The sequence below is a fragment of the Ptychodera flava genome, chromosome 17 (assembly GCF_041260155.1).
Source record: "Ptychodera flava strain L36383 chromosome 17, AS_Pfla_20210202, whole genome shotgun sequence".
Classification (NCBI taxonomy): Eukaryota; Metazoa; Hemichordata; class Enteropneusta; family Ptychoderidae; genus Ptychodera; species Ptychodera flava.
Genome location: NC_091944.1, coordinates 38,801,564 through 38,914,957, shown reverse-complemented (window position 1 = coordinate 38,914,957; position 113,394 = coordinate 38,801,564). Strand labels below are relative to the sequence as shown.

General features: G+C 37.3%; 3 protein-coding genes across 4 annotated transcripts; all 3 read right to left on the bottom strand.

Annotated features, from left to right (window-relative positions):
• Positions 1 to 21,925: 21,925 nt before the first annotated feature.
• LOC139116295 (uncharacterized) lies at positions 21,926 to 34,453 on the bottom strand. Of its 2 annotated transcripts, XM_070678919.1 has the most exons (3): positions 31,034 to 34,453; positions 27,267 to 30,631; positions 21,926 to 23,508 (listed from the first exon to the last, which is right to left on the bottom strand). In XM_070678919.1, the coding sequence occupies exons 2-3, from the start codon at positions 27,955 to 27,957 to the stop codon at positions 23,102 to 23,104; spliced, it is 1,098 nt and encodes a 365-aa protein (XP_070535020.1). In that variant the 5' UTR covers positions 27,958 to 30,631; positions 31,034 to 34,453; the 3' UTR covers positions 21,926 to 23,101. The 2 variants fall into 2 exon arrangements, with proteins under 2 accessions (XP_070535020.1, XP_070535019.1); XM_070678918.1 differs by having other exon boundaries at positions 27,267 to 34,453.
• Positions 34,454 to 36,820: 2,367 nt separating this feature from the next.
• LOC139116294 (F-box/WD repeat-containing protein 2-like) lies at positions 36,821 to 100,954 on the bottom strand. Its single transcript, XM_070678917.1, is given in 8 exon segments — positions 36,821 to 37,681; positions 38,622 to 38,794; positions 39,447 to 39,533; positions 58,373 to 58,506; positions 92,569 to 92,763; positions 97,355 to 97,746; positions 97,748 to 97,878; positions 100,752 to 100,954. Coding segments are annotated over 7 exon segments (1,386 nt in total). The 5' UTR covers positions 97,855 to 97,878; positions 100,752 to 100,954; the 3' UTR covers positions 36,821 to 37,383.
• LOC139116296 (uncharacterized) lies at positions 40,498 to 58,082 on the bottom strand. The gene is made up of 7 exons (XM_070678920.1): positions 53,792 to 58,082; positions 53,582 to 53,685; positions 53,276 to 53,343; positions 52,947 to 53,059; positions 44,426 to 44,535; positions 44,043 to 44,194; positions 40,498 to 43,314 (listed from the first exon to the last, which is right to left on the bottom strand). Exons 2-5 carry the CDS (start codon positions 53,682 to 53,684, stop codon positions 44,439 to 44,441), a joined length of 381 nt encoding a protein of 126 aa, XP_070535021.1. The 5' UTR covers position 53,685; positions 53,792 to 58,082; the 3' UTR covers positions 40,498 to 43,314; positions 44,043 to 44,194; positions 44,426 to 44,438.
• Positions 100,955 to 113,394: the final 12,440 nt, after the last annotated feature.

Genomic DNA, 113,394 nt, shown 5'->3' with positions numbered 1-113,394 from the left:
AATAGAGCTGCAGATTCGAGAAGCTCGTTCAAAATAGCTAGATACACCCCATAAAGGGGTGGTTTCGAGTTTTGAGGGCAAATTTCGCCTCCTTCATATAGAAATCGTACGTTTGTTTTTCCAGGAGAGCACACCATTTGACACAAAATTTGCATGTAAAGGGGTCGCCAGTAAGCACGTGGTCAAATCTGGCATAAGAAACAATATGAAATGTTGGGTAAAGCCAGTCCAAAATAAACTGATTTGAACTTTTGTGTTTTGTAATTTATACCACTGCAGCAACATTACCTTTTTTTGACAACATCACACAATGTAATACGTTTTGAAACTGAATACTCCGACGTATTCTGTGTCTCCTTTGCTAAAAAATACGGTATGCCGATTACCATGTAAGGAGATGATGACGTCAAGACCGTGACAGTTTGTAGTGCGTTTGGTCCTGGATCGATGGTGCACGAAGTTTTGTCAAGATAGCTTGTGTATTTATTTCCTAAATGGGAGAGATTAGGGTCGATCTAAACGAAGGCCGAAGAATGTTATGATACTCTAAGCGAGCTGAACTCTACCGCGAATGGTTGGATAATTTGGAGGATGTCTAGAATGATCTCGTCTCATTAAGATTATTTGGCGGTCAGTATTGAATTTCAACTGCGTCACAAGTTTGCGAAATGAGTATTCCGTCGAACGGTCAACGAACGATATTTTAGAAATCTGGAGACATGGCACATCGCATTTTTATTTTAGTATTTTATATTTTTGATTGAAAATTCTGAAAAAAATATAGGAAATTTTGATCGCGAACACATTTTCACTTGGGGTCAACTAGCCCTGCGTACGATGCTATGTGTTCCGCTACAGCTAATCGCCCCGCTCACCACAGCCCTGCAAAGACCCGTACGTAGGGTCGGTGACTTCAAATCCATTTTGGGACTTGACGTAAAAAGCCAAATTACTGCCGAAATTCAGCGTTCTTGGGCCCAAGTCGTATCCAAGCCTACCTCAGCTACTCGATCGCTTCCAAAAATGACAGTCTTTTATTCACTTCTGGTAAATAACCGTCGATGTCGGCAACTCTCCCGCTAGCCCTGCGTACGATGCTGTGTGTTAGCTGTAGCACATAGCATCGTACGCAGGTAGGGGTCAACATGGGGTCGCAGCCATGTTGCCTCAAAACTTATTTCTGTCTGCACTCAAAACTCAAAATGTCGGATATGAACCTCAAAAATCGATGCAATTTTGTCAAACTTCGGCGAAATTTCAGCCTATAGACAAAATTTCATCCAGGTAAGGTAAATTTACTGAAATTTGATCGACAAAATAGAGCTAGAGGTCTGATTTTTGGTATATAGGAATAACTTAGCAATACAATTATTATGACAAAATGTGACGTGACCTCAATGACCTTTGACCTCAAATATATATATTTGTCCCCAACTCAGTAACCACAAGTGCTACATTCTTCATATTTGGTATGATAAGACACCTTATGACACCACATATTGTACCTCATTAATTATGCGCATATCTAATTTTGAGCGAGCCAATAGAGCTAGAGGTCTGATTTTTGGTATATAGGAATAACTTAGCAATACAATTATTTTGACAAAATGTCACGTGACCTCAATGACCTTTGACCTCAAATATATATATTTGTCCACAACTCAGTAACCACAAGTGCTACACCCTTCATATTTGGTATGATGGGACACCTTATGACACCACATATTGTACCTCATCAATTATGCGCATATCTAATTCTGAGCAAGCCAATAGAGCTGGATGTCCGATTTTTGGTATATAGGGATAACTATAGGGTAAAAATCTAAATATGCCCATCTAAATATTAGACATCTACCATCGAGAACAAAAGAAATTTGCTGTAATTTGAATATTTAAGGAGTTTAAGCAATTTCCACTCTAAATAAAGAACCCCTGCCTCAAACTCCACAAAAGTTGCTAGACATATTTTGCCGTTGTCATGCCATTGCTTCGTTTAATAACCAGTTAATCAAATGCCTAATTGACAGGAGGAAATTCAAGACCATATTTGAATAGTTGTATATATTGTCCTCAAAATTACTCTATCACGGCCCAAGTACTCATTGCCTTAAGCAATACTGCCTTGTTATTATTATCATTATCCTTTATATCCTTTCTTTGCTGTTTTTAGATGGGATCCTTTATTCTAGTTTTTAAGCTTGCTTGTTTTTATCGATTAGTTTTTAACTACACTTTTTCCCCTGAGTTATTTTGTATTTTCGTCGAATTTTTTAGTTCTTCCAGCAATTTTTCTGTAATGTACAGACCACTGAGACAAGGTGTGTAGTGGTCTTCAAACAATAAACTATTATTATTATTATTTCAGGTCGATGTACAATAAAAATATATACTCAAAAAACTACATTAAAATATTAAGGTTCAAAGACAAGAAATTGACCTTTTTAAGCTAACAATTCTCTAGTGTTTTTTTAAGCTCAGAACCCGTGTAAATTATATATATTATCGGAAAGCCTAGATATAGGGAAACATTTTGGTTACCATAATGTCACCATTGTTTACATAACTATCATGTGACAGGTAATTTGCATAATCTTTCAAAACTCGGTTTTCCCTATGTTTTGTTTCAATGCTTTGAGATATGTGGCTGAAATATGTGTGAGTGCAAGCTGTCCAAAGGATCTTCCAAAGTGTGTCTCAGAATTTTTATAAATCTTCTTAAACAATTTTCATGTCAGAAAAACTTCCAGAGCGGTGAATTTAACCTTAGTTGATTTCTTTAAAATTGTGCTCCAAAAAAACTAAGCAAGATATAAAAAATCAGAGACACATTTTGGAAGAGCATTGTGACAGCTTGCACTCCAGCAAATTTGAGTAAGATATTTTTAAGTATTGAGACAAAACATATGGAAAACTGATTTTTGAAAGGTTATGCAAATTATCTTTCACGTGATAGTTATGTAAACAATGGTGACACTGTGATTACCAAAACGTTCCCCTATATCTAGGCTTTCAGAAAGTGTATCATTTACGGGGGTTCTGAGCTTATTAATCACCAGAGAATTGTTAGATTAAAAAAGTCAATTTCTTCTCTTTGGACCTTAAAAAAGATCTAAAAATGGTGAATAAAAATCCCTAATAGAGAATACTCCGACTGCGTTTCCAAAAGGTGGAATGAAAATAAGAGTCGGAGTGTACACAGCTGTAAATAACATTATTATACACCTACGTCTGTAACCTATGGAGTTTCGTCGTACAATAAGTTTCGGTATCAGAGGACGCGGAGTCCAATAACTTTGACGCGGAGTACAATAACTTTAGGTGTTATTGGACGCTATTTGACCTTTGACCTCAAAACACCTTTACGTCAACGCGAGGAAAAAGAAGAGAATATTTTACATTTTTACAACAATATATACTTCTTAACATTCAGTACTTCACAAAATAAATCATGGTCAGTCCAAAACCGGTGAATTTTAGTGAAATTATGCTGCTGACGTAAAATTTCTGCCACGCGCACTGTGCAGCGCGGGTTGAAATTTCGTTCTGTGCGCTTAGCGGACGCGCTCAACGCGTTCCAAGTCTGCTCGCGATCGCTCAGTGCAGAAGCATCCAAAAACGTCTAAATTTCGACTTTTTTCAAGTAAAGTTGGACTAAAAAGGTGTATAATAATAAGGTTATTCACAAAATACCGGGATTTATGTCCTCGTACATCGTACGCTACGGTATTGTCCTCGACGCTACGCGTCTCGGACAATACCTCCGCTGCACGATGTACTCGGACATAAATCCCGGTATTTTGTGAATAACCTTATAGTATTTCTGCTGGCCAACAGACGTTGACAAAATGCAAATAACATCCTACGATGCAATGATGTAAAATTCAAAATATTTCTAATTGCAAAATTATGACTCATACTAACATCACGTTTAAGATCAAAAACTAACCGCATCGTATCATTATAAGCCACCTTCAATTTTGACATTTGTTTAACACTATATTTACACCAAACATTTAAACAGTAAACACTGTATAAACAACTTTTAAGAAGAGTGCACTTCACTTTCTGAGAACATCTGCCAAAATTGCGAACAATGAAGTTGGCTCTGACGTCCAAAAATCGGAGCTGCCTTTGCATATCCACATCATCGTCACAATGCCATACCCATCGGAAGATGGCCCCTTCTATATCACGTGATGCAAGCTCAAAGCCTGGAGCTTTTTTCCCATGATTCAAATTACACGGAGTTGATGAAACCCTTAAATGCAACTTCCTGTACCGGTACTATTTTGATCGGATTTTGTGAAAAATCTCACGAGTTATAAATGGCAAAAATAGCTTTTTCGGGGTAAGTGACCACAAAGCTAGCACGCCGCATAACTGAAAGATTTAAACTTTTGCTAAAATTTTCCTCAAGGAGTCTTTCAACTATCCTCTTTCAAAATTACAAATAAAAATTGGGGGTCACCGTGCAAATTTTAATACTAAAGAAACAAATTAACCAATATTTACCAATATTTGAAATCTAAAACGGCCGCCAATCCCGTGTTAACTCTACGCAGAGAAAATAAAAATTTTCGATTTTGGAAAAAACTAAGAAGGTAAAAAGTTTTTTACAGCAAGGGCTTTAAAATGAAACCTCACAAGTGGTAGATCAGAAAAAAAATTGTAACAGTTTGAGAGTCCGAATATCTGTTACCGAGGCGCATTCTACCTTAAAGGGACATGTACGATGCCACAAAGTCAGTAAAATCTAGACTTTGACAAACAAGTCATCGTTGATGACACAGTCCCCACTTGTTAACGGGTACTTTGATTACAAGTCCTCATAGAGGATAGAGTCCTCTTCATTAATTAGGTCTGTGAGAAAAATACTTTGATACAGATGGGGCTCAATGGCAAAGAATGAGTTCCATGGTGGTGAAAACATAAAACCAATGTAGGCCGCCGTCCTAATTACAAAACGTCATTAAATGAGTCAACTAGGAATTAATCGACAGGATGTTGCCAAACATTTTTGCATACTATCCTAACGCTAACAGATTATCACCGGTACCATATTTCATAAAGTTTGATGCAGTATTTACAACACTATGAAATCAACATCTGTATCAAGTTTCATCAAATTTGACGCACTATTTGTGGATATATCACTCTAGTTAGGAAAGTTCATTACATATGCAAAGACAAATTAATTAAAATGACACTGATAAACGTCTTTTTCACTATTAAAGCAATGTGAGCTTAACATCTGTACCGAGTTTCATGAAATTTGACGCAGTTTTTCTAGACATATCAGCCTAATTACGAAACTTCAGTAATTGACATGATACTTAGAGGTTATTACCCAATATCGCCTGTTCCTGTGTCGTATCAGCATGAGTGTCATTTGTGCTGCGTCTTCGTCTCGTGTCTGACGCAGCACAAATGACATGAATGCTGATACAACACAAGGAACAGGCGATGTTGGGTAATAACCGATTTATCATATACCCTTGCCCATAATTTTAGGGGATTTTTACTAATAGAACGAAAAACCTTTAATTTTGAGGCTTTACTTTATTACGCCTTGCGCATAAATATCAGAATGTTTATGTGAACAGGCTTCATTCATAAAGTATACGACGAAGATGTCAACCTCACGCGCGACATCGGCCATATCTCAATGAAGCCCAAGAAGAAAGACACCGGGATACAAAAATCGTCATACAGAAGGAACATTTTAAGATGCAATATGCTATTACAACTGTAACCGATCAAAAACTGCTCAGCTTTAAATCTATCCTGATTTTGATCGTCGTACGGCACGGAGCTCGCGCAGAGGGGGGACGCCATTTTGTTAGTTTACCTTTAGAGTTGCCATGTCAACAGTCGTCGCGCGCGCGACATCGCTGTCACGCCACGCGCTCACTACCTGTTCGGTGGAGACCATGCACAGTGCCGGAGCCGTGCGAACGGCAGAATGTTTGCTAGAACTTAACCAAAAAAATACCATGGGAAAACATTTCAAGACTCAACGTGATATTTCCGTATTTTGCAACCAGAAATACCCATGTTCCTCCAAGCCCTTCAAGTTTTAACGTCGGCGACATCGCTTCGCAGGACGGGGAGCGTCAGTCATTTTGTTGTTTACGTTGTTTACCAACAAACTGCTAATGTAGTTCGGGAAAACTCTAAAACTGATGACGTTCATCGTGCATATCTCGACGTTTAACGTGAAATATCACGGCTGATATTTTACGTTGAACGTCACTAGGATGTGGCAATATGGGCATGGGTATATGATAATGCTACATACCTTGAAAAAATCGATGTGCATATGTATGACATAGGTCAATGTCCTCGTACCAACTTTGAATTATACTGGTGGAAATATGTCTGAGTTATGGCTCTGTACATGAAAAAATTGTAACAAAATCGCCTCCACGCAGCCGTATTTGATCTTACTGTCAAAAAATCGACATGCATATGTATGACAAAAGTCAATGTCCATGTACCAACTTTGAATAAAATCAGTTGAGACTTGCCAGAGTTATGGCTCTTGACATGAAAAAATTGTAACAAAATCGCCTCCACGCAGCCGTATTTGATCTTACTCTCAAAAAAATCGACATGCATATGTATGACAAAAGTCAATGTCCATGTACCAACTTTGAATAAAATCAGTTGAGACTTGCCAGAGTTATGGGTCTTGACATGAAAAAACCATAACAAAATGGCCACCATGTGGCCATATTGGATCATATCGTGAAACGAATCGACGTCCATATGTATAACATAAGCCAATGTCCTTGTACCAACTTTGAATAAATTCGCTTGATACATGTCTGAGTTATGGTTCCGGACATGAAAATACGGCTAGTTTTCAATCGTAACAAAATGGTCACCATGCAGCCATATTCAATCTTATCGTAAAACAAATCAATGTGCATATGCATGACATAGGTCAATGTCCTTGTACCAACTTTGAATAAATTGGTTTAGACGTGCCTGAGTTATGGCTAGGACATGAAAAAGTTGTAACAAGATGGCCGCCAAGCGGCGATATTGGATCATATCGTGAAAAACATTGACGTGCATATGTATGACATGGGTCAATATCCTTGTACCAACTTTGAATAAAATCTGTGTAAACCTGTCTGAGTTATGACTCCATACACGAACAAATCGTAACAAAATGGCCACACGGCAGCCATATTGGATCGTATCACAAAACAAATCCATGTGCATATGTATGACATAGGTCAATGTCCTTGTACCAAGTTTGCATAAAATCGGTCGAGACGTGCCTGAGTTATGGTTCCGTACATGAAAAAATCGTAACAAAATGGCCGCACGGCAGCCATATTGGATCGTATCACAAACAAATTGACGTGCATATATATGACATAGGTCAATGTCCTTTTACCAATTTTGAATAAAATCAGTTGAAACATGTCTGAGTTATGGCTCTGTACATGATAAAATGGTAATAAAATGGCCGCATGGCGGCCATATTGTGTTGTATCACAAAACAAATCGGTGTGCATATGTATGACATATGGAGTAATCCTTGTACCAAGTTTGATGTAGGTCATTTCCCCACACTCATCATGACCTGAGTTCAATTAGTCTAGAACATTCTCAAGGTCACTGCCCTTGATGACCTCACAACCTTGAATTCAATTAGTCATGTTTGGAATGTTCTGGAAAGTTGATTAGTTGTGTAAGGGAGATAATTTTAGAACAGTAATTAGCATGTCAATAAAAGGTTCTAGATTGTTCTTACATGCCTTTATAAAAGGGACGTGCACAGCTTCCAGTCAGACTTTTGGGATTGTGTCTCTTGTGTGTTACTAAACTCCAGCAGTAGTCATTCTCAAGACTTTTCAAGACCTTCACTGTCAACGCTGGATTTATACTGTGGACTTTGTGCAGCTTCAAGCCTGCAAGCCAAAGGACTGTTCATTCATCCAACTGACTGTTACAACTCTGAGACTGGAGCTTTGCCGTCCCAGCTGAGATAAGTAGTCTGTACACTTTTAAAGCTTGTACTCTGTCCCTAACTTAGCAATTAGTTTTGTTTTCGTAATAAATTTGTTTAAACGGAAACTGCTGAGTTCACCCTTTTGTTCGTTTTCTCTGCACGTAACAAATTGGGGGCTCGTCCGGGATACGAATATTTTGAGCCGTTTGACAACATTTTGACAGCTTTTCAAAACTACTATATACTGTGAACTCAGCGAAATTTAATCATGGCGGAATTTAAACCAGAGGAAATGGATGACCTTGATCAGGACACATTTGATTCCCTCAGAAAAGACGACCTCATTGCACTGGCCAATTTCCTTAAAGTAGAAGTCAAAGATCTATGCGCAAGAGGGAAATACAGTACCGTATTGCCAAACATCTAGTTGATTTAGGCCAATTTGAGGAATCCACCCTGAAAGATTATGAGCCCGAGTCTACCTCTGAACTCAGAAAATTAGAATTAGAAATGCAGACAAATTTGGAGATCAAGAAACTAGAATTACAAATGGAAAAAGAGAGACAGGCATTAGAAAAAGAAAAAATACAAATGCAATTAGAAATGGAAGAAAGACAGAGAGAGAAAGATAGGCAGGAAAGATTAGAAATGAAACGTTTGGAGCTTGGACAGTCAGGAAAATTCTTCCCTTCAGACAAGTTTGACATCACTAAGCATTTCAGGTTAGTTCCCCCTTTCCAAGAAAAGGATGTTGATAAATATTTCCTTCATTTTGAGAAAATTGCTCAGAGTCTGAGTTGGCCTAAGGAGTCCTGGTCTATGCTTTTGCAGAGTGCTTTGGTGGGTAAAGCCAGAGAAATTTACATTCAGTTGTCAGTAGAGCAGGCTTCAGATTATGATTCTGTGAAGGAATTAATTCTCAAGGGCTATGAATTGGTGCCTGAAGCTTACCGTCAGAAATTTAGGGATTGTGAGAAGGTAAAAGATCAAACTTATGTTGAATTTGCTCGAACAAAAGAACAACTGTTTGATCGTTGGTGTTCTTCTGAAAAGGTTAGTCAGAATTATGACAAATTACGACAACTTGTTTTGATTGAGGAATTTAAAAGGTGCATCCGGAGTGACATCAAGACGTTTATCAATGAACAAAAGGCAGATACATTAGAGGTCGCTGCACGTTTGGCCGATGATTATTCATGACCCACAAATCTTCATTTCTCAGCAAACCATCCCAGTCCTTTTCCTACAGAAACAATGCAGGTAAATTTAACTCGTCCTTTTCATCCAAGAATTTTTCAAAGGACAGTAGAAAATCAAATGACAACAGTTCACAGAGTTCAAGTAACACTTCCACATCATCAAATCCCAAGTCTCAATCTCCTTCTGACAAACAGTTCGGTACACTTTCTTGTAATTATTGTAAGAAAGACGGCCATTTAATGTCAGAGTGTTTCAAATTGAAAAGAAAACGTGAAGGTCAAAGTGGTCAAAGTGGATCTAAGCCAACCGGCTTTATTTCTTCATCAACTCAATTAGAGTCTAATAATGTGTGTAACACATTTTCTGAGGTTAAAGCCCTTTTATCCCCAATTAATGAGGTCAAGGTCAATTCTTCTCAAGATAGCATTATGGGTATTTTCGAGCCATTTATTCATAATGGTTTTATATCACTTTCTAGTGATTTCTCTTCTGCTACCCCTGTCAAAATTTTAAGAGATACCGGGGCTTCCCAGTCTCTTTTGTTGGCAGATACCCTGCCGTTTTCTGAAAAGTCATTTTCAGGTTCTAAAGTTCTTATTAAGGGGGTAGATTGTAATGACTACATTCCTGTTCCTCTCCATAATGTCTATTTGTCTTCGGACTTTGTTCTGGACCTGTGACTTTAGGTATTAGGCCTTTTTTGCCTTTTGAAGGGATTCACCTTCTTCTTGGAAACGACCTTGCTGGGGACAAGGTCATTACTAATCCACTTGTGACTGATAATCCTACTTTAGATCAGGATCCAGAGCCAATTGAACAAGAGATACCCGATTTATTTCCTTCATGTGCCATTACTCGAGCCATGTCAAAGAAAACTTCCGAGAATCAAAATACTCTCAAAAATAATGTCACAGATGTTGACTTCAATGACACCTTTCTCAGTCAGGTGTTTGACACGGATCATTCCGTTATCCCTCGTGGATTTGAAACTTCCAGTAAAACTTCTGCTGACCAAAGTCAGACATTTTCTAGATCAAATCTCATTGCAGAACAACACAAAGACCCAGATATTTTGTCTTTGTTTGACAGGGTAGATGATGAAGATAAAACTTCAGATAGCTCTGTTTCCTATTATACAAAATCTGGTATTCTCATGCGTAAATGGAGACCTCCAGATGTTTTGGTTGATGACGATTGGGCTATAAAACATCAAATTGTGGTTCCAAAGCCCTACCGTGCTGAAATATTGCGCCTGGCCCATGAAACGCCCTGGGCTGGTCATTGGGAGTAAGGAAAACTTATCATAAAATTCTCAGTCACTTTTATTGGCCTAATCTCAGGCAGGATGTAGCACATTTCTGTAAAACTTGTCACACATGTCAAATGGTAGGAAAGCCAAATCAGACCATTCCAAAGGCCCCTTTACAGCCAATTCCTGCATTTCAAGAACCATTTAGTAGGATTCTAATAGACTGTGTTGGGCCCCTACCAAAAACAAGATCAGGAAATGAGTACATGCTGACAATAATGTGTACATCAACTCGGTTCCCAGAAGCCATACCACTGAGAAATATAAAGACAAAGACTATAGTGAGAGCTTTAGTCAAATTTTTCACTTTATTGGCCTCCCTAAATGTGTCCAGTCCGATCAAGGCTCCAACTTTATGTCTGGTATTTTTCAACAAGTAATGGATCAGCTAGGCATTAAACAGTACAGGTCATCCGCCTATCATCCAGAAAGTCAGGGTGCTCTTGAGCGATTTCATCAAACTTTGAAAACATGATTAGGACCTACTGTTTTGACACAGAGAAGCAGTGGGATGAAGGAATTCATTTTTTGCTCTTTGCTGTTAGAGAGTCAATTCAAGAGTCTCTTGGTTTTAGCCCATTTGAGCTTGTATTTGGACATACAGTCCGTGGCCCACTCAAGCTCGTTAAAGAGAAATTCCTATCAGACGATGATGAGTGTCTGAATATTTTGCAATATGTGTCAGATTTTCGTACGAAACTCTCTAAAGCATGTGAATTAGCCAGAGAAAATCTTGAGTCATCTCAGCAGTCAATGAAAACCAAATATGATAAAAGCACCTCAAAACGGAAGTTTGAACCAGGTCAAAAAGTTTCTTGTTCTACTTCCAATTCCTGGCAAACCACTCCATGCTCGTTACTTTGGGCCATACCTAATCGATAAAAAATTGAGCGATTTAAATTACATCATAATAACACCTGACAGGCGAAAACAAAAACAGCTATGTCACATAAATATGCTTAAGCCATATTTTGATAGGGATAATCCTACTATAACTCAGCCTGTCAGTGCAGTCAGTTCAAACCATTATGAAGATAGTGATACTGAAACTGACTTGAGTGAAAATACTCTAAACTCAAAGCTGGGCTCGGTCAAGCTTCAGAACTCAGAAATCCTGGAGAAGCTGGAGTCTACAAAGTTGGCACACCTCCAGCCAGAACAACAACAACAGGTGAAAGAACTGCTCCATGAATATAAACACCTGTTTCAAGATGTTCCAACGAGGACAAACGTCATCTATCACGACGTTGATGTTGGGGACAGTAAGCCTGTAAAACAGCATCCATACAGACTGAATCCAACAAAAGCGAAATATCTCCAGGAAGAAGTCAAATACCTGCTGGACAATGACTTTATTGAACCCAGTAAAAGTAACTGGAGTTCGCCGTGCATACTTGTTCCCAAATCAGACCACAGTTATCGTATGTGCACGGACTTTAGGAAGGTCAACACCTTAACAAAGACAGACACTTTCCCAATCCGAGGATTGATGACTGCATCGACCGAGTGGGAAAAGCCAAGTATGTGACGAAATTTGACCTACTGAAGGGATTTTGGCAAGTCCCTCTGACGGATCGTGCTCGTGAAATATCCGCCTTTGTTACACCAGACGGATTGTTCCAGTACAAGGTGATGCCATTCGGAATGAAGAACTCTCCGGCAACGTTCCAACGGATGATCAACGACGTCATATCCGGGCTAGACGGGTGTGCAGCTTACGTGACGACGTAGTCTTGTATAGTGACACCTGGGAGGAACACATCAAGCTCATGCGAAAGTTCTTGAGAGACTGAGCAAAGCAATGTTGACTGTCAACCTTGCCAAATCTGAGTTTGGTTGGGCAAGGGTAACTTACCTCGGACATACTGTAGGACAGGGTGAGGTAAAACCTGTTGATGCCAAAATCAGTGCCATTTCAAGTTTTCCCATACCAAACTGCAAACGACAACTGATGCGCTTTCTCGGTATGGCTGGTTACTACAGAAAATTCTGTCCAAATTTCTCCACAATTACTGAGCCTTTGACTAACTTACTTAAAAAGAAAGTAAAGTTTGTTTGGTCAGAGCAATGCCAACAGGCATTTGATACACTTAAAGCCATACTGCAAAGTGCCCCAGTGTTGTCTGCACCAGATTTCACTTTGCCATTCAAATTAGCTGTAGATGCTAGTGATACGGCTGCTGGTGCTGTTTTATTGCAAGAGGATAGTCATGGTGTAGATCATCCTGTTTGCTATTTTTCACGCAAATTTAACAAATCCCAGAGAAACTACTCTACAATTGAAAAAGAGTGTTTATCTTTGATATTAGCTTTACAGCATTTTGAAGTTTATGTTACTTCTTCAAATCAGCCAATAGTGGTTTATATTGATCACAACCCTCTTGTTTTTCTGCAGAAATTTAAAGGCAAAAATCAGAGATTGCTAAGATGGAGTTTAATGTTACAGGAGTTTAATCTTGATATTAGACATATCAAAGGCAGAGACAATTAATTGCAGACTGTCTCTCTCGTATTTAGAGTTTATTGTTGTTCACTTTCAAGAAATTTTACTTTAGAGTAAAACAAAATTTGAGTACTTAAATCCTTTTCAAGATTACATTTGTAAAAGAAAGATTTTTCTTTGAAAAATTTTCTTTTTTGAAGAGGGGGTGTGTTATGTAGGTCATTTCCCCCACACTCATCATGACCTGAGTTCAATTAGTCTAGAACATTCTCAAGGTCACTGCCCTTGATGACCTAACAACCTTGAATTCAATTAGTCATGTTTGGAATGTTCTGGAAAGTTGATTAGTTGTGTAAGGGAGATAATTTTAGAACAGTAATTAGCATGTCAATAAAAGGTTCTAGATTGTTCTTACATGCCTTTATAAAAGGGACGTGCACAGCTTCCAGTCAGACTTTTGGGATTGTGTCTCTTGTGTGTTACTAAACTCCAGCAGTAGTCATTCTCAAGACTTTTCAAGACCTTCACTGTCAACGCTGGATTTATACTGTGGTCTTTGTGCAGCTTCAAGCCTGCAAGCCAAAGGACTGTTCATTCATCCAACTGACTGTTACAACTCTGAGACTGGAGCTTTGCCGTCCCAGCTGAGATAAGTAGTCTGTACACTTTTAAAGCTTGTACTCTGTCCCTAACTTAGCAATTAGTTTTGTTTTCGTAATAAATTTTGTTTTAAACGGAAACTGCTGAGTTCACCCTTTTGTTCGTTTTCTCTGCACGTAACCAAGTTTGAATGAAATCGCTCCAGGCATCTCTGAGATATCTGCGTGAACGGACGGACGGACGGATGCACGGACATGACCAGACAGTGTCCGTGGGGACTAATTAGCAGCTGAGGGAATAAAATATGTTTGTAATTTTTCTCATATGGGATGTTTTTGATCCCAGCGAATCTGAACTGATTTCCTTTACAAAGACCGATGAAAGAGTTGAGAAACTTACAAATTAGAGGAATCTCTCCTTTCATACATTGACAATCTTAACTGAATGTTATCTACATAATGTTTAAAGGCTTATATGGTATATTTTAGTAGTGTACCCGGTAACCACTAGACACATGAAGGTTTATTTACCCGACAAAGTTCTTGCCATTTCACGATTTCACTAAGAGATACAACAGTACTGTAACATAATTATGTTGTTGATTAAAAACTAGCAAGTGGCCTTTTGAGGTTTTTCCATATTCAATAATTGACTCTGGTTTCACAGCAATGGTAGCGACTATTTATTGTAGTTACTATATGCAATATTTGAACTAGTTTGGGATAATTGCAGAAGGTGTGAAGTATTAGTTTTCTACGTAGTCGTACATCCCAATTTATAGTAACCATTTTCATCCCGATATTATTTCGCTTTTCATCCTACGCAATTATCCCAAGTTGGTTACAAAATGTCAGTGTGTGTGAATTGATCTTCAAAATGTTCGCCATCTCCGTACCAGCTCTATGGGAAATATTAAAATTGCATTTTCACAGAAACAAGATGTTGAAAACTTAATTTTGTCAAATTATACAGGTTGAATATGACTTCACCAAAGAAGAATCATAGAGTTTTAAAGGTCATAAAATATGTGGGTGGAATACATTCTACCTAAAGTTACAATCACATTAACGAAGCCAGCTTTGACGTGGCATATCTAAGCAATAATACATCAGCCACTCTATTTTCATTCTGAAGTTGCTTGACGATTTCTTTCCGATCATCAGAATAATTTATCGTCACTTAACCGTATTTCAGTGGATCACTTGAGTATCATTTGACAAGGTTCACTCAATTCAATGCTACGCATGCGTATCTTTACATACAGGACCTGGGACCGGTAGTGGTCTCATGCTAACGGTCATAAACCTCATTTGAGCATTCACAAAAGTACGAGACATGCACCCCGCCACACCTCGTACGGGCATTCATAAATGTACGAGAATTCACATCGAACTTGGCGGCGTGTGTTTAACCAATTCGTGACCGTAAGCATGAGACCACTACCCTTGGAGGGATCACAGACAGCTAGGTAGTGTGTAATGTTCGCATGTATTAGGGGAGAACCATTTGATTTCTGGGGGGGGTATGGAGGAAATGGGTATGGGAGCAAATTTTTTTCCTGTCAGAGTGACTGCAATTTTTTTTTCTACTGTCTGACCTGCATCAATTTTTTTTTTTCAAATGGAGTAGCAGTGCAAATTTTTTTTTTATTGGTCATCAAGTTTGTAATGCGTTGTATATAAGGGAGCTGTCATTATTTATGGCCTGAAACTCCAAAATTTCAAGTGACCCCCCCTCCTCGCCAACCCTGATGAATTTGAGTAACCTCCCTCTCTAACTCTGAAATTTTGACTGACCCCCCCCACCTCCCCACTTAGAAAAGTTAAATACCAATACATGTAATTGTAAAATTTACAAAATACAGCAACAGTAAAGACCTTTCAAATCCTAATGTACCCTGCTACACTATCATCAGTTATCTCATGATGGTTCAAAAAGGTGAACACATCAAAACGAAATTCAAAGTCAAAATAAAATAAAGATATAAAAGCTCACGCAGTATCTAACAATATAGTATATTGTTTGGTTTGGATGGGTATTATGACAGGGTTTTCACTAGGATATCTGACCGGGCAGAATTTGAAAGTACAGGGGGAGAACATGCGAGAGGCTTAGGGGAGAGTGTCACAGGGGTTTCCCCTATCTTGCATGGAAATTTTTAAGATATTGATGTGTGCAATGGTGCAGTCTGGTGCAATCGGAGAGGTGTTTTTAATTTTGTTACTAAGTGAAACTGTTAGAATACCCCAAGGGGGAGAGCACGAGAGGGGGGTTCCCCCTCTCGTATTGGAAATTTTGAGAAATTTATGTGTTTAATGGTGCAATCTGAGAGGAGTTTCAGTTTATTTTGCACTTGGTAAAACTCTTTGAAAATGACATTGAACACTGATATTTTTTACATTGTCATCGTCATTCTTGTGCCAGATTAGTTATTGAGAAAGTTCGCCACTATTGACGGACTCTATAGTGAGCGATCCGGCGTCTGGTGTCATATTATGATTAACATGACCAAGCATAGATGTAAGTTCTCAGGGAAGATGTTATCTTTTGTGGTCAGAGAAACAAGGCTCACACATTGTATTGCATTATATTTGTTGTTTCTCAATTTTTCATTGTCAAGGTACATCTTTCTAACATATTTATATTGAGAGAATAATATATGGTTTTAACACTAGTTTATTGACTCCTGTCTTGTGTTTTGAATTTTCACAATTTACAGAAGTCAAATGGTCCCCTTTAGATAGTGCCTATGCCATTGAGATATTGCAACAGAAGTCCTGAAATATGACTTCTTGGGTCAGAGAAGGGAAGGAAAACATTGAGTGTACTGAGGTGTAAAGTAGACCTATGTAGTGTATGCTTATATCGTAAGTGCTAGAAAAAAACAACATAAGAATTGCTTGTGGTAAAAACATATGCGCCGCCTATTGCGGCGCGCCGGCAAAGAATACATGAGAAGATGGTTTCCAAATTTTGCTAATTTCTGGTGCATTGTGACAATTTTTTTTTCACTTCTGTATGTTATGATAATTTATTTTTCTCAGGCCATGACAGGATCAAATTTTTTTTTCTTCTATCACACCTTGCAACAAATTTTTTTTCTCAAATCCTCCATATCCCCCCCCCAGAAATCAAATGGTTCTCCCCTTAGGATCTGTGCTTTATCGAGAACTTATTATAGCCTGTTAGATTTGAATTGAGCAGAGTATGTGAAGGAAAATTGCTCTCTCTTAATAAGAAAAAAAATTAAATATATTGCATTTGATTTTTAGTAATTGTGACAACGACGGTGGTTGTCAGGTTGCTTGCAAAGATTGGTCTCCGGAAATGCCATCGATCATGCCAAATTATAGACTAAAAGATCCGTCGCTCGAGGACGCTCTCTACGGATCTCGACGGATCTTTCAGTCAAGCAAAGTCAGATTCTTATTCCTGATCACCCTCCCCCCCCCCTCCCCAAACACGCGCACGCGCACTCCCCCCTCTCTCTCTCTCTCGATTCACATGATTCAGATTTTATTCCAGATAAATCAATCACACACACACACACACACTCTCTCTCTCTCTCTCTCTCTCTCTCTCTCTCTCTCTCGGACGTCCTGAACAACATCCTAAAGGCACTGCTGATTTGAGTACAAGGTGGAACATTAATCTAAAGTACATCGCACGGTTTCATCGACAGAGTAAACTCTTACTTTCGTACCCCGTTTTCTAGCAACGTCATTAGGTATTGTGCCCAAAGCATGATCTCTTCTGAGATACAGGTATATATAAATAGAAATATTTTATGATATGGATACAGAAATTTAATGTGTGTTCTTGTTTCAAATTATCAAAATGTTCGATGACATTTTTAATCGCGAAGTTCCAGTATACTGTAACCTTCAACCTACATCAGCAGAATACAAGCCAGCAGAGATATCTAGCTCTCCTGGAGCAACAAGCAGTCCACACAGCATTGAATAATTTGGATAATAATAGAAGAATAATTTTGTACATTAGTTCATTTCTGCTCTTAGAACCTCAAGTAATATCATTCATTCCTTTGTTTGGTAGATTTATATTGTCAATGGAGTAATTTGTTCGAAGTATTAATATTTCATAGACTGCTGATGAGATAGCGTGGCGTTCGGAGGTTGACTTGAACAAGCTGTGACCATAGTGGGAACTCAATATGTGAGAACTTCAGTTAATTACGTTGATGCACATAGTGTTCGTATAAAATAACAAATGCCATGCTGATGTTCATTAAAGTGAACTCCCAAGCGAAATTCAAACAAGAAAAATACTTGAAATGGCAACACAATCTATCAGTTCAGTACATTGTGTCATTTGTTGACATTGCAGTAAAGAAATACGAGTCTAATTATATCTGTCATCCAACTACAAGGTTTATGTTGGCAAATATCATCAAATTAAGGCTGTACATCGACTTCGCTTAAGATGATATGGCTAAAATTGTAGTCATTTCGGCAAGTATTGACGCATTACTTTCATTTCCTTTATAATACAAATATAATTCTACGACGTCTTCACTCTTGTTTGAGGTAAACCCTGAGTAGTAGCATTGCGCATGCATAGAGTGAACTTGATCGCGGCAATAAGTTTCTCATGGAATCAACGACTTATTGGGAAGGAGGCATGCACCACCATGCATCTCCGGCATACACTGGCGACTAGACTTACAGTGTACTGAGTGATGTAAAAACAAATACAGAATGATTGATAGGCCTCTACTCTAGTCGACGAGAATTGAGCAATCTCATTTAGCTTTGCGTATATTACTTCAACTTTCCTGCTGCTGTTTTTGCTGTGCTGACAGCTGACCAGACGGGTGAACGCGAAGTCACGTTAACTTAAACTCCTCTCACGTCAAAATTGCAACAAATGGGATAACAGACTATCCTCCATGTCCTCTTGATTCAGTTGGTAGGTCAATATTGAGAGTGCACGATAAGACAAGCGATCGAGAATTATTTGCGATGAAATACGGTATTCGTTTTCGCATTGACCGGTAGAGGTGAATTGTTGACGTACGAAGTCGCACAGCGCGGAGATTTTTCACAGCGCGGAGACAAATTTAACACAGCGCGGAGAATTGTCCTTTTCGTCCACGGTAAATTTCAGTTTGGACACATCAGTAATCAATCAAAAATTATCATCATCATTCTTTCCTCACTTACTGCTCTCATGAAGGAAGGAGTAAGCGTAAAAGTTACACGATCGAGGCCTAAAAGCTGTGTACATATATCATTAGCGATCAACAAGTTGACATTGACAGTGTAGCGGATTGTCAGTCCAATCAGGGAGCATTCGTTTTTTACGGGGTGGGGTCGGTGGAACTTAAGCGACAAATTAAATGCAAAAAAGCGACCCCCCCTCCAAATTAAATTTCTAAAATTTTCCCCCCCCCCCCTCAAATTCATCCATAGTAAAATGTGACCGACCCCCTCCCCCCAAAAAAAAATCATCAGATTTGATTCATGAACCTTTTGCACTCTATGGCCCTTGGGTGAAAATTGGGCCTTCAAAAGTGTTTGCAAGAAAAAGAGTAACCCTCCCAAATTTTCATGCACAAAAAATGACCCTCCCCCAGATGTCACAGTTCATATCAATAATATCTTAATTGACATATAATTTCTCATTTGACCTTTGAACATTCAAAGAATCCTTTTTGAACTTTACAAATAATCACTTTACAAATAATCACTTGGGTGAAAATCCAACATCATATTTGTTTTTCACATCTGTTCTTTCAAACATAATATTCTCATCATGTACATTTATATCGATTGTCAAAAATTTGTGAAAGCACAGATTTAGCAAGTTTTTTATTGTAAAAAATCTCCATACCGGTAGTTTCCTCATAGACTACAAATTACAGTGAATAAATATTTTTGTTACATTCAAAAATAAAATTTATTGCACACACATGCATCCTAATGTCAATAATCAGGAGTCTATAAATACACAGATTTAGCTGGTTTTGTATTCAAAAACAATTATTCATAGTTTCCTCACAGACTACAATTATGTATAGTAAATCAACATTTCGGTGAAATTCCAAAATCAATTTTTTTTTCTGCCATAACTCCATACAAACCTTCGTAAATTTTACCCCCCTAATCATTTATTGTAAAATTGTACCCCCTAAAATGGTTTCGTAAAAGTCCCCTGATTTCCACCGACCCCCCCCCTCCTGTCAAAAAAATGAATGCTCCCTTAAATATGTTCTGCGGTCCTGAAGTGAAGTATTCCTCGGTCATCGTCGATCACCTATATCCTCAACGTTAAGATCATGACAATGCAAATTAGACGATGTTTTTGCCACAAATATAGTTGAAATTTTCTTTTTAAGGTAGAATGCGCCTCGAGGACAGAAAGTCGGACTGTCAAATTTCTACAATTCTTTTCTGATCTACCACTTGTTGGGGTTCATTTTAAGGCTCTTAGAGAAAGAAAACAAAATACCGTCTTAGTTTTTCGAAAATCCAAAATTTAATTTTTTATCCATGAGAGTTAACACAGGAATGGCGGCAATTGTGAATTTCAAATATCGCAAATAGTTCGATACTTTGTTTTGCTAGTTCCAATCCGATTTTTATTGATTAGGTAAGAGAATGGTTGAATGTTTCATTCAGGAAAGTTTGAGCAAAAGTTTAAGTCTTTCACTTTCGAGGCGCATACTACCTTAACTGATTCTTTTACTGTCGTGAAATTGGGTCTCGTGGCATCGTCCATTGTCAAACAGAAGACGTTTTGTTCGCAATCACAAGGAACATTTAGAGTGATAATAGAATTGGTCTTTAATATTGAGAAACTCAAACACGCAACTGTTACATACATTAAAGCTGCTTCTCAGCTTGCAAAGTCAACCATAGACAGTGGAGTCGAAAACCCACCACGCATAATCTATCATACACCGAAATCTATCTTTGCGCTGACTCAAGAGGGCAGTTTCAGAAGATCTGATCGGACGACAATGTGCACCGCCGCCTACCATATCAATACCTGAACATCAACTATCCGGAATTCGCGTAAGGACATTCATCCCCGGTTGGGTATGCAGGTATGGAGAGTTCGAACTACAAGCAAAGACTACAATTTTCTTTTGCATTGGGGATATTCGAAAGTCTATAGTTTGGATCTAATACTTTGGTCAAAACTTTTACATTTTGTACAAAAGTGATCGGTCAAAAGTGCTATAACATTTGCTTTTGTCGAAACAGAGGTCAGAAGTCTACACTTTATTCACTTTTCTATGACAAAAGCCTTAATGGGGCGAAAAGAGAGTTAAAAACAAAGGGCATATATGTATACTATTTCTATGGTAGTACCAGGGTTAATGATGGCGTCAGAAACCTTCATCATTATAATATTTGTTGCGTTTTATCTTTATGATATCTCCCAAATAAATAACACAAAACTCTTTAGGCCTATCGATGACTAATTTCTGTTACTGCGTAGGGACTGGACAATAACTATAGGGTTGGGTCGCAATTATTTATTCGTGCAAGGATTTTTGACGTGTCATAAAATTTAGCGCATGGATTTAGGGTGAAAAATTAAAAAAACCTTTACAGAACAGTAATTTAGCAGATAGCTGAATTACCGTACAATAACTTTGTCACACTAGTTCAATCTTGACGGGTGTAGCATGCTAGCAGGGTACGCTTACCCATTCCGGACACCTGGTACCACCACTTATATAGTGGTTCAAGATTGTACTACCGATTTTGTCAGTGATCTTATGTTTCTTTGTGTGTTTGTTTTTACTGTTTATTGGACCTGGTAATTTATTTGCCTTGAATGATAATGATTGCTGGAATCGATTTGATGTCATATTACCTAATATATATATATATATATATATATATATATATATATATATATATATATATATATATATATATATATATATATATATATATATATATATATATATATATATATATATATTAAGTTTCATGCTTAAGTTTCATGCGTGCTGCAATCCTCAGATAGCAGTCTTCTATTTGAGGATTGCAGAATTCATAAAACTTAAGTCATAGAGATTTCATTACTTTGTACTTGAAGTGTGTGTGTGTGTATATATGTGTGTGTGTGTTTGTGTGTGTACAAACTGGAACGTATTTTTAGATTCTTCAACATCCATTGACAACTTAGTAGAGACAGTTGGCGATTACATTAATGTCTGCGTAGACTCTGTCGTACCCAACAAAACAATATAAGATATTTCAAAACACTAAACCGTGGATCTCTAAAGCCGTAAAGACTTTGATCAACAAAAAGCGACTACTCCATGCCAGGAAAACTAAAGATGTGTTGCCATCGACAATTATCTTCCTCGGGGAATTGCCATGCGAGAGGATATCGGGATACAAAAACAGCGTAGAGACTCCAAGTCTTCAAAGATAACACCGTTTATTTCTTATAAATGGATGCTACATATTGCCAGATAGTTCCTTCTCTCAAGATGTTGTCCCTTCGTCTGAGCTGGTGTTCGTAAAGACACCGTGTATATACAATTCAATGCATACAATCCTTATTAACATACAAATAAAATGCAACGTCTTTCCCTGACGTATTTGGTGCCAAGGTATCTACGTGTATCAATGGCCAAGATAATAAACACGAGAACAGTATGTACTTGCTAGATTTCACACAAAACTCCAAAACAGTATGTACTTGCTAGATTTCTCACATAAGGTATAATCATCACACATAATTAACAAAGTCTGAACCTGTCTGAACCTGATAATTAACCTTTATGCAGAATTGACGTCAAAGTCAATGAACTCTGTAACATTCCCCTTCTTTCTATGAATGCGTCCCGCATGAATTTGCAATTAGAAAAAAACGGTAAAATGAAAAGCATACAACCACTAATAAAATAAAGAAAAGAAGAAAAATTACATAAGAAAGTGTGTTAAATAGTTCTACACAACAGTTAATATATTTCGTCATAAATATACATAAATAATGAGTAATAAGGGCCCTTTCTAACTACAATTTACACTGAATATTTTCTTAATTTCTTACAAACCCAAAGTGGAAAGATTATATCCCTTCATTCTGAAAAGTAAATCTTTCCTTTGTTTCATCTTTTTTCTCTGTATCACTACTTATTACAGAACCATCATTAATATCTCTCTTTTTCGAAACTTGCATTTCTATTTCATATCTTGTACAACTTCAGTCACAAAAAATTCATCATTATAGGAGGCAGAGTGGGTTTTATCGCCGATTTCTCAATTCAAATTTCAGAGAATGACGGCTTAAACTATTCCCGTCTTTTTCACATCATGTAGCTCCCATTAAGGGCGTGTTAAATTTAAATAGTCTCAGTTACGTCTTTCTTTTGGTTTCTTTAAGTGGAAGGACTAATCTCAATAATTTCAGAAGATAAATACATCACTATAAATTCATATTTTCGTGAATTTGATCACATTCAGGGGCAAACGAATCGAGTTACGCCACTCACAAAGTTCTAACATACTTAGGCCGGCCTTGCATACACACCAATCATACATCCCAGACTAACCGGTGACCACACATTCGTTTCACCTTTATATGTGACCAATTAGCAAATTCGTAAAAAAGACAACAATGCCTTGCCTGTAACTTTCACAGGGTGCTCTCGTAAATACTCTCGTGCGGCATCATTCAAATTATTTTCATCTTCCCACGTATTATGTTTGTGTGAATAGTCCTTCCACTTGACTAAATATTGTAATTTGCCGTTTCTATATCGACCCCTTACAACTTTCTCAACTTCATAATAAGGTGCCTGTTCACTTTCTGAGCCCACTGATCGTGGAGCGTTATTGTCATGATCACCACCAATTGTTAAATATTCGTGAACTGAATGTTCATTGTCATCATCATTGTAAGAATGCACACTCTGACTGGAAGCTGAACTAACATCGTCATCAGGAGAATTCCTGATCTCATCAGCTACTGACGATTGAAACGGAACTTGTAATTCATCTTCAGACTCATCAGAAGTCGACGAATTAAACTCTGATGGACGCAAATAAGCTTTCTTCAACCTATTTACGTGGATCACCTTACGATAATTCTTATTGCTATTCAAAAGTCGTAACTTATACTTAACAGGACTCACTTTTTCTGAAATAATGTAGGGGCCCGTCCACTTGTGAACAAATTTCTTATTTACTCCTGGCTTAATTGACAGCTTGTACAAATACACCGCATCTCCTATCTTAAACTCTTGAGATTTCTTAATAAGGCGATCATAACGCTCTTTCATTTCACACTGATATTTCTCAATATTCTTTCTTGCTAACTGATTGGCTATGTTTCTTTTACTTGCCAAGAATTTCAAATTAGTGTCTATATTTCGTGTTCTACCCTCAACTGGTTGAAATTCTACATCCATATGGAGGGTTGCCTCCCTTCCGTATAACATGAAAAAGGGAGATAGCCCTGTTGCTTCTTGTGGACTAACTCGATAAGCAAATAGCACAGAAGTTATATATCGGCCCAATCTTTCTGTTTGCTATCTACAAACATTGATAACATGTCAACTAACACACAGTTAAAACGTTCCGTTAATCTGCTTGTCTGGGGCCTGTAAGGAGTGGACATTTTGCTCTCTATACTAAAATATTTACATATTTCTTTTACTACCTGAGATAAGAAATTTGATCCTTGATCACTCAACAAAACTCTAGGACTTCCATATGTAGCAATTACTTCATCAAACAATATTCTGGCCACAGTTTCTGCCCTGGCATTTCTCAGAGGGAAGGCTAAGTGAAATTTTGAAAAATAATCAGTAAGCACTAAAATGTATTTATGACCATCATAAGTTCGGGGTAATGGTCCAACGATATCCATTCCTAGTCGATCCCATGGTCCAGAAACTGGAATCGGCAGTAATTTAGCACGGGACGGGGGCACAGCACGTTTCCTAGTATGACAGTGGGCGCACGTTTTAACATACATATTAACATCTCGAGGCATTCGCTCCAAAAAGTACCTTTGTCTCAAAACTTCCAGTGTTTTAGTGCAACCAAGATGTCCACCCAGGACACAATCGTTGGCCCTCTTCAACACATAATTCCTCATAGATTTGGGGATAACTACCTGCCTAATACAATCAGTTTTCGTCGTAGCTTTCCCTGTGGGTTTCCAATAGTGATATATAGAACTCCGTCAACAATATCATAATTAGGAGCCATGTTTACTAATTTCTTAGCTAACTGTTCATTCTCAGGTAGTTCGTTACTCTCCATATAATTTAAAAGGTTAATCAAATACGAATCATTTCTCTGTTCCTTTCATAAGTTTTTTATAACTTCTTTGTCAATTTCATTGTCTGCCTTATCGGTATGGGTTTCCTGATCTAAGAAAGTGTCTTGGCCTGTGGCGTAACCTTTGGTTAAGCTTTCCTTGCTCTCAACAGTCAAACTAGAAATGGTAGGAGGCTGAACTAAGTCTGTATTGACCGCTTTATCAACCAGCTTTGGACTGTGATCAGGTCGATAGTTTATTTCAGGACTGATCTCAAGATCTGTGACGTCGGAAGGAAAACCTTCGCTTTGACGATATGGTCGCCTTGACAACCCGTCAGCGTTCATGTGTTTCTTTCCAGGCCTGTAAACAATCTCATAATCATATTGTTGCAATGTCATTATCCAACGACCAATTCGACCTTTTGGTATCTTTTGTTTAAACATGAAAGTTAGATTTGAATGATCAGTTAGAATAACAATGTGATTGCTCCTTACATACAGATCGCAATATCTTATAGCATGTATAACGGCAAGGGCCTCTAGCTCCGTAATAGAATAATTCCGTTCATGACAGTTTAAACTCCGTCCTCCATACAAAATAACACGCTCGATGCCATCTTGCTGCTGTGCCAAAACAAATCCAAGGGCATAAGTAGAACAATCAGTATACAAAATAAATTCTTTACTCATATCAGGGTACCCCAAAATTGGTGCTTCGCATAGTATCTGTTTCAATTTCTTAAATGCCTCCTCGCATTTATCAGTCCACTCAAATTTGACATCCTTTCCCAATAATTTGTGTAAAGGCCTTGCTATTATTGAAAAATTCTTAATAAACTTCCGATAGTAATTTGCCATTCCTAAAAATGACTTCAATTGCGTGACTGTGTGAGGGCGGGGATAATTCTTTACAGCTTCTACTTTACTGTGATCAACCGAAAAGCCATCTTTACTTATATGTCCAAAAAATTTAACACTGTGCTTCATAAATTGACATTTGCTAGGCTTCAATTTTAATCCTGCTTCACGTAATCTTGTCAAAACAGTGTCAATGTGTTGTAGGTGGTCTTCGAAGGTGTTACTAAAAATAATGATGTCGTCAATATAACACAAAACATACTGCCAATTGATGTTACGTAGGACATATTGCATGGTGCGTTGGAAACAACTGGGGCAATTTCTCAACCCTTGAGCCAGCCTCCGATATTGATATAACCCTTGATGTGTGACAAAAGCTGTCTTTGGCCTACTTTCTTCATCCAATTCTAACTGAAAAAAGCCAGATTGCAAATCTAAAGTCGAGAAATACTTGGGATTGTTTACCAAGCATTTCTAAAGATTCATCTGTTCTTGGCAAGGGAAAGGAATCAGGTATAGTTAATCCGTTCAAAAGCCGGAAGTCTGTGCAAAATCTAAAAGAATGGGATTTTGCAACTAAAACCACCGGACTTACAAAAGGAGAAGTAGATGGTTCGATAATACCTTTTTCTAATAACTTGTCAATTTGTCGTTCTATTTCCTGCCTTTTATCAGGGGTCACTCTGTAAGGGGCGCAACGAAACGGAACAGAACCCTCTTGCAATTGAATCTTATGCTTAATCAAATCACATGTGTGGCCCAGTTTACCACTAGAATCAACAAAAGCATCGGCATTACGCAGTAAAATATCTTTAAGTTGATTACGTTGATTATCAGTTATGTCTAACTCATCAAGTTTCAATTGACCAAGCAAGTAATCTCTCTCATATTGTGATTGACTGTGACTGCTAGCAACGTTATTGATCATGGGTTCAACCAGTGGAATAATTTCACTTGAGAAATGAAGTGGCGAAAATGCTCCGACAATACTATTTTTCTTGATCTTAACATCTGTATCTAATGTATTCAAAATTCTCATTGGCATTGATTTCTTATTCGAATACACCAAACCATTAGCTACTAAAACACCAGGCGTTAATCGGGTCTGTTTATCACAGAAACACCCTAACACTCCATTTGCATACTTATACGGCACCTTAACGGGAATTATCATTTCACGCCCTTGGGGAATTATCATATCGACCGTAGTTCTCAATGGTACATCAGATTGTAACTTAACACTATTTGCAGTAAAATCAATGACAGCTCTATAACGCTTCAAAAAATCAAGTCCCAAAATTAAATCATGAGTGAGAATATCAACTAAGTTAACATTCAACATTACACGCTTATTTCCAACATAAGCAGGTATCTTCATAAACCCAACAACATTCAATTTTCCCTTCCCCGCTGTTTGTACACAACTATAATTTGATGTCAAAATCGGATATTTCCGTAACTCAGGAATTAAATCTAATAATCGCATGGGAGCCACTGTAATACTAGCCCCTGTATCAATCAAAGAATTCACCTTTCTGTTATAACAGATAGACACAGGAATGAAATTTTCTTCAAAAGTATTCCCTTTCCCGGAGGAACAATCTGTATGGGAAATTTTTCGAGTTTCACCTTCAGTAAATGACATCCCACAAACAGCTGGCTTAGTAAATTTGCTCTGGTGAAACCCTACAAACTTCTTAACACATTGACGGGCAATATGCCCTGGTTTCCCACAATTATAACATATTCTACTATCGGAATAGTCTCTTGAATTTCTAAAACATTTCGAAATATTATGTAAAATACCTTGACGGCGATTAGACCGTATTGCTTTGCTGTCAGCCTTTCTTTTTCCGTATTTCTGTACTTTCCGTCGTCTCTTGCCTGTCTGCTGTGAGTCATTTTGACACGATTGTTCGTGCAAGTTCGATCCAATGTCCAACATTTCTTTCACAAGTTCTTTCAATTGTCCGATTCTTTCTTTGATCTCCTCCGTTAACTCTGCTGGCTCCTCCTCTGGCTCCTGTTGCAGTTTGTTGACAACTTCGGCCGTCTTCGCGTGTTCATAGGCGCTTGTAAAATCGGTGGGATTCATTCCTGCGATGAATGCTTGTGGTGGAGGTTTCAGTCCATTCATAAAGTACAACAAAATTTCTTTGTCGGTTTTCCTGGCTTTCTCTGCCTTCAGCTGTAACAGTGATGCATATCGGTCGACTGTCTGGTAAGACTGCTGTTTCAATTTGAAAAGCATTTTATCGTACAACCATGTAGGATCACACTTATCAAATCGCTCAAGGAAAGTCTTTCCTAAGATTTCCATGTCAGCCCGTCAATTGCCAGGTAAATTCCGAAACCACCTCTTGGCTTCATCTGATAAGTAAAGGCCAAAGCCTTTGAGTCTTTTTTCATCTGACCAGCATCGAAAGTCCGCAAAGTTAGTGTATCGCTGCCACCATCGAAGCACGTTCTCATTTTCGTGACCATGGAAAATGCCCGGTCCTAAACAATTGCCGTTTCCAGAGACGATGTCCTGTAACTCTGCCAACCTGGCCGTGACATCGCGCTGCCATTCAGCCACATTTATACCTTCGTTCTCGGCTGCATCCATCGTACTGTACGTATTTTTCGTTCGGTGTTAACTTTTCCAACTAGAGCTTGCTCTGTATGCCCGGATTCTGCCACCATGTGTTGCCATCGACAATTATCTTCCTCGGGGAATCGCCATGCGAGAGGATATTGGGATACAAAAACAGCGTAGAGACTCCAAGTCTTCAAAGATAACACCGTTTATTTCTTATTAATGGATGCTACATATTGCCAGATAGTTCCTTCTCTCAAGATGTTGTCCCTTCGTCTGAGCTGGTGTTCGTAAAGACACCGTGTATATACAATTCAATGCATACAATCCTTATTTACACACAAATAAAATGCAACGTCTTTCCCTGACGTATTTGGTGCCAAGGTACCTACGTGTATCAATGGCCAAGATCATAAACACAAGAACAGTATGTACTTGCTAGATTTCTCACATAAGGTATAATCATCACACATAATTAACAAAGTCTGAACCTGTCTGAACCTGATAATTAACCTTTATGCAGAATTGACGTCAAAGTCACAGATGAACTTAAAGTAGTTCAGAAGGAACTGAAAAATACCATCAGAAAGGAAAAAAGAGTTTACAAGGAAAAAATTGAGGAAAACTTTATTTGCAATAATATGAAACGTGCTTGGCATGGTCTTAACCCTTTCACCACCAGGGTTTGTCCCAAATCCATCGTTTTCTATGGTAGAGTTGGACCTGTGGACAGGGAACAGGGGGTGAAAGGGTTAAACTTACGAGTGGACATAACAATGCATACAACATTATCAATCTGTGTCCACAGAATAACAATACTTATGCAAGCAAACTCAATTTATTGTATAATAGGTTCGACTGTCATGATTTTTTCCAGTGAACACATACAAATACGAACTCCTGGGCGCCATGATGATCAGTTCTTTTCGACAAAAGAGGAGGAGGTGAACAAATTATTCAATGTGAACCCCATAAAAGCATCCGGTCCCGATAGAATATCGCTTACTTAAAATATGTGCAAATCAACTTGCCAACATATTTTCCATCATTTTCAAAATTAATTCTCTTCCTGAAATATGGAAACGGTCCTGTATAATATGTCAGCACTTATGAAAGTTTGCGAGCGCATTGTTCTTACCAAACTTATTACTTTTGTTAAAGATTTTATTGATCCATATCAATTTGCATACAGACAGAACAGGAGTACTGATGATCCAATTTTATTGGTTCTTAACAATATTATTTCACATCTTGATCATGCTGGTAAATCTGTTCGTGTTATGTTCTCAGATTTCTCAAGTGCATTCAATACCATTCAGCCACATCTTTCAGTACAGAAATTACTGAAAATGAAGGTCCCCACAAACATGATCGCCTGGATCATTAATTATCTAACAAACAGGTCAAAATATGTTCGATTAGTTGACATCAAATCAAACATTATTAGTTCTAACACAGGTGAACCCCAAGGTACTGTTCTAGCCCCATTTCTTGTTACTTTATATACGGCAGACTGTCGTAGTTGCTCTTGTCAAGTTTGCAGATGACACAAGTTTGGTACACAAAATTAACCAGGACAGTCATTCTCAGTGTATTGATAGTCGCTTTGTACAGTATTGTAAAGAAAATTACCAGCATCTTAATGTAAAGAAGACCAAGGAAATGCACATTGACTTTAGAAGAAATGCGAACTGTTTTCGTAAATTAAGATCATTTAATGTTAATCGAAAACGCCTTTCCATGTTTTACAATGCTTCAATTTTGAGTATCCTGTCTTTGGTATTGTATGTGATGTGATTTCTCGTCATGACAAGGGCACTTTGGAGAAAATCATTAAGAAAGCCAGTAGAATTATAAAACCAGGCACCCATTCAAGATCTTTATAACAGATGCCTTACTCATAAAGTGACACAGATATTACCTGACACGACTGATCCCTTGTACAGTGACTTTGACAATGAACCTATCGACAAGAGTGGACGACTGAGAATACCACGAACAAACACAATTAAAGCATTACAAAATGTCTTTTATACCATGGCGTAGTGTAGACATCGTTGTCGCTCAGCTCTGTCGAGTTTAAGTTAATTTCAACCCTTCCTTGCTGTGGTAGCCAGTCCGGAGTTCAGCGATCACAAGATCCTTATGTTATTTAGCTTAGGACGTTGGTTGTATAGTCGCTATTTCTACCCAGGGCGTTTTTCTGGGTCTTTACCCAGTGGCGTAGCCGGAGAGGACATTTAAAACGTGTGTGTGGAACAGTTGGGGAGCGGGATTTCTCTTAGTTGGATCGAAGCCACGTTACCAGATATTCATCTGATCCTGAGCGGAGTCCCGTCCACCACATTGGTAGACAAAGTAGACAACATGGGGTGTAAAACTTCTGGGAGGTGAGTTGATAGATCGGATGTCATGCCTATGTTTACAAAAAAACAGGTATGAACTGAAAATGCTGACGTGTTTCATTATATATTGCATTTATGTGAAAATTTGAACCTTTGCCAAATGTTTGCAACTTAATTGGAAGTGTTCTGATCAACATAATGAACAATATTCACCACAGATCAATTCTGAAGGTCATAAAGTATTCAAATATGAAATTAGCTGAAATAAAAATAATTAATTTCTATGAGTACTGTCATTGTATCACCACTTAATGTAGCACGTGTAATTGCCTTTGGTCAAGTCCTTCAAGCTATATATGCCAAACCTATTTAAAGCTTATTAGATATGCAAATTACAAATTAGCTGACATGAAAATGCCAAATGACTTTCAATATTGTTATAATTGGTTAATAAATGAAAGAATTTGCACAACCTAAAAATTGTGTTGTGGTCCTCTTTGATGTCGTCTGCAATATATACATGGCCGAGTACAATGGCACCAGCTGGATTAGATAAACATAACAATGGAACATTCATCAATGTACATAGCATGTTTTGCCAACTTTGATCAAGTAAATCCCAGTATATATCCCTAATTTGGAAAACTTATTAAATACGCAAATTAGGAATTGACTGAAATGTTCTCATTAAATATGCAAATTAGGAATTGGCTGAAATAAAAATGTCAAAATGACTTTCAATAATGTTGTATCATAGTATCCTTAACGTACATAACAAGTTTTGTTAACTTGTGGTCTGGTCAATATGGATAAATATCCCTAATTAAGAAAGTTCACCAAATATGCAAATTAGAAATTGGCTGAAGTAAAAATGCTTAACTACTTTCAATAATGCTGTATTATAGTATCTTAAATATATGTAGCAAGATTCATCAACTTTGGTCAAGTCAATTCAGATATATATCCCTAATCAGAAATTTTCATTACATACGCAAATAAGGAATTGGCTGAAGTAAAACAAATTAATGACTTTCAATAATGTTATATTCATTACAGGAAGGCTCCATTAACTTAGGAATACCCTACTTCACTATGAGGATCAATTTCTCAGACCTGCCTTTCCTACAATGGCACGTACTACAATGGCACCAGCTGGATTAGATAAACATAACAATGGAACATTCACACCTTCAGGGATTAAAAGTCTACTGTTTGTCACCCGAGTTGGCCAGGCAAGGACTCGGGTTTCAGGTACCATGCAAGTTGATGCAGTCTTCCCCTAATGATAGTTTCTTCAATGTACATAGCAAGTTTCATCAACTTTGGTCAAGTCAATTCAGGTGTATATAACAAATTGGGAAAAGTCATTTAATATGCAACAAGTCATTGACAATGACATAGTCCCCACTTGTAATAGGAGTATTAGTCTTGATGGAGCAGGGAAATGTGGTCATTAAGAAGTATCACTGGAGTGTATATGTTGAGATCTATGGGCACATAGGTCTATGTTGTTGTTCCAATTTGAAACATGAGGCATGTCTAAGTTATGGTTCTAAATCAGAAAAAAAAGATCAGACCTCTAGCTGTATTGGACAGGCCAAGAAATACATATGCACATAATAAATGAGGTACAAAATGTGACATCTTAAGGTCTAATATCCTATCAAAATTGAAGCGTATATAACTTTTGGCTACTGAGTTATGCATATATATGTATAATTAAGGTCAAAGGTCAACAAGGTCACGTGACATTTTGAAAAAAAAATTGTATTGCCAATTAATCCCTCTATGCCAAAAATCTAGCTCTATTCTAGCTCTATTCGCTTGCCCAGAATTAGATATGTGCATAATTAATGAGGTAAAGCGTGTGTTGTCATAAGGTCTCCCATCCTACTAAATATAAAGGACATACCACTTGTGGTTACTTATTTATTGACATAAACATATATTTTAGGTAAAAGGTCATCGAGGTCACATGACATTTGGTCAAAAAATTGTATTGCTAGGTTATCCCTATATACCAAAAATCAGACCTCTAGCTCTATTGGCTCGCTCAAAATTAGATATGCACATAATTAATGAGGTAAAATATGTGGCGTCATAAGGTGTCCAATCATACCAAATATGAAGGGTGTAGCACTTGTGGTAACTGACTTGTGGACAAATATGTATAGTTGAGGTCAAAGGTCATTGAGGTCACGTGACATTTTGTCAAATAAAAATTGTATTGCTAAGTTATCCCTATCTACCAAAAATCAGACCTTTAACTCTATTGGCTCGCTCAAAATTAGCACATAATTAATGAGGTACAATATGTGGCGTCATAAGGTGTCCCATTATACCATATATGAAAGGTTTAGCACTTGTGGTTACTGAGTTATGGACAAATATGTATATTTGAGGTCAAAGGTCTCCAAGGTCATGTGACATTTTGTCAAAATGTCTGAGATATCTGCTTGAACGAATCGACTCACAGACGGACATGACCAAATCTATAAGCCCCTGGACTTTATCCGTGGGGACTAAAAACTGTGTCACTGCATCCTTTTTGCAATATGAATACTATGAGAAACTAAATTTTTATTTTTATTGGCCTTATACATGGGAGTCTATGGAGAACTGCCTTATACATGGGAGTCTATGGAGGTGTAAACTAAAAAGTCCTCTAACATGGCCAAACTTGATCGCATTGTGAAACAAATCAACGTGCATCTGTATGGGGTAGGGTACTATTCTTGTGCAAAGTTTGAAAGAAATTGACCACGGCATGTCTGAGATATCTGTGTGAACGGACAGACGCATGGACACACACACGCACGGACATGACCAAACCTATAAGTCCCCCCGGACAGTGTCTGTGGGCACTAAAAAAGGAATTGGCTGCAATATAATGCTTAATGACTTTCAATAATGTTATATCACAGTATCTTTAATGTACATAGCATTAGTTTCATTTATTTTGGTCGAGTCAATTCAAATATAAATCCCGTCATGATGGTGTGTTGATTTTCGTTGAAATGAATCGCGATGGGAATGTTAGTTTTGAGCGGTTTGAGTGCTTGAGTTGCTCAATCCACGAGATCTTTGCTACACGATCGGTTAGTTATCTATCCTTGCCTGAAAAGTATTTTTCAGGCGATTTTAAGTGAAATTAGTGATATTTTTGAGCGTAAGACACACAAATGTTTTCATTGCTATGCAATTTGACCAGAACTTTAATTTTGACACCTACCGTAACACAAGTCTTAGATTTGTTTAAAAATAGATGAATATATGCCTGGGATTATAAACAATATTTCTAACAAGTTTGAAGACTGCTGACTCTGGAATATTTGGTGATTTTTCAAAAATTACCTAATTCTCGAACCCAGCGTACAAAATTCAGCATACACAGTGTGTGACGTCACGTTTAATATTAAAATAAGAATAGGCAGAGGTTATGATATGCCTGCCACAGTCGCTAGACTCATTTGACCAGCATGGCGACCAGCGTGGTCTCTCAGTTTTTAAGGAAATCGGATCGTTAATTTTGACATCTACCGTAAAGCAAGCATTTAAAAATTCAGAAAGCACCAATTCGATAGAGCTTATATGGAACTACCTTTCTGCCAATCCTTAGTTCTGCTATCTTTCTGGTTTTGCAGTAAATTGCTCAGAACCTGGCCAATGGATTTGTGTCACAGCGAGTGCATAGTTTGACATGATTTTTAGCTACTATAGACTATAGTCTATAGAAGCTATTGGGATGGGTATTCGTCCGGCGTCCGTCGTCAGTCTGTATGTATGTATGTATGTATGTATGTATGTCCGTTTGTGAGGCGTCCGTCCACTCAAATATCTTGAGAACCGCAGTACTTACTGATTTGATATTTGTTGTGTAGATGAAAAATATGATTTTGAGATACTACTTTAATTTTTTGATATTGTTGAAAATAGGCAAATTAATGCCAAAAAAGGCGTTTTTGGTAAAAAATCTTCTTCTTCATAACCGCTGGTCAGACAGCTTTGTTATTTGGTATACAGGTCCCTAAGGATAACCCAACTTAGATTTGTTCAAATTGTAATGAAATATGCAAATGTGTATTTTTAAGGAATTTTTTTGTCATTTTTGGTCAAAATTTGACTTACATTGTATGTAATTCTTGTACTGTGTAAACCCTATCAATTCACCCAGAAAAAAATAATTAATATGATTTTAAATAATTGAATTAATTAAGAAATCATCAAAGCCAAAATAATTTTAGTGTGGAATTATCAGAAAGTTCAACTTTTTTTGACAGTTCATAGTGAAATGCTTACCATCTTGGAGGATTAAAACATGTAAAGGCAACTTTCCTGAATCCCAACTTTGATATATTCTGAACCACCGTTTATGTTATCTAAAAGAAATTGCTCATAATAGTTTGTCATGATAGGGTGGTCAAATAAATAGAGATAGAGAAAGTTCTAATTTCCATTTATGGTTGACTTGGTAAGGATAAAATAAGGTTACTTTTTGAGGAAAAAAATAGAGTGGTCAATTAAAAGAGTGGTCAAAGTGATAGGGTTTTATGGTAAAGCTGAGCTGTAAGATTCCTCGTGCTATTTATAGCAATTATGCAATCTGTGTAAACAGTGCAATGAAAGTGTAACATGATTCCTTACAATGCTTTTGATGACCTTGAACTTCTTAAGTTACAAACATTTGTCTCTTCAGTATGCTTTCTCTGAGTACGTACAGTCTCAACTTATTCAACAGAACTTACTTACAATGTTAATTTGAAAGTTAAAATGTGCTTGGTTAATAGGATGAAAATACTGATATTAAAAGATAACCAGCTGAAAATTCTTTATAACCTGACAGATATGCTGTTTTATTATGACGTAAATCTTGCTTTAAGCAAGTCTTGTTTACTTTAATTAGAATGTAATTAACTCTCGTTTATTTGCTATTATAGACTAATATAGTCTCATGAAATATGCAAATCTGTATTTTTAGGGAATTTTTTTCCATTTTTGGTCAGGCCATCCTGAAATGAGCTATCAAAGATATCCACCTTCTTCATCAATACATGTGTCACAAAAGGTTATTCTCTACATAACACAGCAGAGCTCTGTCAACTGTTGAGTCGCTTGTTTTTTCAAAACCGCTGGTCAGACAGCGTTAATATTTGGTTTACATGTCCCTAGGATGACCTTAGTGAGATCATTTCATACAGTCAGGAAATACTTAATTTTGTATCCATGTCTATAGTAGCTTCAGGGACTTTGGCCCTATGTTTTTGAAATAAATAAAGGAGATTATGGAATAAAATCACTGAGCAGCATAGTTCAACATGTAACTTACGTATGTGGTAGTTGTCATTTATTTTTTAGCACATCTTGTATGTTATTTTTTCGACGGAAAAAGTACTCTGAATCACCTGGTTTTCAGTGTAATCATAAAATTAACAGACGCGACTCGGTTAATAGTGTCTATGCAAATGAGCACTTAGCTGTGTGACTGTGTATGCCAAAGTGTATTATCCTTGTACTAAGTTTGAAAAGAATTGGATCAGGCATATCTGAAATATCTGCATTCATGAGCCCCTATTCATGGACATAGCATTATTCTTTATTATCTCTTAATTGGCCATCCTTGAGCACCTGTGGATGAATCCTGTAGACCCTATGGATGGATTTCAAATACAGGAAACAAAACAGCTGTCACACGGCCATTTTTGATCAGATCATTACAAAAATCTGCTTGCTTATGTATGACATAGAGAGTAATATATGTACAAACTTTCAATGAAATCGCTCCCAGCATCACTGAGAAATTTACATGAACGGACACACAATCGTCAAAGAAAGGAAACATAATGGCTGCCATGCAGCCATTTTGGACTGGATCAAAACAAAATTCACTGTGCATATGTAGAATATATGGAGTAATCTATGTACAAAATTTGAATGGAATCGCTCCCAGCATCACTGAGAAATTTATGTGAACGGATGCACGGACATCAAATGCAGGAAACAAAATGGCCATCAAGTGGCCATATTGGATTTGATCACAAAACAAATTAACGTGTATATGTATGTCATAGGTAATAATCATTGTACCAAGCCTGAATGAAATTGCTCATTAGGCATCACTGAGATATCTGAATGAATGAACGAATGCATGGACGCACGTATGGACATGACGAAACCATAAGTCCCCAAGGACACTGTCCGGGGGGCTAAAAACAGAGAATCGAAAGGTTCATCATAAACACAATACAGAGAGATTCCTTGACTATTTTAATGAGTATCTGTATTTCTCAAATCAAATCACTGAAATACAATATACACCATCAGAAGCTACCTAAAGAGTTTAAAATCTAGCCCCGTAGTCCACTGAAAGACAGTATAAAGACATGCCATATTGTAGAAAAGCATTCAATATAAACCTCCTCTATATTTATCCACCTTCTATCAGATTCCTGACATTGCTCCCTTTCTAACTTACTAGGTTTTCATAGCCATCAATAAAAATCTGATCCATCTATAGGCATCTTGCAGGTCTTACTAGTAATCATGGATAACACAATATTCTCTCACAGATATCCTGCATGGCATTTTAAATATGCAAGAAAACATAATGCAATCTTCTTAAATTAGAATTTCCTCACAGAACTTTTATCATCATTCAGTGTTCACTGTCCTCTGCAAACATATTAAATCAATGAGTGAATGTCATATTGATATGAAAGGATATACCCGGTATACAATAGCAGCAGTCTATGCCACATGAATGTTATCTGCCTGATCACGACACACGAGATATTTTACATTTTGTACATGAAGTGCACAGCAATTACTAGCTGTCTCCAACACTCTTCTTCCATTTCACTAAATAGATACTGTGGTTTTGCATACTAGTGGCAAACACAAGGCCCTGTTCAGCCTTGAAACTGAAGCCATGCAACCATGCTGTGTCACCAGCCAGAAAGCTGGATCCTCTCTTGGACCTTCTGTATGCAGGAAGATGGAATTTGGAGACAAGTTTGCCTGTCTTCACTTGAAGAATACACAGATTGTATTGGTCAAGCAGTAATGCAAAGACAGATCCAATACCAAGCAATGCACAGCTGGTAATTTCTGTGCAAGGAATAGTTCTGTAAGATAAAAAAAATCAATGCAAGAGTGTTACCTTCAACTTCTCTCTGGTAGCAATCTACCTGAGAAACAATATTTTTTCACTTATTTTGAAATTTTATGGACCTTGAACCTGATGAAATGATCAGACGTATTTTGCCAAGAGATTCTAGCCACTGAAGGTGAAATAGGAAAGCATGTTCAACATATAAGAATACTTGGAATCTGTTATGAAGGAACAAAATCAAATTTGGTATTTCAATATAGTTTGTAACCTTTAGAGATAAATTTGGTAAATGTATCACAGTATTAGAAGTGATATGCCATGTAACATTATGGTAAGCAGAATGTGTCAATACACTGTATGATTATTTCATGGTGGGATCATTGAGCAACTGCAGTATTTCCTAGAGTTTGCAATATTACAATACTTCTGAACATTTGTGGTTGTAACAAAAATAGGATAAACATAACAGTGATATCCTAAGTGATTTGACAATTGTCATTTACACTGCCAATAGCCGATGCCAATTTCTACTTTGAAGTTTTCCATTTTCACTGTTCAAGATTAATGGATATTACCTGATTCACAAACTCTGTCATTCACAGCAATCAAGTATTCATGCCAGAAAATATCCAAAGAATGTACCTGATCATAGAGCTAGCCTACTTTTCCTCCTGCTGTATAGATTAGTCTAATTCTGTATAATATTGTTGAAATTTTCGACATAAGTTGAAGTATTCAAGAATTCTGGTGTGAAACATAATGAATATTATGAAATAGGTTCACTGTTCCTAAGATGGAGTCGCCAAAAGGAGATCCATGAAAATAATATATGGCTTTGCAAAACAGTAACTGTTGACATCTTTTTCAACAATAATGCATATCGAGTAAGAAATTATTGCAAATTACAGATTACAAGAAATATCTACCGGTATAGCCATGAATGCATTACTTACCTCATTAACGTAAGTGTTTGAAACTTCCATATATGGATACCCGCATCTGAAGCACAGCTGATAAAGTGACCGTCAAACTGAAGATGTGGCTGAAAGTATTGACTGCCATCATTATGTGATAAACTTAGTGTTTTCAAACATTCTGTATTAACTTCAGATCCTATAGGCCAAATCTGTCATCCCATGGAAAATAATAGATTACAGAAGGAGACATATGGTACAATACTGGCATAGAAACACAGTATCCACAGAGTAATGGCAGATATAATTCATGTACTGTATCAATATGACAACTGATGATAATTGATGATGGCTAATTTGAGTTTTGTTTGAAAGATTAACGAGACTGAAGAAAGTCATCAGATCAAAACAATAGAACTAGATATTAGAAACTATGCCTTGCAATTCATACCTTGATAACATCAATATACTGTAAATGAATGTAAACATTTGTAAGCTTTCTCAGTTCAGATAGTAGGCTATGTCAAGGATATATTAAACTTCCCAGTGCCTTATGATCATAGTAACAAGGTTGTGCGAAACGTCCAGTGTCTTATGATCATAGTGATAAGGTTGCTAGTTGTAATATATACTGAGTTTATAAAAACCTCAAGTACATACCAAGTAACATACAAAAAATCTAACAAATGAGTAAATGTGGTACAAACGCATCTACATTTGTGATGTTTACCCAAATAAACAGACACGTTTTTACTGATTATTTGCATAAATCTTGGATTAAATTGAACATATTTATCTGATGACAATTTGAATACAAAAATCTGAGGCAATGTGAAATCTCTGTTGTTTGTCTCTATAATTTACCTTTATTTCATTTCTGTCCATACTGAGTAAAACATAATCATCTTCATTATGAAATATGGAACCTATTGCACACTTCCGCAGCAACACCTGAAAGAGATAAATGTAAGTATGAATGCTGATGCATTAGGGATGGTTGAGAACATCTTCATCCAGCATGATTACCTACCAGTATATATGCTATTTCATATTGTTGGTCTGACATTGGTACAGGATTATGATCAGGAGAGACATCCTTTCACTTGTACATGTTTAAAGGTATGGCAATCGATCCCAGGGCCTAGGAGTGGCACATGTAAAACACTGTGTACATGGGCGTAATAAGCTCTGAGTGTATCTATTTATACAGGAAATCCTGACAGCTATGTGTGTCCGCTGATAGAGCCAGTTAAAATAACTGACACACAAAACAAAAACACAAGCTGAAAACAGTTGGTGGTTTGAACATGATGAACTTCACCGATGTCTGTAACAATCGTAGCTACAGACGTACTTTGAACATCGCTCGTACCAACGAATAGTTGAATACCTGTAGAATGTGTAGAACTATACCGGCCACTCATGTAGTTTGTGCCCAGTAAAGATGTTTCGGATCATTGACAAAATCTTTGACAGAAAATGAACAGACCCTTCCTGGCGTAGTTGTTATCTTCCTCTATTGACGGACTATTGATGCGGGGTTACAGTGGTTATTTGGTAGCAAAGCATGGTCTATTGTATTGACGACTGCCGCGTGCCATTTACAGTCACGTGTGCTTGTCAGCTTGGCAGTCTGCAGCCCTGCGTACAGGTCTATGTGTTCCCGGCATTATAAGGCCACCAGCACCGCTAAATCGCTTCGATTTTCGGCTCGATCTATCGATCCCATACTCGATCTGCCCACCACTACAACCTAAATACTCGCAACATGTGCAACAGAATTACTCAAAAAACACACAATCCTGGTTTTCTGGTTTTTGTCTGGCCATGCACTCACACAAAACATTCAGAACTACACTCAAATATACCTAGTTGGACATTCACAGTTACGTGTGTTTCAATACACAGCAGCCGCCGCCAGCCAATTGCATTGTATATTCTATGCATTCCTCGCAGCGGCCACTATCTATCTAAACATTCGTAACTGTGTAGTTGGATCACAAATTTAACCACCTCCTCGAAAATCATGCCGATGAACATGTTACTCGCATCTTGTTGAAGAAATCGACCATGTTTTGAACCCAAGCGCAGTGAAACGCAGCCAGCAGAAAGATTCTATGATGTAATTTATTCTACTACTGATTGGCTATTATCAATGACCAAAATGAAGGTCTTTGCAAGACGTTACTGGTGAAGTATAAATTACCCAATAAACAGTGGACTAATATGGCGTATATTCTTACTGGAATGCTGTGAGTAAACCAGGTTTGGTTATATAAAGCATGCACACATGATCCTTCACATGTCAGGACCTTGCCTGTTTCTGGAAGAAATGGCCGCAAACCAACCCGATCTCAGTCAAGTGAGCCAATAAGAATACTCACGTGGTCTACACTATCGGCGTCATGTCATGATCAACCTTTCACTCTGGGCAAATTTACCCCATGACAGATCAAACTTTTCAAACAGTTGTGATTCATGATGACTGGTGCTGTAAGCTGTTTCGCCTTTTAAAGCTGAACTTCATTGAAATATGCATACAACTAAGATTACCTAAGAAAAATATATTAAGCTCATCATGCTATGTGATTACACTGTCCGCGCTGGGTCCGGGTCTGAAGAAGTACAGAACCACTCACTTTACATGAATATCCATGCACAAGTTACAACAAAAGAAGGTGATCAGCAGTTATGTTCAGTTATACGGTATTTGTTTGATCTCTCGCAATGAGCACAAAGCGTATTCATTCTATCATTGATGAACTACATGAGTTTTCAGAGTGTTTTCATTTTCACGATTATTTAAGCCTGCTCACCGGTCATGCTATGAAAGTTGAGTTTTATATGAAGGGTCGAATTTACAGTACATCCCGCCATTTGTTTTCCCTTCATAATTTGATATGCGTATGATGTCCCACATTTTCACCACAAGTGGTTATAATCATGATCTCTTAAGGAAACATTTTGAATAAAATTGATCACGGTGCTTTGTAATATACTTCAGGTCCATTTGATGCGAGGTCGGGTTGACCCTGGCAGGGTCTGTTTTACTAGAGACACAAGAACTGTAATTCTTGAAGTACTTCAACTACACAACAAATTATCGGCCTGATATCCTTCTTTTTAATGCTCTGTTTCAAGATTGCCCATCTATTAATTTGAACCTGGTTTCCGTGTTCAAATTCATTGTTCATTCAAGACTACCTATCGCAGCCTCCAAACATATTGGCGCTGCGTTCACGAGTCTGTATTTGTGCCATGGTAATTTTTTATCGGATTTCAGCCAAGGTAGTCACACTACTGAGAAGAAAAAACAGTGCAAGTTCACTGTGCCCTGAAAATGGAAACTGCTGGCTGGTCTTTTTACGTACGAGTAATTCGTTAACAGACATCAGTTAGTATGTGATCGTTGATGCGTTGAAACCATGCACTCACAATATGAATAGCGAGCAGGACGTGAAGTTACGTTGGGAATGAAATAAAATATCATAGTCGATATTTTATCGTTTAATTATTTCTTCCTTGTTAATGCTGATTCAGCATGTACGTAGCACACAGAACGGTAACGTGGACAACAGATCGGCCTATTTAAAGATTTGAACTCTTTTTGAGTCGTAAAGCAAGCACTTTCCCGAAGTGTCGTATGGCACCTTGTGTTCCCAGCTATTAAAATATTACATTCACTTCGATGCAATTCAATGGTTATTCATCCCAAACATGGGCAAAAAGTGTGGCTCAAACACAATTATATTAATACTATTAAAAATATACAAAAAGTACATGGACACAGAACAATACCAAAAACAATCACACAACACAGTGTACAATTCATTTAGAAGCTGCACAGTGGTAGGAATGATACCTTGGACCGGTTTGACCTGCTAGCTGGGTATCTAGACCAGAAAGAAGTACCGGGTATGCTGAACTCTGTCGATAAAACATGATTAAGCTTACTAGATAAAACAATTGAGCGGGCAAAATATGACAGACTTCTCTGGGGTATTCCAATGAATTTTCAGCTAAGTGACACAATTTAATCAAGTGAACACTTGTTTTTTACTGTCAGATTTTTGGAGCCAACAGATTAATGAGAATGAATGAACCATTTCTAGAAACACCATAGACATATCGGAAAGAGCGAGTGTCCACACCGTCGAGTAAAACTGCTTCAATCGATAGGTTTGAGCATTTTCAGTTTGGGCATTTTGATTTGATTGCAATAAATGCTTTGTTCTCCCTTTTGGAACTCACGTTTTTGCAGTGCTTTTTTAACATGAAATCGTCTGAAATATTTTGTTTGGATGAAGGGAACACCATTGATACAACTTGATAATGACGCTTATAGTGATATATTACCACAGTTTGGTGGATTATTTTCAACAAAAATCCGTCCATATTCCTATTTCATAGGCAGTTTGCTTTTTCTAGTTGATTATAGTTATCAAAGTGGTTAACATAAAACACAAACATTTTTGATTTTCAATTCAAACAATTTATTTACTTATGTTTCACATATAATTAACAAGTTTTCTCTTTTTTACAATATCCTTGTCTAAGAGAAGTAATAAATTAATCAATTTTGAAAAATCGATGCCATCATTTCCCTCCATATTCTGTTTTTCTAATCGGATGTTTTCCTCACTGGATTTCTGTAGCTGGACTGCATCCTAGGTCTTCTGTGATGCAGTCTTGGTGCAACAATGGACGTGGCCAGTCTGTCAACATTTTCATTCTGCAAACAGTTGGTACAGAATATTAGCTTGTTGTTACACCGAACGAGTACGATTGCAAATGATTGATTTGTGACTACATTATAGCACCGTTGAAATTCCTTCTGACCATATTTTATAACTGTAACAAAGCTGAATGCTCTGTAATGGTTTCGTTGAAACGTCAATGGTATATATTTCTTTGACAAATCTAGTACATGAATCCGCTATATGCTTTAATTTTAGCCTATACTTGTAGGATGTATGTGTAGATTTGTTGCTGTACATACCCAATCTAGGCAAGCCATGTCGCTCCACAATTTGTAGGTGTATATATATATATATATATATATATATATATATATATATATAAAAAATATATATATATATATATATATATATATATATATATATATATATATATATAAGAAACTTGGGTTGACACACACTACCACACCCAGTTTTTAGGTTCCAAACGTATTTATTGTACCTCAAACACAACGTTTTGCTCTAAATCTAGAGCGAAACGTTGTGTTTGAGGTATAATAAATATGTTTGGAACCTAACAACCAGGTGTGGTAGTGTGTTAACCCAAGTTTCTTCTATCTTCCCCCCACTCCACGCTCCACTGGGGATCGCCTGAATTCATATATATATATATATATATGTATATATATATATATATATATATATATATATATATATATATATATATATATATATATATATATATATATATATGTAAACTTACGTTGATGAAATGTTCTGGTTGCTTGTACACCACACTACTCCTATGAAGTTGGTAAGCAGTCTAACAGCTACTGGACTTTGGATTAATCGCCAGGTTGGCTCGTATGACCCGCTGCAGCATCCAGATGTTGGATGGCACTCTCCATGGTTACCCTACAGAACAAATTACAATCCATTGAGAAATGTAGTAGACTTGTGTTTTTCAATTGTATTTGAGTTTATCTGGAGTTCGAAGGTATGATGGTGTGTTCTGCTTTTGAATCCCTCGTTTTGGTTTGGATATGGTCGAGTATTGTATGCTGGCATACTTGCTACGGGATTATATTTAGCGTGGTAAAATGAAAATGGAAATATTTAAAGTTAAACAACAGCTTGTTAACTTACCATTTTCATCTGCCTATTCGTAGAACCGCCGCTCGCCGGTCATTTCGTGATGTTGGGAGCAAGTATCATCTTCCCTTGTGACACATGTCTTGTAGACACACTTGTGAGTTCTGATATTAGAATGAGAAAGTACAATTGTGCCTTTAACGAAATGACGAATACTCCATGTGAAGTAATCACAACAAGTCATTGTTGATGACACAGTCCCCACTTGTTAATGGGTACTTTATTACAGGTCCTCAGAGAGGATCCTCTTTATTAGGTCTGTGATAAAAATACTTTGATACAGATGGCATTCAATGGCCACGAATGAGTTCCATGGTGAAGAAAACATAACACCAATTTAGGCCACTATCCTAAAGGTCATTAAATGAGTCAACTGGGAATTACTTGACAGGATGTTTTTCATACTATCCAAACACTAATAAATTATCAGGTACCATATTTCATAAGGTTTAATGCAGTGTTTACAACACTATGAGATCAACATCTGTATCAAGTTTCATCATTTTTGACCTTGTATTTGTGGATATATCACTCTAATTAGGAAAGTTCATTACATATGCAATTAAAAATTTATTAAAATGACACTGATAAATGTCTTTTTCACTGTTAAAGCAATGTGAGCTTAACATCTGTACAAAGTTTCATGAAATTTGATGCAGTATTTCTTAACATATCAGCCTAATTATGAAACTTGAATCAACAATTGACATGATACTGCTACATGACGTGAAACAAATTGATGAGCATGTATGAAATAGGTCAATGTCCTTGCACCAACTTTGAATGATACTGGTGGAAATATGTCTGAGTTATGGCTCAGTACATGAGAAAATCGTAACAAAATCGCCGCCACGCAGCGATATTTGATCTTACTGTTTAAAAAGTCAAGACATATATGTATGACATAAGTCAATGTCCAGGTACAAACTTTGAATAAAATCAGTTGAGACTTGCCAGAGTAATGGCTCTCGACATGAAAAAACCATAACAAAATTGCCACCATGTGTCCATATCAGACCATATCGAGAAACAAATCGACAAACATATGTATACTATTAGTCAATGTCCTTTTACCAACTTTGAATAAATTTGCTTGTGGATGTCTGAGTTATGGTTCAGGACATGGAAAATCATCAAAAAATGGCCACACGGCGGCCATATTCAATTCAATTCAATTCAATTCAATAGAACTTTATTTATCCCAAACACGGGCAATTAAAAAGCGTGGCTCAAATACAACATCAAAAATATATAATACAAATTTACAAAATGGTAGGAGACGCAGGACTATACAAAAAACAGTTTAGGAATCATTTAAAAGCCGCACAGCGGTTGGAATGAATGACAACTTGCGCGGTTTGACCTGCAAGCCGGGTATCTAAAACGCCGACCAGAGGGAAGTGTGTCGAACTCTGGCTGATAAAATGTGATCACTAGACAAAAGAATTGAGCGGGCTTTCCTGAGTACTTGCTGATTATAAAACGTAGAAAGACTTCTCTGGGGTATACCAATTAGTTTTGAGCTAAGTGAAACAATTCTATCAAGTGAAGTTTTGTTTTTAACAGACATATTTTGATACCAAACAAATGAATGAAAATGAGATAACGCTTTCAATGTAAGATTTATAAAAAAGAGACAAAATTTGTCTATCAACCATGAATGAACGCAGTTTCCTTAAAAAGTACAATCTTTGCTGCCCCTTCTTCAGTATAGCATCGGTGTTATGATCCCATTTCAATTTGCTGTCAAATATTGAACCAAGGTATGTATACTTCGAAACAATCTCGACTTCTTGATCGTGAACAATGGACGTAGGAGGGTTGCGTTCTTGCCTCCTAAAATCAATTATCATTTCCTTGGATCATATCACAAAACAAATCTATGTTAGACATAGGTCAATGTCCTTGTACCAACTTTGAATAAAATCGGTGTAGATATGCCTGAGTTATGACTCTGTATATGAAAAAATCGTAACAAAATGACCGCACAGCAGCCATATTGGATCATATCACAAAACAAATTGATGTGCATGTCTGTGACATTGGTCAATGTCCTGGTACCAACGTTGAATAAAATCAGTTGAGATATGCCTGAGTTATTGCACTGTACATGAAAAAAATCGTAATAAAATGGCCGCCTGGCTACCATATCGGATCATATCACAAAACAAATCAACACGCATATATATGACATAGGTCGATGTCCTTGTACCAACTTTGAATAAAATCCGTGTAGATATGCCTGAGTTATGGCTCTGTACATGAAAAAAATCGTAACAAAATGGCATCCTGGCGGCCATATTGGATCGTATCACAAAACATATTGATGTGCATATCTATGACATTGTTCAATGTCCTTGTACCAACTCTGAATAAAATAGGTTGAAACATGCTTGAGCTATGGCTCTGTACATGAAAAAATCGTAACAAAATGGCCACCTGGCGGCCATATTGAATTGTATCACAAAACAAATTGACGTGCATATGTATGACATAGGTCAATGTCCTTGTACCAAGTTTGAATAAAATCGGTGTAGATATGCTTGAGTTATGGCTCTGTACATGAAAAAATCGTTACAAAATGGTCGTCTGGCGGCCATGTTGGATCGTATCGCAAAACAAATTGACGTGCATATCTATGACATAGGTCAATGTCGTTGTACCAACTTAGAATAAAATTGGTTGAAACATGTCTGAGTTTGGCTCTGTTCATGAAAAAATTGTAATAAAATGGCCGCCTGGCAGCCAAATTGGATTGTATCAGAAAACAAATCAACGTGCATCTGTATGACATATGAAGTAATCCTTGCACGAAGTTTGAATGAAATCGCTCCAGGCATCTCTGAGATATCTGCATGAATGGACAGACGCACACATGCACGCTCGCACACACGCACGGACATGACCAAACCTATAAGTCTCACCGGACGGTGTCCATGGGGACTAAAAAACATAGGGCCAAAGTCCCTGAAGCTACTATAGACATGGATACAAAATTAAGTATTTCCTGACTGTATAAAATTATCTCACTAAGGTCATCCTAGGGACCTGTAAACCAAATATTAAAGCTGTCTGACCAGCGGTTTTGAAAAAACAAGCGACTCAACAGTTGACAGAGCTCTGCTGTGTTATGTAGAGAATAACTTTTTGTGACACATGTATTGATGAGGAAGGTGGATATCTTTGATAGCTCATTTCAGGATGGTCTGACCAAAAATAGAAAAAAAATTCCGTAAAAATACAGATTTGCATATTTCATCACAATTTTAACAAATCTAAGTTGTGTTATCCCTAGGGACCTGTATACCAAATAACAAAGCTGTCTGACCAGTGGTTATGAAGAAGATTTTTTACCAAAAACGCCTTTTTTGGTGCTAATTTACATATTTTCAACAATATCAAAAATTAATAAAAACAGTTTCTCAAAATCATATATTTTATCCACACAACAAATATCAAATCAGTAAGTACTGCAGTTCTCAAGATATTTGAGTGGACGGACGCCTCACAAATGGACATACATACATACATACATACATACATACATACATACATACATACATACATACATACTGACAGTGCACGCCGGACAGATACCCATCCCAATAGCTTCTATAGACTATATTAGTCTATAGTAGCTAATAAACGAGAGTTAATTACATTCTAATTAAAGTAAACAAGACTTGAATCAAGATTTTTTTCATAAAAAAACAGCATATCTGTCAGGTTATAAAGAATCTTAAGCTGGTTATCTTTTTATCAGTATTTTCATCCTATTAACCAAGCACATTTTAACTTTCAAATTAACATTGTAAGTAAGTTCTGTTGAATAAGTTGAGACTGTACGTACTCAGAGAAAGCACACTGAAGAGACAAATGTTTGAAACTTAAGAAGTTCAAGGTCATCAAAAGCATCATGTAACACTTTCATTGCACTGTTTACACAGATTGCAAAATTGCTATAAATAGCACATGAGGATTCTCACAGCCCAGCTTTACCATAAAAACCCTATCACTTGACCACTCTTTTAGTTGACCACTCTATTTTTTTCCCCAAAAAAGTAATTTTATTTTATCCTTACCAAGTCAACCATAAATGGAAATTAGAACTTTCTCTATCTCTATTTATTTGATCACCCTATCATGACAAACTATTTTGTCAGCAATTTCTTTTAGATAACATACAGGGCACAATAAATGACGGTTCAGAATATGTCCAAGTTGGGCACACAGTCCATGTAGCCGACAATGACATGCAAATGATATGCAGTTAAGGTCTCCTCAACTAACTTTCAGCTGGTTGCTCACTTTCTACTATTTTTATAGTATTTTAAACAAAAGCACAGACTTCTTCTACCTGCAACTTAAAACTGATAGTGATTTTGTAGCTCATTCTTTACTATTTTTCATAGTTTTCTGTAGCCGGTAACAGACACTTCGTGTTCGTGTCGGCTACATGGACGATCTGCCCAAAGTTGGGATTCAGGAAAGTTGCCTTAACATGTTTTAATCCTCCAAGATGGTAAGCATTTCACTATAAACTGTAAAGTTGAATTCTCTGATCATTCTACACTAAAATTAGTTTGGCTTTGATGATTTCCTAATTAATTCAATTATTTAAAATCATATTAATTTTTTTTTTCTGGGTGAATTGATAGGGTTTATACAGTACAAGAATTACACACAATGTAAGTCAAATTTTGATCAAAAATGACAAAAAAATTCCTTAAAAATACAGATTTGCATATTTCATCACAATTTGAACAAATCTAAGTTTGGTGATCCCTAGGGACCTGTATACCAAATAATAAAGCTGTCTGCCCAGCGGTTATGAAGAAGAAGATTTTTTACCAAAAACTCCTTTTTTGGCATTAATTTGCCTATTTTCAGCAATATCAAAAAATTAAAAAAAACAGTTTCTCAAAATCATATTTTTCATCTACACAACAAATATCAAATCAGTAAGTACTGCGGTTCTTAAGATATTTGAGTGGACGGACGCCTCACAAACGGACATACATACATACATACATACATACAGACTGACGACAGACGCCGGACGGATACCCATCCCAATAGCTTCTATAGACTATAGTCTATAGTAGCTAAAAAACGATATAATTTTAAGTATTTTTTCTCACAATTGTCAGCCTGATCAATGAGCGGGCTTTAATAAAGTTTTGAACAAATAAATCTCAGCTAGAATACGCTCAATAGCGTCACTGAGACGCATTGTATTCAGTGTGCGAAATTAAGAGAAAATAGCTTCATGTCATAAGGGCCTGCACCAAGCCAAAGCTTTAGGTCCTCACAGAAAACTACCGGTCCTCAATAAATGCAGTTGTCAACGACCATTAAAGTCAACTTCTCCACTAATACTATGCTTTTGAATGCTGTAATATTTAATTTTTCATGTCCTTTTATCAATAGAGTCAGTAAGTATTCACTCCAAAGGACTGTTTTTCACATAGATTGCAGAATAGTGTAGGTGAATGATCATGAATCATTAATCTACATGCGCATGTCATGCGCACACATTTATCGATGTTTTCCACCACAGGGGGGGAGGGAGGGGGGACGATGGGACTAACAGGAGAATTTGACATTTTTTCTAGCCATGTCAAATCCCCATACTCGAACTATAAAATGATGTCAAACACCAAGGGACCGGGGAATACAGGCTCATACACTGGCTACATGTGGCTGATGAAAGCGAGAAGATTTGTCTCTCATGACTTCCTATGGGAAATGGTGTTCTCTACATTGCTGTGTACAAATGTACACTACACCAGGGCATGTGATATTGTGATTTGAAAATGGTTGGTGAGCTGAAAATCACTGAAATTAGCCAACGCGAGTGGTAGAAGAGTGAGTGAATAACTGAGTACCTTGAAAACAGTCATAAGTGTATGAATAATTTTTTTATGCAACCATTGATTACTACGTCTTTTTTAAACAGAAGGGAGAAAATACTTGGTACGGATTACTTTCAACATTTTCAAAAAATAAATATGGTTAAATGTGGCCTCTGTTGCATTCATGAAGAAACAGATGAAGTTATATTTTTAATTAAAAGGAAAAGTATCGTAACTTTTTCTCGATTATAGAAATTGTAAACAACATGAATGGTAAACGCCACTCGCGGAAATGAATGCATATTTTCTGATCAAAAAGTTTTGCCTGAACGATTGCTGGGTCTCATCGCCCTTTGAAAGCTTAAAGTTATTAAAGTGACTCTGAAAAGTTTGACGGACACTCAATACTGCTGAAAACCATCGGCACGATCAGATAATGATACCGTAAAATCTTAAAAGACCTATTTTTTGCGACATTTAGACCTACAGTCCAGGATGACGGAGAGTTTTGCATGCCTGTCGTAAAACAGTACCGGTATACATCGAAACAATTTGAAGCCCTAATCTCGGCCTCAGAGAGTATACATGACGGATCGTGCAACTCGACAAAACTGTTATAAGGCCGCTCTGTTTTATAAAATGTACACTTATCATCACTTATATATCGTGTTAACAGTCGGCCTTGTGAACTTTGGTTAAAGACCAACGAGCGAGCAAGATGTTCTGGCGGTCCACAAACAAACGCAGCGAAACGTGAACTTGATTGTCGACTGCAAGTAGCACAATTGGGCTGTCGTGTAACATCTGATCTAGTCCTTGTATCGGGCGTAGTTCAAAACCATAGAGGTAAAAAAATACCTCGATGTTCAAAAACAAATATGACTAGTCAACAGAACTGTTCTCTTAGTAGGTTTTTGTCTTAAACTCTTCTATGAACTGTTTATGTTTTGAACGCTTCAATGGAAAATCAAAGCAAATAAAACGGAGTCAATTTGATAAAAGGAAGGGCTGTACATTTGTGTACATGTAAATTCCGAACACTTAAAGTATGGAACTAGTGAAGTGATACTGGGTGTTGTTGTCATATGACTCAGATATGCTATCATTACCAGGGTTACAATTACTAGACGAGTATTATTATAATATTGTATTATTACAATATTACATTATTGCACCAAAATCAATTCATTCCATTGCTAGAATCTGCATGCACGGACGTATTTCATAATGATCTGAATGTAATCAACTGCACCATGCTCTGCGCGTCGATCGGAGGGATTAGACTCTTCGTAAATCAATCAATCAATCAATCTTTTATTACTCAACACACACTGACAGAGAGTGTGGTATGGTTCATTTCAGATGAAAGAACAACATGTCCAAAACTGAACACCATCAAATGGATATTAAAATCCAAGTAAATTGAATTGAAGTACACATATAACTCTAACTGTAACCAGCTAACTGTAGGTAGCTACTGGAGGGGTCAGCAAACACCAGAATTCCCTATAAATATAGCAAGGTTCAGAGAATTCTGATCCATAATCTTTTTCATGTTTTCTACTTTTTCATCAACACTCATAGTGATAGAAAAATCTCTTCCGCTTTTCTGGCACAAAATTGATCTCTCAGAAATATGACACTTGCATGTGAATAAAAAGTGAAACTCATCATCTATAACATTACTATCACATCTCAAGCAAATTCTTTCATTTAAAGGTAAATGAGGTTTACATTTCCTACAGAGGTCAACACGTAAATTATGATCACTCAGTCAAAGTTTGGTACACTTCTACGTAACCCGAAATCTGAAATATCTCTTAAATATTTTTCGAAACCAAACTTGGTCTCGAAGATTCTATAAGTGCGCAATTTGTTACCACTTCCATTCTTCCTTGAATCCTTTGAAAGGGTTCTCTTCCCAGTTTCTAAGTATTGATTTTCATACTCGTGTTTTAACTTCTTACATAACTGAGAATAAGAATTTACTCTAGATGCACTGAAAACACGACTGTGATTGTAACTTCCCAAAATGTGATGAACAAATTTTGCGTATGGAGAATTGATATATATTTTCTCTAAGTGCATTTTTCAAAATACTACCTAGCTCAGATCTAATACCCTCAAAAGGGATGCGTTTACTTACTCCTAAAATAAACCTGAGATATGATATACAAAGACTTTCAAGGCAATTATCAACACTTGTAAATGCAAAAAATCGCCATACAAAAATTACTATGTTGCGACATTGTCAACCCCACCCCGCTCCCCATCTGGCGTACTATTGAGATCGAATTCCCCACTACCAGGACACGAAGTGCGATCAATATCCCCTGTTGCCCCGCACTCCCACGGTGGAAAACATTGATAGGTGCATGACATTCAAGTCTGAATCACATGATTCAGAGTCAGTCATCATCTGCATCTGTTACAGGTCTTGACGGAGAAATTTTCATCATTTATTCCAAATTTCAGTCGGTCATCAGGACCGACATGTTACTAAAAACTTTCGGCCCGACGAATAATTTGTCGGTCTCGGACTGTCGGACCTACGTTAATTTCGCACACTGATTGTATTTTGGAAAAGATCTTGATTTCTAAATTGTCATATTGAAAAGACGTGGATGTAATTAAGAAATAAACAATTTGGTTTTTATTACCTGTCTCCTAGGAATACGATGTCACTTTGCTTGGCATTTTTGCAAATTGCATGGTGTGCGTCAGACATGACTTCAATTCCACCTCTTTTTTCTGGTTCATAGAATGCAATCTCCTATGATGTGAAACAGGGGTGAAAGGTTTTTGAGAACATCACACAATACTATTCTGATAAGCTAAAGCCATTTTATTATTGGGTGTTTGTGTAGGATAATTGTGGGGTAATTACTATTACAATGATAGAGTAACGTAACGGTAACTTGTCTACGTATGTGCTCAATTCTTGAAAGAGAATCTGCTTTGATGTAATCATATTTTAACATGTGCGTACCTCAAGTAGAGCATCACTTCGGGACTCTTCAGCAGATCGTTTCACTATTGGGCCATACTGACTAATGACTGCAAATAAAGTTGTAAGATATTCAAGTGAACTTGTGATGAACATGTTATTTTTAACGTTATCGATGTTCAGAGAATCATGCCAGAAAAATTGTTGAAAATGACAAGAAATATACATGGTTTTAATGCCACGTGTAAAACAGTATGATCAGGATTATGAGGACAAAAGTACTTTTATGATGCACTATGATTGTACCAATTTTCAAACGGTATTGGTTGATAGGGTGTGTATACTCACAGGTCTTCCTGTATTGCTTGCCCAGCACACCAATGTTACCAGCCTTGCACAGAGCGGCGTATTGTGCATAAAGCATACCACTTGTTTCCACTGCGTGAAGCATCCTTTTGAAGAACACAAAACAAGAAAATTTAGTAAGCAAGTCTGTTGATGGTGGTATACACGGTCAATTTTGTGGAGTGACCATAACGGTGAATGAAATTTACCAACCTGTAATTGACAAGCAGTTTGCCATTCTGTAGTGTTGATGACGAATACCATGTCCACTGATGCTTTGCGTTGTTGCTGTTACATAGAAAGTGAAGTCGCCCGGCATGGCCGATCAAGTTTGTTCGTTCACATTTCAGGTTGTCCCAACAACATTATCTGTGCTCTTCGATTCATGCGACAAGGTTGTTCACTGAACATGAAGTACACAAAAACATACGATCTTCTGCCTTGTTTTTGTCGGTTGTTTCAAAACAATGGCCATCGTCTTCTGGGTTTCTCACGGGATCACTTCCACTTGCAGGACCGTTCCTCATCAGAAAGAAGTTGGTTACCTTTGACCAAAACATCATAATTTGAAAATTTGTGCTGCCTTCCGACCAGAAGTTCTCGTATGCTGACAAATGCCGTCTGGAGATTGGCCTTTGCCACCGCCATTGGTGCTGCGTAATTAATGGAACCACGTTTGCTGTTGTCTCGTGTTCGGCGGTGATTCTGTTAGCGGATTGCCTCGTGTGTCTCGGAAGGTCTAATGGAATTTTCTCTTTGTGTCGAGCGTATAGCTAAATCACTGACAACAAAATGCTCACAAAATTGAAAAAGGACTAAATAAAGTACAGGCAACAAAATTGGGGGAAATTCTCAAGAGAAAAAAAAGAATCAAAATATTGTAAAAAAACTCAATAAAAATTAGCTAAAACGTAAAGCTGAATTACTAAATATTTAAAATTACACCTAAACTACTTGAAATCGAATGAAGCTAACCTAGTAAACAATGTCAATTATATACTCATAAACTGATGAAACTATCTGTGAATTTTTAAAAACTGGAAATGTACTAAATTTACCTACCAAAAAATTCACTCATAAATGATAAAAAAATGTGATTTTTTAAACTTGGAATATACTAAATTGACCTAGAAAAATTTCAATGTGCGTATTGTATGGGAAAGATCTTACCCAAACCACGGGGCAAATCAACAAACCAACAACCGCTGACAGAAACTGAGCTGAATGATCTTCAGTTTGCAAGATCGCTTTATTATATATATATAGGTCAGGGTGAGCAGTTTCTGGCGCTGAAATGTCTGGACAGCACAAAAGATGGGAATAAACAAGACTACGACGAGCGAGTAACCTGACAAGCCACAGCTGATTTACTAAGCCACCGGAACATAACTTACTGTTGATAGCAAGGTAATTCTATGTCCAGTGATGAACACGATGTTCAAAATATACCATGGTTGCTGATTTGAGCTGCTACCTCGACCGATCAAAAACTTTTCAAAGCGAAGACATAATACTAATATCAATAATTATGTAAGATTATAGTGCCCGTTGTATTCTTGCCAAATAGGTGCGATCATGTTGCGATCAAGATTATTATGATATAAACCACCAAATGCCTGCTTGCTCTTCTTATGCACAGCGTGTAAAAATGAGTTATTCCCGCCGAGAAATACGACAGCAATAGCCCTGATCTTGATTTTAGTTTTGTTTCTATACATAGCTGCACGCGCTCGACATCGGACACTAAATTTGGACATATGTTGTTGTTGCATGAATGTATGACTGTTGTTGCAGCTTGTAGTCTGAGCCATAAATTAGTGCGACTTTTAGTATCCACTGTAACACTAGCGGGTAAATTTTTTGCCCAGTTTTTGCGAAAAATGCGGACAAAATTTATTTTGCATATTAATGAAAGAAAACTAGCGTCTATTATGAATTTCTTACTGATTTTGCATCTGGGCCTAGTTTATCACTGTCACTTGATCATTTATGTCAATTTTTTCAAACAAAAATCAGTTCACACTTCATCGTGGGAACATATTGGAAAGGCATTCATAAAATGTTCATCACAGGAAAGATTATATAGCAGTTATCCCCATTTCACAGGTGTATAGAATGCTTATCAGGGTGTTTATCTTGACGACTCATGAGCTGCAGGCTCTAAATAAATACTAACAACTTCCCCATAACTTTGCAACCACACTCCCATCACCAAGTGACAGATACAACTGTACGTGTGCTGCAACTGAGACAGGCAAAAGACTTGAAATCAAAACGGAAAAAGTGTACAAAAATATCTACATCTGAGCAAGTTGAAAATGGAGAGTAATTGTAATGGGTTCAATTTATTTGATATTATGAAAATCTTCTGGCCACTGAACAAGCATCTGATTATGATCTCCCTAGTTTGAACATTCGTGTGGTGGGTAAAAAATGAGACCTCCGATCATCCAATCATGGATGTACCACGTCCATGGTCACGGTCCAATATACTGCTTCTGCTAGCCAAAGACTATAAATTGACAGAGATTATTATTACTGGTCTCTGTAATTTTTGCCGACCATTTGTTAGTAGTTGTTAGTAGTTGTCATTTCTTGATTTTGTCTGTAAACTACTTAGTGAAGTAAGTAAGTTCCAAGACACCTTACCGCCAACGCAATATCGATATCAGGATAGCCAAATCAAGTCTAGACAATCCAAGGAAGAACTAAAGTTTCTATTTTCTCACGGTCACTGGAAAATTTCTGTAGATTATTTTTCAAACAATCAGTTTTACACTTCATCATGCATGGGAACATTTTGGAAAAAATGTTCACACAATGTTCATCACAGGAAAGATAACAATACAGTAATCTAGCTGTTTCACAGGTGTATAGAATGTTTATCTGGGTGTTTATCTTGACAACTCACGAGCTGCAGGCCCTTAATAAATACAAGAAACTTCCCCACAACTTTGCAACCACACTCCCGTCACCACGTGACAAGTTTACCCGTACATGCAGAAATACCGGTAAATAGTCAAAAGACTTCAAATCAAACATCAAAAAGTGTAGAAAAAAATCACATCTGAGAAAATTACAGGTAATTTTTAAGAGGTTCAGTTTATTGGATATTATAAGAAATCTGCGGCAGGTCACTGAACATCGTTCAATTATGATCTCCCTTGTTCAAATACTACACTGGCAGGGTAAAAAATGAGACCTTCGATCGTCCAATATAACTACTTCCGCTAAGCCAACAAGCATTAGCCAAAGGCGATAAAATGACCGAAATTATTATTGCTGGTTTCTGTAAATTTTGCCGACTATTTATTGGTAGCTGTGAAATTTCTTGAGTTTGTATGACTACTACTTCAGTGAACGAAGTAATTTTGAAGTCACCTTAGCGTGAATGCAATATCGATATCGGCATAGCAAAGTCACTTGGAGCCGATAGATAATCCAGGAAGAACTGGAGAGTCCTTAGAGCATGGAAGTAACAACTTCAATTGCGTCCATATATCTTGAAAAACGACATACTTTACTGCGTTCTTCAGATCATAGACAGTAGAGAAACTTTTCTATACTAAGTTCACTGTCCAGACTTATTATCATGTTTATGCCTGTATGGTCAGCACTGTATTTTTCTATGGCAAGTGTCTTTTTCGAACAACTCCAACATACATGAACTAATTGCGATCAAGTTTCATCGCCTCGAGCGGAAATGAGGCAGCTTGTGGTGTGATTGTGCGTACCTGCATTATCGTCGCCAACCCCCCCCCAATCACAGCGCTCCACCCCGGCATACGATTTGTCAGTCCGTCAGCAGACGCGGCCATCACCAATCCTAAATTTACATAAACTCACGTACAGCAAGTGCACATCATTATCATGCATTGTTTGTTTTAGAGTTGGTTATTTTGGGAGTGACTTGCCTGACGACAACATGAGTTGAAAACTTGTATCGTCTGTATCGCCAATGACGTCACGCACACTCCTCCCATGAGCCATTTCGCACCCATGGAATTCCGGGCTCATTTTCATAAATGTCGTCTACTTCAACTTCTCTTTAAGTCACGCTGTAGTCATCAGTGCGTGCAATTATGTTGCAAATTTGAGCTGCATTTTATTCAAGGGTGATTTTGGAAGGGAAAAACGGTCAAGTCGCTGGACTTAGGTTTTCCTTTAAAAAAATAGACATTTCCCAACCGGTGTGTGGAGGGACTGTGGTTGCAACTGTTATAATACGTCTGGGGTGAAAATTAGCATATTGGGTAAGTAATCACCTCGCTTTGCTAGGTGATTATTTCTTCTAAAATATGTAAGTTTTCATCCCAGAGGTCCACAACCAAGTACCCTTGCTTGCCGTTTATGTTACCTCCAAACGTTATGACATTGACCATGCACAACTAAGTATTTATTTATACATATATATATCAGTACATATCACCTACAATAGTAAAAATATTGGAAAGGATGAGGAAATATGATAGACCAATACTGAATATCACATAAGCAGTCGCTAAAATTGCTTATCTGATATTTAGTATTGGTCTATCATATTTCCTCATCCTTTCCAATATTTTTTTCCTGAAGGTAATCCACAAAAGATTTTTGCTTTTGTAGGACAGTGATAACACCAAAATAGTCAAGTATGTCATTATAGGGATACAATCTGATGGACAACAAACACATCACAAGTAACATGTAAAGAAGCTTTATTTACAAAGAGCACTATCTGTTAACAGATAATGCCAACCTTTGTACTTAGACTGTTTCGTCAGGCTGGTCCAATGACAGCCAATATTGACTTACCTCAGTCACCCACTCTCTATGTCCATGTAGAGTGTTGTAAAGCTCTCCACTAATCAAAGACCATATTTTGACAGTTCTGTCAGCTGATCCAGTCACCATGAGATTTAATTCATTGCTGTAGTCCAAACTGAAAACTAACATATGGACAAAAACATTTTAATGTGTGGTATTGGCTGAATGTGTTCCTGGACTGACAAAACATGTGTTCATGGAGCATCCTTTCAGGTACACCGAATAGTAGGATATAACAGTTGTACATTTGGGAAAAATAAGATAATAAGGGCCAATGATGATGCGGTGTTGCTGACATTTGATCAGAATTGGTACATACATGTACTAGTATTGGTACTAAAAATCAATGACGAATGTTTTTTCTATCTGTTCAAGGCAGCAAAATTCTACATTAATGTTATGACAATTTCTTCTACACAGTACAACCAGAAAAACCAGATATGAACTGAGTGCTCACGTGTTTCATTATATGTTGCAGTTACATGTAAATTTGAACCTTTGCCATCAAAAGTACCCGGTAGTACATGTATGGTCAACATAATGAACAATATTCACCGCAGATTAACTCTATAGGTCATTAAGTATTCAAATATGCAATTAGCTGAAATAGAAATAATTAATTTTTTTGACTGCTCTCATTGTATCACCACTTTATATAGCAATTGTAATTGCCTTTGGTAAAGTCCTTCAAATTATATATTTCAAACTTTAAAAGTTCATTAGATATGCAAATTATAATTTAGCTGACATGAAAATGCAAAATGACTTCCAATATTGGTATAACCTGGTATAAACATCAATGTACATAGCATGTTTTGCCAACTTTGATCAAATAAATTCAAGTATATATCCCTAATTAGGAAAGTTCATTAAATACACAAATTAGGAATTGCTGAAGCAAAAGTGCTTAAAACCCGGTGCGGGGTATAAAAGACCCTAACTCATCGAAAATTCATAATTGCGCTTGAGTGACAACTGGCATGGCAACAGCAAGGTAGACCGCTCTGTGAAAATCAGCCGAAGCGATTCTCCAACAAACACTATTGGCATACCATAAACATAGACTGTTTCATAAACACGTAGGCCATACAGAAGGTATATCCGCAAAGTTTCACGAAGCATTTTAAAATTATGACAATTAGGGGGAAAATCGCTTTCGTAACAAAGGAAATGGCCCCCAGGGAACAGTCATTCCGTGATTCAAACAATTGTCAATCATTCAGTGACGCGCAGAGGTGTAAACTGGTCAAACATTTGCTGTGCATACGAGAATAATTACGATGTAAACAAACCATGTATACACTTAGAGTTACATATATATCGGCGTGCACACACGATGAAAACTTCGTGGTTGTCATAAACTATTTTACTAACAAGTGATTATGATGCAATGACATCGCGAAAGTGAGCCATTTTCGGTCGTGACTTAGCAAGAGATGAGTCAGTACCGGTACGATGTATTCTTGCGAAAAAGTGCGTACACTGAATTTAACAGAACTGCAGGCAGAGTCCATAGTTTGCATTGACAATGACATCGAAAACAACTAGCCTCCATGATCAATTTAATTACAGTCAGTCAAAGAGAGCCACTTTTTTGAAACAGCCCCCAAATCTACGGCTGAAAGTACCGGTACACTAGTCGCTTTTGATATAAATAGCCCGAACGGCCTTATGGTTTATGTTTATGTACACGTGTTCTCACACATGCCAATGACATGTCGTGTTTGGAGGGCTGGTAAGGTTTTGACATACTGGTTGCCAAAGTAACGTTTGGACTTCTGTTATGAGAATTAAATAAAGCTTGTAAGACATCAAAACAGTTGAAACATTGTATTTGTCAATGTTAGTTCAAGGTGAGCAAGTGAGCGCAGTGAGTGTCATCATCTGATCTTCTTTGAAAGGCTTAGGCCTAAGTGGATACGTGTGTCCGAGATCGGCTCATTGAGTTGGCACTACATCGTAAGATTTCGACAAAGGTTGGACTTTAATTTCTTCAATGACGAAGATATCTATGAACCCACTCCGTAGTTGATGCCATTGCTCCGAAAATTTAACATAACTCGTGATGAGTTGTCCGGGGTCACCCTCAAAACGACCAAGCAGCCGACCTCAATTGCTTATAGATATCGGGGTACGCGAGATTCAGGAAATCTCAATCCTTCCGTGATGTAGTCAACGTACTTTATTTTTTTATTTTATCGATCGGTCATCACGTCGCGTGGTTCACCAATTCCCTATCATTTTCCTGACCGTGTTTCTCAGTCAAATTTCTGATCAGTAATTCGTGATATCAACATACGAAATTGCCAGCTTTGGATTATTTTTAATGTTTATCTTTATTACTTTTTGATGATTATTTCCACTACATGTATGTACATTGCCATTTCCGTATGTAGATATGCCGATCAGTAGCCGAATCATTCTCGAACGATGCCACGACCCCAAAACTTCCGTAAATCAATTCAGCTTAAACTTCAGTGGATCAACTCATGATCAGCACGCTCCTGTTTTTATGAAATTGATTTTTTTTCCTTCTTTCTTTTCTCTTTCGCGTATCGCAAAGGCAGTATTAAGCTTACAATCAGAACATGATTTGAGAGCAAACAGATTACGCAGATAATGCGAACGATAGCAACCGTTACCAACAGACTCATTATGCAGAGCCACGCCCCAAAACGCCCACCAAAACTTGGCATTAATCCGGATCCCGGTAGTATCTTTAAAGTATAGCAAGTTTCATCAATTTTGGTCATGTTAATTCAAATATATATCCCTAATTTAACAAGTCATCATTGATGACACAGTCCCCACTTGTTAATGGGTACTTTGATTAAAAGTCCTCAGAGAGGACAGAGTCCTCTTCATTAATTAGGTCTGTGATAAAAATACTTTGATACAGATGGTGCTCAATGGCCAAGAATGAGTTCCATGGTGATGAAAACATAAAACCAATGTAGGCCACCATCCTAAAGTTCATTGAATGAGTCAACTAGAAATTAATCAACAGGATGTTGCAAAACATTTTTTGCATTCTATCCTATCACTAACAGATTATCACTGGTACCATATTTCATAAAGTTTGATGCAGTATTTACAACACTATGAGATCAACATCTGTATCAAGTTTCATCAAATTTGACGTTGTATTTGTGGATACATCACTCTAATTAGGAAAGTTCATTACATATGCAATTACAAATTAATTAACATAGGGCCAAAGTCCCTGAAGCTACTATAGCCATGGATACAAAATTAAGTATTTCCTGACTGTATGAAATTATCTCACTAAGGTCATCCTAGGGACCTGTAAACCAAATATTAAAGCTGTCTGACCAGCGGTTTTGAAAAAACAAGCGACTCAACAGTTGACAGAGCTCTGCTATGTTATGTAGAGAATAACCTTTTGTGACACATGTATTGATTAAGGGGCCGTCAATAATAAAAGTTGACGCACAAGAAACGTAATTCCTTCGTTTTACTTGAAACCCCCACCCTCTCCCCTCAAAACGAAAGTTCTTATGCGAAAAATCAATTTCGTATTATGATGCCGTTTCTGACAAACCCACATGTACACGCACCTCTCCGATCCGCACGCCCATGAAAAAATACCAGAAGGCACATTAATAAATAAACCTCCACTTTACGCGTTTAACTTTTTAAGACAGAACATTTTAATGTATTTCGCACGTAGGAAAATGTTTCACATACATGTTTCTCATTGAAAAAGCATACAAGCTTTTATTTCACATTCATGTCTTTTCGTTGTCTTTTCTGTCTCCGTATTTTGTGGTCATTCGCACTTCGAAAACAATAGAGGAAAATCCTTATGCGATTTTGACGCACACAAAACGAAATGAGCTATTACCCCCTCCCCCCTAAACGCAAGAATTACGTTTGTCGTGCGTCATCTTTTATTATCGACGGCCCCTAAGAAGGTGGATATCTTTGATAGCTCATTTCAGGATGGCCTGACCAAAAATGGAAAAAAAAAATTCCGTAAAAATACAGATTTGCATATTTCATCACAATTTTAACAAATCTAAGTTGGGTTATCCCTAGGGACCTGTATACCAAATAACAAAGCTGTCTGACCAGTGGTTATGAAGAAGAAGATTTTTTACCAAAAACACCTTTTTTGGTGCTAATTTGCATATTTTCAACAATATCAAAAATTAATAAAAAGAGTTTCTCAAAATCATATACTGTATTTTATCCACACAACAAATATCAAATCAGTAAGTACTGCATTTCTCAAGATATTCGAGTGGACGGACGCCTCACAAACGGACATGTACATACATACTGACAGTGCACGCCGGATGGATACCCATACCAATAGCTTCTATAGACTATATTAGTCTATAGTAGCTAATAAACGAGAGTTAATTACATTCTAATTAAAGTAAACAAGACTTGCTTAAATCAAGATTTTCGTCATAAAAAAACAGCATATCTGTCAGGTTATAAAGAATCTTAAGCTGGTTATCTTTTTATCAGTATTTTCATCCTATTAACCAAGCACATTTTAACATTCAAATTAACATTGTAAGTAAGTTCTGTTGAATAAGTTGAGACTGTACGTACTTAGAGAAAGCACACTGAAGAGACAAATGTTTGAAACTTAAGAAGTTCAAGGTCATCAAAAGCATCATGTAAGGCTTTCATTGCACTGTTTACACAGATTGCATAATTGCTATAAATAGCACATGAGGAATCTTACAGCCAAGCTTTACCATAAAAACCCTATCACTTTGACCACTCTTTTAATTGACCACTCTATTTTTTTCCTCAAAAAGTAATTTTCTTTTATCCTTACCAAGTCAACCATAAATGGAAATTAGAACTTTCTCTTTCTCTATTTATTTGACCACCCTATCATGACAAACTATTTTGAGCAATTTCTTTTAGATAACAAACAGGGCACAATAAATGACGGTTCAGAATATGTCAAAGTTGGGATTCAGGAAAGTTGCCTTTACATGTTTTAATCCTCCAAGATGGTAAGTATTTCACTATGAACTGTCAAAAAAAGTTGAACTTTCTGATAATTCTACACTAAAATTATTTTGGCTTTGATGATTTCCTAATTAATTCAATTATTTAAAATCATATAAATTATTTTTTTCTGGGTGAATTGATAGGGTTTATACAGTACAAGAATTACATTCAATGTAAGTCAAATTTTGATCAAAAATGACAAAAAAATTCCTTAAAAATACAGATTTGCATATTTAATCACAATTTGAACAAATCCAAGTTGGGTGATCCCTAGGGACCTGTATACCAAATAACAAAGCTGTCTGACCAGCGGTTATGAAGAAGAAGATTTTTTACCAAAAACGCCTTTTTTGGCATTAATTTGCCTATTTTCAACAATATCAAAAAATTAAAAAAAAAGTTTCTCAAAATCATATTTTTTATCTACACAACAAATATCAAATCAGTAAGTACTGCGGTTCTCAAGATATTTGAGTGGACGGACGCCTCACAAACGTGCATACATACATACATACATACATACATACATACATACATACATACAACTATACATACATACAGACAGACAGACAGACAGACAGACAGACATACATACATACATACATACATACATACATACAGACATACAGACTGATGACGGACGCCGGACGGATACCCATCACAATAGCTTCTATAGACTATAGTCTATAGTAGCTAAAAAATGCTTAATGACTTTCAATAACGTCATATCATAGCATCTTTAATGGTACATAGCAAGTTTTGTCAACTTTGGTCCAGTCAATAAGGGAAAGACACTTGTTTTTTTTTATCCACTTGCCCTGCGGGCAAGTGGGGGGGTTGGTTCACTTGCCCGAATTGGAAAACCACTTGCCCAGTATAATTTACGTGTTTGAAAAAAGCTAAAACATTGGTTTTTCATTTCACGCACTTTATTTTGAAAATTATCATGTTATCATGAGAAAATGTCAGACATTCTCATAGGGTTCTCCTCACATTCTAAAGAGTGCTGGATGGCTCATTTATATTCAATTAATTATTAAAGCCCCACTAGCTTTATCATTTAGCATTCTTTATGTGATTTTACTTCTGAACTAAAACAAGTTTTTGGGAATGTGCTCTTTGAGGGGTTGGAATACAAGTATTGTTGACTGCACAGTGAGACTGCATGTGCAATTTTGAACAAGAAAAATAATAAATATGTGCCCAAACGTAAAATGGCACCCCATGCAAATATAGCAAAAACAGTGTACACCGTGCATATATGCATTTGAATATTCACGGAAACAACAGATTAGTCCAATGTAATGCATAGTGTTAAATGTTTTCAACTGGCACACATATGCTTTGTTTTCTTTGAAGTATGGTGGGAAATCAAAATAATGGTTAATATGTAAATTTACTTGTCCAATTTTGCTCTAGAGAATGTTTTGTAAAGCAGTAAAAGACTATATCCTGTAAATGGGTAGAATTCAAAGAAAACCAAAGAAAATAGGAAGCTTTTTTTAGGTCAACAAATTTCAAGATTTACAGCTAGTGGGGCTTTCATATTCATAGAAAAAATTCTAACAGTTCATATGTTTGTATGTTTACTTTCTTGGGGGTGACAGCCATTTCAATTGTACGGTCAAGGTATTTTTGCAGTTAAAAGTTTTAACTTATCTATACAGAAAGAAAAAAATCTGTAGCTATAAAGGAATGTTTTGAAGCTTCTGAAAAATAATGTACTTCTTTGTCATGTTTTTACTGCGCTTATATCATACACCAGCCCTATGAAGTTTGGATTACCATTGCACTATACCAGTATCCTATGTTTTTCTAATAACCTAGGTGGTCTTTTCAATGCTCATGCGCAGACTAAATAGAATTTAAACCAACAACCTAAGGCATCGGTGTTTTTCAATATGTCTTGAAAGCAGAATTTCTCGATGTCAAACTCGCTCAAATTGCTTCTTGACAGTCATTCTAGAATGGTAAAATTCACAAACAGAGAGGTTGGTCGCCACGGACAAGTAACTTTTCACCCGTTGACACCAAAGCTTGCTCATGACTTCATTGCATACGGTCTTGCCACGATGCCACTCACTGTCACTCAGCAAGTTAACATTGAAGATAGCTGCAAAATTGTAGCGCTACGGTAAGGCGGTCGGTGATTTTTGTGTTTTGCGACTTCCCTCACCAGTAGAGCTACAATGCCAATGGCCCTGGGGAGTATAAAATAAGCGCATCCCACAGGCGTGTTGATGTGAAATGCTATATATTTACTGCATTTGGTCGTACCGATTTATCACTACTGAAGACTAAACACTATACTACACTTAACCTTGTCATTTATGGGGTTTGGAATTTGTTCAAACACGTCAATCGTGTTCCATAAACATTGAGCGTGGGGCATCCGTGTTTCCGGGAGCCGCCATTACCGGAAGTTGGTAATGGCTGCTCAAAGAAATGTTTTCGGAAAGCCCCTGAAGCTGCAATAGACATGGATGCAAAATTAAGTATTTCCTGACTGTATGAAATTATCTTACTAAGGTCATCCTAGGGACCTGTAAACCAAATATTAAAGCTGTCTGACCAGCGGTTTTGAAAAAAACAAGTGACCCAACAGTTGACAGAGCTCTGCTGTGTTATGTAGAGAATAACTTTTTCGTGACACATGTATTGATGAAGAAGGTGGATATCTTTGATAGCTCATTTCAGGATGGCCGGACCAAAAATGGCAAAATTAGCTGTAAAAATACAAAATTGAAGATTTCATTATAATTTCAATACATTACTTTAAGATAAAGCCTAAGAACCTGTATACCAAATATCAAAGCTATCAGATGAGTAACTTTTGAGAAACAAATACTTTGACCAAAAATGGCAAAAATTGACCCAAGAATACAAATTCTGTAAAAATACAGATTTGCATATTTCATCAGACTATATTAGTCTATCATAGCAAATAAACAAGAGTTCTAATTAATTCTAATTAAAGTAAACAAGACTTGCTTAAGGTAGCAGTAAAGGCTATTTTTGCACCAATTCTTTTCTCAAAGTTAATGTCAAGTTTCAAGTGTTAGAATCAAGATATTTAGTTCAAATTTTCAGGATAAGTCCCTTAGTTAATACTTTCTCCAAGAATATAAAAATTGTTTATTTTTAGCCATGATTTTGAAATATGACACCAATCAATATTAAAATTTAATTTTTCATTATTTTTTACATATTTGAATTTAATAATAATTAGATAGTTTAAATATTACCAAATTAGTATAAATATGTTGACACTATTAATTGTAAGATTTGTGCGGCAGGATTTGTAAATAAAATTTGTTTTTATGATTTTACATGGGTTTACATATCAAAAAATTATTAAAAATTCTTTCAAATTTCAAAATGTGATTTTTCAAAAAGTACTTCAAATACAGGAAAATTGTGCCGTACAAATCTTATCTGTAACCTTGTTAATAGGCTGTAAAAATTTCATGTCCATATCTCATTTCAAAGTTGGATTAAATTGGTATACAATTATGTAGGAAAACTGTTATTCTGTCAAAAATGTTGAAAACAAGTCATCGTTGATGACACAGTCCCCACTTGTTAATGGGTAGTACTTTGATTACAGGTCCTCTGAGAGGATAGAGTCCTCTTCATTAGGTCTGTGATAAAAATACTTTGATACAGATGACGCTCAATGGCCAAGAATGAGTTCCATGGTGATGAAAACATAAAACCAATGTAGGCCACCATCCTAAAGTTCAGAAAATGAGTCAACTAGGAATTAATCAACAGGATGTGCAAAACATTTGTGCACACAATTCTAACACTTGACAGATTATCACTGGTACCATATTTCATAAAGTTTGATGCAGTATTTACAACACTATGAGATCAACATCTGTATCAAGTTTCATCACATTTGACGTTGTATTAATTTATGGCTATATCACCCTAATTAGGAAAGTTCATTACTTATGCAATTACAAATTAATTAAAATGACACTGATAAATGTCTTTTTCAATTTTAAAGCAATGTGAGCTTAACATCAGTTATCATCTGTATAAAGTTGCATGAATTGATGCAGTACATATTTCTTGACATATCAGCCTACTTACAAAACTTCAATAATTGACATGTTACTGCTACATGACGTGAAACAAATTGACGAGCATATGTATGAAATACTCGTAGGTCAATGTCCTTGTACCAACTTTGAATGATACTGGTGGAAATATGTCTGAGTTATGGCTCTGTACATTGAAAATTGTAACAAAATCACCGCCATGCAGCGAATATTTGATCTTACTGTTTCAAAACTCAACACGTATATGTATGACGTAAGTCAATGTACATGTACCAACTTTGAATAAGATCAGTTGAGACTTGCCAGAGTTATGGCTCTCGACATGAAACAACCATAACAAAATTGCTACCATGTGGCCATATTGGACCATCTCGTGAAACCAATCGACATACATAAATAAGTCAATGTCCTTGTACCAACTTTGAATAAATTCGCTTGATACAAGTCTGAGTTATGGTTCCAGACATGAAAATTCAGAAAAAAAAATGGCACCACTGCGGCCATATTGGATTGTATCACAAAACAAATCAATGTGCATATGTATGACATAGGTCAATGTCCTTGTACTATGTTTCAATAAAATCCGTGAATAAAATCAGTTGAGATGTGCCAAAGTTTTGGCTAAGGACATGAAAAAATTGTAACAAAATGGCTGCCATGCAGCCATATTGGATCATATCATGAAGCAAATTGACCTACATATGTATGACATAGGTTAATGTCCTTGTACCAACTTTGAATAAAATCGGTTGAGATATGCCTGAGAGTATTATGGCTCTGTACATGAAAAAGTCGTAACAAAATGGCCGCAAGGCAGCCATATTGGATCGTATCACATAACAAATTGACATGCATATGTATGACATTAGTCAATCTCCTTGTACCAACTTTGAATAAAATCGGTTGAAACATGTCTGAGTTATGGCTCTGTACATGAAAAAATCGTAATAAAATGGCCGCCCGGCGGCCATATGGGATCGTATCACAAAACAAATCGACGTGCATATGTATGACATGGGTCAATGTCCTTGTACCAACTTTGAATAAAATCGGTTGAATATGCTGAGTTATGGCTCTATACATGAAAAAATCGTAATAAATGGCCGCCTGGCGGCCATATTGGATTGTATCACAAAACAAATTGACGTGCATATCTATGACGTAAGTCAATGTCCTTGTACCAACTTTGAATAAAATCGGTTGAAACATGTCTCAGTTATGGCTCTATACATGAAAAAATCGTAATAAAATGGCAGCCTGGCGGCCATATTGGATCGTATCACAAAACAAATTGACGTGCATATCTATGACATTGGTCAATGTCCTTGTACCAACTTGAATCAAATCGGTTGAAACATGTCTCAGTTATGGCTCTATACATGAAAAAATCGTAATAAAATGGCTGCCTAGCGGCCATATTGGATCGTATCACATAACAAATTGACGTATATATGTATAACAAATTGACGTGCATATCTATGACATCGGTCAATGTCCTTGTACCAACGTTGAATAAAATCGGCTGAAACATGTCTGAGTTATGGCTCTGTACATGAAAAAATCGTAATAAAATGGCCGCCAGGCGGCCATATTGGATGGTATCACAAAACAAATTGACGTGCATATCTATGACATTAGTCAATGTCCTTGTACCAACTTTGAATAAAATCGGTTGAAACATGTCTGAGATATGGCTCTATACATGAAAAAATCGTAATAAAATGGCCGCCTGGCGGCCATATTGGATCGTATCACAAAACAAATTGACGTGCATATCTATGACATTGGTCAATGTCCTTGTACCAACTTTGAATAAAATCGGTTGAAACATGTCTGAGTTATGGCTCTATACATGAAAAAATCGTAATAAAATGGCTGCCTAGCGGCCATATTGGATCGTATCACATAACAAATTGACGTATATATGTATAACAAATTGACGTGCATATCTATGACATTGGTCAATGTCCTTGTACCAACTTTGAATAAAATCGGTTGAAACATGTCTGAGTTATGGCTCTGTACATGAAAAAATCGTAATAAAATGGCCGCCTGGCGGCCATATTGGATCGTATCACAAAACAAATAAACGTGCATCTGTATGACATATGAAGTAATCCTTGTACCAAGTTTGAATGAAATCGCTTCTTGCATCTCTGAGATATCTGCGTGAACGGACGGATGGACGCACACACGCACGGACGCACGCACGCACGGACGCACGCACGGACATGACCAAACCTATAAGTCCCCCCGGACGGTGTCCGTGGGGACTAACAAGCCATATTTGCACCCCTCTTTTGAAGTCACAGAGCAGTCTTTTTGGTTAATCTCACTTTTGACACCTCTTTGACACTCAAAGAATCTAAAAATGCATTTACAATAGCAGTCACTCACTCTGAATGCCAGCACCACCTTGTCAAACTTTCCTGAAAAACAGCAAATAATGACTTTCCCTTTTCAAACATTTTATTAAAAGCTAGGGGACCTCTACCATAGTTAATACACTAAGGACTCCCCAACTTCCTCTTATTTGGTCAGTTTTTCAGAAGTTTCAACAGGCTATAACTCTGCAATGCCTTTGACCCCAAATGTCTAGTTTTTTTTATTCCACAGAGAATGTTGACTACTTTTATATTTTAATAGTTTTGTTTAAATTTATAACTGACGCTCTAGCCTTTCCAACCACCTTAAAGTAAACAAGACTTGCTTAAATCAAGATTTACGTCATAAAAAACAGCATATATGTATCTGTCAGGTAATAAAGAATCTGAAGCTGGTTATCTTTTATCAGTATTTCCATCCTATTAACAAAGCACATTTTAACTTTCAAATTAACATTGTAAGTAAGTTCTGTTGAATAAGTTGAGACTGTATGTACTTAGAGAAAGCACACTGAAGAGACAAATGTTTGAAACTTAAGAAGTTCAAGGTCATCAAAAGCATTATAAGGAATCATGTTACACTTTCATTGCACTGTTTACACAGATTGCATAATTGCTATAAATAGCACATGAGGAATCTTACAGCCCAGCTTTACCATAAAAAACCCTATCACTTTGACCACTCTTTTAATTGACCACTCTATTTTTTTCCTCAAAAAGTGATCTTATTTTATCCTTACCAAGTCAACCATAAATGGAAATTAGAACTTTCTCTATTTCTATTTATTTGACCACCCTATCATGACAAACTATTATGAGCAATTTCTTTTAGATAACATAAATGGTGGTTCAGAATATATCAAAGTTGGGATTCAGGAAAGTTGCCTTTACATGTTTTAATCCTCCAAGATGGTAAGCATTTCACTATGAACTGTCAAAAAAAGTTGAACTTTCTGATAATTCCACACTGAAATTATTTTGGCTTTGATGATTTCCTAATTAATTCAATTATTTAAAATCATATTAATTATTTTTTTCTGGGTGAATTGATAGGGTTTATACAGTACAAATTTTGACCAAAAATGACAAAAAAAATTCCTTAAAAATACACATTTGCATATTTCATCACAATTTGAACAAATCTAAGTTGAGTTATCCCTAGGGACCTGTATACAAATAACAAAGCTGTCTGACCAGCGGTTATGAAGAAGAAGATTTTTTTACCAAAAACACCTTTTTTGGCATTAATTGCCTATTTTCAACAATATCAAAAAATTAAAAAAACAGTTTCTCAAAATCATATTTTTCATCTACACAACAAATATCAAATCAGTAAGTACTGCGGTTCTCAAGATATTTGAGTGGACGGACGCCTCACAAACGGACATACATACATACATACATACATACATACATACATACAGACTGACGACGGACGCCGGACGGATACCCATCCCAATAGCTTCTATAGACTATAGTCTATAGTAGCTAAAAATTGAAGATTTCATCAAATTTCAATATATCACACTAGGACAACCCCTAGGAACCTGTATACCAAATATCAAAGACATTTGACAAGTAGTTTTTGAGAAACACATTTGACCAAAATTGGCAAAAATTGCACCAAAAATACAAAATTGCAGATTTCGTCATGTATTCAATATATCATATTAAGTTCATCTGTAGGAACCTGTATACCAAATATCAAAGCTGTCAGACAAGCGATTTTGATGAAATAAAGTTTTGACCAAAAATGACCAAAAAAAATCTTTAAAAATACAGATTTGCATATTTCATCAAAATTTGAACAAATCTAAGTTTGGTTATCCCTGGGGACCTGTATACCAAATAACAAAGCTGTCTGACCAGCGGTTATGAAGAAGAAGATTTTTTACAAAAAATGCCTTTTTTGGCAACAATATCAAAAAATTAAAAATGCAAGTTTCTCAAAATCGTATTTTTCATCTACACAACAAATATCAAATCAGTAAGTACTGCAGTTTTCAAGATATTTGAGTCGACAGACGCCTCACAAACGGACATACATACATACAGACTGCCGACGGACGGACACCCATCCCAATGGCTTTTATAGACTATAGTCTATAGTAGCTAAAAATTGGTCCGCAATGGAAAAATTCACCTCAGCTTTGTTTTCTGGATCAAATTTTCCTACAAATTGATACCAAATATGACAAAATTATGTTCACAGCCTTCGAAACTCTCTCACAACATATCCTAGGTCATTTAAGGTCACAAACTGAGAAAATTACCTAAAATATTCAAATTTGGGGGGTTTCCCAACACTCTGAGCAGAATATGTATCTAATAACATCCCTCAGGACTTTATACCAAATTACAAAGCTATCAAAAAAGTAATTTTGAGAACAAGTTTTCTTGACCAAAAATGATAATATTGTCCTAAAAATACAAATTTGTATATTTCAGGACAATTTCCACATATCTAACTATTGTTATCTCTGTACGTCTGTGTACCAAATGTAAAAGCTGTCTCTCCAGGGGTTTTAAGGGGCCCTTTATTTATGAATACTTATTACAACACATATAATAAAGGTGAAAACAAATTGTTATAATTGTCTTTTCTAACAAACTGCCAAGCAAAATGTGCGTTTCCTTCTATATTTATTGTTTTCTCAATTGTATAAAAATAGACAATATAGCGGGCGCAGCCATTGTGTATGTGTCATGCGATCAAAACGTCATCAGTGCTGCTTGCGTTCAGCGGTGGCGCGCTTCTTTGAAAATGGCGACAGCAGAGCAGACAGCTGTAGTGAAATGTGGGCTTTCGGCCGTTGGCGGCGCCCTCCTGCACAGGTCCTGCGCCGCCGATGTATTCATGGAATGCCTCGCATGTACATTACGCATTTCCCCTCGCTCAAACAGCAGAACGATATATACCGCCGAACTGAGCAGACGTCTGATTACGACTAGCCTTCTGCGGATCCAGTGCAACAAAGACTTGGTAAGTGCACCGAGTTTATATCACTGGGTAACACTATAATTGGCGCTGCGACTTTTCCGAACCTTTGTGGGAAAAGGCGAGAAAACTTAGAGTTTTATTTCTAAGTATAAGTCGGAGTACCTCACGGAAAAACTCGTGACGTGGCCTTCCACTTGAAAGTGATACGAGTAGAGTTACGTGGCATATTCATAATTGAAAGTACGAGTATACGAGTAGGTAGAATACGCCAAAGTGCTTGGAAAGTTTTACGAGTAGAGTTGGGACGCCCAAGTGCTTTTTTGATTTTCAACACTTGCAACAAATAAATTAGAGTAGCACAGTTTCTTCGGGTGAGAGACTTAGAAGCTAGTGGCGGCTAAGAGAAAATCAAGAACAAGCTTCCAGGTGTTGCAGTAAATCTTGCGACCGAACAGGGGAAGGCAACCTCGCTGTAACTGTTTTAAGTAAATTTCTTCATCTGGATGTAAGTTCACATTCGCTCATTTTTGGGTGAAATAAATTGTTGGCGGGAAATTTTTGTGTGGTATTTCTGTGGTGGCAGCCAGATTTCCTCGCACCTTTTTCTTGCTGACAATAGCGAATTACACACACCGCGTTTGCACTGCGCATATTTGTGCGGTCAACGAAATATTCACCACCAGTTTCGGAATTCTACCATTCAGTGGTGCAAAAAATAGCGTAATAGGGGAACATTAACATCTCAAGTTCTTTTTTCATTCTGTGCTCACGAAACATCAATTATAGACCGGTGACACACAGTTCTTTGGTCATTTTAAGGGACATTTATTTTTTTTCCCTTTCGGTGTCTCGTATCCATTCTTTCGAGACATCGTTTTTTGTATTTTTGTACACTCTGTATTTTGTGGCCTCGTTTCCCGTTTTTGTTGTAAAACACCTTTTTTATTTTCGAGTTTCAAGACATTTTTAAAAGGTCGTTTTACAAAGAACTGAATTTTTGTTGTGTTCCGACCTAGCTATTGTACATTTTATCAAATAAAGAAAGCACTTTCCGTCAATTTCTCTGCAAAGTCACGTAACGTTTTGCTGACATATTGTGGGAAATTTTAGTAACACTCCGACTGTATTACATTATTATTACTCTGTATTTAACTGCGAGTAATTGTATTTTACAGTGCCAATTACTATACATATATATATATATATATATATATATATTGCCCTGTATTCTATTGTACTGTATTTGTGTACTGTATTGCGAGGAGTAAACGTTTTTATTTATTATATATTACTCTGTATTCCATTGCGGGTAATATTTGAGTATTTTAAATCATCTTTCTTTATTACTCTGTACTGTACTGCGGGTAGCACCAGTTCAACAATAGAACAACACAAATTATCGCCAGGCAATCATTGTTGGCATATCGCATATTATTGCTTGTGTTGAAATAGAATACTGGTGTGTAATTTTAATAAAACAAGACAAATCATTGCCAGGCAATTATTGTTGGCATTACGCATATTATTGCTTGTGTTGAAATAGAGTACTGATCTGTAACTTTATATTTGGGAATTAAATATTGCATCTGTCGCAATCATGAAGATTTATCTCAACACCTGCACCGTTGAAGACATGCAATACTTACCTGGTGTTGGAAGAAAGATTGCAAAGAAGATGGACAAATTGCGTCAGAAATACGGTAAGATCACATATGAAATGGTCTGCTCGATACCACGGTTCACCCCTTCAGATAAATTTATGGAGATGGCTGTTTTCGAAACTAAACAGAAACACCAATCTTCACCACCGACACAAACTAAAGGTGCACATGCCATCATCCCACCTACTCAGGGGGAATGGGACTGTGAATCCGAAGGGAGTGAAAAAGACAGCATGGAAGAGTGGATGGATAGGGTAGATAAACTGGCCCAACAACATGAAGTTACCCGAAGACGTACATGGCGGGAACTTCCACAGGTAGGTACCAGACCTTCTGAGAGGGAGAGTTGGTGAAAACGTTATTCAGGTCGGAGAAGGCAAGAGAGGTCAGATTTCTGTGATTATCCACCAGACCATCGGGATTTTCCAATGTCTCATCAGCCGACACCCGACCGATACCCTCCAGCCACTGGCATAGATTCACTAGATTCCACATAGCCCAGGATGCATCCACACACCAAATACCATGCTAAAAGTGCAGCGGTTTGATGTTGACGGACATACTATACGTACACACATACATACATACCGGTACATACATAGATAGATACATACATACATACATACATACATATACAAACATACATACGGTACATACATACATACAGACGACACCGACTTCAGCTTATATGATAACCTCACATTGGTATACCAAATGTGAGCTACCAACTGTAACCTAGTGGCTGATATAGCTCTGCTGTGATATTTATGATAACTCCAATAATAAGTGTGGCTGATTTGTCAATCCATGCTGATGAACATGAGATATATGGATAGGAAAGTAAAACCTGTGATCGTTAACATACTGTCGAGCTGGCTGCGACAGCTGGTGCATTTTGCCTGAGTACTAACATTTTAAGCAAAGCTCAATCGTCCAGACAAACATTTTGTTTGACCAAAACAGGCAAAAATTCTCAAAAAATATAGGTATGCAAGTTTAATCATAATTTTAACCAATCTGAATTGGGTCATCATTACAAACTTGCATACAAAAACAATTGGACAGGGAGATTCTAAGAACTTGATGATTTTTGAAATGTTTTCGACCAAAACCAGCAAAAATTGTCGAAAAATCAATTCTGTTTTTCCATGATTTGTACACACTACTCCTGTACAAAGCTGCCAAATTTGGTATATGTAGTAACCTTCATAGTTGGCTGGCTTCTTATCTCCATCTTAGACAACAGAGGGTAGTGTTTTGTAGTTGCTCGTCAAAATGGTACACTGCTTCATCAGGTGTGCCCCAGGGTTCACTCTTGGGGCCACTACTTTTTGTTATGTTTATTAATGATGTTTCACTGTTAGACATTTCTGCTCAGCTCAGCTTGTATGCCGACAAGCCAAGATCTATCGCACCATCACATCCCTCGCTGACTGTGTCATGTTACAGCAAGATCTTGACAAATTTGCTCAATGGTGTAACAACTGGAAGCTGTCACCTAATATCAGTAAATGTAAATTTATCAGTCTTACACTTAAGAAAAGTGTTATAGTATTGAGTCACGCTACGTGCTGCACTCGTCGTTTTAGTCTCTCCATGGCGTTCATGTCATTTTAAAGCCTTCTTTAGTGTCTTTCGCCGTTTTAATCTTCCTCAAGTTTGTTTATGAATGTCTGAACTTTACTCCACAACTGGTACTGACAGCCGTGCCTTCCTGATTTTGGAACTACATTGGTTTTAGTGTGTCTTGCTGGCCTTGACATTTCCACAGTCACCATTTTTTTCAAGCCATGCCTTCACCAGAGTACACAGCTGCCACCTTGATTTGTATCGGCAAGAATGTCATGAATGATTGCCTATTGTCAAGGGTAACTACCACCTGTATGACTCAGAATACCAAGCTTTGCAGGAAGACAAAAGCAACGTCTCATTCAAACACGAATAATGCTGCACCACCTGTTTAAGTCTTGTGGAACAACCAATCAGATTTCCCGTGCTGCTTATGGTAATCTGATCAAGATTCCTCTCATCGAACATTCAAAAGGCAGAACTGAATCGTCTCAAATCAATAATCAGCATCACAGAAATACTCTACCCTGCTCCTTCATGACTTGCCGATCACTGTGTAATAAGTCCACAGCCATCAGTGAGTTCCTGCAAGATGGCCACTTAGATGTCTTAATGCTTGTTGAGACATGGCTACGTGACAATGAAAGTGATTCATCCCTCATCACAGAAGTCCTTCCGCCAGGTTATAGCATTATCAGTGTCCAGCGTAAATATCGTTGGAGAGGCATCGCCACAGTCTACAACTCATTATTGTCAGTGTCCCAACATCCAGTACCTACTTCAATCAAATCAGTTGAATTAATGGAAGTGCGTTTAAAGGCTTCATCGTCGCATATATTACTCTAGCTACGGTTTATCACCCTCCACCAAATAAATCAAATGGTTTCACCATCAATGACTTCGTCAATGACTTCACAGATTTTTTGTCTGGTCATCTTACTGATAACTCGCCACTTGTTATCGCTGGCAATTTCAGCCTTTCTTCTGATAATCCGATGTGCTCGAATGTCCGGAAATATTATGACATCCTGAAATCATTTTCTATGCATCAATTGGTAACTTGTGCTACACATCATGCTGGTCATACTATTGACCATATCATCACTTGTGCCAATGACAGTAACCATCGCTGATGTTCGAGTCAAACCGATTCATGCAATCTCTGACCATTTCCCAGTGCTATTCTGCATAAACAATTTCTCTCATGTCAGAACCACTCGTAAATCCGTTATTTCAAGAAACATGAAATCATTCTTGGCTAAAGAGTTCGCTGTAGATTTATCTGCATCCATCCATCTCAGACGCCGACATAACTGCTAATTGGGGGCTGCTCAATGACACAGTCCAGGGCTCGACGTAAGGTCAAATCATCCACTAGCCCGAAGGACTAGTAGCAGTTCATTTTTAGTAGTCCTAAATGAAATCTACTAGTCCTGCTCAAGCAAAGCCAAATGCTCTCATGTTGGAAAGAGGTGTATATGACCATTCTCATATTTTTTGTCGCAAAGGTTTTTAAACCCAATAACTAACTTTCATGCAAGACTAGCACATTTGCTTACTGCAAAATGTTTAACTTTGAATCATATATAAACCACAAAAATAACCTGAATGAAATGTCCTGTGTAGGAGGAGAGGTCATGAAAATAGCCTATTGCCGTCAAGAATAAAATCAGAGGTAGGGATGAATTTGTTGGAAAATCCTTCATAGCTCAGGTAGTGCACCACTAATTTGCAAAGAACATTGTTTGTTCATGGTGGGGACAGATTTGTTTCTCCAGAACTGAAATTCATACAGCCATTCACAAATGTTCCTGTGGAGTGCCTTCATATTTTTGACATATATCACATTTTAAAATTGACCAGCTTGTGGGGAGGACCTCTCATTTGTAATAATGGTTTGTGAAAAATTTTGTTTTTAATTGTAAATTAAAAATGTTGCATTTTACCATTTCATGTGCTTGTGTCTTTTATGAGTTTTTGCCAGTTACTGGTAACAAAATGTGATTAGCACAAAAATAACCAATGACTCCCAGAAGTGATTGGATACTACAGTCTGATACACCCATTTCATACGTTTGTTTTTTCACTACTGTTTTAAGGTTCCCTTCACTATTATTGCCCCAATAATTTACACTTTTCCACTAAAATGGCAAAACAATAAGTTGCTAGCACAAGTTATTATCTGTGAGGAATTCCCTCACCTGTACAAGCAGTAGCAACTTGCCATAGCACTGTTTGGCAAGCTAGATGGCTCTTTTTAAGATCAGCTTCAATCAAGCTAGGGGGTCTTGACTATATATGGAGGTCAGCATGTGGAGGCATTCTAAAGCAGGGTCAAGCTGGCTACGAACTATCGGAGGTGTTGTTTGGAATGCCCTGAAGAAATCTTGAGAAAAATCTTCTTTGAAAGGCAAGGATACAGTGTTTGAACGAAATTGTGGGGTTGCTCATGTTTTTAGGCGAAGTGATGAGCTTCAAGCAAACCAAAATACATGACGTGCAGACAATTCCGTTCGATGCTCAGCGTTGCATTGAGCCATGTTTCCCAGGGCCATGTTACTGGCATGTACAGTACAATTTGATTCTCCGTAGCAGGTAAACTGTTTCATTTTAAGTTGGTGATCAATAAAGTTTGCTTCACTGTTTCACTGTCCAATTTGTTTGGGTAAAAGTTAGTTTATTTTATATAAAACGATCGAGGCTTGGTTCATTCTTATCGAATGAGTGGCCCGGCGTCCCATTAGTTTTGTAGCGATAAACTTCCTGGACAGCTACGGAATTTGAAAATTGCACTAGTCCGCAGGACTACCTCCGAAGACATTTTTACTAGTCCTCTTGAAAATTTACTAGCCTCGGGCTAGTGGGCTAGCGCTTATGTCGAGCCCTGCAGTCCCTGATAATTTTGATCGCCATGCATCAACGCATGAGAGACTGGTCCCAAATAGGTGACCAGTTCCATGGATTAATCAATAATTGATGCACGGTTGAGAAGAATGAAGGCAGAAAGAGTATGAAGAAAAATAAGATTGGAAGTACATCACCAGATTTACTGAGCGTGTCAGACTGACGTCGTTCGTCTTGTTGAAACTGCCAAAAAGAGCCATTACGTCGGACTCGTTGACATTTGCGCAGGTAACCAAAAACAGTTATTTCAGGTTGTAAAGGGTCTTTTTGGTCATAATAATACTTCCGCTGTTCTACCAAAACATGATGACTCTTCGGAATTAGCAGATCGTTTTGCTAAATTCTTCTTAAATCGCATCAAGTCACTAGCTTTGAACCTTGGTACTGTGTCTGGAAATTCTAATTACCATCATTCACAGCCTGTGACTGTATTGAAACCAATCTGTTGCCTAGACACCTTTAAACCTACAACTGTTGATGAAATTGATAAGGTGATTCGTTCATCACCTTCATCAACTTGCTGCCTTGACCTGATTCCAACCAAGATCTTCAAACACCCTGATATTACACAAGTATTGTTACCTCACATCACTGAAATATTAAATAATTCTTGACGGTATGGTGTTGTACCTGCTCATTTCAAGGAAGCTGTTGTTAAACCTCTCATTAAAAAGCCGTCTCTTGATCATGATGTTCTTAAAAATTTCCGTCCTGTATCTAACTTGCCCTTTTTGTCGAAGATCCTAGAACACATTGTTGCCAAGAGGCTTACTTCCCACATTGTTAACCATTCACTGGATGTCAGGATGAGCCATTGCAATCTGCATACAAGCCAGGATATAGGACAGAGACTGCTCTCCTAAAAGTAACAAATGATATTTTGCTTGCTTTTGATGAGAAAAAAGATGTTTTCCTTGTATTGCTTGATCTTTCTGCAGGATTTGACACTGTGAATCATACTAAATATTTTACTTAATCGTTTAAGAGACCAGTTTGGTCTTTCGGATACTGTCCTCATGTGGTTTCAGTCATATCTTTCCAATCGCACCCAGTGTGTACTTGTGAAGTCCACCCAGTCACCATTTTATCCGCTTGACACTGGGGTACCACAGGGATTGGTTCTTGGACCTACTTTTTAATATGTACACTTCTCCATTAGGCAAATTAGTTTCTAGCCATGGATGTCTGTATAGTTTTTACGCCTGCCGACTCTTCATTGTATCTGTCTTTTACCAAAGATAATGCTACTAGGATGCTTTCAAATCTTGAACTTTGTATTTCTGATGTCAGGTCTTGGATATCTGCAAATTTCTTGTGTTTAAATGATGATAAAACTGAATTTGTTATTTTTTCTGCTACTTCGGGTGATCTGTCTGCCAGAGGGATTACAGAGATCAGCTGATCAGTTTAAACTCTGTCCTGTTCACTCACGTACTAAGAACTATGGTGATCATTCTTTTAGTGTTGCAGCTCCTATTCTCTGGAATAATCTCCCCTTCAGCATCCGTCAGTCACCAAACCTATCTGCTTTCAAATCAAATGTGAAAACTTCACTTTTTTAAACTGCTTTTTAACTATTTTTAACAACTTTTGTGGTGTATCTTTGTATTACATGTAAAATGTAACTGTAACTGTAACAGTACTATCTTTTGTGATGTGTTTTTATTTTCAGCGTCCTTGATCACATTTTTGTGAATACTGACGCTTTACAAATAAATTATTATTAATGTTAATATGATATAGGGCTCAGCCCTTGGTATCGCGCCAGGGGTTAAGATTGACAATGTTATTTGTATTAATTCATGACAACTATGCTCAGTTTCCCTCTGATGAAAGCAGTTCACGTACATACACGACGTCAAACCCTGCAGCAGTGCAGGTATACCAGTAGATTGCAGGTATTGTGTAAAAATGTTGGACAAAATTGGCAATTTTTACCATGATAACAGCCTATTGTGTTAAATAAGGGACATATTATGCCATCATTATCATTGCAATGGTAACCTCACTGCCCACCTTCCACTTGCAAGATGAAAACTATAGCGTTCCGTCTAAAAACTGGCAATTTTTGAATCTAGTTATTGACACAGGGGGCGCTTTTCTAAAACGGTACTCAATCCCAGCATTCTTTGCGTATGCCCCCCCCCCCCCCCCCGCCGTTCATATTCACGACAGTTTTCTCCCTTTTTCTGTTTTTTTATACGTGATATTAACGATCTTTTGTATCAGCGACAAGGTGGATAAAATAACATTAACTGGCTAATGAAAAAGATATATTATTTTATAAATGGCATGTTATAAAATAAAAATTTGCACGTTTCATATTTGTTTATTTACAAATAATCAAAAAAAATGGCGGCGCCCATTAAAGTAGGGTACACTTCTGGTTACTCGCATAGTATATTATGAATATGTGCAAACGTAGTTAGTAAGCCGCTGGCGCGACTATTATTATTATTTCTTCTCTTGATTACTCCCCCATCAATGGTACTCCTCTTCAACGGGTCTCTGTTGTCAAGGATTTGGGCATTTACCTTACTTCCAATCTTAATTATTCTTTTCACATCAATAACATTGTTTCTAGAGCCTTCAAATCTCTTGGCTTTATTAAGCATCTCTGCCAGCCTTTCAATAACATTTCAGCAATTATTTCTCTGTAGAGTACGGCTCTGTTGTGTGGTCACTCCACCAGCAGGGCCTGTCAGAAACATAGGGCCAAAGTCCCTGAAGCTACTACAGACATGGATACAAATTAAATATTTCCTGACTGTATGAAATTATCTCACTAAGGTCATCCTAGGGACCTGTAAACCAAATATTAAAGCTGTCTGACCAGCGGTTTTGAAAAAACAAGCGACTCAACAGTTGACAGAGCTCTGCTGTGTTATGTAGAGAATAACCTTTTGTGACTCATGTATTGATGAAGAAGGTGGATATCTTTGATAGCTCATTTCAGGATGGCCTGACCAAAAATGGAAAAAAAAAAATTCCGTAAAAATACAGATTTGCATATTTCATCACAATTTTAACAAATCTAAGTTGGGTTATCCCTAGGGACCTGTATACCAAATAACATTGTAAGTTCTGTTGAATAAGTTGAGACTGTACGTACTCAGAGAAAGCACACTGAAGAGACAAATTTTTGAAACTTAACAAGTTCAAGGTCATCAAAAGCATTATATGGAATCATGTTACACTTTCATTGCCCTGTTTACACAGATTGCATAATTGCTATAAATAGCACATGAGGAATCTTACAGCCCAGCTTTACCATAAAAACCATATCACTTTGACCACTCTTTTAATTGACCACTCTATTTTTTTCCTCAAAAAGTAATCTTATTTTATCCTTACCAAGTCAACCATAAATGGAAATTAGAACTTTCTCTATCTCTATTTATTTGACCACCCTATCATGACAAACTATTATGCGCAATTTCTTTTAGATAACATAAATGGTGGTTCAGAATATATCAAAGTTGGGATTCAGGAAAGTTGCCTTTACATGTTTTAATCCTCAATTCACTATGAACTGTCAAAAAAGTTGAACTTTCTGATAATTCCACACTAAATTATTTTGGCTTTGATGATTTCCTAATTAATTCAATTATTTAAAATCATATTAATTATTTTTTTCTGGTGAATTGATAGGTTTATACAGTACAAGAATTACATACAATGTAAGTCAAACTTTGACCAAAAATTCCTTAAAAATTCCTTAAAAATACACATTTGCATATTTCATCACAATTTGAACAAATCTACGTTGGGTTGTCCCTAGGACCTGTATACCAAATAACAAAGCTGTCTGACCAGCGGTTATGAAGAAGAAGATTTTTTACCAAAAACGCCTTTTTGGCATTAATTTGCCTATTTTCAACGATATCAAAAATTAAAAAAAAACAGTTTCTCAAAATCATATTTTTCATCTACACAACAAATATCAAATCAGTAAGTACTGCGGTTCTCAGATATTTGAGTGGACGGACGCCTCACAAACGGACATATATACATACATACATACATACAGACTGACGACGGACGCCGGACGGATACCCATCCCAATAGCTTCTATAGACTATAGTCTATAGTAGCTAAAAACTGAGCGAGTACAATTAAGTCTGTGAAATACATTTGTCGCAAACTCAATGTTCACTGCAGTAAATCCAGCTACCCATTTTATTGCAGAATTCTGAACATTCATAAGTTATACAATGGAAGACTAACCCTTGACAATGTGTTTTTTATACAAAATAATCCATTCACATTATAATTCACAAAATATTTTAAATCAAATCTGCTTTTATGCCCCCAGTAGAAATTTACGCAAGAAACCCCTTTTTAAACCAGACTTGTGTTCTGTTAATTGGGAAATTGCAGAAAATTCTCGACAGTGCCCAGATGCACGTCTGTTTTCAAGTATATCTCTTTCAAATGTAATACAGATAATTTTTCTATGCTGTGTAGTTTTAAAACTATTTTATCCAGTCATTTTAACAATTCTCTTTTTTGATTTGTCATATATGTTTTTTTCAATTTAATGTAACGTGTTACTTTTAAGGTTGTCTTGTACATTTGTCTTGTGATGGTGTGACTTTTGTGTTTCGCAGATCTGTTAGTGGGTTTCCCATTGATCTGTGTATCAAATAAAATAAATGAATAAAAAATAAAATGATATAGATCGTCCGAACAGACCTATTTCAAAGAAATCTGCTTAGTGGTTTCTGATAAAAAAGGGGAAACATTGCCCTAAATAAATGCAAATTCCAGCATGACTTGAACAAACCTTACTGAAGTCAATCCAAGGAATCTCCATACCAAGCTTAAAAGCAATCAGACAAGCGGTTTTAGAGAAGAAGATTTTTTGACCAAAAACAGGAAACATTGCCCACAACAAACAACTATGCAAATTTCCCTACAACTAGAAGGAGAGTTGACTTAGGTCACCTCTAGCAACCTGCATACCAAATATCAAACCAATGGGACAAGCGCTTTCAGAGAAGAAGATTTTTGACCCAAAACAGGAAAAATTGCTCCCAAATACAAATATCCAAATTCTGCCAAACTTTAAGCAACTTTGACCTAGGTCACCCCTCAAAACCTGCATACATTTGTACTGAATTTCAGAGTAATGGAACTAGCTGAATGTTAATGGACAAAAGATAATGGATGACAACAGATAATCCACCTATCTGAATAGCTCCATGGAACTAGCGGTTTCTGAGAAGAAGCTTAATATTGAGGGACAACAGATAATGGACGACAACAGACATCCATCTATCTGATTAGCTCCATGTCGTTGACAGCAGAGCTAAAAATAGTGTCAATGACACTGTCCTCCCATTTTACAGACATACTAAATACTAGTACACACATGACATTGCAATCTTACAGGTTGACTAAGAAAATTCCATTGCAAGTCCAAATTAATCTTATGCCCCCAGCAATATGAAATGCTCCATCTCATAATGACTCTGACACATCTGACAGAAAACAACCCTGGGATCAAGACTATCATGTTTTACAGCAATACAACAAATACTTTGGGAGAAAATGATTTTTTGACAAAAAATGGGAAAAATTTCACCACAATTTGAACAAATCTGACAAAGGCCAACCCTAGAATCATACATACAAGTTTTCAAGGCAATGGGATGAGCACTTTCAGAAAAGAAGATTTTTTGACAAAAACCTTGGGAAAATCGCCCAAAAAATACAACTTTCAAAATTTCACCACAATTTGAAGAAAGGTAACTTAAGTCACTATAAAGAGCTGTATACCAAGTTTCAACCAAATCTGGCCAGTGGCTACAGGGTTTTAGCAATTTGCAGGATTTTTCCTTTCTTCCCCTTCATTTGCATATTTTTGACCTTGACATGTTTATTTCAACAAATTCACATCTCCACCCCTGGGTGCACCTGTCCACCAAATACTAAGATGTTAGGTCTGCGATTTAGGAGTTTTTTAATGTGGACGGACATCCATCCGCACATACTAACTAACATACATACTAACTAACATACATACATACATACATACATACATACATACATACATACAGACAGACAGACAGACAGACAGACAATTAAACAGATAGACATGAATACATGCATACATTTATTTTTACAGCTTTTAACCTCAAACAGCCGACCAACTTGTCAATATCAGCTTGTTCAACTTGATACTACTGCTTATAATAATATGAACGAGAGTTAATTACATTCTAATTAAAGTAAACAAGACTTGCTTATCAAGATTTACGTCATAAATAACAGCATATCTGTCAGGTTATAAAGAATCTTCAGCTGGATATCTTTATCAGTATTTTTATCCTATTAACCAAGCACATTTTAACTTTCATATTAACATTGCAAGTAAGTTCTGTTGAATAAGTTGAACCTGTAGGTACTCAGAGAAAGCACACAGAAGAGACGAATGATTGAAACTTAAGAAGTTAAGGTCATCAAAAGCATTATAAGGAATCATGTAACTCTTTCATTGCACTGTTTAAACAGATTGCATAATTGCTATAAATAGAACATGAGGAATCTTACAGCCAAGCTTTACCATAAAAACCCTACCACTTTACCACTCTTATAATTGACAACTCTGTTTTTTTCCTCAAAAAGTTATTTTATTTTATCCTTACCAAGTCAACCATAAATGGAAATTGGAACTTTCTCTATCTCGATTTATTTGACCAATCTATAATGACAAACTATTATGAGCAATTTCTTTTAGATAACATACAGAGCACAATATATGACGGTTCAGAATATGTCAAAGTTGGGATTCAGGAAAGTTGCCTTTACATGTTTTAATCCTCCCAGATGGTAAGCAGTTCACTATGAACTGTAAAAAAAAAATTGAACTTTCTAATAATTCTATACTAAAATATTATTTTATTAATTATTTATCTTATTTTGGCTTTGTTGATTTCCTAATTAATTCAATTATTTAAAATCATATCAATTATTTTTTTCTGGGTGAATTGATAGGGTTTATACAGTACAAGAGTTACATACAATGTAAGTCAAATTCAGTTAAAACATCAATTACCGTCTAACATTGCATCATTCCTATAAATAGCACCTCAGCCTGGAACAGCACAATCATAATCTACTCATTCACACAGGCAGTACTTGACTTTGAATGAATGACCTACTACATTTCAACTGTGTACCAAATTTGAAGGCATGGCAAAAAGTACCACAAAATTTGCAAATTTTAGCTTGAGTTCACAGAGTCATCCTCAGGTCACTCCTAGGAACCTGCACACCCAATTAGAAAGTAATGGCATAGACAAGTTCAAAGAAGATTTTTTAAACCAAAAATGGCAAAAATTGCCAAAAAATACAAATATGAAAATTTTGCCATAATTTTGATGAATTCTATTTTGAGTTATCACAAGGCACCTGCACGCCAAATTTTAAAGCGATCTGACCATTGCTTTAAGAGAAAAAGATTTTTTACTAAAATGGCAAAAAAGAAAGAAAAAATTCATTAAAAATAGAAAGCATCAAATATTGACATCAAATCTATATGTTTAAATGAGTTGGGCCTAAGGTACATAAAACCCAAATATGACAATGATCAGATGAGTAGTTCCTGAGTTATTGATTTTTGACCATTTTCGCCGTTTTTTCTACCTCATTTGCATATCTATGAGACTAAAAAGTTAATTTTAACAACGGCACATCTACACCATGTATGGCATCACTACACCAAAAATCAGCTTCATACGTGCAGCAGTTCGTGAGTTTTTGCGTTGGACGGACAGACATCCATACATACATCCATCCATACATACATACATACATACATACATACATACATACATACATACATACATACATACATACATACAGACAGACATCTCACATACAGACTTTTTTCAACCATATAACCTCCTAAGAATTGCCATATATATATGGCAAATGGGAGGTAATAAAATTGTTTTAAAAATTGAATCTGTAATTAACAATGCATCTTCGATTTATCATGATATCTTTGTTATGACTGTGTTCTGAGTCTACACGTGATCAAGTACAGTCTTAGCTATGTGAGAGGTCAGAAATCGACAGTCTGCGCCCCCAATCTGCGCTAGCGCATTTCAATCTGCGCTATTGATCTGCGCTCCCATTCTGCGCTATCAATCTGCGCTCCTATTCTGCGCTATCGATCTGCGCTCCCATTCTGCGCTATCGATCTGCGCTCCCATTCTGCGCTATCGATCTGCGCTCCCATTCTGCGCTAACAATCCATGAATGTTTTGATTTTAGTCATTACAGTGGCATTTATGACACTGCTGCGATATAGCTGCCCGCTAGATGATAAGATATGGCATGGTCTAGTGTTGAAATAGATTTGTACTTTTGTACAGCATACCGACACTTGTACACCATACCGAGTGTCAGGAAGACTGGTTATTGAGTAATGTACGATCGAATGCAATTCCGAATCAAGCGCGACATAAAGTTATAGTCTCATGGATCCTAGGGCTATGAAGAAGACATTCGATGAATTTTCTTTCTCATATAAAAAGCTTGAGAAATGATCAAGTACATGTAGTAAGCGCAAAGTCAAGTACGCTTACAATTATGGTAGACCTTGCTACAAGTCGACGACTTAGTCGACAGCCCAACAACTCACAGCAGAGGGAGTGGCAGGGCTTGCTACGAGCACTGCAGCAACCTTGCGACATTGATTGAAGCAGTTTGTAGGATGGCCTACGGAAGCGCAAGTGGATACAAACTTTTGGTCTGGGTTACCGTCACTATTTAAAAACTTTTTTTACGATTTTTCTGTCGATATTGAGCATTTCTGTTCATGTTCAGAGAAACGTTTGAGCCCGACAATTCTGACGTTAGCGCGGCCAGTTCGCAATGTCCGTGATGATGATTGACAAGTTACGTCCAGTGACGTCAAGCTAGCTGAATACACGCGTGTGCGGTCGGTGACCTGTAGATGACGTGACACAATGGCTATCTGTTTATGTACTGATCAGGAAGGTAGATTGGGAGTTAACTTGCCAAAATAATTCACAGTAATTGTGCACAAAATCGCGAAAATCGTAAAGGGAAATGTAAATCATGTCTTTCTGTTTCACATAACACAATACAATGCCTGGCCTGTCACTATAAATATTGTTTCTCTGACCGAGTGCTGACGTTGTGAGTTTGACTCCGATTGAGGATTTAATGAATTTCTCAAATAAAGATGACATCACTGACACTATGACGGTGACGATTAGGTAAGTTGATGCCATAACACATCGCAGAAGACAAGTAAAAACAATGACAGATATATTTTGTAAGAATGTAAAAAATGTGAAAGAGGCTCCCCACCTAACTATCCAAAATGTTTTTGTGTCGAGTTTGTGTTTGATTTGTTTCAAAATTGTGTTCCTACATTCTTATCCGATTGTTTGTGTTAATAAAATGTTTGTTTCGCCTCGGATATTTGTAGGGAAGTTTGGATTAGTGTGTACGGTAATGTATTGTTTGTGTGGGGAAAGCTTATGGCGAGACCCTCATCCCAGCAACTCAGCCGAACTGCAGAAACATCAGCAGTAAGTCACCAATTTTAACATTCTCAAACCCTAGTACCACCACAGTCGTGTCAGCAACGAAATCTTCAGCCACATGAAAAAACAAGAAACCTGCTTCAACAAATGTACATAAACCAACACAACATCGAACAACAACTGGCATCAATCCATAGTTGTCTGCAAGAAATAGTGGTCCCACGAAGCTTGCAATTCAACGTAAGAGCACAACTACCGGGCATAAACCAGACGCTCTTACAACAAAGTGGCGTCAACAAGAAAGACACAGTGGTTTTAAATTTGTTGAGTCAATCAACAACTATCTTCCACTGCATCAGGAAGAAAACAACACACGAATCGACAACACGATCCAGGCAGCCAACGATACAATCAACGAAATCAGTGACGCTGTTGAGAAGAAAAGGCAAACAGCTACTCATCAAGCGCATCGAATCAGCAAAAAGAAGCATAAACAAGGCACATCGCCAAAACAAACGTACCAAGAGTTACACAAAAACCCATACCAAACGGCCCTTTTCAGGGCCACCAAATTCTCCAAAAGAGAACTACCGAAAAAAACAATAAATAAACATCCATTCGAAGAAAGTCAAATTGGACTCCCGAACAACCACAAAAACAAAAAACTTGAAAGCTATCTGAAGCTGCTAAACTCGCACTTCTAGAGATACCCTTTCAAACAAGGAAACAAATCATTTCGCGTGCCCAAAGAATCGCGATAAACCAGCTTGCAAACAATAGACAAATTACCATAAAAACCCTTCGACAAGGTTAGGGTATCGTCATTGTCAACACAAAAGATTTACGTACACGAATGCGAAAGGCAATTACGAAACATTCAGTATTAGAGGCAGGGTTCGCGGTAGAGGTCGCCACAGTCGCAAAATGCGACTAAAACTTGTTTGTGGCGAACAAAAACCCATCGGCAATCGCCACGATCTCAAAAGCGTGGCGACAGCTGATTTCTATAGTCGAAATTGATAAAACTAAACAGTCCAAATCTTAATGCTTTTCCACTGATATGCTAAAGACAACATAAAAAACTCTTTATTTAAAGCACTTACTTGAAATTGTAAAGGAAGACAAAATACAGAAAGCAGTTACAATTAATAACATTCTCGCGATCTCGATCTCCATGAACTGGCATTCCGATCACGTTGATACTAAGTAAGATCATGGAGGTAGTAGAGACTCCATGGTAAGATAGACAACCATAGCCAAGCCAAAAGCAGCAAAACTCAGCGACGATTCCGAGCTTTATTGACACAGTATTTCATATCGGAGTATCAAATCAAACTGATTACACAATCCCTGGATCAGCGACAAATTTAGTGAAATTTCACATTAATTTAATCATAACTTGAAAAAAGTAAACGTGAACAAAGACGTCGTGTATGCTGTCGATCAACAGCATAGCGTGAACCGTAAACCATTGAGGTAACTGGTATGGCATGTGCATTGACTGCACATAAAAGCAAGTCGACATTGCAATATCAAACGGTCTAAATCTTGTGAAAACAACGAGATAGCATTGAAAGTTGTAATAGTCACCGGTAAAAACTCTTCACTGATGAAAGGATAATAGCGTCAAACAAATGAAATTGCATAGAGAAGGAAAACCAACGTCGCATCGCATCGTGGCCTTGAGTACGAGTGAGAATAACAATGGCGGATGTGCAGAGTGGGACTATTCTATTTAGGTAACGGGGGTACGGAGGGACACAGATTCATGAAGGTACTGGGAAAACGTGCCATTTTCCTAACGATGCTGTCGCGGGAACTTCAATGTCTCATTGTTGTAACACCTTTTTAATAGTTTTTCTGATCAGAAAAGTAATGTCACTAACTGTAATGATCTATTATACGCTCATCACCTTTCTGTATCGGGGTTTAACTAGGGTAGGCATGTAAAGTAAAATGAAGAAGCCTTTATTGAAATCCTATCCCAATATTGGGGATCTTGATCATAGTGTGCAATACAGGTTTTGAAAAATCAACAACAAACATGTTCATCAATATTTTACTCTTTTTCATTTTTATTTTGGTCTGAGTTCAAACAATCTTCCCAAATCACATAATGATGATTTGACTGTTCTTGAAAAATGTTTATAAGGTCTTGTGTGTCTCTGAATGTGTTTTTACAAATGTTTAGTTTACTTAAAGATCATGTCTACTGTCTGTGTAGCCTTTGCAGTGAAAAAAGAAATGTATAGTCTCATGTATCTCATATATATATATATATATATATATATATATATATATATATATAAATATATATATATATATGTGTGTGTGTGTGTGTGTGTGTGTGTGTGTGTGTATGCATTTATGAATGTATCACATCAAAAACTTGAAGACTGAAGCATGTTTCTAACAGCATTTAGTATGTGTGGCTAACGAAAGTTGCGTGTGGCTAATAAAATTAGCACCAAATTAGCCACACTGAGTAAGTGTGGCTACTAACTTGAAAATCTACCGCTAACCCTGACACACAACAAGACAGTGACGACACAGAACAAACAATAAACAAAGTACATGAAAACTATTTAACAAAATGTACGACAACAAACACATTGATCATGATACGTAGAAGTGTCTTGATCCATAAAACAAAAAATCCGTACCCCACAGTGGTAGTTATTGCCCAAAAAATCACAAACCTTCGAAAAATCTAAAAGACACACTAGTCAAAAACAAAATTTACAGAAGTAAAGAAACATAGAACAAACAAACCGAACCACCAAACGGATTCACAACGAGATCCAAAAATTAATATACTTGCCTCGCTACTCGAAGAGCAAGACCAGTAAAATGCATTAAAATAAATTTTCACAAACACAAACTAAGGAAAGAATCTACACTGCGACTGCGATGAGAACCACACTCGGGTTTCGAAACGCAAGCGTCAAAGGGCCACTCTATCAACATTGTAACACTATAGGTCCGGCTGCGTCTCGCCATAAGCTTTCCCCACACAAACAAAACATTACCGTACACACTAATCCAAACCTCCCTACAAATATCCGAAGCGAAACAAACATTTCATTAACACAAACATCGGATAAGAATGTAGGAACACATTTTTGCAACGAATCAAACACAAACTCGACACAAAAACATTTTGGATAGTTAGGTGGGGAGCCTCTTTCACATTTTTTACATTCCATTCGCCATAAGCTTTCCCCACACAAACAAAACATTAACCGTACACACTAATCCAAACTTCCCTACAAATATCCGAGGCGAAACAAACATTTTTTATTAACACAAACAATCGGATAAGAATGTAGGAACACATTTTTGAAACGAACCAAACACAAACTCGACACAAAACATTTTGGATAGTTAGGTGGGGAGCCTCTTTCACACTTTATACATCCCATGTATTTTTATTTGGGGATATTAGGTTGACCTACTGTGCGGACACATATAACGCAACAAACCATCTACCACAAAGTTAACTATAGACAGTTTGAGCAAAGTCGTTCGGGAAAAAGTAGTGGACAAAATACAAGTTTTCAAAACAATAATGTACTATGTTGTCCCTTTTACCTTGGATATTCTTTGAATTCTAATCACTACATGATCTGTACCCTGAGAGTTGGAGAGCGCAGAATGGGAGCGCAGATTGATAGCGCAGAATGGGAGCGCAGATCAATAGCGCAGAATGGGAGCGCAGATCAATAGCGCAGATTGAAATGCGCTAGCGCAGATTGGGGGCGCAGACTGTCGATTTCTGACCTCTCACTTACCTGGATCAAGTTATCATTTTCAAAATATCTTCATAAAATCAAACAGTTGACAGATTCCCAAGAATGTCATCAGCATCTCATTTTAAATCTAGTGAATCTATGCCAGTGTGTGGCTGTCTTTCGTTGTCCCTTTCTTGCTTTCTCTTTGACAATCAGTATGTTCGTCTATCTATCTCTGTCCAATTCATGTCTTCAGGCACTAAATTGTTGGTGTCCAGTAACTATTCTGTGGAAATTTTACCGAAATTGTTTGCGGATGCAATCCATTTGTGTATCACATCCTTACTGACCATATCACAGCACTAGCTGCTGTTGATAGTATTTCATGATTGAGAGACTTACCAGCTCCTGTGTGTCCAAGAAAATGTTGTGTTCTCTCCCCTGTTCTCCAATCCCAACAAGCTATTGTGTTGTCAAAAGATGCAGTGAGGAGTTTATCATCATCAAACTTCACATCAGCACAGGTGTGTGTCTGAATAACAGAGAGACATATACCGCTGTCTACGTCCCAAAGTCTTACAGACTGGTCATCTGAACCTGTACATTTGGTAGAGAGGAATTGTCAGTCAGTTTTGTGTCAACAGTATACCGGATTTCCGTCATCTGAATGATACTGTATAAGGTCAAAAAAATATAAATTGTGCTGTTCTGATAAAATAAAATGCCAAGTACAAAACACATGATTTTACCCGTTTTTCCTTAACTTCTGTGTTTACGTAGCTCTAAAAAGTTTAGGGTCAGCAGGTAAGAAATAGGGTAGGTCGGGTTATCAGAACAGCACAATTTTTGTGTTGTTGGGTCTAATCAGGGTTTAGCAAATCTCGTGGTCATGCAGATGCCCACAGCTGGAGTATTTTAATAGATCAGTGGATTTTTAATGGAATTACTGGTAATCCAAAGGACCAGACTTTCATGCTAAGAAGTACAAACTTTCATTACAGGATCAGCAAAAGTACCTCCATATTTTAATGCAGAACAAAGACTTTCTCTAGGTCTGTGGGCATATAAATATAAAAATACCGTCAAGGACAGTGTGCTCACATTCTGTTTGAATTGGTCCATTCGAGAAATATTTAAACCAGGAAAAACAAGAATGACAAAAGCAAATAAGGTCTCCAACTTAGGTACTGGAGGTCATCTTTAGGAACATGCATATCAACTTCTATAGCAATGGGACAAGCAGATCCTAAATACATGAGCAAATGTCAACAACAAAAAATATACAGAAAAGGTTTGATAAAAGGAAAAGTGGGTAAAAAAATGTACAAGGGATCTAGTGAAAAGTAATGCTACCTCATCAATCTTCTAGACCCTACCCCCTCCTGAATATCAAATGTTCCACCCCAGATGACAGAAAATGTATTTACAACCTTGGGAAGTTTTAAATTAATGCGATGAGTGTTATCATCCTAATGTAAACAGCACTTAAGTTAGTTGCAGATAGTGAAATGCCTTCCACTGTCGGCGGTGATTACAACATCTGGAATTATCCTGGATCCAAATTTGCCATCAGTTCTTGTATGTCTTATGTAGAAAATTTGCAAACATAGGGCCAAAGTCCCTGAAGCTGCTATAGACATGGATACAAAATTAAGTATTTCCTGTCTGTATGAAATTATCTCACTAAGGTCATTCTAGGGACCTGTAAACCAAATATTAAAGCTGTCTGACCAGCGGTTTTGAAAAAAACAAGTGACCCAACAGTTGACAGAGCTCTGCTATGTTATGTAGAGAATAACTTTTTCGTGACACATGTATTGATGAAGAAGGTGGATATCTTTGATAGCTCATTTCAGTATCGCCGGACCAAAAATGGCAAAATTAGCTGTAAAAATACAAAATTGAAGATTTCATCATAATTTCAATATATTACTTTAAGATAAAGCCTAGGAACCTGTATACCAAATATCAAAGCTATCAGATGAGTAACTTTTCAGAAACAAATATTTCGACCAAAAATGGCAAAACTTGACCCAAATACAAAAATTGAAGATTTCATAAAATTTCAACATATCACACTAGGACAACCCCTAGGAACCTGTATACCAAATATCAAAGACATTCGACAAGTAGTTTTTGAGAAACACATTTGACCAAAATTGGCAAAAATTGCACCAAAAATACAAAATTGCAGATTTCGTCATATATTCAATATATCATATTAAGTTCATCTGTAGGAACTACAGTACTACGGTTTTCAAGATATTTGAGTGGACAGACGCCTCACAAACGGACATACATACATACAGACTGCCGACGAACGGACACCCATCCCAATAGCTTTTATAGACTATAGTCTATAGTAGCTAAAAATTGGTCCGCAATGGAAAGATTCACCTCAGCTTTGTTTTCTGGATCAAATTTTCCTACAAATTGATACCAAATATGACAAAATTATGTTCACAGCCTTCGAAACTCTCTCACAACATATCCTAGGTCATTTAAGGTCACAAACTGAGAAAATTACCTAAAATATACAAATTTGGGGGGTTTCCCAACACTTTGAGCAGAAAATGTATCTAATAACATCCCTCAGGACTTTACCAAGTTACAAAGCTATCAAAAAAGTAATTTTGAGAACAAGTTTTCTTGACCAAAAATGACAATATTGTCTTAAAAATACAAATTTGTATATTTCAGGACAATTTCCACATATTTAACTATTGTTATCTCTGTACGTCTGTGTACCAAATGTAAAACTGTCTCTCCAGGGGTTTTAAAAAGAAAATACTGTTTAAGATTTTTTTACCAAAAATGACAAAATTGCTCCAAAATAGTAATTTTCATGATTTTGTCATAATTTCAACAAATTAGAAGAGTAACACCCTTGCAGAGATCCAACCCAAGTTTGAGAGCGATTGGGCCAGCAGTTTTAGAGAAGAAGACTTTTTAATGAAAATGAGAAAAATCACCAAAAAATTCAGCAAAAATACAAACTTAAGGATATCTTCACAATATTCATAAGACTGTATAAGGTTCACCTAAGGTACCGGTACTTGCACACAAATTTTCAAAGCAATCAAAACAGCGGTTCTTGAGATATTAATTCTTGACCATTTTCACATTTTGTGAGCTCATTTGCATAATTTTGGTAATGCAGACTTCATTTGAACAAAATCCCATCTATAGCCCAGGATGCATCCACACACAATAAATACCAAGCTAAAAGGTGCAGCGGTTTGTGTGTTTTTGATGTTGGACACACTGTACGTACCGGTACGTACGTACGTACATACTTACATGTACATACAGACACCATCAACTTCAGCTTATACAATTAACTCACATTGGTATAACCAAATGTGAGCTAAAAACAGAGTAAACTAAAGGAATATCCAGCAGACTGCCACATTATTATAGAAATAACGGCGACGCGCTGACCATTAACGTTTATTTGTGGGCAAGGGCAAGAGGAAAGCCAAAAATTAACGGGCGAGGCTTGCCGACTAAGGATATGTTTGAACTCAACAAAGGAAAAAAGATTTGACATGTTGACTTCAAAGTGATGTGCCTCAGATGACCAGAAACAAGTCATTGACAATGACATAGTCCCCACTTGTAATAGGAGTATTAGTCTTGATGGGGCAGGGAAATGTGGTCATTAAGAAGTATCACTGGAGTGTATATGTTCAGATCTATGGGCACATAGGTCTATGTCATTGTTCCCAATTTGAAACAAGAGGGATGTCTAAGTTATGGTTCTAAATCGGGAAAAAAGATCAGACCTCTAGCTGTATTGGCCAGCCAAGAAATACATATGCACATAATAAATGAGGTACAAGATGTGACATCGTAAGGTCTAATATCCTATCAAAATTGAAGCGTAAAGAACTTGTGGTTACTGAGTTATGCATATATATGTATAATCAAGGTCAAAGGTCATCAAGGTCATGTGACATTTTGAAAAAAAAATGTACTGCTAATTAATCCCTATATGCCAAAATTCAGACCTCTAGCTCTATTGGCTTGCCCAGAATTATATATGTGCATAATTAATGAGGTAAAGCATGTGTTGTCATAAGGTCTCCCATCCTACTAAATATAAAGGACATAGCACTTGTGGTTACTTATTTATTGACATAAACGTGTATTTTAGGTAAAAGGTTATCAAGGTCACATGACATTTTGTCAAAAGATTTATATCCTATAGTTATCCCTATATACCTAAAATCAGACATCCAGCTCTATTGGCTTGCTCAGAATTAGATATGTGCATAATTAATGAGGTACAATATGTGGCGTCATAAGGTGTCCGATCATACCAAATATGAAGGGTGTAGCACTTGTGGTTACTGAGTTATGGACAAATATGTATATTTGAGGTCAAAGGTCATTGAGGTCACGTGACATTTTGTCAAAAAAATTGTATTGCTAAGTTATCCATATGTACCAAAAATCAGACCTCTAGCTCTCTATTGACTCGCTCAAAATTAGATATGCACATAATTAATGAGGTACAATATGTGGCGTCATAAGGTGTCGCATCATACCATATATGAAAAGTTTAGCACTTGTGGTTACTGAGTTATGGACAAATATGTATATTTGAGGTCAAACGTCACCAAGGTCACGTGACATTTTGTAAAAGTGTCTGAGATATCTGCGTGAAAGGATGGACTGACGGACGGACATGACCCAATCTATAAGCCCCCTGGACTTTATCTGTGGGGACTAAAAACTGTGTCACTGCATCCTTTTGGCAATATGAATATGATGAGAAACTAAATTTTTATTTTTCTTGGCCTTATACATGGGAGTCTATGGAGAACAGCCTTATACATGGGAGTCTATGGAGATGTAAACTAAAAACTCCTCTAACACGGCTAAATTTGATCGCATTGTGAAACAAATCGACGTGCATCTGTATGAGGTACGGTACTTGTGCAAAGTTTGAAAGAAAGTGACCAGGGCATGTCTGAGATATCTGCGTGAACGGACAGACGCACGCACGGACATGACCAAACCTATAATACGTCCCCCCGGACGGTGTCCGTGGGGACTAACAAATCTAATTACTTTTTAAACTAAGACAACTCTTAGACAGTATAGACTCATTTCCTGAGAATGTTGTTTGCTCCATCAAAGATTAATTAACATTAATGCAATAAAAACAGATAAAATAACTTACCTGTTGCAAGTTTACCATCGCTATGATACAGTGCATAAACTCTGGCTGTGTGTCCGTACACTGTCACATTTTCAAATGCTTGGCCATTTGATAATTGATGTTTACGATTCAATGCACGTATGTATGCTTTCTTCCAATGATGTCCGTTTTGAATTTCCATGTCACTTTGGTTAATCTTCAGTCCAAGTTGTGCACAACCATTCTGCCAAGACTCTCCGCATTCATTGATTACTTTATTCCAGTGTTTACTGACCAAACAACATTTGAATAAAGTGGGCGGGTCCAACCATGTAAGTAAGTAAAATCCTAACTCCAAAGGCAAGAACTTCAAAAAATCTCTCTTCAGGAGAGATTCTAATTTAGTTGAGAGATGTCTCAATTGAGAAGCACCACATGCGAATCAGATAGTCCAATGCAACACACTGCTGACTGTCGTTCAAGTTACATCTGAATGTCTCAGAGATGTCTTTCAACCACACTTCAAAAGCATTATCTTCCATGGCATCAAATCATTGAACAAGTTCCTGAAATATAAAAAAAAGTTCCTCTCAATTTTGCATTGATATTAGGAGGAAGCTGAAGTGCCACTGGATAGGGCATGTACCAATGTATTCTGGAAAATGTCGACTTTTTTCCAATTCATTCATGATAGAAAACTCATTAATTAAAGACTAATAAAGAATCAGTCAAGAAATAATAGCATTGTATAATGACAAGAAATGCAATCATCAACTTGACTTGATTACCAAAAATGGCACACAATAATAAAATACAATGGGGATCAGGGGTTTCATTAAGAGCTGGCAGCTGGCGAAATTGACCGGTTACTCTCACGATTTTGCCGGCTACTTTTTCGGAAATTTGAAGTCTTTCATAGCTAAAATATCTTTTAACTTCTGAAATGATACGGACAAGTTTCACAAGCTTTAAACTTTATGTGAAACAAAATTTAGAAGACAGCGACTATTACAATCGCCTTGTAATTACGATGCAGCATGGTCTTGCATAAACTGCCTCAATAAAAATCGGAATTGCAACGGACAATTCTATTGACTACCTGAATTGCTGATTCCGAAGTGGTGACCTTTATATACGCCAATGAAGACGGGAATACTACACCTGTCGGCCGTTGTTGGCTCAACTCAAAATGGTCGATTAACAAATGAAGACAGAAGCGATCGCAAGGTCAGGCTTCGCTGTACAATTCTCGGTTTTGAAGTGGACCAAGAAACAAGAGAAGGATAATTACGTGGATTTAAACTGTTTTCGAAGGCAATGACCTGATTTTTTTTTCACAAAAAAATGTCCAGATTACACTTCGAATTTTAGTAAGCCGACGTGCATTGCACTGCGGTAGGCTTAAATGTGAAGGTATATAACCAGCTGGACGTATGATATGTACTGTACTACTTTTTGGTCTGTCGACGCCAATAAGAATGTCACCAAGAGTGGTTAAAATAAGATCAGACCTCTAAATTCACTTCAAAAACGGTCGTCAGTTTAAATCCAAATGTGAGTTTCTGAACGTACAAATTTTCATATCCTATATCAAGGTTCTTACTTTGCATACCAATATAGTCAAATAACCTTGAGGGTCTTTGATTCTATTTGCAAAATATGGTAATGATTGTCATTTTTTATCATTATTGTTATATAAATTATCCTTTTTACCTCCCCAGTGGTATAAAAGTTCTTCATCTACAGATTTCCATACCAAACATAAGGGTTCTCAATTTTAAGCATAACATTATAAGTTTCTCATTTACTGTGCTTAAAATTACTTTTTCATCCAGGATGGCATGAACAAGGGGGATTTTCCCCTTTACCAGAAAATTTCGGGGGCATTTCACCAGTTCATGTGTTCTTCTTGTACCTCTACGGTGTGACTGCCACCATTTCATGGGGGTTGGTCCCCCTTAACAAATAAATTGGGTGCCAACATTTCAACAAAGGGGGAATCCCCTATCCCTCTGTCTAGATGTAACACTGTATAATATTATATCAAATTTATATCATTAATAATTGTGAATTATTGTAGTTTACCTCCTAAAAGCATAGAGGCTCTAAAGACTTCAGTTTTCTTTGTTCAATATATCGTCAACATTACCACATTTTATCAGTTGTAATTATGAATTATCATATTTAAGCCTAATCTCCTAGGAAAATGGCTTTTATGATATGAACACAAATTGCCCTGGAACACTGCTGACAATTCTCCTGAAAATACTAGAAATTCAAGTGACTGTGAGCTGTAAAAAGTAAATTTTAGCTTATTTTTCAGGGTTTCCGGCCTTCGGCAAACCCTCCCCCAACGACGACTGCTTTGTGGTCATGGCAGGTGCAAGCCGCCTACTTTTCCATTCTGGCCCCCTTCTTCAAAACTTAATGAAACCCATGGGGGATAATTATCTTATTTCGGGTTGGAACCTTTGTTTGAAATTTGCCAGATCATGCTCAAAGTTTACCTGGAACAATTTCTGCCATGAAGGACAGACATCTATCCAAGCTATAAGCCTTACTTGTCAAATATTTTTTTACCTCATCTATAGCCTATTCTTAAGTTTCCTGGGCCTGTATAGGAACACACACCAACACTAATGTGATGCATTTGACAATGAACTGTTGAGGTACACATTAAAAACTCCTACAGTTGCAAAATTGCATCACTCTGTCTGGTCTGATGATTAATCACTTTATTTCAACTGTAATGTGTACCTGCCAATCAGTCAATTATCCCAGAAAGCAAAGGTTTGGATTGACGCTATATATACATCTGTGCACTATGACATCACTAAATATGAAGTATGGGACATGCAAAACTTGTACTGGCAGAGATGCAGACTTGCAAAATCCAGCTTGACCAGGTAGTATTTGAAGATTGCCTCGTTAGCCTTGCACAGTTACTTATGTGTGTCAGTATGAAAGACAGTGTACTAGCTGAGGCCCCTCAAAATATTTTAATTTCTCGGGAAAATGGTTTCATCCGGGGTTTGCATAAAACACTATCGATACAAACCGATGGTCAGGATAATAGATTTCCTTACTTGTGCATACCAGATAAAACCTTCACAAATATTTTAAAATCGAAGTCTGAGCTGACCCTTTACCCGTTTTAACTATACACAGTAACTTCTGTCACTAGGCACACTGACCTTAATGGCTGGTTCACTTTGGTGAACACAGTGTACTATGAGTAAAGTTGGAAGTGTAGTGTATGTGTCCGTATCGCGGGCAAATCTGCAGGTAATACATTGATAATTATTATCATCAGAGAAGATTATTATCATCAGAGAAGGCAATATGGACAACAAAATAGAAAGAGCAATCATGGGCGGTTTGCACTGAAAAGTCTGGGTTTCAAAACCTGATACACGTTACATTTGTTTTTGTTCCGTACCTGATCGAGGGTTAGCCATCAACACCAACAATTATCGACACAACACTGCATTGGAACACTTTAAAATGTGTGCCAGCACTTTCTGGAAATAAATAGCAAGCTGCAACGACAACTTTGTGTTCTCACAGTTAATGTCGATTGCAACTTACGAAGCGCCCGATTAAGGAAACCTCTGTATTTACAAGATCAGTGCTGACGGAACATCGCTTACCTCTGGGTCGATCCAGTTGTGGTGTAGGTCATCTATAGAGGGCGTCGTACAACAGGTCAGGGTCATAAGGGATGCAAGCAAGCTGACTACGCACAGTCACCTGTGGTCGGTCTATTCCGCTTGGCGTCTATGCCCCCATAGACGTGTGTACATATGCCTGAGAAAAAGAACTTTCTTTTTCTCAGGCATATGTACACACGTCTGTGGGGGCATAGGCGCACGACGAATTTTAAAATCAATTAGGGGTGGACCATTTGATATCCTGGGGGGGGGCTTGGAAGATTGGTGGAGAGCCATTATTTTTTTTCCCACGTGCTTCACCATGAATTATTTTTTTTCTACAGGGCATATGCTAGCAACTTTTTTTTTCACTTTCCTTCTTCGAGATATATTTTTTTTTTTACCAAATTTCGGTGCAATGTTTGTTTGCTTGGTTTTTCACACCCAGTAACAAGATGCTGTTCTATCGCACACAGACTATATTCAAGAAACTAAATAAAGATATGTAAATACATGTACATTTTTGATTCACTTTACAAAAACATATTTGTAAAATCATGTACATTTATGGCATTTACTTGTCAGTGTTGTCCTTACATTGAAAGTAGCTGGGTAATTTAAGAAAGTAGACGGGTGGACTGCGAGGGAGCGAAGCGACTGAGTGGCGAGTGAGCGTAGCGAACGAGGGGGGAGAGCGCGGAGAGGGGTGTCCCCCTCTCGCAAGGCGAAAAATGAAATTTTGGAGTGGAAATGGTTTTTCTCTGGTGGCATCTGAGGTGACATTTACAGACTGAAACAGTACTTTTGTTGTGTGTCTTAGACGTTGCTCACATACAACAAAACAAACAAACATGATTTTGTTTTGTTTGTATTATTTATGACACACTTATGGTTTTATTTGCAGTGAAGATGTAACATTTAATCTTAAATCTCCTGCTGTCTGCTCATTTCATTGCCCATTTCCCATTCTTCATTACCACATAGTAGTTTCCCCAAAACCATCAAACTCATTCAATTCTAATCAAAACACATTCGCTTTTGTTAAGATAAACATTGGTAAGATAATTCACTATAACAGTGTTCGCATTTACGAATAAAACATGCGTATACAGAAAACTCATAACAATGAAAAAATGTGTAGAGAGTCGATCCAATGCGTAATAATATTACGCATTGGATGAATCTCTACGCACTTTTTCATTGTTATGAGTTTTCTATACGCAAACGATAATAGTAAAATGTTTGCAGGCTGTCTCTCTTCTTGTGGTATTTTGACAAAATCATACATTCAGATTTACACATTTCTGGAAAACACTGGTGAGCAATTACAATTTCAGCATACTCCTCTAATCAGAAGGTCATGTATACTGTACAATTGTTCATATTCAGTTATTGTTGAAATGGTTTATGCTTTATAAAACTCCAGAGCTACTGCTTGATTTTTATTGATGCTGCAGTGTGCATCGAACAATTGCCAAGATTTTTTTTTCCGAGTCGCAATGGTCCATAATTGTTTTTCCATCAGCCACTTAAAGCCAGATTTTTTTTTTCGAGCAACTCCACCTGGCATCTTTTTTTTTTTCCCCAAATCTTCCAAGCCCCCCCCCAGGATATCAAATGGTCCACCCCTTATCTGAATTTTAATGTTGAAACATGCATTTTATTAACAAATGTGCAAACGGAAATTGTGCGGCCAGATTTGAGGCATACAATGAACAGTGCCCAGCACTACACATACACTACAGTGCAGTGCACGGCTGTGGCCGTTTAGCTCAGCTGTTACTGATACACTCGGCGAATTTTAAAACCACTTGTCTGTAATTGAATAGTGAAACCACAGGCGCTCCTTAGCTGGTTAGTCTGCTAAGTAGATCGATTTTTGGTTCGATTTATCGATCCCGTAGTCGATATGCCCGCCACTGTGAGTATTTAGGTTGCAGTGGCGGGCATATCGACTACGGGATCGATAAATCGAGCCGAAAATCGATCTATTTAGCAGACTAACCAGCTAAGGAGCGCCTGTGGGTGAAACATACATTTTATTAATAACTGTGCAAACAGAAATCATGTGGACAGCTTTTGAGACATGCCGTACGCAACGCCGTAGGCCTACAGTTTCAGAAAACGTATTATACGATAGTTCAATTGTCATATATCTACCTCCCAACGCCGTACCGTTTCAGAAAACGTATTATATGATAGTTCAATTGTCATATATCGACCTCGCAACGCCGTACCGTTTCAGAAAACGTATAAGGGGAGAACCATTTGATTTCTGGGGGGGTATGGAGGATTTTGAGAAAAAAAAAATTGTCGCCAGGTGAGATAGAAGAAAAAAAAATTGATCCTGTCATGGCCTGAGAAAAAAAAATTGTCATAACAGACAGAAGTGAAAAAAAAAATTGTCACAATGCACCAGAAATTAGCAAAATTTGGAAACCCTATTCTCATGTATTCTTTGCCGGCGCGCCGCCATAGGCGGCGCAAATGTTTTACCACAAGTAATTCTTATGTTTTTTTTCCCAGCACTTATGATATAAGCATGCACTACATAGGTCTACTTTACACCTCAGTACACTCAATGTTTCCTTCCCTTTTCTGACCCAAGAAATCATATTTCAGGATTTCTGTTGCAATATCTCAATGGCATAGGCACTATCTAAAGGGGACTTTTTGACTTCTGTAAATTGTGAAAATTTTAAAACACAAGACAGGAGTCAATAAACTAGTGTTAAAATCAGTATATTATTCTCTCAATATAAATATATTAGGAAGATGTACAAGTTGACAATGAAAAATTGAGGAACAACAAATATAATGAAATACAAGGGAGGGAGTCACTAAAAAAATTGAAAACTTCAGGGGGGCGTTACTCAAAATGTGGAGAGGAAGAAGGGGGCGGGGTTGATCAATATTTTTTTTGTGGCGAAATAAATTGAAACACATCTCAGATTACACCATTGCACACATCCATTTCTCAAAATTTTCAATGCGAGAGGAGGGCACCCCCTCTCGTGCTCTCCTCCCCCCTTGGGTCTTCGGACAGTTTTACTGGTAAAAGACAAATTTAAAATACCTGTCGGATTTCACTACACACTGCACCGTGGCCCACATCAATTTCTCAAATTTTCACAGGATCTAGGACAAAACTGAACTGTTGTGAATTCATCCTTTATTATCACAGAAACATGTTCTCATTTACCTCAGTTCAATGACCATTTTGACAGTTACACATACCATATTCATGTTTTTCATTAGAAGCTGGCAGCTGGAGAAATGACACAAGAAGGTCACAGATTTTCCGTTCCTGTATATTTATTTATCTTCAGTCTCTGGCAAACAGAACTGTTTTTCACAAATTGTATTGTCATTGTTTGGTTGTTGAATATTGTGACACAAACACTGATCATGCAAAAAACGTAAAAAAATATTGCAGTGTTCAATGTCATTTTCAAACAGTTTTACAGAGTGCAAAATAACCTGAAAGTCCTCTCAGATTTCACCATTAAACACATCAATTTCCCAAAATTTCCAATACGAGAGGGGGAAACCCCTCTCGTGCTCTCCCCCTTGGGGTGTTCTAACAGTTTCACTTAGTAAAAAAATTAAAAACACCTCTCAGATTGCATCAGACTGCATCATTGCACACATCAATATCTTAAAAATTTCCATGCAAGATAGGGAAAAGCCCCTGTGACACTTTCCCCCTCAGCCTCTCGCATGTTCTCCCCCTGTACTTTCAAATTCTGCCCGGTCAGATATCCTAGTGAAAACTCTGTCATTCAAAATTTCTGAGTTTCAGGCCGTAAATAATGACGGCTTCCTTATATACAACGCATCACAAACTTGATGACAAAGAAAAAAAAATTTGCATTGCTACTCCATTTGAAAAAAAAAAATTGATGCAGCTCTGACAGTAGAAAAAAAATTGCTGTCACTGTGACAGGAAAAAAATTTGCTCCCATACCCATTTCCTCCATACCCCCCCCCCCAAAATCAAATGGTTCTCCCCTAATACGATAGTTCAATTGTCATATATCTACCTCGCAACGCCGTACAGTTTCAGAAAACGTATAATACGTTAGTTCAATTGTCATATATCTACCTCGCAACGCCGTACAGTTTCAGAAAATGTATTATACGATAGTTCAATCGTCGTAGTTCTACCTCGCAACGCCGTACCTTTTCAGAAAACGTATAATGCGATAGTTTAAAGGGCCTATGACATGCCCCGTACAACCAAACGCAAAATCACTCTTTGGGTTTAGAAGTTAGCCTATGTCACTATATTGCATCGCGTATACCCCCCCCCCCCCCCGGGTCCAGATAATACGCAAGTAAATGTTACGGGTGGGCGTGTACGCTTAGCCCAACTCGTTCGACTTTTTTCGGCTTTCACACCTTCGCAATCTCATGTCCGTAAGGGCATGGAGGTAGAAAGGGAGACTCCTTCTACCTCCATGGTAAGGGTGTGATGCGCGCAAGGGCTTCCTTTGCTCAGAACGTACACCCAGCGCCCAACGCATTAGAGAACATTGTAAGCTTAGCTAATGTTTAGTTTGCTATAGTGTCATGGTCTTTTCAGGAGATCACCAATGGTCACATGTCGCATACAGCCGATCGCCTCGCCGATCAAGTAAATTAAAATAACTGAAATTAAAGTGACTTGTCAGGCTACGTGTGATTATTCATCGGGAAACATTTGTGCGGCAGGAAGCTTCCCGTCTCTACACAAACGTGAACGGTGGAGACGGCGATTCGAAATAAAATGGGGACCCAACAATGCGGCGACAAGCTTTCTTTGTTTTTCTTCATCAAAACATGTACAAAATCACTTTTTGCAAGATTCGTTTGCTCCGAAAATGCACGGGAACACGAGTCGATTGCATCATTTGTCTCGTGCTTCAAGGAAATGATAGTTCTGTCAAAGGTCGACGTCCAACACAGCTACACTCAGAGTGATAGTTTTCAGAAAGGGTAGTGAATTTTCTTTTTATGAAATAAGACAATATCAATCTTAGTTTAAACTTTTCACGGTTGAATTTATTTCATAAAAAGTGGAGCAATCCCGCGCATGACAAGTCCCCTAGCTGAGTTTTTGAAGGGAAAAAATAAAAACTTTGGAAATCATGCCATAGGCCCTTTAATGTCATATTATAAGAGTCTCTCTTTAGCCAACAGTTCCACAAAATGATAATGATATTATAAGATAGTTCCATTGTCATATACCTACCTCGCACCGGTTTACTGGGTCAGAAAACGTATTACACGATAGTTTACACTCTCGTCAGAGTTCTTATCGCGCGTTCGCTTAGAAAACCTATTTTACGATAGTTTAATGTCGTATTATCTAGTATTATTGTCGTATTTATTGGTATTATTAGTATCGTATTATTGTTGTATTATATCATATTATCTATTATACGATAGTTTAATTAACGTGTATTATTGACACTCTCCCGGCCCTTCATCTCCTCACGTGTTCCCGCCCTGTATTTTCAAACTCTGCAAAGTCAGATATTCTCGTGAGAATCTTTTCACGATACCGATCCAAATTAAACAATATGTATATAGCATGAGCTTTTATATATTCTCTATTTTGTTGTCACTTTGGATTTCATTTTGTTGGTGTCACCTTTTTCCACCATATTGAGATAACTGATGATAATCTAGAAGGGTACATCAGGAATTGAAAGTTCTTTACTATTTCTATATTTTTGTAAATTTTCCAAATACATGTATTGGTGTTTAACTTTTCTAAGTTGGGGGGGGGGGGGTTTCAGTCAAATTTTTTAGTCAGAAAGGGGGGTTACTCAAATTCGTCATGGTTGGCATGGGGGTTACTGAAAATTTCGAAGCTTGCGATGAAATTCCTTCGCCCCCCGGGGTGTAAATAATGACGGCTCCCTTAGAATCTGAGGTCGTGGTTCGATCTGTATCATGGACGCCTTTTAATTGCAACGAAACACAATGTAACGAATAAGCATTAATTTCACGAATATGTTTATGATGACCGGTATCCAGGGTATCCTACCAGTGAATTGCAGACACTGATGTCACGTAATTGGCCAAAGCAAAGAGTCTGAGGTCAATATAAACCACACTGGAGGGAACTCTGACAGAATAACAGTAAACAAGCAAATAAAAAAAAGGAAAATAGAAAAAAAACGGTCTAAAAGGAAGCAAAAGCAAACAAGTAAAAACGCAAACAAGTAAACAAGCAAACAAACAAACAAACAAACAAACAAACAAACAAACAAACAGGAACAAACTTGGAACAGACTAGATTCACCTTGCCAGGCATCCCCCCTCTCTATACACTCTAGTAGTGTAATATATATATATATATATATATATATATATATATATATATATATATATATATATATATATATATATATATATATATATATATATATATATACTACACTACTACTACTACTACTACTACTACTACTACTACTACTACTACTTCTACTAAGCTTACTTCTACTTCTACCACTAGTTTGGGGAGTAATAAAGCCGGTTCTTTGATGGCAGTCACGAGTCTCGGCGACCAGCAGTAGAAGTAAAGCATATAAAACACTTGAGGTTTTATTGCATCGAAAACGACAAACAACGCTGGTACTCTGAACTCCCCAAAGTTGAGATCGAATCTCTAAAACTACAGAGCCCGTCAGGCGGGAAAATTGTAGCCAAAACAACATGCTACAAAGATTACTGCTTCACTCTGTAAAAGGTCCTGAAGTGACTACGTAATGTAACCTGATTGGTCCATTTAACTCCACTGTGATTGGTCCGCTCCAGGATCCGCGTTCTGCATCAGGCTCGACATGAATTGTCAAAGCACATTGCATATAGCAAATATAAAGAGTCACTCAGTCACGATAACTAGTGTGTGTAGAATGGGGGGCCGTGCCCACAGGTGGAGGTTGCATGTGATGCTTTCCACGAACTCAATGCATCAATACTGGAATCTTCGATATCAGCCGAGAGAACGCTCATTTAAGTCAAGATACATCCACAAAGAACAATATTATTTACGTTTGGAGAAGACATCCTTATGATTCTGAAAAGACAACAAAGAGAGTCTTCAAATGATTATGTGGTTGTTGGTGTTTTGCGATTTTTTTGCGAAACTTGTCTCTTGATCGGAGTTGTGCTCAAAACAGGTTTCAAAACAGCGACCGAATACGCCCGTGCTCCAACACAACTTGATGAGAATGTGCGCGTCAGAAGTACAAGTCAATCATTATCAGCGCTGATGAAGCAGAATGTGCAGTTTTCTTTGTCTAAACGATAATTTAAAATATTAATGGACGTAGTCTGAGACAGCAACTTTCCGAATGACTTTGGAATTTTGGGAACGTAACTGCGTCAAGTTCCTATACATTGAGTGGTACATCTCGAATACATTCAAAGCAAGCTGCATCATCCATCCGGTCCCAACGAATGTATTTGTAGTCTGAGTAAACCCAGTATTAAGATAATGTCATTTTGACCTCGTTAAATAACTTTGATCAGTTGATGTGAAGGATTAAGTATTCAGTCGATATCCGGACCGAAAACCTAAATATCCGGTGAGTAAAGTCAAACACACTTTGCCCGCATTGCTCAAACAGCTAAAAGGTTTCACGATAGCGGTATAAAAAACGGAGACTCTGCGAAAAAGATTTATTTTGCTTAACTTGTCTGCATTTTCTGCCACAACACAAAAAAACCAAGATGCAATTTGTCATCAAATCGGTACTACAGTCAACCAAACTAATAAGATTGATGAGCAAAACAAAAAACCAATCCGGGGCTGGGCCATTAAAGATGAGAAACAATTATTACACTACATAAAACTATCGTATAATACTTTTACTGAAACGGTACGGCGTTGGGAGGTAGATATAAGGCAATTGATATATCGTATGATACGTTTTCTGAAACGGTACGACGTTGCGAGGTCGATATATGACAATTGAACTATCGTATTATACGTTTTCTGAAACGGTACGGCGTTGCGAGGTAGAACTACGACGATTGAACTATCCTATAATACGGTTTCTGAAACGGTACGGCGTTACGAGGTCGATATAGGCCAATGACAATTAAACTATCGTATAATGCGTTTTCTGAAACGGTACGGCGTTGCGAGGTAGATATATAACAATTGAACTATCGTATAATACTTTTACTGAAATGGTACGGCGTTGCGAGGTCGATATATGACAATTGAACTATCGTATAATACGTTTTCTGAAACCGTACGACGTTGCGAGGTAGAACTACGACGATTGAACTATCCTATAATACGTTTTCTGAAACGGTACGGCGTTGCGAGGTCGATATATGACAATTGAACTATCGTATAATACTTTTACTGAAACGGTACGGCGTTGCGAGGTCGATATAAGACAATTGAACTATCGTATAATACGTTTTCTGAAACGGTACGGCGTTGCGAGGTAGAACTACGACGATTGAACTATCCGATACGTTTTCTGAAATGGTACGCCGTTGCGAGGTACGTAGATATAAGGCAATTGAACTATCGTATGATACGTTTTGTGAAACGGTACGGCGTTGCGAGGTAGATATATGACAATTGAACTATCGTATTATACGTTTTCTGAAACGGTACGGCGTTGTGGCGAGGTAGAACTACGACGATTGAACTATCCTATAATACGTTTTCTGAAACGGTACGGCGTTGGGAGGTAGATATATGACAATTGAACTATCGTATAATATGTTTTCTGAAACGGTACGCGCTGCGAGGTACTAGATATATGACAATTGAACAATCGTATAGCCTAATACGTTTTCTGAAACGGTACGGCGTTGCGAGGTAGTTACTATGATACTTTATAAAACTTTGCTTTCAGGCCGAATAATACGACGTTAAACTATCATCCCGGACTATCATACAGCCTTATGCGTTTTCTGAAACGGTACACGGCAGCACGAGGTACTTTTACCCACAGGCGCTCCTTAGTTGGGTAGTCTGCTAAGTGGATCGATTTTCGGATCGATCTATTGATCCCGTAGTCGATATGCCCGCCACTGCAACCTAAATACTCACAGTGAGTATTTAGGTTGCAGTGGCGGGCATATCGACTACGGGATCAATAGATCGATCGGAAAATCGATCCACTTAGCAGACTACCAAACTAAGGAGCGCCTGTGCTTTTACCGCATAAAACCTTGCTGTTATAATTCTTTGGGACTGTTGGCTGATGAGAGCCTGTTATTATGCGACCCTCAGGTGTTATTTTACATTAAAAAATATTTCCCTTATCGTTTCCTGGCGTATCTGAACTGAAGGCCTAAACATTAGCAGACCGTCGCGCCATTAAATGGTAGGCTGTTGCGTAGATCGTGGGATGAACGCTTGGCCAGCCATAACTCAGCTGCGACTGGAGGCCTGTCTACCGTATCGTACAACGCGAACGTCATCAGGGAGAAATCGTCTACCCACCACCACGCATGCGTAAAATTATGTAAATACCCTCATGCGTTCGAAAACGGGTAGCCGTACGAGAATGAGGGAGAGCGAACGCCGGTGCGAGGCATGCTGCAAGACATATCTGGAATGTTTTTGTTTTTTTGTTTTTTGGGTTTTTTATTTTTTGTTTTTTGTTTTTGTTTTTTTGAACATTAAAAACAAAGACTCTCACATTGCCACCGCTAGTGTTTATGACAAATCAACCATGTGACGTGAAGACGAATGTAAATAAATGTAAACATACTGCCACATTTCAAGTGACAAAGGTGTGTCGAGATTTATCTTAGTTCCACGACGATCTCGTCCATTTGATTAGATTTGCGCAGGTCAAATTAATGCTAACAGCCTTATCAAACTTGTTGCCGGCCAGGCTGTCACCTCCAAGCTGCGTCACGTTGCCCACAGTAAAAAGATGGAGTCATTTAGAAAGTCGGGCTTTTGGTGAAAAATGTTTTCCAAGGATATATCGGATAAAAAAGATAATTATCGCTTACTAAATAGCGTTCTAAATTTAGAAATTAGCTGTAGTTTAGAAAGTCATGCCCTAAGTGAAAAATATTTTCCAAGAATTTATCGGATAAAACGTCGGTACATCATTTCTATTGTTATCATTTTTTCCCAAGTGTTCAATGTAAAACATGTGAGCTTTTAGGAGCAGTCTTAGTTCCACAAGTGTAACCATACTGCCATACATCAAATGACCAAGGTGTGTTGAGATTGTCTTAGTTCCACGACGATCGCGTCAATTTGTGCAGATTAAGCGGTTTCTTTCGTGCGTCAAAAACAGAGACTTCCAAATAGCCACCGCTATTGTTTATGACAAATAAACCAGGTGTGCGACGTGAATACGAATGTAAATAAATAAAACCATACTGCCACAGTTCAAATGACCAAGGTGTGTCGAAACACGGTCCCTCTATAGGGACCGTGGTCGAAATTATCTTCACTACGATGGCGTCCATTTGTGCAGATTATTGCAAATTTACGGTGGCCCAAAACTACCTGTTCTCCGCATTCAAAGTCTGCGTCGCAATCAAATGTTTTTCTCTCACATATGTCTCTGCATTCAAAGTCTGCGTCGCAATCAAATGTTTTTCTCTCACATATGTCTCTGCATTCAAAGTCTGCGTCGCAATCAATTGTTTTTCTCTTCTTCACATATGTCTCCGCATTCAAAGTCTGCGTCGCAATCAAATGTTTTTCTCTCACATAGCTTATGTCTCCCGCATTCAAAGTCTGCGTCGCAATCAATTGTTTTTCTCTCACATATGTCTCCGCATTCAAAGTCTGCGTCGCAATCAAATGTTTTTCTCTCACATATGTCTCCGCATTCAAAGTCTGCGTCGCATTCAATTGTTTTTCTCTCACATATGTCTCCGCATTCAAAGTCTGCGTCACAATCAAATGTTTTTCTCTCACATAAGCTTATGTCTCCGCATTCAAAGTCTGCGTCGCAATCAAATGTTTTTCTCTCACATAAGCTTATGTCTCCGCATTCAAAGTCTGCGTCGCAATCAATGTTTTTCTCTCACATATGTCTCCGCATTCAAAGTCTGCGTCGCATTCAATTGTTTTTCTCTCACATATGTCTCTGAGGTATGCCTCAGTGTACGTTATTCCGCGAAGCATAATTTCTATCGAACAGCGCTCTCAGACGGTCGCTATTGACAACGACGAACATTGTATCAAGTTATTTTCAATAGATTATCGATCGAAAATTTGTTTGGACGCCGCTTGTGCCGGGCGCCCGTGTGTTGAGGTCACGTCATAAACATTTCCACAATAACCCATATATTGACTTATACACTTAAATATCAACATTGAAGGTATCCGTTGGTTTCCTGTACTGAAATTAAATCGACGACAATTTTTTTAGTTTTTGGCGATATTAACTATGAAAATCCCAGTAAACTGCAAGAATAACACAGAACAGAGGCGAACGGGCGTAGAGTCTCCACTGTAATCGTGCAGTGAACGTTATCGATCGATATCCTTTTGTCCGAAATTGATACATTGTTGTCTCGCTCACTCGCGTGTAGTCCCCCCCCCCCGTTCACAATGGCGCCAAACTACGCCGAGGTGCGCCAAAATGTGCCGAAACGTACGTAAAAGTATCACAAAACTAAAAAATTGTCGTCGATTTAATTTCAGTACAGGAAACCAACGGATACCTTCAATGTTGATATTTAAGTGTATAAGTCAATATATGGGTTATTGTGGAAATGTTTATGACGTGACCTCAACACACGAGCGCCCGGCCGGCACAAGCGGCGTCCAAACAAATTTTCGATCGATAATCTATTGAAAATAACTTGATACAATGTTCGTCGTTGTCAATAGCGACCGTCTGAGAGCGCTGTTCGATAGAAATTATGCTTCGCGGAATAACGTACACTGAGGCATACCTCGGAGACATATGTGAGAGAAAAACAATTGAATGCGCCGCAGACTTGGAATGCGGAGACGTATGTGAGAGAAAAAACATTTGATTGCGACGCAGACTTTGAATGCGGAGACATATGTGAGAGAAAAACATTTGATTGCGACGCAGACTTTGAATGCGGAGACATATGTGAGAGAAAAACAATTGAATGCGACGCAGACTTTGAATGCGGAGACATATGTGAGAGAAAAACATTTGATTGCGACGCAGACTTTGAATGCGGAGACATAAGCTTATGTGAGAGAAAAACATTTGATTGCGACGCAGACTTTGAATGCGGAGACATATGTGAGAGAAAAACAATTGAATGCGACGCAGACTTTGAATGCGGAGACATATGTGAGAGAAAAACATTTGATTGCGACGCAGACTTTGAATGCGGAGACATAAGCTTATGTGAGAGAAAAACATTTGATTGCGACGCAGACTTTGAATGCGGAGACATATGTGAGAGAAAAACAATTGAATGCGACGCAGACTTTGAATGCGGAGACAT

What these genes read in the sequence shown, in the direction of transcription:
- LOC139116295 (XM_070678918.1), bottom strand. Translation starts at nt 27,957, where the DNA reads ATGGAAATCTTAGGAAAGACTTTCCTTGAGCGATTTGATAAGTGTGAT. An exon ending in TGGGATGTCATTTACTGAAG is followed by an intron (nt 23,509 to 27,266) that starts GTGAAACTCGAA and finishes ATGAGTCTGAAG; the next exon opens with ATGAATTACAAGTTCCGTTT.
- LOC139116296 (XM_070678920.1), bottom strand. Translation starts at nt 53,684, where the DNA reads ATGCTTCACGCAGTGGAAACAAGTGGTATGCTTTATGCACAATACGCC. An exon ending in CAAGCAATACAGGAAGACCT is followed by an intron (nt 53,344 to 53,581) that starts GTGAGTATACAC and finishes CTTTATTTGCAG; the next exon opens with TCATTAGTCAGTATGGCCCA. An exon ending in GAAGTGATGCTCTACTTGAG is followed by an intron (nt 53,060 to 53,275) that starts GTACGCACATGT and finishes TTCACATCATAG; the next exon opens with GAGATTGCATTCTATGAACC.